General features: G+C 39.4%; 1 protein-coding gene across 1 annotated transcript; it reads right to left on the bottom strand.

Annotated features, from left to right (window-relative positions):
* Positions 1–3,930: 3,930 nt before the first annotated feature.
* asic4a (acid-sensing (proton-gated) ion channel family member 4a) lies at positions 3,931–107,865 on the bottom strand. Its single transcript, XM_042494639.1, has 10 exons — positions 107,290–107,865; positions 19,115–19,259; positions 18,612–18,739; positions 18,342–18,495; positions 13,853–13,906; positions 9,403–9,556; positions 7,609–7,700; positions 7,370–7,449; positions 6,695–6,802; positions 3,931–4,697 (listed from the first exon to the last, which is right to left on the bottom strand). The coding sequence occupies exons 1-10, from the start codon at positions 107,863–107,865 to the stop codon at positions 4,557–4,559; spliced, it is 1,632 nt and encodes a 543-aa protein (XP_042350573.1). The 3' UTR covers positions 3,931–4,556.
* Positions 107,866–122,443: the final 14,578 nt, after the last annotated feature.

Genomic DNA, 122,443 nt, shown 5'->3' with positions numbered 1-122,443 from the left:
TGTCGCCCTGCACTCTGATTTTTTTTTTTTTTTCTCAGACGACCTCTCAGACGTCAGCTAAAAATAAGTGGCTAAAAAAAATCAGGTCAACATCAGATATTCTAAATTTAACATCAGTGGCTGGTCAGATTAAATTGATTTTGTACGGATAATGTAGTCAAAAGCACATACACATGTGACTGAATGTCACAGAGCTATAAAAAGGTAGGCCCCAAAGAGCTGTGCAACAAGGGAGCTCTGAGTGGAGCCTCGAGGAATCCCAGGAATGTGAGCTACATGTTATCAAGCAGGGAAGTTGTCCCATCTGCTACAGTACAGACCTGCCGCCCACCGCCCAGTCCTGTAGCATCCCACACAGACAGCATGCTGCTGTGTACTTATGCGTAGTTTTAAATGCTTTTGTAATCAGGTTGTGTTTTACAGTGCACAGCATCCTGAGGACAGAAAGCCTTTCGACTCCCGGCTCCACCATTCAAACACAACTCCACAGCGATAATGCGGCCCAGTATTCATCTCAACACACCAGCCCCTGTGTGACTTGTCTGAGGATGGCTACAATTATTGATGACAGAGGAGAAGATTGTTATGCATAGCCTGTACAGGATGCCATCAGAGACTGTGATTGGGAACCTTTTGAAAATGTCAAAGTGACACATGATTATGAATATTAAACAGCCATGTATAGCCCATGATTACTTGACAGGAGGAGGGGATTTGACAGATGGGGGAATCTCATTGTGAGCTAAAGCGATGAATGGCGATACTGCGGCGACAGAATGCACCCATTAAATTAACAGAAAAATTATGTCGACATTTGTAAACATGATATCCTGTAATGTGAAGCATTTCATACATTAACCGGTCAAATGTTGTCATTTACACACAGAGGTGATTGTCAAAGGCCTGTCAGAACTTAAAGCAGGCTCTGTGCAGTTTCGACTTTAAAATTAAGTTCACAATTAGCAACAAAACAGTATGTGATGTCACAGATCTGAAGCCCAAACTGTTACATTATAGCAAGGAAGTTGCCTGCATGCTATGATGGAAACACGATCAGCATCTCCACCAAGATCAAAACAATTCTCATGTGATTTAGCACACGTGTTACAGCTGCCTGTGAATCACTTTCTTCTACCCTAGCATTGTCAAATATGTAAATGGCTGATGGGGCAACATCAGAAGTTATGATGCACTAATAAAGCAATGCATCTAATGTTCTGCGGGTGAGAGTTAATTAAAAAAGACCGCATCTCAGGGATTGCATCATTTCTGAAAGCACAGTCCTGAATGCTTCTTTCAATAAGGGTGAATGCGAAGCTAAACAAATATTTGCAAAAGATGATGCAAGTGTGCTTGTAGTATAAGTAACATTAGATTGAAGCAAAGGGCAAAAGGGTAAGAAAGGAAGAAACTATTGTGAGGCTCAGTTAACTATTTCTACTGACACAAAGCAAGGGGCCAAGTCATGCCAAATTGTCTAGAAATGTATTACCAGCCTGTAGTTACTTAGATTGTTTTAAACCATTTTCCACTGCAGGAACTTAACATAACTTAACATGCACAAGTTCTTGTTTCCATTTTTGTAGATGAGTCCTGGAGCAAGAGGTGAAACGAAATGCTGTGCATTTAGGGTTTAGCAACAGCACTGTTAATGGTGACTGATAAACAAATAATCTATATTGAGTAGAACAAATAATATGATTAAAAAAAATTAAAAGAAAAAGAAAAAACAGTTGCTAGGCAGAGAAAGAAGTCTGGGTGAGGGAACTATTAAAAACAAAGGAAGACGAGTATTTCTCAGCATCTGCAGTGACACACGGCCAAACAGTGCAGGGAATAAAGTAAAAAAGATCAAACAACTGAAAAACTACAAAGTGGTTCACAAAGCTGGACAACACTTTTGACCACCAGCAGCAGCAGTGCCCTGCAGCGAGCATAAATGTGCAAGAAAATCAATATCTGCACTACTTCTTCCATTGTCTATCCCACTTAACTCTCCTACCATGAAAATTACATAATAAAGTTATATAACATATATGCTAAAGGTCAATGGTTCCCGACTTTTTTTTCTTAAGGGACCTGTTTTCTATCATTGAGCAAACTGATAACCCTTAACTAAGCTACACATTGTATGGATATTTTATGTTATAATCAATGCATAACAATTATAGTACAGAACAACTGATTAACTTTACAACTAACCCAAATAGTTAACACAATAACTGCAGGAAGTTTTTGTACAATAAAGATTTGGATCAATTTTGATGCTTTTGTTTGCTGTGACAATTGCACCAGAGATCAGAGTTTTCTTAATATTTTTAGGATTTTTTAAATACAGTTCTCACTTGGTATTATGTAGGTTTTGATTTAAATTATTTATTTTTTGACAAATTCTGTCTTTCTTCTTACGCTTAAGTTGTTTGAACTGCATATTTTTCTAATGCAGGATGCGGCTGCTTAAATGGAGAGTGAAGGCTCTGTAAGTAAAGCTTGTGCTCAGGTCTTGACCGTACCCTTTTGCTGTGAGATTTCTTTTAAGTTTACATCTTAAATAATAAACTAAATCTTAAAAAACAAAACAAAAACAAAACAAACAAAACATACTCCCCTTAAAATCAAGAAGGCCTCGTGATCCCCAGTAAGGCTTAGGCAACCCACAGTGGGGATCGGGACCCTCAGGTTGGAAACTAATGTTATAGGTAGGACTGCTGTTACCTTTAAAATAAATTGTCTCAGTTTGTAAAGAATAACACAAGGAGGAACCTTTCACTGAAGGCTAACAAGATAATAAAAGATCAGATTATAGGAAGTCAGAGGTTACTGGTTAAGTTACTGCAGTGCATAACGGCAAGTGAGGATGCTGGTTCTCTATAATGATAAATATGATTATGGATGAATTGATGTAAGTGCCTGTATTTGTATTTTTCATTCCCACTTTGCTATCTTGTGCTCTTTAAAACTGTTGTGTCTTTGTCCCGCCCTCTGAGGATTAAGTCAACCAGTAAGAACATTTCAGCCTCCAGAGCATTTTTTAAATTAAACTCTGAGCTGTCCCACCTCTACATATATTTTATAAAAACCTTACTGCTGCAATAAAAACTCTTTGCTTTCTTGCTAACTATTTCGATTTTCAAACATCCCTTTTTTTCATGGATCAGCCCGGCCGTGTCGCATCAGCCCAATGTGCTCAGTCATGTGTGCAAAATGTTAAAGTGCACATGCAAACAAGCAAACAGACGCACCTCAGACATGCACACACACACACACACACACACACACACACACACACACACACACACAAACCTCACACACACACACACACACATTGATGCCGGGTTGACACTGTAAATAGCTGCAACACTTTTACAGTGGTACTGCCCCACAAGCTGAAGGAGATGACTCTGCAAAAAAATAAAATTCTGTTTCTTATTGCTTATGTCAGCTTAAAGTTATGATGCTAACCAAAGTGAAGAGTGGATGGTGGGCAGAAATGAATTGAAGAAGAGGGATAATTTAACCATGTCATAACTAAAAACATCATCCAGCCCTCATCCAGGATGTGTGTGTCGTCTTGGAAAAAAGCAGGACGTATAAAAAGATAAAGAGATATAATAGCCATGATCCATACAGTCCATTTTTGTCACCTGGACAAATGTATTGATGTTTGGCAGTCTAACATATCTGCAGATTGTAAGTGTACAGTAATTGCTACAATCGTGACCGCTATTGTCATACAAAAGTCTTTTTCTAAAATGTATAAATAACTCAAATTAATATATAAGTTATATATTAACGGAATATAAACAACAACCATTGAAACAGAGCTTTAGAACGTTCTCATTTTAAAGTTTATGTACAGGTACATTGCTACTCTCTAACACCTTAACCACAAACCAGACAAAGTGTATCATGTGGAAAGATGCTGCTAGATCTTCTAAGCCAAGGTCATACAGTTCAGCCTAAATACTTCCCCTCACATTATGAATGGTTGTAACACGAGTAAGACCTGTAAGTATTCTCATCTTGTATACAATATAGAACATATAGATAATAGTATCTCTTTAAATAATTACATAATTTAGACTGTGTGATGGCTTGGTATGGTACAGTGTGTCTTCCATGAAGGACTTGGAGGGGAGATAAATGGAAGGATACAGACAGGTAAAAAAATATCAGAGATGCTAGCTGAATAAATAAATCATTGGAGTATAAACTGGATCAAGGTGACATGCAGTCCTCCTTTTGTTCCCTTGTCGTGATCATGTACCAAAAATTGGTCCTGAAAACACAAAGTGCCTGAATTCTCAGGTGAAGTTGAAAGGGATCCCATCCGAAGAGAGAAAAACAAAGAAAAAGTAAAAGCGGTGTCCAATTTGTGCCTACATACTGTACGTACAAGTGCTTTGTTAGCAGCACGAGTTTGGTGTTCGACTTTGGCTGTAGCTTTTCACTGGTGACAGCAAAGGAGCGACGGAAATGCCGACAGTCTGTTATTGATCTGAACACAGACGGTTTTTATCTTTTGCGGTCACCAGGACTGAAAACGATGGTTGGTTCTAGCAAGCGAAGTCCTCAAACACCCCATGGTGCCCGGCGTGATGGTGGTGAGGGTGTGGGTGAGGGTGGTGGTGGTTGGGCAGGATTGTGTTGGCATACGCCCCCTCTGGGTGACTCCGTGTCATGTCGTTGGGCTCCTGCTGAAGACACAGCAAACACACTAGTGTCAATCTCATGCTTGAGAGATCATGTGTAATGTCATATGTGACAATATGCAGATGATAATTTACTTAATTTAAAAGCCTGTCACTGCTGAGGTACCTTGATCATGCTGAAGATGCCATCAGAATTGAAAGCTCGCCTGGCTCTTTGCAAAGTTAAAATAAATGCCAACCAACACCTTTAAAGATATTTGATTTACATGCAAAATGAAGATTTGCTGTTTAAGGTGAGGTAATATGTAACTATGAAATCATGACGGCTGAAATATGACGCTAATGCAGAAGTGCCAAAAACTGCAGTCCCTCTTTTGGGCACTTGAGGCCGGCTCCAAAACAGTAAATCTCCACTGAGCCCAGTCTTGAAATGCCCCACTTTAGAGCAGAAATAAACATATTTACAGCTTGGTAAAAAAAAAAAAAAAAAAACGCTTTTAGTCTCTAGAGCTAATTTAAAAATCCATGACAACTGTAATATATTTGTTTATATAACTTACCGGTTTGCATTTTATTAAGGCTTAAGGTTATGCATATTTAAGGGTGGGGCCTCTTGAGAGCGACAGACTGTCTGTGAGTCAGATCCACCTCTCGCTCCTCCACAGCGCCAACCTCTCACCCAAATATGGTCACTTGTGGCTCAGAAAAAACAAGGTGGCAATGGCCGAAATGCCAAACTCAAAGCTTCAAAACAGCAGTCCACAAACCAGTGGTTTATGTCACAGTAGCTCATCCATTACTTATAATGTCTATGCTACTACCATGCAGCATCTCTGGCTAATTTCACTGTCATGACTGCAACTGGCTGCTGTTCGCTGATAGTAACAGCACATGATTTCCCCTTAATTGTCTTATTTACATTTTCATTTAACGGACTGGAACAAAAAATAAACTGCATTTAGCAAATTAGAATTCTTCAGACTTGTCAGCTTAACGTTGCTGTTTATTGCTGCTTCCAGTCTTTATGCCAAACTGCACTAACCATATCCCTATTCCCACTTGCAAATTTTATTTTCCTAGGATAGGGAAGGCATGACCCACCCTCCACTCCCTCTGATTGGCTTGTACTTGTTGCCTTTCAATCAGTGGCACAGGAAGGCAGAGTAGAGGTGCCATCGCTATCATAGGAAACACAAACTTGCTTCCTGCTCTGTACTAAATGAGACACTGATCCTCTCTGCTATCTCTTGAAAGAAAAACAAATCCAGTGAAGTGACCCTGTACGCTGTGTGTCCAAATGCAATAGAAATGTAGGAGGCTGAAATTTTCTCAGGTGTTGCTCATTGTTAATTCAGTGTAATTGTCAAATGAAATTCTTGGATCTTGTCTGCATTTGTAGGACGGTGTGTATAACACTTACACTTGGCCACAGATGCATCTCTGACCATGGTTTCCAAGAGAAAGATACCAGCAGAGTGTAAATTACTTTTTAAGTTTTGTGTATATATTTTAAATGAATTAAGAGCTGTTCCCTGTTAGCTTCAATGCATTTTCTGTGAATTGCTAATGGATTTTCCAATAGATGGACTATGTTTGCAATGGAAAGTGAAATGTGATGTTGGCCTGTCACACCAGCCAAACACAATCAAAGCTGTAAATAATGACTGATATCGGAATTACCTGTCTTTTCAGTTTCTCTGGCTGACTTGTTTAAAAGTAACAATTGTGTTATAGTTACAGCATGTTGTGTGGAATTGCAACACAGTTATGGCTCACGGTGAGACAAGAAGTCTATTGTTCAGATTTACGCACAATAAAGTTGCAACAACAAATCCAAGCTCCAGGGGAGGATGTGCTCTGCACAGTGGTTAAGACTAATTAGGAACAATACATTCTTAATTATTTTAGGAGTGGGAAAAATATTAATTTGCCTCTCCCTGAATTATTCCCTTGTAGTTTCTTAATACGGTTACAGTGCTGCAGGGAAAGTTGTATACTCTGCAGGAGCGCAGCTATTTGTTACAGTACAGTGTGTGCTGTACCTTTGCTTTCATTTCCTCCAGACCCACTGTTGCCACAGTGCTGGTCTGCTGCTTGTTCTTCTTCTCTTTCTGCGGCCTCAGCAGACGTTGTAACCGGTGCTTGATCACCTGGTTTCACCCATAGCACAGCAGCAGGGAGGGTGAAAGAGCAGAGATGAGTGAGAGAGATAAGAGACGCAGTGGAGTGGAGAGTTCATTCACTGTGATGTCTGCATTACAGGCCCTCCCTCTGATTTCGCTATATTCATACGTGTTTGGCAGTCAGCAGGTAGCCGGCTAGAAAGCTTAAAGGGGATCCGGCTGAGACTGGAGTTCATTTCATGCATGTCTTCAGCACAGACCTGAGCGGATATTAGTTTCTCCAGCCTGGAAATCAAATAAAACTCCTCACCACACATAATAAATGATAACATTTACACCACTGGTCCTCTGATTTTCCAATGATTACGCTTGATAAGAACGCTAAAAATAAATAAATACATTTTGTCAATATTGGGGAAAATTAAAACAAACAATGATGGCACAAATGTGTTTTCTAAATAGAAAAATTAGCCGGTTGCAGCAGATTTCTTGCTGAGGACAATAGCCGTTAATTACTGCCAATTATATCACAGCTAGTACTGATCTCACGTTGTGATTGACTGATGTGTGTGTGGGCTTGCACAGCCACCATACCTCATAGATGTAATCCAGTATTTCTAAGATTGTCAGAATGCTGGCTCCAATGAATAAGCCCATCTGTCCACCAATGTCACCTGAAAAGAAGGAGCACTTAGAGAGAATGGAAGTAATTCCAAAACAGTTTATTTTTCACCAAAAAGTAAGTGCAGCTTAATAACAACACCTTTCGCTTTGCACCTGCAAGTCTTTTTAAGTATTCAAATAGGAGAGAAAAAAAGTGACAGAAATCTTACCTAATAAACCTGCAACATCGTAGGCTTTCTTTTGTTCAATGGTTTCATAGTTCAGAGCCTCAAAGAAGATATCTAAGACCAGGAAGTTGTCTCTGGAAAAACAAGTGTCAAACACAATGAAATGCACTTGTGCTGTTTTTATAAATCACTACAAGTCCAACATCGTTTGAAAAAAAAAGGCACCGTTCCAAGTCGTCTCTATGCTCGCTGTAAATTGTCATGATGGGATTGTCAGGCCTACAGCGTTTTACACAGATCTAACCAGCGATTGTGAGATAATGAGGTGTTTCAGGGTTTAACTGAGATGAGCAGAACGAGCACTGACAGCATGCTCAGTCATTGCCACGTCTCTGATCTCTCTGGATTTAGAAAGTCTGGTAATATTAAGTGTTGTGAGGCACCATGAGCTCTTTGGTTTAGGCATGTTTACCTTCTACTATATCCCCGACTATTAGGCGCTGAGAGGAATGATAGTATAAGCACGTTTTTGAGTGCATCCAGATCATTATAATCTGAATATTAGTAAATGTTCCATAATGCATGTTGTAAAACAGGATTAAAAGTTAAAGCCCTGTTAGTGGTTGCTAGAAGTTACAATGTTCATTATGCCACACAGTATTAATGTGCTGGATGGAACAGACAATACACCTCGAAAAGTGCACCCATACCCCTTTCTACCTAATTAGCCCATGATTTTGAACTGGGTCCATTCAGGACTCTTGGTGCTATTTCGAGAACCAGCCCATGTTTCCACCAGTTTTGAGCAGATTCGCTTTAATCAAATGGAGGTCGTTGCACAGTGCACAACAAAAGTAATCAGTTGCAGCAAGTTGGCAGATTGCGTTTGCGTTTTAGATATTTGTTTTTATCTAAAAAGAAGCACGGACAAACTGTCTATCGGCAAACTGAAATTGCAAATATAAAAAACACCTAATGGAAACACATCATTTAAAAAAAGACTGTTTATCGCAAAAAAGTTTTTACGCTCACATGAGGTGGTATTTCAGAAAAAGCTATATTTTGCAAAACAGCAATGAAAACACTTTTTTGGCTTTTATAAGTCACATGATGCTTTGGCTATGTGCTCGTCAGTAGGAACTGGCATGATGCAGCAGGTGCTACAAGAGGTGTTATTGTATTGCATAGCTCTCCAAAAGTTAAGCGGATCATCTGAAGTTTTTAATCCACTATTTTTCTGTGAAATCAGACCAGGAAATACTGACCAATCAGAGCAGATTGAGCTTTTTCAGGAGAGGAGCGAAAGAAATATGCACGAAAACGAAGTGTTTCAGACTGAAGATGAATACAGATATATCGAAACAGGCGGTCCAAGAAAAAAAAATGTTTTTTTTACATTAAAGAATGTAAACATGTTCTAGCAGAAACACAAATTAAAAGTATGAACCTAAAAATGAGCATAAAATAGGACCTTTAAGTGTTCATTATAATTGCTAAACTACTATGAAAATTTCACACTCAAAATTTGGTTTGGGAGTTGCCTTTTAGTGGTACCTTAGGAAAGACCATAGTCTTTAAATCATTGTTGTTTAATTAATTTCACAAAAATCTGATACCCTAAAAAGTGATGCTGGAGGAAAAGACAGGAAGTCACCTGAAGAGAATCAACCATTCACCCAAAGACAACACATAAACTGATGCTTGTATGAAAACACAGTTGATGTTTGTTTATATTTATGGTAGAGTGACTGGAGGTCATAGTTTACGGCCCTTTTTATTGAGCACCACATCACTGCCCATATGTGAGTTAAGTCTCGTTGAAGGTTCCTGTCGTACCTGATGTAGTCCTCTGACTTGTCGTATTTCCTGGAGAGATAGCGAGCAGAGCCCTTACTGGGGATTTTGACCATGGAGAGCTCTTTACCGTAGCGGGTGAGATTACAGGGTGTCTCGCATGGACAGGTATCCCCACTGTTCTTCTGTAGCTGTGCTGCAACACAATGGAAACAGTGGTTTAACAGACTGGGTCAGGCAAACACGCTACCTGAGAAACATACAAGATACTGCACAGAATCTGGAGGAAAAAACAAACTGCAATCAAGCAAAATGTGTCAAGCACTGGGCTTTTTTTTTTTTTTAACTTAAATGCAGTAGAACATGCTGTAAACACAACTATTACATGTTTAAACATGATAGAATTCTGAAAACTCTGTTTTCATCTCCACCAACACTTGAAGAAAATATCTTGCTCTTTAGCTGCTACATGCTCCATTATGTTCACCAGCTAGTCGCTAACTTCAGCCTCTTTTGCCACCATGCCCTTATGCATAAAAGGTATGTTTGCAAAAAGGGGGGGCTGCAGAGTTGTCTCGCCTTTGACCCTTTAAGGGAAGTGGTAACAGTGGCGACACAGTGTCTGTGTAAAAGGACAGCCAGCAGGATGGGACATAGGATAAAGGAGCTAGTAGCAATTAGCAGCTAAATCAAAGAGGAAGAACATTGGTCATAAACATCCACAAATTGGGATAAAAACAGTGAGGTCAGGGAGCTCTTTATTCTCCATGCAGAAGGCAAATTAGGCGCCATATGACAGGGACAATAAATGATTGTTACTAACATGTTATGCTATTCTTATTGTTTAGAAAGTGCTGCTGGTGTGTAGCCTATGTTATGTTTTACACTAAAAGCCGATGCTGTTGTGTTAAACATTATGCCTTGCTATTTAAATCATGCACTAGAGCGGCATGATGTCGCCGCTGTTTGGTTCTATGTGAAAATGCAATGGTGGCATAAAGAAGGGACTTTGTAGCAGCTCTATGCGTAAGACGGACCTTTGTCTGTGTGCTGTTTGATGCTGGGTAGGTAGCCCACAGTGGATTCAGTACTTCTAAAAAGTAAACCATCTCCCTGTTTGGCAACAAGGCTGATGAAAGCAGGGAACGAAAACAGTTAACAGTTAACAATTAACTAACGATTAGTCAAAAGATGCTAAAATGCTCTGTTGCATTGAGGGGCTCTGCAGAGGCGATAATTATCTGTGGGTTTGTCACTATGTGCGATCCCTTTCACATTACACATAATAATTGTATCTATTGTTTGAATAAAAATACTGATGGGTGCAGCTTTACAGTTGTCTGTTACTTTATTGTATGGCCGCAGAAATGTAGGGCCTGTTTTTGATTGGTTGGCAGGCATCCATTAAAACTGCATATCAGGACACTTTAATTACATGTCAAGTCAAGTTCAGCCTCTTCAGATGGAACCATTTTGTATATTAGAAAACAGGTAACCATAGCAGCAATACTTAAGAAACACATTACATACATTTCTCACAATACAAATACCTTGCAGGAAGTGGCCATGGTGTAAGTACAAACAAGTGCAATTGATGTAGTGCAACAAAAGTGCACACCAGTAGACAGTAGACCATGAGGCCTTTTCTCTGTGTGGCTTTTCGGTGCAGTAATAAAGGTTTTTGAAGGGTAAAATGTGTATTTTTAGTGAGAAGAAGGAGCCAGCTCTCAGCATCATTAAATTATATTACTTCCATGCCCAGAAAATTACCAGTAGTTAGTGTTTCTCCCTGCTGTATGGGTAATTTTAAGGATGAACAAATTCATTACAGGATTAGAATGAGGAATTAACAGTTTGCTAAATCATTTAACAGATAAAATGTGCAACAAAATGTCAGGTCACATCACGCTTTATAGACTTCTCAAGCAGGAGTCTCTCCCATATTAGAAACTGACCACATGATATTAACAGACCAATATCGTTCTGGATATATGCACACAACGATGTGTTAGGTTAACCGGATTATTTAATAGACAACAACTGTGGCAGTGGTGTCTGCAGTAATTCAGTTATACCATTTGTCTTGAGAATAAATGATGGAGAACATTCAGTGCTACTGAGGGCTCTGCCAAACATACAGGTAGACAATGAACCTAGTTAACCTGCAGGCATGAATTTCTCACACATTAACCAATACATATCCACAAATAACACCATGTACAAGACTGTACTCTGTCAAAAAACAATACCTTAGGTCATTTTTAAACAGCTTATTATGACCCATTTTTATGTTAGGTGATGTTGTATACAGAGCAAACAATTCTGGTGGAAGAATGGGTCAAATGAATGCTGTGTCTCAATAGAGTGCTGCAGGAAAGAGTCCTAAAACCCGTAAATTACTTCACATTTTAGCACTCCCTTTTTTCTTGTCTCAAAGTCAATGGGTGTTTTGAATGGGTTTTATGGTTTGGTGTCTGAATAAGGTCTGTGGTTAACACAAGCTTAAGAGATTTTCTTGTTTTGTTCTATGACATAAAATATGTCAGTAAATCTCCCAATCGGGAATGTGTCTTGAAAAGACGGTTGCCAGCAAGTGGCTAAATGAGACAACAGAATGTCATCACTTCACAGCCTTGTTGTGGTGGGGATGCTAAAGTCATGCAACAGAGGTGTAGTTTGTTTTTACCTAATGTTTGCTTTAAATGTTTGCTTCTTGCATTTACATAAACACTTTGAAAATCCTAAAAGTGGTGTTCATATCTGAAGATTATCGTGCTGAACAAAACATGTAAGTATCATAAACCTTTGTTTAGGACAAAGCTGATTTTCTACAATAATCCAAAATCCAGTGGAAAAATCCCATTGGCTTTTCTCTTGAGAAGTTCAGGATGATGTTAGCTTCCAGGTTGTCCTACAAAAAAAATAAAAAATCATTCCTGCAGCACTCTATTTACATTCTTCCATAGTGCATAGGTGCATTTAAATCGACAAGTTTGGCAACATATAGCGCACTATAAGCACCTGGATGGTGTACTCATGAGACTCAAAAAGTCTTTCACCATCTTGGCCAGGTGGCAAAAGGGTAGGGACCACCAAACTTATGGAAATGGTGGCCGAAGAGGCTGCAGAAGTTGGTATTCCTTCAGTTAACAAGCTGACAGACTGGCAGATATTATGGCAGCTAACAGGCTGGCAGATATTTTGGCAGGTGACAATCGTGGTCAAATGTTGAAGGTAACGTTGCAATTTGCCATTAAGAAAAAGAAAAAGCGGTCAAACATTGCTATCCTCATTTCTGTTAAGTGCACAAGAGCCATGGATGATTTGAAACACTGCCCTGTTGAAATTAGCGCACTATGCAAGTAAGTACATATTGTACACTGTGTACAACATGAACGTTTATTAATGGAAGTATCTGAATTGATACTCAGCAAAGCCCTTCAGCAGAGGAGGCTGCTGTTTATGTCCTGTACAAAACCAAAAGTCAACGTTATTTTAACTTACATACATTATATACTTAACATCATGTTGTCATGTTATAAAAGTTAAGCTATGTACAAACATAGTGATTATTTTAACCTAAACTATGATTCCTTAGCTAAACCTAACCACACTGTTAGGGGTGCTAATTTAGGAAGCACTTCATAAAAAGTAGGAACAAATGACCTATGTGGTCGAATGGTCTGTAGGACTCTGCTATGAATGCAGGAGAGTAAACAGCTCTTCTCAATCTCTGTTTCCAAATTCTAAATGCATTCAGTCTAGACAAAAACAGAGAGAGGGAGCATTGAAAGCAGTAGCTATAAATGTATGATTTATTTGTTTTATAAATCTAACAATAAGGTTATGTGTATGCAAGAGCACGGTAGCGTATATTCTTTGTCTAATACGGGAACAAAACATCTTTAAAATATAAATATATAAATGATAGTCTAATTTATTACCTTTCACGACGGGTGAATGTATTCACAGTATTTGATTCAGGAATATGACCCAGATGAATATGGCCCACTCTTGTGAGATATATCTAAGATTTCATTCAACCATATTTTAAATAGGGTTTGAATTCAGCAAAGAGAGAGATAATTAAATTTCTGGGTTTTTTGGCCGAGAAATGATAATTGTACTTATATGTCTGCCATGACCATTTCTTGCTGCAACCGTGATGCCTTTGAAACCAAGGCACCTTTGTTCAGTCGTGATGTCTGCTGGAGGAGAGTGAGGTTGGACTCAGAGCTGGGGGTGGGGGGGGCAAATATACAGGAATGGAGAGTTGGTTTATTATTAACAGTTCAACAATGGAGGCAGCACAGCCATCAAGCTCTAAAGTGACTAAATACAATGAGGGAAAGTAATTTCAAAATATCAAGTCTTCCTCCAGGTATTTGTATTACAGAAAAAAAATCCTTATCATATTTACGGAGTGTGTTTCCATTTCCCTTTGGGGAATCTATTGTAATGAGAAAAGAAATGAGGGAAGATTGTTTCTTACCGAGTGCTTTGTCAACACAGTTGATTTTACTGGGAGGGCAGATATCTGCAGTTCCTGGAGAGAAGAACAGAAAATGAGTCTGATCAATCAGAAACAAAATGATCAGTGACCCGTGTCTGCTGCAATGAGGAACCGTGGCTGTGAACAACACTCCACAGCTTATTAGTCATCTTCAAATGAGGGCAGGCGCACAAAGGACAACTTCCATCCACGGAGCACGGGCTGTCGTGGACGTCTGTCCTCGATTGCTCTGAGAAATGGAACACGCTGGCTTCACCCATAACGCATATTTAGAGAGTCCTTAAAAACCAATCAATGAGTCACTTCCTCGCAGACGAACACATCGCCATTAATGACAGGTATTCATCAGAGGCACAATTAATTGGCAGAGGTGTGAGTGTGTCTGTCTGTGAAATGTTCACGGGGTTAATGTTTTGTGGAAGTCTCCTTCCCAATCACTCAGAAATGTTAATTAATACACAGTGAAATCATTTCTAATGATCTGAAGAGAGTCTATTCACACATTCAGCTGGAGTTATTGTTGTAGAAATTATTTGATAAAAAATAAACCATCATTAAACATTATTGATTGAAGAAATAACTTTATACTACCTTGGTATTTTATTTTTAGAAATTTTGAGTGTCGCGACAAAAGCTGTGCAGCGTCTCTGTATGCTGTCCACACTCTAAGAACAAGAACAACTTAAAAGGCTTTTTTGGTGGTCATCCAAATATAGAAATAGGACAAAATGCTGAAATATTAATCCTGAACCGAAGAATCCAGGAAAACACAGTTTTGCTTCTACGCCTCTCAGTTCAGGAGTCATGAGAAATAAAAATTTAGAATGCTTTTTAAATATCCACCTCAAATACAAATCACTCGTTCAGCCAAATTTTGGGAATCTCTGAAGTTGTTTTTGTGGTATCCAAATAATGAACACAGATGCATAAATATGTCACAAATAATGGAGGCGATAATTAGAACAACATGAAAATAACACAACAAAAATGTAAATCACAGTCTCAAAAGGACAAAAAACATAAACACACAGACCACAAAAAGACAATTAAACTACAAAAGGCTGAAAAACTCGAAGCAGCAGACTGTAAACAAATGCGGGATTATGTAAACACATGCTGATGACATTTTTCTGTCATGTTAAGCAGACTGTAAACACTTTCCGGATTATGTAAGTGAGTGTGAGAAAGAAATGGATTACAAACATTTGTGCCACTCTCTCAAAAGCAAACTATTAAAGTGAGTAAAAATTTCGAGCAACTGGAAACTGGAGCAGCAAACTGTAAACTGCTGCCGCGGCTGCAGAGAACTGCAGGAGAGAAAAGAATTGATACTGTAAATTGTGTTTAAGGTGCAGCGCTCCTGCGTTTCAATGATACAGCACTGCGTTGTCACATCCAGGCTGTAAAAAGATTTTCAATTCACAAGCTGGCCTCACGCTCCCTTGGTGAGCTTTAAACCAATCGCTCTTTGGAAGCTTATGAAGGAATTTCAGCAAACTTAATATGCAACGATAAATTTTATTCTCTATTGATAAGAGCCGTGAACTAATGCGAGCTTCCCGCTACCTGATAGAAGTCCTCTTCTAAAGCCGGACCAGGCAAATGGCCTGGAAAAGCTTCCACATTTATTACATCTGATATAATAAATATCATATCTGATGTAATACATCATCACAGAGAGCAAAGTGGTTCTGCTGCTCTCTGAAGACCTCTGCTCTCTGAACAGCCCTCACTATCTATTCATTTAAAAATTTCCCACTCAATAGTCCTTTTTCTTAGTTATGATTGATTAGTGAGATGGGAGGCTTTTCATAAGTTTGGACTGGATACCCTAAATGGGAGTAAGATGAACACAGGGTAAGTGAAAGCAATGAGATGTTCCCATGCCAGTTTTCCCAAAATCATGAGCTCATGGCTTAATGCAACACAATCACGATCCTGTAGCGAGGCAGGTACTGTCACCCCGCAGAGCACACAAACCGATTAGAAACGTGTCCGCTTCACAGCCTGTCGAGATCAAATGATTAGCTGTGATTCCTCTCTGCGGATCAGACCACCACCACTTTGCTGCGGCCATTACAGCCTGCGAATGGAAGTCTGAAATGTGTGTCTGACATGCAAATTTGAACCTTAGAACCACGGTGTTTATATTCCTGGTGAAGAGCTTCCCTTTGTCAAAATGCCATCAGTTCAGTTACAGCAGTATGGGGTTAAAACTTGTTTCAAATGTCTCATACTGTGTTGTTTATTCACAGAATAGATTTTCTCATATTTCCAATTGTGCAAAACAAGGCCGCAAATGTCATCTGCACTGTGTGAGTGTGGAATCTGCGCATATTCTGAGTTTCTAAATGCGACAACTTCAAACATGCCCACTTATCAGACACATCAGCCAACGACAGTTTGCATTCAGTGACTCAGCTGTTGGACTTTATGCACCCTGGCCGTGGTGACGCACATGCTGAGTAAGTCCACACGTCTTAGTTTGCTGGACTCACCTGTCAGAGAAACTGCATAAATGGTGGAACAACAGTGATGAGTTTCTAACCAACATACTTTGTGTTCTGCTTATATTTATAACACTGCTTTGAACAGATATCCAAATCCATTCACTATAATATATTTATCTCAGATATATTTTGTTTGTCACTGCTTGATTAGTACGTTTAGAGTTGTACTCTGTTGCATTAGACTGAATGTATTATGCTTATTTTAAGATTCATACTCATATTTTGGGTTTCTACAAGAATATCTTAACATGCTTTAATGGTCAAAAAAACTATTTTTCTAATACTGTCAAGGATAACTACATTCACCCTCTGAATGAGACGTTTAAACACCCGTCTCTTTAAGCCACTCTCCCGAAAAAGCCCAGAATGCTCTAATTGGTGAGCATTTGCTGGTCTTTTGTATCTTGACATCTTTGCACCATCATTGTAAGCAGAGAATGACTGTCACAGAGAATAGTGGCACTTTTTACTGTGGAAAATCAACCATTAAAGCTTCAAAAAAACATGTTCAAGCACAGATACGATTCAATATCGGGGAGAAATTGACATCAGTGGTGACCAAGATTACATGTTTCTAGGGCTGCACCCTAAAAGTCTCCCTTAAAAAAACCCTCCCTTAAGTCAAGCAGCTGTTTTGTTTGTGTTAGCTTTTTCGATGGTCAGTGTGCAGTTTACTTCTGGGAAGGTTTCAATCCCCAGATTTAGCTGCAGAGTGAGCGCTCCTCACTTTCACACTCCTCTTTGATAGATCCTTTGCTAGGTCAGGCTCTGACATGACATTATTTTCTGCCGTCTGCTCAGAGGTGGTGAATTTACAGCTCACAGCACCTTAATAAGATACAGTCTCTGGCTTTTGTTTGATATCTAGTGTTGGCAAAAAAAGTTGCTGCACATTTCTGATCCATCAGCCCAGGGAGCTGACTTGACTTGTTAAATATTACTATTATTGTTATAACTATTATTGACGATTATTAACCTCATTATTTAAAACTTATGCCACGTTTATTATGAACATCTGACATTACAACATGACATAAAATTAGAAAAGCAGTCAGTCAAATTCAGTCCGAATACAAATGAGATTGGGATTCTCCTAGCCATTTTTTGCAATCTGATATTTTGTTTGCTAACCTTTAATAGTTTTTGAGTTATTTTTTAATTTTTTTCATAGATAAATACACTTTTTTAATCTTCAATTTGTGCTAAAAATGAGAAAACACCCCTATGAATCATGAAACATCCTGATTTGCTCTGGGCCACATTTTAGTAACCAGGAGACATTTCAAAGTGATTGTACGCTGGAGGCAATCTCTCACTGTATAAGTCAATACTAAATTAATACAATGTAAAAGCAGAAATCCTGAGAGCTGTTTGTCTCCACCTACCAGTGGACTAATAAAAATAATCAATCAAAATAATTAATGAAGGCTGCAGGAGCACAACAGAACCACTGCCAAACAGCTGATATGTTGAACAAATGGATCCAAAAGTCATCGAGACTTTCATGTAGTCTGAAGAGTTACTGTCCAGAGAGCTGCTGAAGAGCAATCCACTCCAGTCATCAAGCATCGAGGTCAGGCATGTGGCAGCCCAAATTACGTCTGTGTGGGAAATATTCAAGTGAGCCAAAAAATAATGACTTGTTTTGCACAATTGGTCATCAAATGTGATGCAAATACTGGGCCGGCTGTTCAATCACTCTAGACTGAACACTGTTGGTGTATTTTTCACTTTTGATTTTGAAGTCACCACAAAACATGAGAAGGATTTGTTTTGGTCTTTTTCTAACCACACATACATTTCTTCTTAGTTTTTTCACTCTCAGTCCCTATCGTAATAACAATGTTAATCTGAGAGCATGAATCTCTTACATGTGTGCATTTGTAATTTATGCGCGCGGATGATTTTTTTTCCCCCGCTGGGCAATGTGTAACTGTGAGTTAGAGGGGGGATCTTACCGGGCATGTGCACCATCCTGCAGCCACACACTCGTAGGACCTCGTTGGTCTCGCAGAGCAGGCGGCAGGCGCTGATGCTGTATGTGTCGTATCCAGGGAACTTCTCTTTGCTTGTGGAGCGGCAGTTCCCCCAGGGCTGGGGCAGGTAGGTCAGCTAAGCACACAGAGATTTATTAGACTCCAGTCTGAAACACCAGGGGCGAACGGTTGCAGGGAGGGGGGTAATCTGCTGGGGGATGGGGACGGTGGGTTTTGATGAGGAAGACCTACCCTCTGCTCTTGACATGAAACAAAGGTCTGGAAGCCCGGAGAGACGCCGAAGCCCAGCTGGTGGATGTAGGGAGGCTCATCCTGACTGTGGATCTGAACTCGAATGCCGGCCTCCAGAGACGTCTCATCTTCAGCATGAAACAGAGCAAGAGTGCGGAGCATTGCAAAGGGAGAGTACAAGGGAATTTCAGATGGCTGACAGCTTGGACTCAGTTTGACGCTAACAGCAAACCATATTTCTGTCGTGTTTAAAAAAAAAAACCCAGTTGGGATTAATATTATGTGACACCTACAATGCAAACACAAATCTGAGGGTGTGTATTGTGTTCAGGAATTTCCTGTTACAAATCACATTTTCCAGGTTGCAGGAATACAATCAAGAAATGCATTATTTACAGTATGTGACCCAGAGAAATGTAGCTGGTTATTTTAAAGCCTAGCAGGGGTATCTCATGCTGTAGCATATGATGGGATTACACTGGACAAATAGTTTTGAGGCTTACTTGTCTCCCTCCAGATGGGCAGATACTCATCCTGCTGGATATCCAACATGATCTCCAGCCCATTTCCCATTCCACCCTGCTTGCTTTTCCTGGATGTTGTCTTGTTGCCATTAAAAGTGTAGCATTTCCCATATCTGGTATACACCTGGAAGAGAATAGATTCCTATCATGAACATCACCATAAACATGACAAAGTCCACAAGCCGGCTGAGACAAGATCATACATGTGGCGCATTTCAATGAAGGCAGAGATATGAGGAAAAAAATAAAAAATAAACAAGCTGAGCGTCCGCTGCGTGAGTTACTGAATATTACCCCCAAACCTCCGGATGCAGTCTGCTGGCTCAGTCCCTCATGGACTTTGATAAGCTATATCTGAATGAATTCCCATCACCCACCACACAAACTCTGCACAATGCTGCTCAATAGTACTACCATCCCGCTGAAATATCAAATGGCATAAGAGATTCTTTAATCTTCCTTCAAAAGAAAACAAAAGACAATAAGAGAGAGGCGGCTTTAAATGAGCTGTCACGTCACCGCCTATCAGAGGAGCTGTCTCTGTGGGGGACACATCATCTCTTTGTTTATGCTTCTCATCCAAACTGCTGCACTTCAGAAAAAGGTCCATTTTTTAAGTCATTCTTCTGGTGTCTCCTGTGAGTTTTAAAAGGATAATTTGTGATTCATATGGAAACAAAAAGATACACAGGATGGGGACCTGGCAACACTTGCAACTTGAATGACAAGTATTGAAATAAACAGACTTAAAGCACCTGCTTATGTGTGCCCACCATTTATTTTGTCTGATTACTTATGATCCAGACATTCAGGATGTTTTTACTTGGAGAGAAATTATCCGGAACGGACTCTGTAATTTAAATATTTACAAAGATAAATAAAGAAGTTTTACATCAAGAAATCTGTTGTTTCTGATGCTGTTTAGCTCCCTGCGGGGGGCTGCCAACCATGATGGCTGGGGTGAAAAAGGCAACAACACCAGTGTCTCTATCTATAATCAGCGTTTGGTTTGTTTGTTCTCGGCTACTGTAAAAACATGGCTGTGCAACATGGCGGACTACATGGACGTGGACCCACTCCCTGTAAACAGCTCATTGTAAGGTAACAAAAACACAACTATCTTTTTTTTTCAGGGGATTATACATCTGAAAAAAAAAAAAAACTTATATCACATTCAATTTCTGCCAATATATCTCCCTAAATTCTACACAATGGACCTTTAAATAAGGCTACAGTACATCTCAGTTATTAATTTTTTTTCAACCCTGGTACCAGTAATCCCTACCCCTCTCTCGCTTATTGTTAATGTTAACCAGTCATTCTGCTGCTCTCCTCTACAACCAAGAAAAAAAATCTTTATTGTCTTGTTTCTATAATTTCAAAATTTCTATATTTATCTTAAAAAAATGTTATACCCTCAAAATATTTTTTTATAAAAGGGGAGAAAAAAAAATTGTGAAATATATATATATATATATTTAAAAGGGACTGTATCGAAATTAGAAATTCCAATATTGTGACATTATGATCATGTGCATATTCCATCTTGAATACGCATATTGTTAATTTAAGGATGTGCAAAACCAATGCTCCAAACAGATGCAAGACACACGAGGCTACTATCACTCCCGTGCATCCATGTAGATAAAAGTAATATTTTTCCAGCACTAATGGTTTCACTCTTGTTGAGTTTTTACCTGATGATGTCTTTGTGAATATGATTTCATAGTTTTTATGATGGTGATTTTAGGCCTAGCGATTTTATTTACTTGTTATTTCACACGATTTTATGATATCTGGATAGATTGCTGCTTGTTTATTGTCTTGTAAAGTTTCATTGAGTGCTTTGAAGGCTGTCGATAAATACAATGCATTATTATTATTATCATTGTTATTATTATCATTATTATTATCATTTTGGGGGAAGTGATGAAAGTATTAAAGCCAAAGAAATCCCATGGCAGGAGAGGTCAGCCGTGAACTTGCTGGAGAAATGACAGTGAAATAACAATCGAGCTGAGAAGACGGCAGACGTATCATTAAAGAGACACTGTGATGGTCCTGGCATTCTCCAAAACATCGACATCTGTGTTCTGACTTTGATATCAGCTTGATGCACCTAATGAGTGCTGTGATGTCTAAATAAGGGATGCTGGTGGAACAACAGACACTCTCATTTACAGACCACAGGGTGTATTCACATCTGAGATGGTTGAACAACAAATCAAAGCCACGGTTGTGGTGTTCAGTCCAGTCATTCCCTGGAAGAGTGGCAATTTAGCAATATCCACAACAGTGATTAGAGCAAGAAATGAGTACCATTTACAAAAGCTCAGTGTTTAGAAGGATGGCTGCATTTTACGCAATAATAGACCTCGAGGCTTTTGATCTGGGGGTGTGTGCATGCATGTTTGTATTGAGTGCGCTTTTTGAATGCGTTACAAATAGTCACCTTCAAAGTGAGTCTTACTTGAGGATTCAGAGAAATGGCTGACACAATTACAGATCTCAACTCGGGCTCTGATGTGGTACAAAAGGGGTCGCCGTGGTGAAAGATGTGCTCAGTTAGTTCCACTCTGCATTTCTTTGGAAATTGCAGCATCTTTGCAGCTGCTGTGATTAGAAAATGGGAGGTGACAAAGTGGGGACGGCGGCCGGGAAGAAGAATGCAAGTGTGACTTTTGACTGACATGTGCTATTAGGTTGAAATGGTTTAATCTCTATTTGGCTGGTGCGGAGCAGTTGAGAAGGTAAGCTGCACTTATCAATGATCCTCCCCCCCGTTCATTGACACACTTAAGCCTCGGCAGGCAGGCTTTATCTGATGGAGCAGGCAACAGAGGCAAAGGAGGATTTCACTTTGGAAATGCTCAAAACACCCCGACCAAGTACCTGGGTTCCGCTCTAAAACTTTGGGCTCTGGAGGACGCCGGTGCGTTCACAAATGATGTCCCCAGAGAGTACGGCAAAGTTTTCCCATCATCTCACCCAGGAAATGGTTGTTGGCAGAGCTTCCACTGGTTTATTTCTCTGCCTCTGAACCCCCCACTCTTCTCTGTCTGCATCTGCAACGTGATTGATGGAGCATTTTTCTCTTGTTACATCTTGCACCAAATTTAGCAAAGGTAACAGGGCTGACTTGGGCAATTCCCAAGTGGGGACTTGGCACTGCTGTTGACAAGCTGAAACAGAGCAGGAGCATGGCAGTTACAAAGCAAATGAAAAGAGGTTTTGTACTCCTCTGAGTGACTCAAGTTGTTTACAAGAGTTAATTATTGTGACACTTAGTGCAGCATTGTTCACTTTGTAGTAATTTGGAGGTCTAAAACAGTGTCATTCCACTGTTTTTCCATTTGGCAGATGCTGATGGTAAATAGATTCAAACATTCATTTCAACTGTGTATTGTTCTGAGAGTTCGGTCTAAACAGACTTTTTCAAAAACCTGAAACTCTCTAACTTATTACACTAAATATTCACTTAATTTTGTATGTTCTGACCCCATGTTCTTCTGTTATGTATGCATTTGCATAATATTATTATTCTTTTTCTCCATGTTGAAATTCTACTATTCAAGGCTGGATTACCTACTGGGCAAATCAGCTGGCCTGGGGCTCCATAACCTCAGGGTTCCCCAAGGCCCCATGTTCATGTGTAGCAATTAGCCTGAATAATTGATGATTTGTTTGGTAATAGTGTCTGCACCGCTGAAAAACAATCTAAACCTTAGAGCGCTATAATAAATATTCTTATATTAATAATGGACCGTATGATTATTTGCATATAATAGGCTGCCCAGTGGTTAAAAGAGAATGCTGGCATGGATATTTTACATTAATATGTTTCATACATATTATATCAACATCAACACAGACTACATGTATGTGAGTTGAGTTTCTAATGAGGAGGAGGGGATGGTGGACAACATGAGACCGAGGCCAGACGGCTGCTGAGCAGCCAAGCAGCAGACCACTGTTTGAGACTAGCTGTGTTTTTTTTGCTGGACACATTGCGTCAATTCCAGTATTTGTAACAACAACCGGGTATTTTTAAGGCAAGTTTGGCACATTTCCAGCAGTGATTGTGACCACAACAACCAGGCATTATAACCCAAAACATGACATGTTCCTAACCGTGACCAATGGTTTTTTTGTGCCTAACTTTTTGTAAAAGTTAACCACAGCGTTGACTTACCATAAAACTGAATAATGAATGCAAAGTTTCAAAGATTCCAAACTCGAGGCTTCAAAACAGGAGACTACAAACCAACGGCCAATGTCACAGTAGCTACGTCCATTATTTTTACAGTGTATGGTAAGGACTCACTTGGTGGCAGGACACTGAATCCAAAGTAACGAAATGGATTTCACCCATTGATAATTCTATTATTTACACAACACAAGTCTATTGTTTGGATTTTGCAGCCTGCAACTGTACTGTTTTGGATGACAGTTGGACACAAACATGACAATAAATTAATGGTAATGTTGCTCTGTATCTGCTGATTAAATAAACATGTGACTATTCGCTAAAAGTTCGCCATAACAACTAAACTGATAATATGTTGCTGTTGTTTACAGCTTGTTTGCCCCCAAGTGGCCAAAAAAAAAAAAAAGTGAATGTTGGTTTAAGGTCGCAGTCCTGCATTTTTACTTTCTATTAATGTTCAGTATTTCACAATGATTGTCATTATTATAGAGATTTGTATTTAATCACATGACCACAAACTAACTCACACAGTAAATGTGGAGATGGACAGTATTTCAGAATAAGAGTGGCGGTTGGTTTCTGAGTGCACTGTACAAGATGGGTGCTTAACACAATACATACATAATGCACAGACAGTGGGAAGAACTATTTCATCTTATCCTTGTTAATCCAGCACTGCTACTCCTATGTGCGACATCTATTGATGTCTGTGTGATTCCTGCTCTGTTTGTACTATTTCTCAGGCGAATTTTTTTCCCTTTTTAAATGGAGGTTCTGTTAACGCTGTGATGCTTTCTGAGAAAAATTTGTGATTCTGGGCAAAATGAATAAAGTTGGCTCAACTTCACAAGACTAGACAATAAAGTGAGAATGCATTAAGGTGAAGCCCTGAGTTATAGCAGCGACATGCTCTGGAAAGAAGCCTGATGTCATGTCATTTGCATATACTGTATCTCACCAATTACAGCATAACTGCCTTAAATGTCAATTCATTATGTGTCTTTTACAAGTGTTTTTTCTCCAAAAGTGCCTTGTTTCATTCTCTGTCGCTCCATGCTAAATGCATTAAGAGACCAACCCCTTACCATGTAATTCATAAGCCCTTGTGGGGGAAACCCTTTAACATCCTCTTTATGGCTGTGATCTGACAGTCCCATGGCACTTTTCCTTTTAAATAACCTGCAGGAATCACTTCAGTGCTTCTCCGGAGGACATCCATTTCCAGGCAGGGCTGCGTGTCATCGGGTGGCTCTCCGAGTATGAGGAAGGAGGATTTGAATTCATTTACGGAGGGTGGAGGGAGAATATGCCAGAGCACTGATTGGCAGTTGAAAACCATTAAGGTTGGCTCACGCAGGTTTAAAGTTGAGACAGAGCATTCCTTGATTTAATGGCTTCATTACAACCTCCCAGCAGAAAAACTCGACTCACAATGTGACATGAGCTGAATATTTACATGGCATTTCATAATGTTTTCGCAGGACCAACGTTATGTGTGCAATAGGGCTGCCAGTCATACATGGCAAAAATCTTTCACTCAGGTATCTACTCTATTATCAGCTTCTTTAACTGGAAACAAATGATAATGATAACCATAAATCTTTTAGGTGGTTCAAATTTTAGTTATTATTTGAGAGGAAACTGCACTGTGAGAAATTGTCTCATATACACACACACACACACACACACACAAACACATTTGTACATAATATGGGATAAAATGGCTAGTTATGACCAATACACAGGAAAGGAAAATGGCCAAATGTCATTTCTATGCAAGTCATTTGCATTGTGGAGCTGTTTTACAAAAAAATGTTTTACCTCACTGCCATAAAGACAAGGAATTAAATGTTTAACTTCATTCACATTGCAGCCTTAAGTGTCCCAGTTCACAAATTTATGGACTATAAGGACAGGTGGTACATGCAGTGTGTATTTCAGTTTTCAAATGTCCCTGTTAAACAACCAGCCAAATAAATAAATCAGCATTGCCATGACAATGCATAAATCTTACATAATGCATCTGAGACAGTGTCATCATTTTAGCCCAAACTGCACTGGAGGACGAAAGGACATCGTGTAACAATGGGACGCCGAGTTGCCTCAAAAATTACTTAGGGAGAAAACTCAGTTCGGTCAAAACTGTTGTCAACAGGCGTTAGAGGGATGAACAAAAATATGTGATGTCCTTATCTAAGGGGTTCTTCTAAACAAATAAAGAAAGAAAAAGAGAAATACAGAATCAAAGTGAACATTTTTGCTGCATTTCTTTCTCTCACCCGCATATTTCATACTACCATTTATGTACCAGATATAAACTCATGTTTCACCCTTGCACTTTAGACAAAGTCACCAGCACCCAAAAAGAACAGCAAAGGGGTAAAAGGCAACTCTGAACTGCATGTGATCTTCTGTAAAACACAAAAGAGGTAGAGGGAAAAAAGATGGTTTCCACATCATTGCTGGTACTTATGTGTAGAAATTCTGTTCTGCTATTAACTTCACTTAAAAAAAAATGAGAAGAAGGGTTAAGGGAAGGAAAAGACGGAATATGAAAAAATAATCTTTTGGATCAATGGGTTCCCTCACCACATTCTCAAGACATTTTTTGGGCACACTTGCACAATTCAACCCTGAAAAGAAAAAAAAAGCAACCTCTGACCTTCTTGTGGGCAGTAATGTATTACTGTAATAGAGCAGTAACAAACCAGTGCTTAAATTTCAATAATAATGTAATGTTCCCCCTAAAACAGCACTCATTACAGCCTTACTTTTGTTGTAACCCCTATATCTGAAATCCAACAAGATCGCATTCCCGGATTCATTTTTGTGTAGTCGACGCACATGCACAATAACAAGCAGCAAGCCAGCTTGGCAGATGGAAAAAAAATTTATTCAGTGGCTGAAAATATTCATTACTTTGATTTTATCAAGAAGAAAGATAACAAGTACATGGTTGTCAAATTATAAATTGCGTGCAGGTGGTGGTACGAAGACTTTTCACGACCTCAAATCTCCTAAGACATCTACTATGACTGACAGCACAACAACATGAAGCTCGTGGAAACAGAAACCACAGGTGAGCCCTCTGTGGCTGCAGAGGATAGCTGTAGCCCTACACTGGCCAAACAACTAAAACTGGATTTTAATTGTAGACAGCTGCACGCCACAAGCAACAAAGAACTAATGACATCTGTGGCTGAATATGTGGTGGATGAAATGTTGCTTTTTCCCACGATTCACTCTCTGTTTTTCAGACAGATCCTTGGGAAAATACCAGTCATATGCAACAGAAGATAACATAGATAAAAAAAATCTTTTGCAAGCTATCTTACCAATTTTGTGGGATGCAACCACAGACCAGAAAATAATGATATAGCCTAGCTACCATGACATCACACATTGGTTTGCTGAAGCCTCCAGTTTGGCATTTTTTTAAAAAACAAAAAGTGACCATGTGTGGGCACTATTGACAGACAGATGATAAAAAGCAGCATAGCATTTAGCCCTCAATTTTAGGTAACCTTAAGCCTTAATAACATTTAAATAGGAGAATTATATAAAATATTTATTTTTATTAATTTTTAAATAGTGTAATGAGTAATGAGTTGGCTAATAAATTCGATTTTTTGAGGAACAAGCCAAACACTGATCGTGGGTTGGACAAAAAAACCTTTCAATATAATATAGTTGACAACACCACTATCTACAGCCGAGTAAACAACCACAGAGCTGAAAAAAAACAGACTCTCTGACAACAACAACTGATTTATGAGCTCCATTAAGATGGGGTGTATTACAGTGCCGTCATATTAAATCTGACACCAGCTGCCAACTCAGTGTATTTTTTAATTTTCCCAAAACTAAACACAAAAATTCCTTTAACAATCTGTGGTTGCACTCCATCATGAAATGTAACATCCCTCTGCTGTGACTAAACCTTCAGGAGTCTCCAAAAATCACGAACAAGGCTAACAGCAAGGCTGCACAGACTCTAAACATTTTTGTAGCTCAAGATTAGGGAAGAAAAATGATAGTGATGTGTTAACTCAGCGCACATTTCTGAAAAACTGACAAGAAGTGATAAGAACTTATTGCTAAATCTTTCTTCTTCTTCTTGCACCACGGTTAAGCTGCATAATTCATAAATAATCCTCAATCAAATGTCAGGCAGATTAGTTTTTATCCTGGGTCAGCGCTTTGAGATCTCTACATACATACAGTGGGGAGTAAATACAAATCAGGCTAACATCATAACCTCCCCAAACCCCCCCCCTCTTTGATATATTCAGTTTGTCCAAACAGAGCAGAGCCTCAGACGTGAAGCCTAAACAGCGCAGTGAGTGGAATGTGAGACACACAAGTTTTGCACCATTAACCTCCATCTCAATGTCGGCACTGGGAACGCAGCTCTGGATTGCCATTCAACACATTACAGTGATTGTGTATCAATTCCAACCTTCATTACACAACCAAGTGCCGAGATCTCAATGGTAGTTTAATACAGTCATTCAAGTGAGGTAAATATGGTGTAATCAGCGGGGCTGTCACCGCGGTTGGTCTTTCTCCGCTGTTGGGCAGAATAACATGTTTAATAAATGTGATAATTTCTACAAATTGTTGAATGAAATGTAAATGAATGCTGGTTGTAATGAGTGTTCCCAGCAGATCCCACTGATTAATAGGAAGAAAAGCACCCTTTTGTGATTGAATGGGGCACTGACCCACTGTGCTCATCATCAAACACAGAGGTGGGTTTACACCACAAGGTGGTGAACTTACTCAAGCAGTGCGTCTATACATTTTGCTCTCCCGTTTGACTAAATACCATACATTAAAATGATGAACTGATATAAAGCTGCAGGGCTTGTTTCAGTCATTAGTGTAGGAGTTCTGACTCATCTCTTCTCTGCCTTTGCTGCCCTCTTTCTGGCTTCCTCCGACAGAGCATCAAAAATAAGTGGAGCACCGAAGTCAGAACAGTGCACTCAGCAAACCTCTCTCTTCAAATGTTAGTATTCCCATTTTTTACCCCGCTGTCCTTTTCCAACCCCCCCCCATGCTGCTGCTATTCCCCGCATATCCGAGCATACTCAGCTAATGGAGCAGTGAGAGATGCTCTTGAAAAAGAGGTTGAAAATGGACAGGCTCTCCAGCACAATACAGCAACTCACAAATAGAATAGTCCACTACATTCAGCACTCTCAGAGATGTGAAAGCTTCCTTTGAGTACAGTCTGCACTAACGTCGGGGCCATGGGCCCATAAAGGTGCTGTTTATAAATGTGATTAGAAACTACTGTCATAATGGGGATAATTCATTTGGATCACCACAGTGAGACAGGTCCCTAATCAGTCTTTATGTGTAATTGAGATTAATCATTTCCTGTGGCGAAAGCTTGGGCCTGGGTCGAACCAAAATGGTAATAATTCTTGACCTTAAGAGTTGAACTGAACAGCATCTATTAATTATGCTCTATATGGAACAATAGATGTCATTATCCATTTATCTGTTTTAAAATGAGTCAACCTAGATGGTTATTTTTGTGTCTTTAATCCTCTAGATCAGGAATACTCAACTTGCTTTGCTTTCGGGAAATTACAGGAGACCGGGGGCCCGTCGCAGCAGCCCCATACATGCTTCTAGGATTTTAGGACATTTCCAGGATTTTAGCATGTTTTGAGGATTTTAAGATGTTTCTAGGATTATCAGACATTTCTAGGATTTTAGGACATTTCTAGGACTTTTAGATTTTTAGGATGTTTCTCAGATTTTTAAGGACATTTTTAGGATTTCAAGACATTTGTAGGATTTCAGGATTTTTGTAGGATTTCCAGACGTCACTAGGATTTTAGAACATTTCGAGTATTTAAGGACATCTCTGGGATTTTAGGATGCTTCAAGGATTTTCAGACATTTCTAGGATTTTAGGACATTTCTGGTAATTGAGGACATTTTTAGTATTTTAGGATTTTCAAGGAACATCAGGAATTTCAGGATATTTGTTTGATTTTAGGACATTAGAGGCTTTAGAGGAAAATAGTTGGGGGGGCAGATTTGGCCTGTGGGCTATAGGTTGCATATCACTGCTCTAATAATGCCAAAACAACATATAAATGTATAATGCATGTTGAAGGGCTCTTGTCAAAACTCTGGTTAATCTGAGTCATTCAGGATCCTCCCCTTGCAGCGCCTCTGGCCAGGCTATGGTTCTTTTTTGGCCTATGGTGGTTTAGGAACAATTTCAGGCTATTTATTCCACTCTAGAGCTTGAGGTTATGGCTCAGAAGAGAGCAGTAGAGTACAGTCATGCTGAATGTATGAGCTAATCGGGCTCTCAAGATAGCAGAGCAGCATATTGCCCCTCTATACATGAGCCAAGTATACCTCACTTTTCCACTTCACCTCATTTTGCCCACAGTCCTCTGATCAGTCATTCTGTACGGTCCGCACTGCCGAGGAGAAATCTGCCCAGGGCACTGCGCCGGCAAACAGTGCCGCCTTAGGCATTTGTCTAACTGTCGACTTTGTTTTTCTGCAGTCATTTAGATATTCAGGTTTAATTAAGGTACCTCTGTCATTAACACAGGATTTCATTTCCTAAGCTCTCAATCTCGCACCACTCTCTGCTTCTCTCAGACTCTGGCACCCACTCCAAAAACACAAACACTCCCACCCAACTGCCACTGAAGAAACGCCGTCACAGTTCCCTGGCCAAACTTTTATTTAGTATTCATCATAACCAAGACACCTGCTTGGTTGTTTTTCTTTTCCAGGGAACTCTGGGGAAATGATATCTGTTGGATTGGAGCCACATGTTAGGGTTGATGAAACTGCCGAAGAGGAAAAGCAGGATCTACTATCTCTTGACATGGATCATCAATATAAAATATGGCGTCCCTTCAGGGATATGAGAGAGATACAGATGCAAATAAATATCAGCTGCTACCTCTTGTCACTTTGTGACAAGTTACTCATAACTGAGCACATGCATCAACATGCACAAACGTTTGTGATTGCAGGTGTTTTATAAAAAAAGTGCCGGCTGCATGAGATAATCATAAATAAATGCTTTTATTCCCCCTCGCGTGCCCCATGTGTCTAATGTCCTGGGACTCCTAATGACATGCAACACTTGCTTTATTCACAAGATGGTGCAATAAGTGCACTTACTTATCCACTTACTGACTCACTTATCCAAACCTTCCCCCTTTTGGTGAGCGCAACAGTGAAACAATATTTGCCTCTCAACCGTGTAACATTTATGAGCATGGGGATTCGTGTTTTTCATGCTACATAAATCATCCAAGTAAACAAGTCTGATTAGTGTTTTTGCTCAGGCGAAAGAGCTTGTTTTGAGTCAAAAGCAGATCTCACAGTCCATTAGACTAAGCTGGATCTAAAGCCAGAGCCCAGGGAAGTTTGGCAGACACAGAGGTTAAAACTGCACACCTAAACACGCCCAGTTTAATTTGGCCTCTAATCACAGTCCGCTCAAACGGCTGAGTTAAAGAAGGAGATAATGCAGCGGTGGAACAAAGGGCCAGCAGATCGAACCGGAATTGAAAACCTCATACGACTGATCCTGTCCTTGACTGAGTCTGATCAAAGTCACAGTGGAAAAAAAAATTACAGGACAAAATGACCATATTTCTGCTCTGTGTATCTGCAGGGCACTGATAGAGTTGATGATTAATTTCATTAATTATAATTCAGGTGGTGACATTTCTGGCATTATAAACTCACAGTCTTGTGTTTATTCTAGTCTGGAACAAAAACGCCACAAGCCCATTCAACCACCCATGCACGCACACACACACACACACACACACACACACACACACACACACACACACACACACGCGCGCACACACACACACACATATCCATGCACCAGACAAATGAGCGATGAGCATCACATATCAGTTATGAAAGCTACACACCCTTGCAAACAAAGCACCTTTATTACTTTACAGTGTAATTATTCCAGTATTTAACACAGTGACGTATCACTTCTTCCCTAGACTTTGTGTTGAATCTCTCTGTTGTTGATTTACACGTCTCTCCGTACCCGAGGCTCATCTATCACTGTTGTTGCAACTCCTACTGTTCACCAATGGAGGTCGATAAAGATTATAGATGATTTGATGCCCCTTTAATACCAGGTTATTAAGAGTGAGAGCAGAGGACCGCTGTAATCCCTGTCTGCACATCAAAGACAGGCCAGATATCTGGCCTGCTATTAACCGAGTGGCTGGATGCCACCTGCCCAGATGTTTGGCATGTGGACTCCGCTTCTGCCAAATGGGAATCATGAGACCACAGGACGCCTTCCAGGAAGCATCTGAGGCTCCCAAACTTCAAGGACAGGCCTGCGGTCAAAATGTTTTAAAGAAATGTTGCGTATTTTCTATACAAATCCATCAATCCTTTTATGTTTGCCGTACATGTATGTACGCTCTTTAATGTCCATTTAGAGGTTTCATAAAATGCTCTTCAAAAGATCCATTTCACACGTTGCTAACAAGGTTATTGCATTTGATCCACACACCTTTAGAAGTTGATGACACAGCTGCCTCACTTTTAATTTTGAATTTTCTATGAACATAATGGGCACTTTTGATATCCTGCATCAGAGGCCACAAAGCTCAGGGTGGATTAGGAAGAGTTGATGTTGGGCTCTGCATATCCCAGAGTCGTGACAATCCCAGGCCTGTTGCCTGGGCTCTGACTGTCAGTTAAAGAACTTGCCTGTGATAGGGCCTCAAAATATTGGAAGACTTCCTGTGGTTACAGCTCTGACTGTCAATGCACATTTGATCTCCTAAGAGTTTACTCACACTGAAGCTGTTCGTTGTTATTTACAGCCAGAGCCTCAGAGTGAGTCTGTGCCACTGTACACTCAGCCAGGCTGTGGCGGAGGTCGACATGATCGTTACCGTTATGTTAACCATTATTGAAACACATTAGTCACAAAACATGACCACACATACAGGTCACAAGGCCATTTTATTACATGGCTATCATATGACATAACAACTGCAACAATGCTAAAATATAGTCCACACGCACAAGTTAAAGGCATATAAATGTCTGCCACATTTAACCCTTTTAAACTGGAACCGAATTCACTTGTGTTGCTTCAGAAACCTTTTTAATAGTATTCAAATCTTTAAACCTTGTGCACATTGGTGCTATTTCTTAAAAAAACATGGAAAAAAGGCAATGAGCACTTAGGGACTGTTAATAAATGTATCACAAACTGCAAGAACTATTTTTAAAAATGCTGGGGGAAATTGTCTCAGGCAAAAAGAAAAAAAACAAGGGAAAAAGTAAAAAGTATTTCTAGTCATTATAATGACCTTTTTTAAATTCTGTCAAAAAAAATATTATAATTTTTTAAGCATCTCTTCCAGGTCTTTACTTATTTATATATTTATTTTACAAATTTCAGGTAATTTTCTTTTTTCAGTCGTTACTTTTTGACTCCAGTGTTTTTGAAAGAGATCAAGCCAATTTGCTCAGGTTTCAAATAATAGAAGCAATGATGAAACCTATAATTAAGTGGGCTGGTCTGTCACCATCGTGGTCCCCTGACCCCAACATTTATTTTGCTTTACTGAAATGTCATGTCCACTACTGGATGGATTGCATTGAAATTTGGTACAGATGTCCATGTTTCCCAGAAGATTCATTCCAATGACTGGTGGTGATTTGTTTTATGACCACGTAATGTAAAAATCAATGACATTATACTGTAAGCCTCATTTGTGCTTAATAGCAAACATTAGCATGCTGCAAGCTACATAAATGCTGCCTTCAGCTCACCTCAGAAGTTGGAGCTCGGAGCTCATAAGGGCATCAAACCAAACTAGTGTTTCAGTACAATACGTCAGAAAATCAAGATGTTCTTAGCAACACCAGTTTGAGCCAGATTAGCCATTGTTAGCAATACCAGTTGATAACAATGCATTACACTGCATTTTGTGCGTTCAAACACTGTAGCAACATGCCCACAGATAGCAGTCGGACAGTACTGTTTGTATATGTGCTTTAATGAGACACATATAAGACACAAGTGCTAATAAACAGAATTTTACAGCAGCTTTCACTACCATTGATGCACGAAGCAGCCATACTGGTTTTGAGGTCGGGGTTGGTGAGGTTCCTCAGACTTTTCAAATTGGAAATCCGTTCCAGCTTAAATTTCCAACTGGGAACTTAGAATTCCAAACCGCTAACATAAGATGGAAAAGGTGTAATATCAACGACTGTCACTTGTCACTGTCTAGCTCATCATGGACAAAAAGAGGCAGATTTAATTTCAGCTGCGAGGAGCTGGAGGCACGAATCATGTGGAGGAGTTTTCTTTTCAATAGTTTAAATTAATTATTAATTCATCATACTGTTTGGTATCATTAGATTTTGATGTTCATGTTTTTCAACAATCTCTATTGTCACTGCCATACTGATCTAACATCAGGGCTGCTGCCATTTTTGGCAGTATTTTGAATATAGGACAGGGTCTGTAGCATCCTAACTTAAGATTCCTAGCTTGTGATATCCCTAAATTGGGACAGACATGTATTAGCTCAAGTCCTGTAATATAAGATAGGCATATTTCCTAAACACAGTTAGTAAACACGTCTTCTTTAAAACCCCAAATCCTAAATGCCATCCAAAACTGAGATAAGATTTCAGACTGAGGAGATTTCTGTAACGAGATTGCTGCAGTACCATAAATATTCTAGGTACTTTACGTCTAAATATTTAGAAAAAAACATGAAGACAGCATTTTTCAAAATCTTTCTACATCATTTCGACATCTTGGCTCATTCAACACTTGATACAATATCAGAAAATCTCCCAAGTGACTCAACATGATGATGTTTCTGCTTACACCTTACTCCCACAAATAAATGATATGATCACACGCATATCTCTTTAATTATGATAAACGCTTCTTCATTCTGACTCCAACCTCTGGCCAATTATTACAGTCACTTCAAGATCAAAAATTTAATATGGATCCTGACTTTTACACACTGAATCAGCTAATTTTCTTTACAATGAACATTATAGCCTTTGTTTTTTTTTTTTGCTGTCATTATTTTATTGCTTTAGTAATATATCACTAAATGCATGCAGCCAGCTTGTATTTATCAATAAAGTAAGTCATGTAACCTGATGAGAAAAGGCTTAGGTGAAAGTGAAAAGTGAAAGTGAAAACCACACACTGCACTTTTAAAACAATTAATTAGAAAAGTTTGAAGTTAATACTGTTGTTAGCACTTGTGATGCTTTCAATCTGAACCTTGACACCATCTTTGTGTTATGATCCATAGATTATAAATAGTGTTTTTAAAAGTAGAATTGTTAAAGGCCTAATAAACAGTAAGTATAGTCACCTGCATCATTTACATTGTGTTTATTTTCGTTCCATTTTTAGAAATAGGAAGAAAAGTGTTTTTTGTGTGTCTCTGCAAAGACTGAACTGCAAGCTAACAGATCTATAACTGATTTTCCATCCATCCAACATTTTGAATGCATATGGAGGTATTTATACTGCCTTCCTACCTATGACACAAGGCATTAATACATTTATTTTCCCTTCATGTCTCACAGGTGAATATGGCTCCAACATTTATAATACGAAAATATCAAGTGCATGCATTTTTTAACACACATTTGCTCCGTGCGGATGAATCTGTGTCAAATCAATTTCAAAGGTGGCACCCTCGACTCTGACCTTGTCCCGAGCTTCTCAGATTGTGACTGAGTTCCATTAACACAGCTCGGGGCAATTTCGTTGCATTTAAACGGACACAAAGCCAGCCTTGATGCTCCTGGTGACAAGCACTTTTGCAGGCAGAAAAGAGACGATATAACACAAGCGTTTTACATATCCATCATATCTAGAAATCTGTGCTTGTCAAATAGTCATCAGGCTACCGAATTTCAATGCATTAATAGATTTTAGGGTTACCAGCGAAGACATACAATTAATTAAACTTATACATTTTGATATTAGATCATAAAGTATGCAGGATTAATTCTTCTGCTGCAAGGTCATTTGCACCCTTCCACCACACACACACACACACACACACACACACACACACACACACACACACACACACACAAAAACACACAAACACACACACACACGCGCACACAGAATCAACTCCATTACCTGGAGGTGGAGAGCAGCTGCAGTGTGTTTCTCCTTGTATTCTGCCTCTAGAGCTCGGGCTGTATAAGTCTGATTCCAGGCAGGCACCAAAAAACGCATGACTTATTATAACAAACAACAAAGCTGTAAACCAAGAAGAAGAATTGTGACTTCTGCAACTCTTCTCGGGATCTATAATTCACTTTGACAGATGTCAGAAACAGAGCATGTTTATTTTAGCCTCACTTTGACAACAAGCCACAAAATATACCTCTGAAAACTACACAGGCCTGCACTGTGTGAGTTCTGCGCCATGTGTGATTTATCATTAGCGGGTGTTGACACCATTGAGATGACTAAATTATGATAACAAAGCGCCATGCATCAGAGACACTTCACCGTGACGAAATAGGGGAAGGCCTGGCCGACTCCACACGAGGCTGTGTATGCGTGTCTGCACCCTTCAGAGAGTCTATAGGCTTTTTAAACACGAGCAGCTGACTGCGAGTGAATGACAGTAAGTGCAACACACAAGAGCAAGCTTACCGTTTGCACTTAGACATCCCTCAGCACATTGGTTGTCATCATAGCTTGAACAGTAAGTCAAGACTTCTCTAAACTGACTCTGGCAACATTTCACAGTGAAAAACAGTCAAAGTGGATTTTTTTTTTTGCTCTGAAAGAAACAGAAAAAGAAAGCAGTGTTCCAGTGAAATGAAATGAGTATGGCCTTTGACTCGGTGGCTTAGTCTGATAAAATTCTGTTCACTGTCTTTCAGCTCCACCAAACAGTGGCAAACAGAATGTCTCTAACTGATCGGCACGACAGTCAATACATCAGCGTGTGCATTGGGATGAAGAAATCAATGTCAGTGCATTCGTATGCCTCCTCCATCTCTGCCAGCAAGCCCTCATACAGGGATGGAAAGCCATCAACTGAACCTACCCAAAGGGGATAGCGCACACCCGATATTGATGTTTGAAGGGTTGCCTTGGTGCCAAGAAAGGCCCTTGTAAAAGCCATGGTAAAGGATTATCCAAGCAAGCATGTCCTCCTTCAGCGCAGCCGAGAACACTAGTTTCCACCCTTGGTACCGTTTTGAAGGGTCATTTTTAAACACGGCGAGGGATGAAACAAACAACAAGAGAAGCTAGGAGGGAACCATCCATCACTCCTACTTGGCTTTACCCCGCTGTTTGTTGAGCTGGAGATAAAGCTGGCCTTATCTTCAATTAAGCTTGATCAAACATTGTTAAGGCCCAATCTGTAATGCTAAACAAAACAAACAAAGAGGCTCGCCTGGAACACACACAGCACATTTTTTATTGTCAAATTGACTGATAGAAAGTTTATTATGCTGCGATGATGGGTATAATGGTGACATAATAGTCTGCAGCTTTGTTTCAATTATACTGCTAAAAGGTGTACTTAAGGATATTATGGCTGTGAGATGACAGTCAGATCCATAACATTAGTATTAGCTATAATATCACTGCTGCAACAAGCAGGGTTCCACACGTGGATCAATACTGTTTTACCTTGCAGCATATTTCCTTATTCATCTAAATCTGAATGTATACATCCAAATAATGTAAAACATTTCATATAATTTTAATACAGTACGTTTGCTCTCACTGAAGACAGCTGTGATCATTTCTACATTTTTAATGTTACAGATTATTTTAAGAGAGACGCAAGGTGAGATTCTGAAATGATTCAAACACACAGAAAAAAAGGTTTTCACTCTGTATTGACAAAACCGAAAGCACACTATGTGGTGCACTTCAGTTGAAAGGTTTTTGTCGAGGTTTGGAGCTTGTTGCATGCAGCTTAACAGATAAGATTGATGTGCCGCTGCTCTGCGAAACAGACAATGTAATTAAAGTCATGCAACCATGAGCCTCACCATAACTGAGGTACATGTGGCCACATCCCTCTTCCAAAGTTATTCCGTCGAGGACACGGACACAGATACTAAATTGTTTTGTTTCTACAAGGAGACACGTACTGTTTTAAAATAACAGCCTGTTATATCCGGGGACATGGATCCAAACCTTAAAGCAAATGTGAACCCATGTTTAATGCACACATTTGGTTGGTCAGGTCATTTGAAGCAAAAAGCGTCAGGAGGTTTTAGGTATCAAAATTTGTGGTACATATTTCTTTCCAATGCATCACAAAAGCTACAAAACCAGATTTGGTAAAACAAGCAGTCAGCCCATCAAGCAAGCTGTGATGTCGCATAAGCAACAGTTGACAAAAAAATCAACCACTCCATATGAATTCTGCTCAAATTTGACCAATCATCGTAGTTCGGATGAGTCTGTCAATCACAGCAGTTCCCCACAGACAGGATACAGACATGCGAGGTGTGAGTGTCTCATACAAAATTTCTGTAAAAACAAAAATTATTGCTATGGATCAAAATTGTGGTACAGAAAAATCAAGCTGGAAAACATTAGATGCACGTTTGACGCTCCATTAAGAAATTTTACAAAACCTGGGATCCATTCCATTAGATTCAACCTGGCCTGAAACCAGGTATCTACAGGTAGTTTGTTCTTTATTAAATAAAGACATAAATACACTACGATGCTTTTTTTTTTTTGCTTGTTGTTTTTCTGTTTTTTGTGAGCTGACTGTTTCTTTTTCCTCAGATTTTAGCTTATGTTAAGCCATGCTAATGTCCTGTCTGAAAAATGAAAAAAATCTTCATAAATTTAAAATAAAATTACTTTTTATGACAGTGCACAGCAGTTTACTGGTGTTCTAAACTAAAGCAGGGTTAAACTGTTTTGCATTGTTGTGGTGAACCCCAAATGAAAGTAGACTGACAAACACTTTTTTACCACAACACACACCTGGAGGACTGAAATGCAAGGACCACAGACAAGACAAATCACCACGACAGGGACTGTTGTATCTAGATCTATTACGCGTGCTGAAAGTATCAAGGTGAGGTAGATTAAATGTGGAGAGTTAGTGGTAATGTTAGCATAGTATAAATTACAAAATTAAAACAGTGCGATTTTATTCTCACTATCACAAGTTGCCTTTGATTATACACAAAAACGTAATAATTTTTGCAATTTTTTAATTGCTCCTGCAACTGCATTGAAAACAAACAAACAAACAAAGCCTAAAACACTGCAAAATTCGCTGCAATTAAAAAAAAAGCTGCTGTGGGTTGCCAAGTACCTCACTTGATAGAGCAGGTGCCCCATGTACTAAAGTTGTGTCCTTACGGCAGCTGCCAAGGTTCAATTTCAACCCACGGCCCTTTGCTGCATGTCATTCCTTCTCTCCTCCCCTTTCACTTTTAAGCTGCACTATCAAATAAAAGCAAAGGGCAAAAAAGGCAAAAATTGAAAAAAAGTCAGAAACCACTCTCAAAAATAAAGAAAGGCTGCTGTGAAATTTTAGTCTCTTTTTAGATGTTAGAAGCCCTCAAAAATCTAGAGGGACTGAGCAGTGGTATAAAACTGTAACTCTGGGGGAACAAGGTAATACAGGTTTAGTGTAGTATGACATGTGGGCACATAGAAATGGGATGGTACTGTGAAAGCCAAAAAAGGGAGTCTTAAATGTTGTTGTTGACTGTAAAATGGGGCCAGTAAAGTTATATTCAAAATGAAGCCCAGTTGTTCGGCTCTATTTACATAAAATTGTGTCCGCATTTAAGGCAGGAGAATAGTATAGCGCACTTTCAGGACCCACTGAGTTTGAATCTGCAAAACAATCTGTCCAAGAATTGTAGCAACTAGATTACTGAAGAGGTGATCAAAATGTGCAGCCCTTTTGACTTTTAAGAAGATGACTATTGTGACCTCAGAAAAAAAAAATCACATGCTCACACATGCTCTTCACTAAAGCCCAGAAACCCTCAGAACCCACTGATGTCTGCACTACAGACTAACAAAAAGCTCAAGACTGTCAAATCAGTACAGCTTCACCATTCCCTGCTACATGACAGAATAGTATGTAGTTTAACTAACAACAGGTTAGAGGCAGACTGCTGAGAGAAGCAGATCTGTCTTTAGACGAAGTGTCCATTATTTGCCATGCAATTGAAAATACGTACAAATCAAAGTATTGAAGAAGAGGTGAAAGTCAACAGAATAGTAACAGTCAAGCAAAAAGACAACAAAGTAAACGCAAACCCAGTAAATCCTGAACAAAAGGGAAGTGCTGCAGTAGAGTTGGCTTCAAATATGGTATAAAAATGTCCTGCAATTGACATGTATATCATGCCAGGAAAAATCATTTTATAAAGATGTTTGGATCACAGGGTCTGCATCAGCGGGAAGAGAAAGTGCATGCAACTGAGCAGAGTGAGAGTGAAAATGACATGTTTATTGGGACAGTTAAAGAGGAGCATGACAAATACACCAGGGTGATGGAGACTGCAGAGACAGAATCCGAGAAGGGAAAAATGGCCCGAAAGCTTGAGAATAAATAAGAAAAGTGTGACTTTTAGGCTGGACACGGGCACAGCCTGCAATGTAAGTTAAAACATTCAATGCACTGGATGTTAAGAGGCAGCCTCCGGGCAAGTACAAGCGAACTTGTTGACTTCTCTAGTCATAAGACAGCACCACTGGGCAAGAGAGCACTTTCATGTGGGGCAACCACAGTAAGAGGATGTTAAAAAGGACATATATAAAGTCTATTATGATCTCTTCAATAGTGAGCACCAATGAACTCAATTTTCCATCCAAATTTAGGACTATTTAATGTGGAAATCTCTAAAAATTGGCAAAAGATAATGCAAATTTATGGGCTTTTCCATCCACTACCTAGGGAGTTGGTTCATCAAGATAGGCAGTAGGTTGCATAAATTCTCAGTCAAGTGCATGCCAAAGGAGAAGGCAAGCTGACGTAATTAAAATAACGCCAGTCAAATGTATATGTGATGTATAATAGAAGAAAGCATACTGGAGCATAGATTTATAGAGTTTTGGACAACTAATATTACAGAACTGTGCTGTTGGAGGAGTTCTGTGTGCATACATAAGCTTCATTTAGAGATGGCATTGATGAAGAAAATCTTTATTACACCTACAATTGGATTGGAGAAGCTCTTGGTACAGCCTGCAAATGGACAGGGACATACCAAAAATTTATGGTAACCGAACACCGGTTTACCCTTACACAGTGTATCTCACTCGTCATACGGAGGCATGTATATTTAATTTATCTTGGAGGGTTCTTTATGTAATCCTTGGTCCAGTGTGTTTACAATCTACAAGGTCTACATCTTTTCATCTTAACCTTCAGACCACCCGAAGCCTCTTCAGTGAAGGATTCTGAAGCCTTTCAAACACCAAACTATTACCATGGATGAGTCATACACCTTTATAAATATTATTATCATTTATGATGACATTAAAATTAGGGGTGAAAAAAACATCAATACACACGAGTATTACATTATGTTTCGTGATATTGTATTAATCATGTAAAACACTGTATGGATTTTTATCTATTTTTAGTTTATTTACAAAGATTTGTGGCAGTGATTCATTTTATGTTTCATTTAACCTCAGCCTCTAGATCCTTCAGTGCTGTAATCCATCTTCAGTTAACTAAGTCAAGTGACAACATATCACTAGCATAAACACAAAGACCCCAAGCTTATGAAACAGGCGTAAAGTCATAAAGGCCACATTGCTAACAATCACAGTTTTTCCAAAAATTGCAGTATTGCCTTAGATAAATAGAATTATTTTTTCATTCATAAAAATATGCATAAAAAACTGCTTCACCTGAAGACAGGCTTATTTCCTTTGTGATGCTCAAGGGGGCCAATATGCCAAGTCTGGCAAGAGTGATAGGCGCAAATACAATATTCATATAATTACATACAGAAATAAAAGATTCAAGCAATGTTAGATTAGTTTTACAAGGTACCTTTTTTGACAGACTATTTGCTAACAATTTTTTTCAAAACTTAAAATTTCAAAGCTTAAAATTTCTCTCTGCTTCAATCAACTTCAGAGATACTTAACGTTTATTCTATTAAATTGCAGCCATATATCAAAAGGTATTAGTATTGTATTATACTCTTGTATTGCAACACATATCATATTGATAGATTCTTACCAATACACAGCCGTTACTCATTTTTTCATAATGTCCAATAATTTTTCCATGACAAACATAGAGAGCTTGTTGTGTTCCATGCAATGACAGTATGCCATGAAGGTCTTTATTTATTCACCTAATCCATTTCTATTTCACTCACTTGCATCTATCCTTTCTCAACGCACCAAGCTTCCTAACTTCTCTACGTGCAAGTACTGCAAAATTCCAAGATTTTTTCAAATGTTTGATGTTTCTATTGGCGATTGGAAAAGCGCCTACTGTTACACGCATATATTGCTCACTGTTGAGGAAGTAGTTCCCTGTTTGCAAAATGCAAAGTATTTGTCTCTGCTGAATGCTAATCAGGGCTTCTGGCAGATAAAACTTGATGATAACAGCTCAAAGCTGTGTAACTTTAATAACCCCAAAGAGAGATGCAGATTCCTGTGCTTGCCCTGTGGGATTTCATCTGCATCTGAGGTGTATCAGTGGGCCATGGCTCAGAAGACTGAAGGTCTGAATGGTGCTGTTCAGATCACTGATTACTTGCTTGTTTGGGGAGAGCATGACCACAGGCTGAGAAATGTTGGTGAGTGCAGGGGTGTATAACCTAAAACTAATCAAAAACAAGCGCTACTGCAGGACAACGGAAATCAAACACACTAGACATGCACTCTGTGCAAGGTGACTGAGACCAGATAAGGAAAAAATGTGAGCAGTGTCCCAGCTATCACCACCACAGGACAAGCAGGAGCCTCTGAGGTTCCTGATCCAGTATTGTGTGAAGTTCATACTGAAGATGGCAACGGAAGGATGCACAAAAGAGGAGTTTTGAACCACCTAAAGAGCTGACTCAAACACTGAATTTTTGTAATTTTAGCAAACTGATCACAAGTTCAGTAGATTCCAACTCAGAGGATATCAGAGCAATCATACTGCATGATGGGCGGCCTATACCAACAGGTCAAAAGCTACTCACTATTGTCTATGTGAGAGGAATTCTATAAGACATCCATATTGAGCGTGACCACTAGCTGCGTGAGAGCATTTTTAAAAAAGCAGCACCACAAAGTCTGCTGATGCTGGTTTGGCTGCAAAGATACAACCTTAAAGTCACCTATAGGTCAGGCACGTAACTTCATACTGCAAATGCTTTATGTCGAGCATTCATCGAAGAGCAGACAGAAAATCTGCTGGACCATGGATTGGAGGTACACTGGATCACACCTTAGAGGAAAAACTGACCCTGAGATACAGCAACCGAAAAAAAAACCCCACTAAATGACTGGCAGAATGAAGGAAGTGCAATACCAAAGAGTACTCAGCCATAATGACCATTATTATTTGAGATCACCCACATGTCTGGGTTGTTTAAGCAGTGAAGCTCATTGTTTCATTTCAGCTGAGACACAAAACGCTTATCAAAATATTTGAATCACATTTCGGAATTATGAAGTATAAAGAAAGAGCTAGAGACGTATTTTTTGGGCCAAACATGACTTCACATATGAAGGAGAAGGTATGTCAATATGCCCTTTGTTGATCCTGTGGATCCAAAATGGCGTGGCAGACAGCAGCTTTGGTGTTGCGCTCTCTAGTAATTTTCTGTTTTTGTTTTGTTTTGTTGCTTTCCCTCTCTGATTGCATTCACCAAGGAGAAACTTAATAGCATGTCATACTTTTAAATTTTTTTTTCCAACTTTCACCCAGTTTTATAGGACAATAGTTGGTATTTCAAACTGTGCTCCCATCAACACATCTTGCGAATGCCCACTCTCTGGCCAAAAGGATGGATGAGCTGCTGCAGAGCAAACATGGACTTTTGCAGATCCTCTGGATTTTGCTCACCAAAAACTGGGTTGGTGAACATTTACGGGACTCCTCACTCCATTTGCCGGGCTTCCAACTCATCCGAGCGGACTGCATCACAGAGCTGTCGGGGATGACAAGAGGAGGCGGAATCTGCGTCTATATAAACAAAGGTTGGTGTACAGATGTCACAGTGTTGAAGAAACCATGCAGTCCTCATCTAGAGTCTCTTTTTATTGGCTGTGAACCATTTTATTCATCGTGGGAGTTTTTTATTCTGGTCGGTGTTTACATCCTGCCTCAGGCCTGTGTTAGTGAGTCATTACAACACTTGGCTGACCAGATTAGTAACGAAGAGAAAAAAAAACAAAACATGCAGACTCCCTGCTCATTGTTTAGAGCAAATCTCAGCCATGAACTGCCAAAATAAAGACAACATATCAAGTGTCCCACCTCGATAACACACTTGACCACTGCTTTACAACATTAAAGGACGCTCTGTTCCCTGTGCAGCTTTGGGAGTCTCTGACCACTGTCTGGTTCATCTTCTGCTGACTTACAGGCAGAAACTAAAATCTCCTAAGCTTTCTGTCAATACTGTGAGGAGGCAGACCACCAAGGCAAAGCTGGAGTTACAGACCTGCTTTCTGCTTTAGACCTGGATGAACTTTCTGACACTTTGACATCTTACATCAGTTTTTGTGAGGATAGTGTGTGTCGACTAAAACCTGCATACATACAACAACAATAAACCCTGGTTAACTACAAAACTCAGACAGCTTTGTCAGGCCGAGGAGGAGGCCTGTAGAGATGATGACAGAATCTTGAACAGCCAGGCCAGAGAGGAGGGCTGAGGTCCCGTTTACACCTGGTAGTAACATTACTGGGTAATCAGGTCACCAGTGGAGAGTGGTTTGAATCCACCCAAAGAGTTTGGAAAATGAATTGCTTAGACTGTATTCAAAGGTGGTCTGGGCCACATATGGTCACATTCTTGTAGCAGTGAATATGCTATGTGTCCTGAAGGACCACAAACTGCTGACATTCTTGCTTATAAGACTCCCTTCCAGTGATGTATTGAAGAGCTGTGTGAGCTGTGTCCCCTCCTGCTTCAAACACTCCACAATAATTCCTGTCCCCACGAAAAACTTCATCGCGGGATTAACTGACCACAGGCCCACAGCCCTGAAGCCTGTGCTCATGAAATCCTTTGAGAGACTTGTGTTGGATCCATATGGATCCGTATGTGCATGCATAATTGGGCAATAAAACTGATTCTGAAAACATCTTCAAAAGGCCGCTTCACCAATGTTCTATGAGGCTGCAAAGATTTAGCCTTAAAGTCACCTAACGGCAGAGCAAGGAATTTCAAATTGCAGATGCTCTAAGTTGAGCATTCATCAAAGTGCAGACAGAAGATCTGATGAACCATGAATTGGAGGTGAAGTGGATTACACCTCAGAGAAAAACTGCACAAGTTCAGAAAAGCTCGAAATGCAGCAGCTGACAGACATAACACTGAATGGATGGCTGAATGAAAGAAGTGCTCTACCAAAGGGAATTCAGCCATAATGGACACTTGATGAAATCACCCACACGTCTGGGTTGATGTTCAAAGCAGCGAGGCTCATTGTTCCATATCAGTTGAGCAAAGAAATGCTAAACAATATCCATGAGTCACACTTAGGGATTGCTAAGAATAAAAAAAGAGGCAGAAACATACTTTATTGGCCAAACATTACTTCACATATTAAGAGGATGGTAATGCTGTGTGCCATTTGTTGTTCATGAGAACAGGACAGCAAGAGCAGTTACTGTCACATCCAGTACTAGAAATACAGTAGGAGAAAGCAGAGACAGATCTATTTCACTACAAAGGAGCTGAGTTTTTGCTGTGTGTGGACTGCTTTGAAAAGTTCCCAGAGATCACAAGCTGAGGGCCACCACCAGCTGCAGTGTTGTGTCATTGTCGCATTGAAATTGATGTTACAGACTGACACGTCCAGAAAGAATTGCACAAAAAAAAAAAAAAAAAAAAATGTAATAATGGCTGTTACCACATTGCATTTTTGGACTATCGCGACACACCGCTGGAATTATCACCAGCACACTTAATGATGGGATGTCAGCAGAGAGGAAAACTGCCAACCTTAACCTTAAAAGGTTACAGTCCAGGTATGCGGGCATTTGAGAGTAAAGTAGGAGAAACAAAAGCTCTGCAACGACAAGCAAGCATGACAACTATCTGATCTACAAGCTGAGGAAAACGTCACGATACAGAGAGGAGAGACACGGAAGCCAGATGTGGTCTTGCACAAACATAAGCAGATGTAATCGTATGTGGTTTGCACACCAGATGGGAGACCATGCAGAAAGTATCTGAAGAAAACAGATGAGAAAACCCTTCCATCTACTGATGAACAGGACAAAGAAATAAACACTGACTCAGGGATGATAGTGGCAACATGGGTGACAACAAACAAACAACACACATTTGTCACACACCATAAGGATACAGCTAACGAACAATTGGAAACATATTAAACAAGGTCTGGTAGACAAGGAAGAATACTAGAAAATTACGCTTTCCTGTTACCATTTCAGAGCAGTGGTGTAAGATTGTCATGACAGGCTCCAGTGCACATCATTATGATGGGTCCTATTGCATGCTAGCTATTAGCCATTAAATACACACACGCACGCACGTACGCACGCATACACACAGGCAGCTTTTTATAAAAATGCCAAGAAATCTAATTTAGGGGGCTTTGCTACCTTCCTTTTTCTTTGTTCTCTTATCTTTTCTTTCTGTTGCTTGCATGTTTGAAAGGCATGACTCCTCACTTCGCTTTTAGATGTGCTCAGCTGGTCAGCCTTGACCAAATTTGCAACCACACTAGGTAACGTATATCATATTGTCTCCTCACATTATTAAATAGACACTGGACAGCATCAACATAGATATTACCTGTAGCAATTGTCATTGCATATCTGAAATTTTAAATTAAAATTTCAAATTTTATTGAGTAGTGTTTGTATTTCTTTATAGTTTCTACGGTTTATGTAAAATAAGCATTTGATTTCGTTCCAAACGGCTACCGACTGTAACAAAAAAAAGCAAATCCCATTGTATTTTCAAGGTGGCAATCATTTGCTAGGGCTGGTTCTCTTTTCTTCATTTTTGGAGGGTCTGCTTGCTCTTTACCTTCCCTCTGACCCCACAGGCCTCCAACTGCACTGTCTATATTTACACCCCTATGTCAGAATTCAAGAACTTTTCGTGGTCGTTTAAATAATGTTTATATTAAGATAAGCAGTTTGACTCATTTATAATGTAAAATGTTTGCAAGATATTCTTAAAGTAACCAAGATTTAACAAACTCTATAGACCCTTAGTGTGTGACTTGTGAAAGAGTGGCACGAGTAGATTGTAATGTGATGTAATGCAGAAGCGTCTAAAAATGTGGCTGTTGTAAAACACGACCAGTACATTTCTGTTCACAATGAATGGCAGTGTGTGGCTCCATTTATATAACAGCAGGAAATTACTGATTGAGATCACCAGTTGTAATTGTGATGTAAAACAAAGCTCTGATTAAATCCTTGTGTTGTAAACACTGCCAGCAAATGTTGTTCATCCAAAGGGAAATGACAAATAACATGACTCACCCACAAAGCTGACAGCAGTGCTATCTTTCCTGAACATTGCCATGATGGACATTGTAGAAATAATTAATCTATAAAATCTTGACATTAACTATTAATCAGTTTGTATTATACATTTTTGGCCTCTCGGGGGCAGTGCAACCAGCTGTATACGCAACATTGACCTGTTATGGCAAATGTGTCAGTCAACAGTTGCTAATACAAACACCCAGCAGATAGGGGGCATTAGCATTTATTTGGAATCATGTTCCTGGCCGCTTAGTTTCCTCTTAGCTCTGTTTTTGGTCTCCACCAACTCCTGAGTTAAATATCTGACTCTGTAGCTGCTAGATGCTTCACTGTGTTCACCAGCTAGTAATAAACTTTGTCATTTGTTGCTGGGCAGTTTGCCTAGTTGGTTTATCTTTGCTTTTTTATGTTGGAAACAGCTGTATGCTAATGCTGCTGGAAACAGAAGAAGGTCATGAGAGTAGTGAAAATTAGCCAGAACAGTTAAGTTGCTGACATCACAAAAAATAGTGAGTCAAAAGAAGTTTGGTAGAGCTGAGGGGAACGGCAGATTTGGGTGATAATTGACTGTCAGGGGAGCTACAGAAATGTGGATTACTGGCATAATTTAGAATCATCTTTTGAAGCAGTAAAATGTCACCACCAAACTTCATCAGTCTTCAACTGATTTCCGGTAGACTGATTTTTATCACGCCACACCATTATGATTACACCAAATAAGTTTTAATATATTTATAAGTTTGTGTGTATCTTTATCAATATACACTGGTTGAACCCTTAAATTCTGGGTCTATGGCCCAATCCCACTTGGCCCGACCACTCTATTTTGAGTGCCACTACAGACTACAAATTGAGTGGTAGAAGAAACTTTCCTGAATACTTTGCGAACTGCAGCAGTCTAAACCATAGACTATGATAATAAATAGACGGCAGACCAAAAATGTTCCAGTGGAGTTGCTCGCCTGGCACATACGCTGAAAAAGTTTTCTAGTTTCCAGGTGTACTTGTACAGTATATGCAGTAGTGTTCCTGCTGCTGGCTACACCCGTGAGTTCCCACTCACCTCATGGACTTAACAAAGTGATGATATCAAGGAGCTTTAAATCGCTTCTTGGCTCCAGGTAAGTTTTACGAATATAAAATTACCATGGTTATAAAATTATAATAGAAAGAGTTGCAATTAACGGATACTGGATACCTCGAACTGTTTATCCTGTCAACAGTTTTACAGTAGTTTTTTTTAACAATGGTGGTCAATGAGGAAAATGCTTTCTTGGCTGCAGGGGATATTTTTCTGCAATACCAGGAGTGGCCACTGGGAAAACTTTGCTGCAAGGGGGATCAGTTTTCCTGGGGGCCTGGTCCAAACATGCCACATGGTAAATCCATTACAACCATTTGTCAGATACTTTAAGATAACTATTTCAACCATTCAATTATTGCTTTTAGCTAACTAATCCTATTTCAACTGTTAATCTTGCTTCCTGGTTTTTGTAAATAGATGACATGACATACAGCTCTGGTGAAGTAGGTATGCTGACTATACAGATCTGTGTCTGCATTTTCTCTGGGCAGCATGTCTTCCATCCTATGTCTGTACTTAAGATTTTGTACTAAACATTCTTTGCAACAAAAGTATATTATTACTCAGAAAAACAACATCCTTTATTGTTTGTATATTGCCTGCCAACCCTGTCTGCAATTTCGCTCAAGTCAAGGCTGCAAACAACATTAGCCGCAGGTTTAGTATCTTAAATTAAAATAGATTCACAGCAGTCTGCTGCAGTAGGACACTAAATTATGGCTGCTTGTAGTCTTGTAAAAGTGCAGGTAGTTGGTGAGTGAGCATTAGTGGATTGGTCCAGAAGAAATAATGTCAGACACATACTGGTGCAGGTCATTTTGTACGTCAGGAAAACCTTGTTAAAACAGATTTGGACTGTACACCCTCTTAAAAGGTTAATCTGACAAATGAGGTGACGACATTAAAATCTGATAATTAAGGAGAAAACAGCCAATTTTCCCAAATGAAGGGCCCCTTAGTGACATTTCAAAGAAGAAAAAATCACATACAAAAACTTTGTCAGATCTTCCCAAGTTCTCTGCACTGCAACACATTTTTATCACCTTATGATTTTAGTTTATTGTAACACATAAATCATCTCTGTATCATACCTGAGAACATCCACATGTTTGTTTTACCCATGAGCTGTGACCTCAATACACCAAACAGTCTTTACAGAGGACCAAAGCATGGGTATAAACAGATAAATATGAGAAGTTGACCCTACTGAAATCCCCAGTTTAATTAATGCCAGGTCCCCTCTCTGTAATTTGAAGTCTCCTTTATTAGAAATTTTAAAAGTGCTCTCCCCAGGGATGCTCTGAGTCACAGGGAAATTGTGGCACAATATGTTTTTAATTTCCCAGGAGGTCCTTGCACAGCAACTATTTAACGATGGAGCAGCTTTGCTGAATGAAACTAAAAGGTATGCTTTTTTTTTCTTTTGTCATTATGACAGGCCCTAACATGAAATATTCTTCCTATTTGCATGGTCCGCTATTGCGCTTATTCAAAGCTTAGTACTACTTACTCTTATTTGCCTTCCACTGGGACATGCACAGCAGTGCTGCTAGAACAAACTGCAATATTCAACCAAATGGAACTCACATTAAACAATTAAACGGCAAAGAATTATGTGATAAAAACGCTGCAACTTTATTTCTAATTCTTTGCCTTTCAATTATGCCATAATTAGGTTTTCTCATTAAAAACATTGAAAGAAATTTCAATTTAGTCTGTTTGACATGGGCCTACTTAGACGGAGGACATTAACTAGATCACCAAAATGACACAACAAAACACTACAAAACTGTCAGGAGTAATACAATAATGATAATAATCAAAGACTCTTTTCCGTTGCTGTCCTTAACTGAAAGATGGTAAAAAAAAAAAAAAAAGACAACAGAGGCCCGGATTGGGTTATACCAGTTTAATCCATGATTGTGTGTAGTCTGGTTGTGTGTAACGCCCAGGGCCGGCTCTACCCAATTTGGTGCCCTAGGCGCCCTAACCCTAACTCGCACCTCCGCACCCAATAATGACACATCACGTGGCCACACATAATTTAGGAACATGTCACTGTTTATTTATTTGTAATGTTAATATATATATATTTTTTCTATACAGAAAACACTGAGTGAGGGCGCCAGTGGGCATAGAAAATTATTATGTTATTAGTATTTTCCCTCGAGGCCAAGGGGGACTGGCGGCATGGCGGCGCCCCTCCAGCAGATGGCGCCCTAGGCGACCGCCTATATCGCCTATGCCAGGAGCTGGCCCTGGTAGCGCCTGCCATTGGCCATCTATCTCAAAATCCCCGCCAACACGTAAAACTTAGCCTGACCTATATCCCCACTTTGTTTTAACACTGTGTGAAACAACAACTTCTGCACTGGCAACCTAAATGCTAAAACATCTTTTAATTTCTCATATTCAATTTTCTTTTGTAGGGATTTAGCCATTTCAATGTCAGGACTCCCCTCTCCACCTAAACAAGTTCCCTCCTGACATTATTTTTTGATGTATCTGGGGCTTAGCGCCGCCCAGAATGATTGTGATTACTTTAAAAAAATACAAACAACCCAGAGCGACCCATCTTACTGCAGAATTATGATGGGTTCAGACAGCTCTGGCATATGGCGAGATAGGTCTGGCTATATCAGACTGGTTTGTGTCTAATTCTTTTCTGTGTTATTTGTAACTGCAAGCTAGTTTAACATGGACTGTATATACAGATGGACGACATGTCTCCATTTCCTCCCACTGTTCAAATATGGAGCCAAAACATCCTGGATACGGCTACTGCCATCTTGCGCTTTTGATGTCATTTGGAGCCAAAGTCTGTGAAGTATCGCTTTTCCGCCCACACACTTGTCCAAGCAATTTCAAGCAGCGCCATTGATTGCAAGTACACAAAATGACACACACAGCAACCAATCGTAAACCCACCCTTTTTATAGCATCAAATAATTGATTAAAAATAGAACACTTGAAGATCCATCAGTGTGATCAACATTGTAAAAATGACAGAGACCATCTTTCAAAACAAACTATTTGATGTGGGCATCGCTACAATATCAACAAAGACACACATTCACCTGCATCTCAACAGGATTCACTTGACTCAAAGTTTACAAGAAGTAGCAAAAAAATTCACCTTTACCACAACATGGGATTGATGATGCATGATGCAGTTACACTCAGTTATCACCAACACAGTATATTAACTAATGACATATATTAACCTGCATCATCTATACTCCCCTGCCTGACCTCAACTTAAAGGAGTGGAGGGAGGTGAAGATGGCTGATATCACTGGCATGAGGAACCAAATGTTTGCATCAGCGCCCTCTGTTGCCTGCCAGTGCCACTATCTTCAATGATGCTTTAAAAAAAAAAAAATTAAAAAAAGAAAAAAGAAAAAACGATGCATGTGTGGTGGTCGTCAGCTGTCCGGGACTACCAGCCGTTCTGTGATTATCCAGAACATCCAGATGGCTGGTCAGCCCCCTGGCGATCAACATGTTTTGGTTTTGTTGTACAGTCTGTGGCTACTTCTTAGTATGTTCATGTGCAACAGTCACGTATTCCAATTCTTGGCAGCATAGAAGCTAAACGAAGTATCTATGTTGGTACTGAACCCCTGCTGTTATGAATACCAAACTCGGCTGTAGCTGTACTGTCCTTCAGGTGTAATAATTCAAGCTACTGGAACTATTGTTGGTTTGGGTTCAAACCCATGAAAACCTTCATGAAGTTGTTTGAGAAATCAATAAGTGAATTCTCCCAGACCTTCAAACCATTGACAGGTAAGAGCAGTCAAAGCAACTCAAAACCAGAGAATTGCAATTCAATATTTTTCTTCCTTCAAGGTTTTAAAGGTTGAATATTTGGTCAAATCTATTAGAGCCAGATAAAGCAGTGGCTCAAAGAGATTCAAGGTCAGATTAATGCTTTCCAGTCCATTTGGAACTCATGGAGATGCCATTTCCAGTGGTAGCATAGTTATTTTGGGGCAGTATTTTCCGACCTTCTTTGTCGAGTCCCACAGCTCTATCAGTACGACTCAGCTATCCTTTCATCAACACCAAAACAGAAATACAGTATGTTACTTTGACAACATACTTTCCTTTCCTTCATTAAGGATTGTTTATCTTAAAGCTGGAATCACGCTCTAGCTCACATTATCTGTTCTTCTTTTTGATTTGGGTCAAAGCTGCAGAGGTCAATTCGCACAAGACGTTAGATCCAAAGGATAAGGGTTCATTAAGGCCATATTTCCCTAAGTCTGGATAAAGTGACAGTGTCTCGTCTGTATCTTTAATCTTTAGGCCACAATCTGAAGACGCATCCATCATCACACTCCTGCAGCCCAGGAAGCTTGCTGCTGCCGCTGCTCCCAGTCCTACTGAAGGGGTTCCTCGCCCGGTCCAGTTTAACAGATGTCCTGTCAATATCACTCAAATATAAGCGCAACTCACTGTGGAGTTCAGAGAGACATGTTTTCACCATTTTCACTACAGGAGTTCTGTCTGTCTGAGAAACAGCTCGCTTTTCATTCCTCGCATCTTTCTGCCCACAGACTGACCTTGATTTTGAAAACATTAACCTTGTGGGATTTCTGTTTCTTTAACTCACAGTGATAAGTTCAGGTCGTTCACTTTGGATGGTTCAGGTGCTCATTTAGAAAAGTGCATATCTCAGGGCGAGGTTAAAAAAGTCTTTCAGTTCTTTTGCAACAAGACAGCCACCTGATAAAGCAGCTGAGGAGCAGCTCTGATCTGTCATCTTGACTTTGAATCAGTCTGTGTTTCACAGGCCTGAACTGGATGATGTCTGTCATCTCATGGCATTATAGCACTCACAACAGAACCTAACGATGTACGTGAATGATGCGGTGAGTTCTTTCTACATCTGTTGAAAATGATCCTGAAGGCCATGCACTCCTTTCATCAATGCTGCTGCTCAATCTGTATTTCAACTGCATCATTTCCAATTTAAGGACTGCCAGTCTTATAAAACATCTTGCAATCTGAACTGTTTCTACCATTTAAGAGTGGCAGCAGCACGTCAGTCACAACTTTGTGTATTAATCAACATTAGCTTTTGGGCTTATCAGCAAGGTGTGTGTTTACAGTTAGCTGGGGTGTTGCTAATCACACAAGCCACTGAGAAAAAACTAAAAGTATGAAAGCAACATACATAGATTGCATAAAAGAAGTGAATGTAACCACCGTGAATTCAAACCAGTGGTTTATGGAGTGCCATTTTTTTAAAATATTGGATTTTTTTACTGTCACCTTTTTGTTTTTTTAGAGCCAGACATAACAATACATCATACCGTAGATCACAATGTACCCTAAAGCATTATTGTCTTTTTCACTGCACTTCCTCTAAATAATATAATAATAAACATGTTTACAGTCTGATACAAAAATGGTTTTGGTCTTAATTTCCCCCTTAATGACAACAGTGTGAGGGGTGAATTTCTTATGTAATTTGCCTATTTACGTTTTATTACGGTTTAAAGTTAGACATTACGGAGCGGCTGTTTTGAGTGACAGGCTGTCTGCTGATGGTGTCCTCGGCTTCTCAGTCATAACCATCCCTCGCTTCTTCACAGCTCCAGCCTGTCAAATGGTCACTTCTGGCTCCAAAAAACACTGGGAACAGTCAAAATGCCAAATCAAACTAGTGGGTGACATCATGGTAGCTATGTCTATAATTTTTACCCCCCTGCTGTCCATTTTAAAGAATGCTTTAAAGAATGATATAAAGCATTTCTGCATTAGTTTCACTTGTTAGACATATAGACAACTCCTTGGCTATATATATTAGTTGTAAGGTATGCATTTTGTGATGAACAAGCTGAAAAAATTAACATGATTTAGTTATGTGTGTGAATTTATTTCCCTTCTATTAAATTATGAAAACATAACTATTTTTTTTAAATGTCACTTTTTATTTCCATTGGTGTGTGCTGTAAAAGTGCCTGTTAAAAAAAGCAGTAAAATAAACTGGGATAAGGACAGGCATTATTTAGCCTGTCTGGACACTGACCATGCCATGGCTGGCTACTTTTGTTCCAGTTCAGCATGTGTGCTGGTGTGACATACGGGACAGTGTCAACACATTGCAAAGTCAACACTCTGTCAGGCCTTGTGGTTTCTGCTCCTAAGTGGGAGACTTTAAGCAGACAAAGCACTGAGGACTGCTTCAGGTAAAGCTCTGGTCACTGCAATGCCAGTCCCTTCACCCCAGATGCTGTTTTTGAAGTTATATAACATTTTGTAATCTTGAGCTTTCTAAAGTTTCTCCCTGAACATAGAAGTGAAGTCTTCAGCCTCAGAGTTTTTTTTTGTTTGTAGCTTTGATGTTGGAGCTCTAATGAGAACATATTACTACATACCTGTTGGGAAGAGACACACTCAGCAAATCAGTAAGCTGCAAAGCAGCTGTTTGAAGTGCCCTTGCCCGTTCCCTTTGCTTAACATTTTAATGTGGAGAGATACTGTCTTCTAATGTGCTTGTAATATACTGCGTGTTCCTCAAGATGACACAAATCAATAGATATACTAATCCTGGTGTATCCAGTGGGGCATTCTCTTATCCTGCTGGATTTTCACACACTAACTTAAAAATCCGTTGAGTGGTCTTTAGGGCAAGTTTCTTATTCCTGTCAGAAGCAAGAGGGATTATGTACGATACTTAAAGCTTCACCCACTTAGAGTTGAACTTTTTCTCCACATGAGGCAAAAAGAGAAACTAAAAAAAGACCCCGTTTTACATTTGCTGACATCGTGGGACGTGATAAACAAACCTTAAAAACAGGGGTTGTGCAAAGATTGCCCCATCAAACTGGCAGATAAAATGCCTTCTGTTTTCTGTGCTTGTTGACATTTTCTAAACTCAGTGGTGAAGATGGAAGAAATTCTTTGAATGTGAAACTGAATCCACAACAGTGCAATTGTGCCAAAGGAAGTAGAAAAAAAAAGACAAGTGGGGTGCAGGGGCGTCAGATGGAGGTGGAGGCAGCAGGGCGGTTGGGGTTGTATTTCAACAGCTACATAATATATTATTGTTCAGGTTAAAACAACCTCTGCAGCTCTGACAGTGGTGTTAAAGTCATATTTCAGCCGTTCATTAGTGAGAAGTCTCTGCACATATGGGCAGCAGCATGCTGCGGGCAACCACTGAACTCGAATAGGTTAAGAAGGCTTTGTCTATTGCCTCGTTAATCACTGTGTGAAAAGTGTAATGGGCAAAGTGATGTGTGAGTGACTTCTTAAAGTTTACATTACAACTTCCCTCTGAGTTTGACATGGTATTATTTGCATCATTGTGAGTTCATTTTCTTGTCCAAATAACAAATAGTGATCAATAAAAAACACTAGCATTGCTGGTAGTCTCGGTCAAGCATTTTTTTAGGCAGACTGGTGATTATTCTTATAACAGAATATATTTGACTTTAATCCACTCCTGTGTTTGCTTCAGTGATCCTCTTACCAGAACTGATTCCACATTAAGGGTGTTTAGAGTTAACATATTCCTGCCTGCTCCCCTTCTTCCATCAATCTACAACTCCAACGCTGCTGTTTGTAGCTATTTTGAGAGTACCCAAAGAGGATAAAATGAGGCACCTGACTGATGGTAAATTATTCCCCCCCAATCCTTGAACTGTGCGTCAAAGCTCAGATTCATGACTCAACTCACATCTAAGAGGGCTTGATATCCGACATTGTCACAGAGTAAAGAGTTGGCGTGTAATTGAATTGAAAAGCACAAAGCCAGTGGTAGATCACACTGGAAATTCCCAAAGCCTGTGGATTTGAAACCAAGTCACGACCCTAGTAGCCATAAGTGCCATCCAAGTCAAATCCCAGTCGCTTGCATGTGTCTCTCTCTGTCACACGGAATCCAAATTCCCCCATCAATCGTGGCGGTGGGCGACACGATCCCTGACAACTTTTCACATCAGTCTGGGGATTAGAGGCATAAGGTTTACGCTGGCCTTGCCAGAATCCAGGATAACATTTTTTGATTCAGCAATTTAAACTAATTTCAAGGCTGGCTCTGCAGCAATTTTCTGGATCAATGGAATGTCATAGCTCACTTGGTCACTAGCCCTCTTATCGCAGGTACCTAACACAGGGGGATGCTATGCTAATTGCCTGGTTTCGGAGAGCAGGGGATCTTCATTTCCTCTATCTTAGCCTGATGTCTGACAGCCAGAAGCAAACATTTGATGTGACTGATAATAGTTTTTACCTGACAAACAAAAGCCTATGCATGAAAAGACAAAATGTTGACATGATATTCTTCGTTGTTTACACTGAAATATGTTTTCAGTGAAGAGCCAGGCACTATTACCAGAAAATGCAGGAAATTCTGACTCTCTAACATGGTGCAAAACTAAAAATGCTTGAGAATAAAAATAAATTGAAGAATAAGAAAAATTCTGGCATTTCAAATACGTAAAATTTCTACATAAACCTGGAGCAAAGATAGTAGAAATGCACTGACTTCTAAATGCATGCTTACTGAGGCAGTGTGCCATGCAATGTATGTAAATATACGTATACCATTACATGTTAGTAGACTCTTAAACATATATATTTTTGATTGCTATTCAATAACCATTAACCCTGAGAAATGGACATGGACTGTCATCAGTGTGGCTTGGGCATTGAACAGTGGAGCACAAAATAAATATCTGCAAATCATTTCCGTAGTGTGGCTTCGGGGTGGCACAGCTGAGGACATTATCTGTCCGACTATTTATTGGTGCTTCTGGCTCCCCTTATTCCTTTTGAACATGAATAACTCAAATATTGCAACTGAATCTTCGAGTCATTAAATCTGGTGAGCGCAAAGAAAAGGAGCAGAAAAACTGTCAAAATTACTAAAATTGCTGTAATCGCTGACATATTCAGCAGGGTTTCCTTTTCTCCTTATTTCTGCAGACATTTCAAGACTGGTTTGGGATTTGGGGGAAAATGTTTTCTGTTTGTTTTCCTGGCAGGGTCTGTTCCCATTTTCTAATGTTTCAATTGCCAAGGACAGAGCAAAGCCACATAGGGTTAAAAAGCAATTTCCTACATCATGACAACTGTACAAATGTATGGTGGCAAATGTTGGAGGAGAAAAGGGGGAGGTGGGGGTAGATAAGGGGGTGAAAGACACCGTGGTGGCAGTGGTGGAGTAGAGAGGTTAATCCTGCTGTTTAATCTGTGGAGGTATGGGGGGGCCTTATCTCTGCCGCCTGCTGCCGTTGCGCTCTCCTTCAGCATCCAGCATCCCTGACTGTCTGACATCACTCAGTGCTGGGTGGTGGTGTTGGTGGAGGGGAGTGGAGGTTGGCTGGGGTGAAGGGGGAGAGGGAAGACAAGCTAACTGCAGCTACATTAAGTTTCGATGCTACCCGATGCTACAGTACCCCATCTTCCCACCTCCCCATCCTCCCCCGTCTTGCGGCTTTGTGGCGACCACAGAGAGTCAGACGCCGCTGATTCTCTTCAGCATCCTGTGGGACTGAACACTGACATCCTCCATTTCCACATTTGTTTTGGGCGAAGCCGTGATGAGGAAAGAAAGCAGCGAAGAAACACTGGCACTCTTTGGCCTGCTATCTGACAAGACTGTTGGCAAACCGAATAGCTGTCAACTACCCTCAGGCAGCAAAGAAACAAGAAAAATCCCACATGTGCATAAATTTTAGCTAGCATGCCTATTTGAAAAAACTGATGCATGGGTATTCATATTCGAAGCCACATCTCACTGCAACTTAGCTCATGGCTCTGATTAGTAGATGACAGTATAATATGCACAAGGGCAGCTTGTACTGAAGGCCCGCAGCAAGCTCAACTCGACTGTTATTAACAGCACAAAACAACTGACCCGCCTCCAGGAAGAGGGAAGGAACTCAAATCTTATGATGATGACTTCCACTTGACCTTACCACTACCATTTAGGCTTCAGCCTTGGATCCAGCAAGCTTTTCTCGAGGGCTCCGTGTTAGAAAAAAACAACAACACAGGAGCCTTGACGATTGCAAATGGAGAGAGGTATTACTGTATTCACTGATTTGGAGTAGCAGTAATTATGAAAATTAGCATAAAGAAGGAGATGACATCAAGTGACTCCCTCATTCATTTGATTTCCATCATGCTGGCTTTTCTCCCTAAAATAACCATTGCAAAAATTCATGGATATATTAAAAGGTGTCATCTCTTTGTATGTTCTCGCTATTGACAGTTTCACATTCATTGATTAGTTTTACTCCACCATTTACTGCTGTACAATCACTACTCCATTATTTTTCACTTAGTCATCTCTCAAATTCAAATTACTCAGTGCATCGTTCCTGTAACTGCAAATGCAAGACCATGTGATATGATTTTAACTTCTGATTAAGGTTTAAAAAGCTAAATATGATGCAACAGGTTATATAGGGATAATTGGGAGTATTCACATCAACTAAAAAGGGACAGTTCATCCCCAGATCAAAAATATGTATTTTTTCTCTTAGCTATTGTGCCATTTATTAGTCTAGCTTGTTTTGTTGTGTGTTGCCGACTGTTGGAGACAACGGACCAGATATCTGGAATATAATTAAGCTAGATGGCACTCTGCTTGAGGTACTCAAAGCACTAATAAAAGTATATTTGAAAAACTCAACAGCAATGTGTCTTTGCATAAATCATGACCTGGTTACTCAAGATAATCAACAGAATTTGTTGTGATAAGATTCACATAGGAACCATTTTTTTCTACTGAACTACACTCACGAACTGTATCACTGCACAGAAGGAAGTGTGTATCTACTCATGGAGGAGAGGCTTGTGCTCGCAAGACCTTGAGAAATTAAGATGAATGGCCTCCCCCTCAGCTGAGCTGTAAGGTTAGATAGCGCAGTGGTGCTAGGTGAGCTAGCAGTAGCTACACACTTCCTTCTGCATAGGTGTAGTTTGGTACAAATGAAATAGTTCCTACATGAAACGGCTCCCAACAAGGTCAGTGAATTATCTTAAGTAACCAGGTCACGGTGTCTTGGAAGAATTATTGCTGGTGAATTTTCAAATATTTTTTTGTTCTTTTGGAACTTTTAGCACAACAAGCCAAGTGCCATGTAATTACATTATAATATAATATAGAGAAGACAGAAAACTTCATGGCAAATATCTCCAACATTTGGCAGCTCACACCAAAACAGTCTAGATTGATAAATAGCACTACAGGTAAGAGGAAAAAATATGTATTTTTGATTTTTTGGTGAACTTGCCCTTTAGAGTGAAAATAAACTTTATTAACAACACTGTCAGAAGCCAGCAGTGTGGTACCACAACTCAAAGCTTAGAGGCTAGATTGCCAATTTGACAGACAATTTTTCTAACACAATCTTATTTTGCATATCAATTAATGACACAGGATAAGTTACAGAGAGTTACAAATGTTGGCAGGTAAGATGCCCTATTAAGGACATTTTGGACCTAATTAAAATGACCTGGCATCCACACTTTTCCAACAGTATATTCATGCAGAAAATGGGCAACCCTTAGCTATGATAGCAAAAGAAATAAACAGACCAACAAAACAAATCCGCATCCCAAGCCTCAGGCTACAAAAACAATTACCAGAAAATCCATTTATACATATACAGCTTCCTATTCTTTTAATGACTCTATTAATGATAACATTGCATTGACTGGGCAAGGTCCCAACTCTATTGTCCATTTTTTTTTATAGAGCAAAATGAGAGAAAACGTTGTTTTGAGATAAACGGCCTGTTGTCTTTACAGAGCAAATCTGCAATAAAAACAGGAGTTATTCATCAGAATGTGTGAGATGTTGGACAGCCCAGTCGATACTGTATTTGTTTACACCGACATCCAAATGCCAGAATAAGGAGAACAGAGTTCCTAATCTGTGCTTGTATCTAGCAACAGTTTCTGGAGGTGATTTGTAGACAATGTTGCTTAGGCAGATTTAACAGGCTCATAGTTTCTGAGTCCCTTCATAAAAATGAGATTTGCAGATATGAAAATATGTCCACGGTCCTGGATAATCCCCTTAAGAACTGTTGGTGTCCACAAATAGCCATTTTCAACCAAACAGTTCCAAGAACTATAAGCCCCAGGAACACGTTTAGAGACTTCATGTTCTTTAGTGCATTTGTTTTTGTGTTTCCACTGCATCTGAAAAAATGTGGGCAAATGAGAAATTTTCTCTCAGATTAAAAAGCAGCTGAGTGCTTTCAGATGTCACCTTAGCACATGTCGAGACATTAACACAGAGACATCAAGATGTTCTCTGGACAGGATATGTGCAAAGGTGGAAAGGGAGATTAAAAACACCAAGAAAGCCCAGACAGCTGTCTCCAAAGGGGACTGTCCTTATCAGAAAAATTACACCATCAGTCATTTGTTCAAATGCTTTAAAGCAAAGGCAAAAGTAGTGTGATGTCTTTATACAGCCGAAAAACATCTTAGGAAGGAGGTCAGGGTGGACGACAGGGCGTTCAAAGCATGTGACATCGCAGCCAGAGATCGCAGTGCCTGATCTGTGCGTTCCTTTTAACCACAAACATGATATATCCCTAACCTTAACAATGATTAAATGCACAAAATAATCTGTTTTTTTTAACTTACCCCAAAAAAGATATTTCAACCAAGCTGTTTTCATGACTAATGAAAATGAATGCTCTGCTAATATACCTGCAGCCCTGAATACTCCAACTAACGGGACCTAATATGTCGTTTATCATGTCAAAATACGTAAAGTAAAACGGCTTTTGCTTGTGCCATTTTGGTCAAAGTTTCCTACAGTGGCGAACACCGTGTCCCACTCTCATTCCTTCAATCAACCTTCTTGAAAAGGTTGGTGATGTGATATTTGCACATATCTAAGAAGCTGCTGATGTCCAAGTCTTTAATAACGTTTATAAATTATATTTTAAATTCGGTGAGTTTCTTCTTCCAACTAGATACATGGAATTTTCTTTTGGACATGGATATCTACCCTAGCCCTGAAAACTGTATCCATGACAGTGCTCAGAACCGACAGTAAATGGGCAAAAGGTGGTGTATCGCAAACTGTGGTGAAACCCTAAATTGGGACACATAGTTTGAATATGATATATACATGTCCAAAGAATGCTAAAACCCGAATAATAAAAGCATCGCACATGTCTTACTCCATTAAAATCTGAGAAAATTGTCTTGATTTCTTTCAAAAATATGGGAAGAAGGCAATGAGCAACAAAAGAGTAAAAATATATTAGCAAGAAAGAAAAGTACAATAAAAATGCCTGACAATTAGTAAAACAAATAACAAAGAAAGGGAAAACAAAAAACAAACGAGGCAAACAAGACTTAGAAAAAGTGCTTAAAATTTCCTATAAGTCTGTACCATAATTTCAAATATGCAAGTATGATAATTATATAGTTGTGTGTCTTAGAGTAGTGCTAAAAATTGTTGTTTTCATTGTCCGTTTTCAAGCTTAAATACTTTTTTTTTTTACCATAAATGTTCACTCTCAAGGATGAAAAGTTAAGCACACATATTGTGACTACAGTGTGTCAGAATGTTTCACGTGTGTGAAGTTTTTTCATATTTTTTTACTTTCTCGGGAGCACTAAGAGCCCAATAATGACCAGACAAATTGGTAAAACGTGGGACCAGGTTTTTATTTTTTTAATTGAGACACTACTGTATTTCTTCCTCGGTGGTGAGCCTTAGCTAGCAGCATTAATGCACAGTTGATGGCTAATGACAGGTGTATTAAGTGATCATGGGATTTTAATGGCCACTTATCCCTGGCAGTCAAAGGCAAGAGTCTACAGAAAGCTGCTGGGAGCTGCTACAGCAGCTGTCTGTCTGCCAAATGGGCAGCTTTCTGCTCTCAGACACTCCGATTCTCCAGAGATTCTTTTTGAATTTGTTCTCTTCATGCGATTGAACAACACACTCATTTAACTCTACAGAACATCTGTGTCATCGTTCACGAGGGCCCAATCATTTTTTATATCAAAGCAGGTTCCACAAACCTGTCGCTCCTTATTACTTGAACCCTCACTGACAAGACAGCAACATATTTATAACATGCAGTAAAACACAATACACATTAGTTAATCACAAAGCTAATAAAATCCATTAATCCCTCTTTTTGTTCTTATCAACAGTTATCGGATTCAGACCCTGCAACCTGCAGATAACAGCAGTTTTTAATAATTAAGAGTGACTTGCTAATATAATCAGCCATCAGCGTATTAACATTTCAATAACAAAAGGTCTATCAGAGGAAAGCACTGCAATTAAATCCATTAGTCCTCCCACTCTGTTCAGAATACTTTCAATCTGGAATTCAAATAAAAACTGATACCTCTCGGAAATATACCTTTGAAAATAAATGGGTGGAAATCGAGAGCCTGCAGTATCTGCTGGTTCAGTGTTCAGCATCTGCAGTGAAAGAGCAAACAAGTCTTTGCACCATACAGTGTGTGTGCTGCTCATTGGCTTTACATTGGAAAAACATAAAAGTAATAAAATGTTTTTATTTTTGTGCCGTGACATGGCACGAATATGCTTTTTGTTGTAAAATAATGAGAAGGTGAGATGAGGAGGCTGGCAGTTCACCTTTGAACTGTGTATCTTAGAGAAAAGAGGTAAGAATGCATTTTCTCTCTCCCTTTCCTTCGGCAAAGAAGATTTCTCACCGCCATTCTCATGGGGGGACCTTCTAAAACACATCCAACACCCACATAACTTCGATTTGAGATCTGCACCTCAGCTAGTAATATCATAGACTAACATTTCACAATATCCTGCCCTGATGCTTTGTCTTTTGTAACTGCTGGTGTGATTACCCCTGGGGCATCAGCCCTCCGTGAGCTCCGGTAGCGTTGGGTCTTTTTTTACGTAATGGCGGTTGAACAATGCTAAACAACAGGTCACTCAGCCCGTGTTTGACTCACATCCGCGTCAGGCATTATACAATATCAGTGAGCAGCATCCATCACTTCAGTCTGCATCAATTTATTCTTTGGATCAATTTATCCCTTTTCTCTTGGTAACTTCACACATCTCATCAAGCCACATTTGAAATGCCAGTGGTTTCATTGATTTCCATTAGCACAGTTCATATCCCTTGGGTGCGGCCACAGGCACGGTGGTCAGGATATTTGAACACTTGGATTGTTTAACACACTTCAATGCCTTTAGCGATCTCTGTAACCACATGGTTGTATGGTTACTTTCTGCAGCCGAGCAGTGGTATAACCACATGTAGATCTGATAAAAAACAATCCACAACATGCATTTCTTTCCCTCAGCAACCGCCATTCCCACTTTTCCACCTACCTGACTACCTGAGGAGCAGCTCTATAGTGGTGCCTCATGTCCATTTGGACAACAAGAGATGATCGGTTCATTCCCTGTAGGATAACAGAGGGAACCAGAGAGCCAGGCCTCTTCTGAAGGTGCACGGCACTAAGAGTCATTTGGTGGTCCAGGGGACATACTTGAATGTCATGTTGGATCATGTCACACACACTGGGAATAAGGTCAACATTGAAAAGCGTGGAAGACCTCAGTGGATACAAGGACGAAGCTGAGTCAAGATAGTGGGGGGGGGGGATTATTAGACAGCCAGAGCTGCTTCCTAAGGAGAGAAAGATGTACTTAAAAAGGAATTTTCTCCAAGGCTCAGGATATGTTGTAATTACTCCAAGCAATTTTCCCAATGCAAAACTTGTCAGGCTTACAGTCAAATGCCTCATCCCTTGTGGATGATGTAAAAATGCTTTCCCTATCAATAATCTCCGTGGCAACAGTCAAACAGAACTATATAATCAATTCTGCACTTCAAAAAATGGTATCATTAAAATCCCTGGAAAACTTGTTGTTGCCTTCTTGGTTTTTTTTGAGCCAGGAGTGACCATATTTGGATGTGAGGGTGGAGTTGTGGGGGAGCGAGGGGTGATCTGACTCGCTGACTAAAGGGACACCTTGCAAAATGTCAATCAAGTGGCCCTGCCCTTAAACATGTGTAATTATCAGCCTTAATAGAATGTAAATTGGTGCTTGTTAAAAAATAGTGATGTTAAAAAAAGTGTTTGCTGTGTCTCGTGAAAAACACTGAGATCACTGCTTTTAAAAACTCTTCTATCCTCTGCAAGCACTGAGTTTATTTGCACATAATTGTAGGTGAAAATGTAGTTAGCTCCCTAATGTTAGCTTTATTAATTTTTAATGTGTAATCTTTGATGTTATGATAAGGAAGAGAGGGGTAGAAAGGAAGACAGAGTAACAGGTTGTTCATATCTCAGTTGTATTAGGCTTTCCTTGATTACTTGGTCAGCTAACCTGGTAGTGAGGTAGTTAAAAATGTTAAAATTATGACTAATAATGTATTAACACTGTTTCTTAGTTTAGTCATTGGATTTTTTGCTAAAGTTTCAAAGAATTTTTTTTTAAAGTGAAAATAAGCACAACCTAATCAATTTAATACTTGCATGATATAATAGGATACTTATTGAATGGGGGGTTTTATTGCTATTTCCAGTTTAATAGGGCAGCATATAAGACTTAAAGAAGTTACACTTTATTATGACATGGTTATTAAATATTTAAAAGTTCAGTATAAGTTGTATGGAAATCCTGAGATTTTCCAGGACATTACATGGTGAATCAAAAAGTAAATTATTAGTATATGAACACAAGTTATGTAAATAAAAATAGGGGTTTGTGTATGAGATGCCAAGAGGATTTCCATCATTTCTGAGGCTGGCAACACTGACTGACAGATCAATCATGGTCCTGACATTGGTCCAACTCAAGAAAATATCACACATAATGATGATATGCATAATATAGTAAATTCATCTTTATGCAGTGGGGATGTACTAAAAATATACTGGCTACAGCTATGTTTCTGTTATATATATTGAATACAAAGCAATCAAGAATCCCTTTGCAGCCTTATCCATTCCACCATCAGCAGGAAAACTAAAATCATTCCTACAATTGTTCAGCAGAAAATCCCAGCAGGGTGCCTCTCTGTCACCTGGTTTATTCTCTGACCCGCTAGTGTGATGATCACTGTCCCTGAGCTGCCAAGATCAAGCGCTACACGTGCCTCACCAAGCAGCAGCATCACTGGGAATGCTTTTGTCAGCAACATGTGAGCACCGTTGCTAAATGTCAGCTAACAAGGCTAAAGGAAAAGAGCTCATTAAGACGTACTATGATCTCCCTGGCCTCCAGCTGTATCACCAGGTAGTTGTAAAGAGAATTTAGCCTGGGAGAAAGTCAATGAAGTGATGATGAAAATGAGCCCCCCTGATGCAGCTGATTGATTTTTTCAGTGAAAAATGGCAGGTGCGTAGGGAGTACTTGTCAGCACTGCACAAATCGCAGAAGGTATGGGGAATCGTTTTCACTAGGTGTTCTCACGCTACCTGAATTTATCTTGAAAGTGAGGGGATGCTGGTTCTATGCATTGAGTTGCAGAGCTGAAGAAGTGTTTAGACCTTGACTGAAAAATCTGAACCAATCATAGAGTAGAAAATTCACTCTGGGTTTCATCCTTACTTAACGTTAAAAAAATAAAAATGTCAGAAAATCTTTTTAGTGTGACAGATCAGAGAAAATGTATTTAAGGCAAAAAGATCCGCAGAGCTCAGAGTGCTTCAGCTCCCAGCTATAGAGCCCTGCAAATATTTAGACACTGAATCGATATTGATACTACAACCTGAGTAAGGGTTAACAGGATCCTGAGTAAATACAGCACTGAAACAGCATTAAGATGAGGTCTGTGTTCCTCCATAGCTATCTCCTGTGATATCAACACCGAAATCTTTGCCTCTTCCAGCAATATGCAGCTGAATCAGGTGCTTCTAAGATCAAGGACAGTGAACCTCCGAGGAAAGACATGTACTGGAGCACTTTCATTGATTTGCAGCCTTTCCTTCAGCAAAAAGACTGGAGTTTGACTCTCAGTGTGTCCTCATTGCCATCAAAATGCACAAAGGCATCAGTTTTAAACGAGCTGGATGCTAAGAGCATATCTATGATTTAGAAATTGTCTGCACACAGTTCTCAACATGGCCATGGCAGAGCCAGCAGCTAACAGCTAACGGTGCTAACAGCTAACGGTGCTAACAGCGCAGACAATGTTAACACCCCCAACCAGCACATTCTCATTTCAAAGTAGTCAAATACTGCCGATTGGTCAATAATTTTGAAGTCAGACACCAATGCCAAAAGGCACCTTTTTCAGCAGTATGACAGGTCGGTGGACAGCATCACATAACAACGTGGCTGAATAAAACCTGTTGTGGCTGTATGTTAAGCTGTTGGATCGCATTGGTTAGAAACCCTCCTGGTAATGACAGAATCTAAAAAGCTGGAATATCCCTATGAGGTGGGCAGGTGGGGCCGTGAATGGGCCCAACAAACCCTAAACTTTCACCCATTAGCCTTCCCGTACGATTGCTAAATGAAACCATGTTTTTCTCTAAACCTGACCATCTGCTTTAGTTGCCTAAACCTTGCCAATGTGTTTGTATTGCACACATAAATAAACTTAAATTAAATACAAGGTGTTTTACCAACGTTGCAAGGTTTATTTTGAAAAACACTGTATGCATTAAATGAGCAGAAACTGTACATTTCCTGTGAAAACAGAAGTGTATTTTGAAAAAAACAAACAATGCATATAACAGGTATAAATTGACACGGCATCCTGAAACTTGAACAACAAATGCCGGAGGATACCTAGCGTGCAATATGTAGACATGAACGGCATTGACCAGTATTATATTATGATATTATTTGATAAGTCAGGATAAAAATGTGCCCTTACAGTGCTGACAGAGCTTACAGTGTTAACCAACATGGTATGGCATTATCAGCCATAACTGTCAAATGACTACAATGCAAAGTAGTGGCAATTAACTAGCCAGTGGTACACCCACAGGGACTCAGATGCACGCGTGGAAATCACTGGACGTGTCATGCATTGTGGCTGCCTTTCAAATCTGTACAACAGCCACTAGACACACCATATGAAAAACAAGTAGTTAAAGATGTATTAAGTATTGCACTTCCACTGAGTTGAGATTCTGAAAACAAATGCACAAAATAGAGGCCACAGAAGCTAATATATCCTAACTTTCAGTCCAAAAGTTCTGGATCCCATTTTTCCAATAATGCAACTTAACGTGTAAAAAGTAAAAATCAAAATCGGACATTAACACCCTGCTCACACCACCATGGGTCAGATGTGCCAAGGTAGGAAAGGAGCCAGAAATTGAACTCTTTTTTTTCATTTGTTACACACCTATCTGAGGCACTTACGCAGCAGAGTTCAACACTATGACACTATACACACTATCTCCATTGTAAAACAATGCTGTGAATGTCATACAGTTGTTACATTTGTGGAATGTTGATGCTGGGAAAAGTGGTGTACTTGTTCAGCAACCCACGATGACTCTTCAAGATTGCGGCAGGTGTGTGGGTTGGCTCTTACCCTTTGAGCTTAAACCAGTTTTCCTTGATCTAAAGTGGGAACCGTGACGACATCCGTGAGCGTGTCATATTCTATGACACAAGGCAACGGTTAAACAGTCAAATGAGAAATGGTGGGGTAAAGAAGAGCTTGCAGTAGCCCATGCTTGTTTTTTGGATAAAAGCAAATATCTGTAATAACTGAACAAAAGCTTGCAGGTATTGTGCACAGGGCAATGCCCTTTATTGATGACACATCCTTGATTACAATGGTTCTGCTTAAAATAGTTGGAAATGTGCTGGTTTGGGTGAATAGCACCAAGTTTCCAAAAATCCTGAGCAGAACTGATTGAAGAACCGAGAGCTATTTTGGTGGAAAAAAGGTTACAGAAAACAAAAGGTGCCAAAGTAATCTCAAAAACTACAAAATTTCTAGAGATAGCCTACTGTAAAATATTAATGGTCCTAACAATTATTAACTACTACTACAACTAACAATAATTACACACGGGTACCAGCTTTACATTTTTACCTTTTTATCAGCATGTCAAATCCATCTAAACCTGTTTTAACGTACCGACGACCTACAATTTCTTAAGTGCTTGCTGCAGGCTTTCAGCTACACGGCTGTAAATAGGAATGAAAAGATTAGATGTAAAAACAGAGAGAAAGCATCTCTAATGGCAGCATCTTTGAACATCTCTCCTGCTGTTTTTTTTTTCCACTGGAGTGGAAGAAGGGAAGGAGGTGGGTGGTGAGAGGAGGGGGGCAGGGGGGTGAACAGATGAACTGATGGCCTTTTGCTGTGTTTTACAGGACTACAGCCTGGCCAGGATTGTTCTCTGCTTCCCAGAAGACACCAGTCAGCTGCTGGAGGCTAATGTTAATTAGAGCCTGTCAGAAGAGCAGCCTTTAAAAAAGGGTCAGAGAAAAGGTCAGTGTGCTATATTGTAATTATTTTACATGTTTAAACCAGAGCCTGTTTTCCTCTCAGAAATCTGACACCAGCACGATCTTTTTCTCCGGAGCGGAATTTGTCTGTCTAAATATTAGAAAAGGGAGCATTTACTGTTGATAAAACAGTGTGATTTATTATCTAAAACTGAGTCTGAAAAGCAATTTAACTATTGTTGACTGACTGTTGACGCACGCACCCTTTGTGATGGATGACTTTAAAAAAATGTTAAATATTATCTTTGTACTGATAGTGATGGAACTGAAAGGAACTGATGGAAATTATTTTTACGAGACTGTCCCTCACAAGAAAAATGACCTTGCGTCATTTGTTCAAAAACCTGTCTAGACCTTTGTTAACCAGACCTCCAGCTGCCATTTAAGATATGATCTTTGTTTATGTGGAGCCACTGCAGAAGTGGCAACATTAAAAAACAGCAAAACCGTGTGAGGTCGAGGTGAGTCTGATCCTATCACCATACAGGGTATATATCATAAAACATCAATTAATAGCCCAGGCTATTATTTACTGAAATCTCTGAACTCAACAGACTTGTATATGGAACAGGCATTTAAATGGGGCTTTTAATTTCTTCCATACAAAACTGTTGCTCAGCAAAGATGAGAAATACATCAAATTATTTATTTGAACCTCGTTTTTGTGTCTCCCTTGTTTACTATGTTTACTGTCCTCTTTGGTGTTCATGGTTTCAGTAAATTAACTTAATGAATAAACTGTGGAGAATGTCACCAAGCTAACCATGTGTGTAGCATGTCCATACTGATGATCTACACAGCTAACTAACATTAGGTCCAGCAGGTATCCAACAACCCGGTTTTATACATCCACAAAACTACTACAGAAATGAACAACATGACAACCAGACCAAGCCTCTAATTCAGACAGGCGGTTATTTGTCAAAATGCATAGCCACACAGGGCTAGTGAAAGGGAGACGTTTTACAGTATTTATATATTTGAGCTGGGTAGTAAAATGACAACAATTATTATCTCTGAATAAGTTTTCCTCATTAGAATTAAAATAAATGTTTGACATAACTAAACTACCCATAAGCCCATAGAGGGGGTCGTAATGCAACTTTAAACACCAGTTCCCACCCGTCATAACCTGAAGTAGTAGTAGTAGTAGTAGTAGTGGTTGTAGTAGCAGAGGAAGACAACACACGCCACCAAGATTATGCATACAGTAAAGTATTTTTCTAATAAAGTTAAGTGTGACTATTTTGAACATGAAAATGGCTAACTAGCCATTTCGTTAGAATATATCACATGACTTCACATAATGTAAATAAAACTGATATCTTACATTTCTTTGTCCATGAACATGATTTTGCCTCAGTCATTTCAGATAATTTCCACTGGCAATGAATGATCCCAATTACTTCACGTCATCAGCATCCAACTTTTGTTATTGTTTTGATTAAGAAACGGCAGAAATAACCGACTTTATGTGTAAAACCTCAGAAAATATGACCACAGTTGAGATTTTTGTTATTACAATTTATTCTGTTAGTATTGTCAGCTAAACCACTTGCAAAATATTTAAGTGACTACCTTCTCTGTCGCCACACTGTTGCTCTCTCTCTATCTATGTGCAAAATTCAACCTCTGTTTCATAATTCACCTGAATATTACTATCTAACCTGTTGAGAGTAAAGCTTTCCAAGTTATGAAATGAGACTGGGTGCCCTGTTTTTCTCTCTTTTTGAGGATGTGTGTGTCCTGCATTTTCATCACTGCCTCTTTGTCAGACAACTCTCTCAAGGCTTTTGATGAAAAACATAAAATATAATAAAACAGGTTTGATTTTCTATGTTTTAATGATGGATGAAAATTTGGGAGTTTTTGTGTCAATGTGGCTGACACAACGTGAGGTACCAATTACTTTTAAATGTGCAAAATTTTGGATGAAAATTATGGACTAGTGTGCAAATGCATTTACAGTGATGGCAGATCTGAAAATGATCACACAGATAATTTGATAGTTTGGATGGTAACTGACGTCGACTAAAACCGACAAAGACATATTTTGTTTTTGTTTGTATTTACACAAACACTGATACATACACACAAATATACATACATACATTTGATAATCTTCTAAAGTTCTATTTCTTTTTATTTGAACTTTTTTCTTTATCTTTCATAAAAAACCTATAAATTTGCCAGCGGCTCATGGACATATTTAGTTGTTTAGCTTGGATAACTTGTTGTATTTTACTTGTAATTTACATAACTAGGGATTTAGAATAAATAAATTACATCACTTCATGATAATCAGATTAATTGTTTCCATTATTGTTTTGTTTTTATGGCATTTTGTTTCAAACTTAAATTCAGCCAGAGAAGCTTCAGTTGTGTAACATCAGAGACGTCATGACAAAAGGAAGGAATTCAGCCTTGTTTCACAGATGCTTCTGTTGTGGGCTGAGCCAAAGGCAACATCATTCGGAAGCTGTTAACCCACAATACATCAGGTGACACCTGTCTGTCCTGTGCTGACCTTCCCATTCTGTCCTCGCCCCGCTCCTGTCTATCCTCCCTGGCAGTGTCAGACAGAAATCTCCCAGGGCCAAACTGTGCCACGTCCATTCACTGCTTCCACCCCGTCAACCAGCAAACATCTTCAGATTGGACTGCCTGACCCAGCCCCCACCCCTGCGGCTAAATAGATTGCCCCACCCCCCTTCCTCCCTTCCCCCCTCCACAGACAGGTAGAGACAGGTAGAAATGTGTGTCTGTCTCTGCTGGACATTCATCACACCTGATCCTCTGTTGTATCTGCTAAACAATGTAGCAGAGATAATACAGCATTAGAGTCCTCACCTTCATCATGCTGACATTTGTTACGCTTCGGCAGAGCCGCTGTTTGATCCAGCACATGTTTCACCATCACATCTTTAATCTGTGTAAACAAGTCAAAGGCCAGCGTGGCTTAGGAGTCAGAGGATGGAGAAACATTATTCAGACCGAAGCACGCAGCACGCCGGGTGAACCCTAACGGAGATTAGAGTGTATAGTCATGTCACAGGGAGTCAAGACAGTCACGTCCTGTGTGCGTGTGTGTGTGCGCGCATGTGAGTGGGGCTCTAGCAGGTGTTTTCTCTGAGACGTCTGAGGGGAGTGTTTAGATTCCCGTGTGCATTTCCAGCACTGGGCTGTATATCATAAAGAAAAGCGTAACGTCGGAAACTGACACTTGTCACTTTGTCAAATCACAAATCATATTTACACACACAAATCCATAATTTAAATCACATTAACTCGACAAAGACAGGGTATAAAACACTTGGATAAACGAAGAATATGGATAATACATTCTTTAACACACTGCTGTCCTCCATCTCTCTAATGTCTGTTGCCAGTAACAGAGAGCATTTGTCTGTAGTGACTAATGACAGGGACGTTGACAACAGACATCATAACAAGCTATGATGCATGTGGACTATTACGCCGTATTATTACATTTGTTCTTTGGGCAATTGAATTTGTTATGCCAAGCATTTGAAACTTCATTTAGATGACGTAATGCTGACTGTTATTCTCCAAAGTCTGGGGTCAATGCTGAGATAAACCACGGAGATGATGGGCCACATTGAGCTATTTCATCGGCAGGTTAATGTAAAAACTGTACTTAATGCGTCCTATTTATTAATGCTGCTGCATATTCTCAGGTTGACTTTTTCTTTTTTGTTTAAATGGATGAAGAGGTTATGAAAGCACTGTGTTCTCACCAGCAAAGGAAACACAGTGCAGATGAGGTAAAAAAATAAACTACACAAAATCACGCGCCCTCAAAATGAAAGCCCACAGCTCAGATCAGTCTAAGCCCTGCTGAGACTTGACAGTGCATACAAGTTGGCATATCTATCCAAAAGCACTCCACAATTTCTCACTGACCAGAGATAGAGTGTGCATCTCTCATTGAGCGGCAGCGTTAGATGAGAGCATCAGTCAGAAAAGAGTTTGTATCTGAGGTTGTCAATTTGCACAAAGTAAATAACAGCCTCGCACTGCCAGTGCCACCATTTAATGTAATGCTGTTTCAGTGTGAGGTAGACCCTCCTGCAAAATGAACATGAGAACATCTACAATAAATACAAAAATGAGACATATATTTAGAGAGTCTGAGTGAAAATGAAATAAATCTTTTAAAAAAAAGGTCTTATTTGAGAAATGCATTAGGTCAACCACTTTGCTCTTGACAGAAATATCTTGATAAATATTGGATGAATAGCCATACAAATTTGATTTCATTTTGGTGCTGACGGCAGTTTAAGTTAAAGGGATACAGCCTATTTTAAGCCAGCTTTACATCATATCAATGTGAGTAGTATGTATAGATGAACTGTGTCTCCCTACTCATCTCTCAATTCAGATCTGCTGGATTTTACCCAGCTCTAGGGCTGGTTCTTGAACTACAGATTTTACCTTCTCATTCTTGTATGCCAGCTGACACAGAGTGCAAAAGCGTATCAAGAGAGAAATCAGCCCCTCTCCCTCTCTCTCTTTCTCTCAATCTCAGACCAAACTCAGATCAAACTGAACAATAGGCAGTGCTAATCCAAAATAAACCAAAATTCTGTGTTGTATCGCCTATTTCTTGCCTAAAATTTCCCAGTGTAGTGTTGGGCTGTAATACGAGAATTTCTAAACAGAAAGTGGGGGCCATACTGCTTCTTGCACAGTGATAATGGAGGCTGAAATACAGAGATCAAATAGTAAAACTAAGCAGTGCTGATGAAATATACACCAAAACTCTGTCATAGTGTTGCTAATTTCTCCCTGCAAATGTTTTCAGAAACAAAAATTACAGGTTTATTTCTGTATATAACTGAAGGCTATGACTTTCGATTAGAAAAAGGTCTTAAGTAAGCAATTTGTGTGTTTCTCAGCCAAACACAAATAAAAATAAAGGCGTTTTAATTTAACATGATAAAATTATTTATACAGTGTATCATTACGCCTTGTATTAAAAGACTGGTCAATCAATTGGGAAATAGTAGCAGGGTTTTAAAATGGAAATAATTTTGGCTGTAGTGGTATTCTTTTGTTTAAATCTGGATCAAAGATCTCCCTTTTAATTAAATTTATTGCAAATTAACACAAAAATAATTATATGGGAAGGCCAGAAAGGATGTATTAATCAATATATCCAAATTGATTTGCGTTAATTCCAAAGAGCAAAAAGAGGAAAACCGTGGAGAGACTTCATCACTTGATACAAAGGCTTTATACCATACTGCCCCGAGAACATGAATATCAAGCCAGAGCACGACGGTTTTATGCTTTGTTAGTAAAGGTCAGGCCGACACATTGATGATGTGCTTATTATCTGTCTCAGCGGCAATCTGTTTAAAATTACCTCATTATGTTGATGACCAAATCAAGTGCACCCCTGGGCCCCATGCACTCCTCCTTAGATACTGCTTATGCCAAGTCACGGGCTACCAGTGCCATCATGTTAGACCTGATGAGAGCTGTAGGGCATCTAATACTACATGTATGCCAGCTAAGCCATGACACGATATTAATTAGATGAAAGCCCTCCTTGTCAGGCTGCATGATCTTCTTATTAGGATCACAAACAGGTGAGGCTTCAGGCTCCTTCACCCAGTCTGAGCGTGATAAGTGTGCAATGAGCTAATGAATTGGAAGTTTTCCAAACATTTATTCAGTCGTGAAATTCAAAATTGAAACTTTCACATTGCCATAGTAAGTACATAAAATGTAATTTCAGTCTGCATTCATAATACATATAATTATCATCTGCATATGATTATCGCTTTTGTTGCATTCACAGAACGTCAAAAAACGAGAATATAGGCATTGCATATGTATTTCCTTTGTGCAGGCAGGATGTACGTATGGTGAAAACAAACTTGAAGGGTAATGATATGCCAATGGAAATTCAACTACAGACAGCACCTGATATCATCCACATTCTGGCATTACTTTGAATTACAAAGGACAAACCAAACCTTGATGACTAAACTGCTTGCAAAATCATGGCAAAGTCCTTTTCTCAAAAGTGTAGAAAAGAAGTCAAGCTGGACTTTAGTCAGAATTTACTTGCAGGTATCTGATTTGTGATTTTTTTGTCTTAATATTTGGAAATATGCACTGCAGTCTGGATCTGATCGACATTAATTAGCATTTAACAGAGTAATAAAGAGGTGTCCATTATTCATCATTATTATGTCTTGCGGTAATTTGTCCAACATGCAAGGCACATCTCCCTTCCATAGAGAGTTAAATGCTGAGGCAACCAGCGGCTTTACCTGACAACAGACTTTAGAAACATGCCTTTAAGGTCTGCTCTGATTTTTTTTTTTTTTGTGAATAATAAATTAAATAAAGAGCATTTCACATCCTCACTTACCTTCCAGTAAGGCTTTGAGTTGCTGATGTGCAAAGATTGTAGTGTAGCCCGAAGACAAACTTGCGTCAAAATCACATCAAAAGCTTTCAAGCAGTATTGAATTAGTATTCACAACATTTGTTCACCTACAGTAGCTCGATTGGTTATTCACTATTCATTTCACTCAATTTCCTCTGTGCTTTGTTTGTGCTGAACTGCACCCGAGCGAATGCTTTCATGCAGAACATGTAAGTGGCCACCCAAGTTCTTATTGATTAGGCTATAGCACACTGAAAGATCAGACACTCACAATCTTTTGACAGAAATCAAAAGCAGTCAAACCTTGACACTTATCCCACTGGGATCTGTACTATTAAACAGCTCTGTGTGATGGGCCACTTGTATAGTTGAAAACATTTGACAAATACCAACAAAAAAAAGTCAATCGAAAGAAACGTTTGGACAGTGGGCCAAAAATATACAGCAGATATTTCCACAGAGTAAAGGTTAAAACTGTTCCCAAATTCACAAACAGGAACAAAACAGGACATCCACAAGGTGGGCAAAACGGAGTCTACAAGCTATAATCACACAGCAGCCACATTAAATGCAGGTTTTTAAAAAGACTGTGTTGAGAACCACCCAGATAATTCTGACCATCATTAACCTCTGGCTGACCCTAATTCAGCTCCACAATCCCCCGGATTCTGAGGATTAATGCTACATTTAAATAATTAGGGTCAGCAATGGACAAACACCACATATATAAAACCTGAGCTGACATGACCGCTATTGAATTTAATAAGATTGTGCAGCCACAATGAGCTGTCATCCTATATGGAAGCCGTGGATAAAAATGTGGCAGGAAATAACACGTTGATTAGTAGCTTTTTATGCAGCAAGCTGTTCTGTTTTATTGCTGCCCACATGTACTGCATGCCGTCCATAGACAAATGCATGTTAAAAGGAGCATGGCCTTAAAGTCAGTAGCTGGTATGCATCATAACAATATTTCAACAAGTATTGCTTCTCATTTATATTATCTTTGAGAGGCAAAGCCCAAGCAAAACATGATTACCTGTCATTACAATGTGCAAGGGTTGAATCTAGGTTTGCTGATCTACTGACCATGAAAAGACCTCTGAATAGGCTAACAGCTCAGCACTAAAGCTAGACAGACACAATTTTTAATGTAGTGACTGTATAAGCAGCCAGGTATTAGACTCAGACTCCTTCATTGGTTGGTAGACAGAAGAAGAGGGCAAAAAGAATGAATATTGGACGGTAATATCTCAAAGGATTGTTAGTGTTACTTGCTGGATGCCTAAATGTGTTCAGAAAGTTACAATATGTAAGTGACTACATTTACATGGACAAAATATTCAGTTTTGTGCCATTACAACACAGAAAAGGACAGCATCTCCTTTACATTGTGAAATCGCCAATAAAAATGAATATTCAGCCAGTATTCCCATTTACATGCAGCCGTGCATACTTAAATTGTCGTGCCCCTATATGTAGTTTGTCATGTCAAAGTACAGAAAATTGATATGGAACCACTTGTGCCATTTTGCTTATTTGTGTCAAAATATGAACGCTTTAGAAATACCTTTCCAACTTGTTTGACCATGCAAACACAGCTCCCCTCTTTCATTCTTTAAACCACCATCTTGAAAAGGTTTGTTTTCGCAAAATTTGTGGAAATCCAAAAAGCTGCTGATATCCAAGTTTTTCATAATGTTTAAGGATGTGTTTCTGTGTATACATGTAATACAAGTAATGTTCCTAAAACTTGACCTATACTAGCATATCCCATATAATTTAATTGGAAAGTGCTATATTCAGAAGAAGGTCTTATTTGGAAATGCTTTTTCAATAATGGAATATCACTGTGCATGTAAAAGTAGTCAATGTTGTGTTCAAAGCTGCTTCTGCTACATCTATGTGACCAAAACAAAAAACTGGTTAAAAAGTAGGTTTGACCCCTGATTGACAGCTGGTGATGGTAACATGCCAAAAAATGTAGCAATGCACCACTTAAGGCATGAAAAAAGATGTAGGTGGAAGTAAATAATGTAGGTTTCAAAGGAAGAAGAAAATAAATGCATTTAATAAATGTATTATTATTTTGGTCTGGCTTTCTGGAATTCTTTACCACAAGAACCAAGGTCTGATACAACAGCGCCCTCTTTTAAAAGCAGACTAAAAGCACATCTTTTTTTCACAAGCTTTTAGTTTCAGATTATATTGTGAGGTTAATGGGTAAAACTTTTAATTTTAAAGGAGTGTTGTTATTAACTTATCTCATTCATGTTTTTATATATGTGACACTATAGGTGGCAAGATGGTGGCCATTCATTCCAGTGGAGTTGTTCTCCTGACGTAAAAGTTTCTAGCTTGGGGGTTTACTTCTGTGCTATGTGGCCCACTGTATATGCGCAGTAGTGTTTTTCCCGCTGGCCCCGCCGACAAGTTCCCACTCAACTCGTAGGCTTTATATTTTGATTATATCAAAGATTTTTAATGGCCACAGGAGATTTATTTATTTATTTATTTTTGCTGCAAAACCGAGGATGGCCACTGGGAAAAATGGGAAGCAAGGCTAAGTAGCTTTCCTAGGGGGCAGAGTAAAACTTTCCGATCTTACATGTTCTTGTATGTTTTTATAATGTATGATCTTTGCCTATTGATTTTTCTTTTTATTTGACACACATTCATTAAAATGTGCGATATAAATAGATTTGATTTGACTTTAATGTGTTTGTTAGGAAAACAATGCATTTTGGTGAGAAAAAAATGTATGTAAACATAATTTTGTTTGTCCAAAAAGAAAAAAATCAAAAAGGTATCTTTAATAAAGGACCCATTTATTATCACATGGCACAAAGCAATGATTCAAACTAAACATTTGACTGTCATATTCACTGTGCTATGTTCACTGTAGCAGGTACTGTAACACTGAAGGCATCTATGAGTACTGAATATAAAATAACCCCCTGCATAACACAAGGCGCTATTCCCACCCTCATCAATCCACTAGCATTCATTGCACTGAATCTCATTTAACACCTGCTGTTGGTATTTTGGATCAGTGTGATGTACAGCATTAAGTGCCATTTAAATGTAATGCGCTCTGCTGCTAATCTGCATTACACAATGTGAGGTGTGTGCTTTGGAGCTAAGCTGCGTCTTTCAGCTCAAACTTGATGTAAAGTTACTGTAAGTTGCCTTTTAGAAGACTCAGTGCACCTCCACACAGGCAGAGCAGACGCCTTTATGAGACTGCACAGGGTGAGAATTACTGTAGCACAAGTAAGATGACACTTCAAACAGCTAATTGATCCATGCATTGGGAAATAAAATCAGAAAATCTGACAAATACTTTAGGCTGCTTTAGAAGTGCTAATTAAGGGTATTGATCCCATAAAATAATGTTTAAAAACAGAGAGCTTGTCTCTCACAGAGTAATCTACTGTGAAACTGTGGGTGCCAGCTCACCACTTTTGTGAAGGGCATTTCTCTGTGAAAGCTTTGATGGTATAACGTCTGCTTTGTTTGGTGTGTGTGTGTAAGTGTGTGTGCATGTGTGTATGTGGATGAAGGAGATGGGTGTGTGTGGTTGGTAAACATTCGTTCTCTCTTTTTTTTTACTTTCTTTCTCTCCCTCTCTCTTTGGTCACAGCTTTCGTCTTTGCTACTATTTGAGGTTAAAATCAGCGTTGCCTTCGGCTCTAATGGCAGAGTGAGTGACAGGTCAGTGACAGGAAACAAATGTGAGCCTTCATCGCACTGGGCATCCACATAAACATTCAGCAACCCCAGGGCCACGCTCTGAATTGCTAATTCGTTTGTGATGAGGACGACAGGGAACGTATTTTGAGGGGGGAAACCATGGGTGTCACAAAGTCTATCCCAGCTTCCATTAACAAAGTCATCAATTCAGTGTGTTTTTCACTTCCCCCACCGCTCCCAGACAGAATGGACAGTTTTCTGTTTTCAACAACATTGATCAGCCTCTGAGCTGCCGGGACTTGGGATATTAGAGGGAAAATGATCAGCTAGGCCTGGAGAAATGGCTCACCGCTGGGAGGCTTTGATTGACTTTCCTTGGGGGGGGACACTGCCTTAGATCTACTTCTAGGTCTTTGTTGATATACTAGTCCACAATGTAGCCGAAAAGGACAGCAGGTATGTGTGTGTCTGTGTGTAACGTGAAGAACGGGAGTAACAGAAGGCCAACACAGGAGAAAGTGGGATGTCGGGATGTCTGACCCACTCTGTGTGGGATGTAAACTACTTGTATGTTCTTCTATTTCGGGATGAGTGGAAAGATGCTTTGTGTTTCATTTTTGAGGCCAGAGCTCCAGTGCGAAAAATAAAAAGTGTTGCAGTAAAGCAGTAAAAATGTAGAGACAGAAGTGAGAACAGGGTAAAGAGATGACTGACACCATATGAACCAAGCTTTAGACCCTATGTGATCCAAACATTATGAACTGACAAATTTATTGAACAAATATTAAGCATCAGTATTTATTTATTACTATTAATGATTTCATTAACTTCAACAATGGCACCTGTGCTCTCTTCAAATACAGGGATAACATAATGCAGGGGTGTGTGTGGAGAGACAGACATGGGCAGCGCTACAGCGTGAGGTGAAAGGAACAGGTGCAAGCTGGGGCTCTGAAAACAACAGGAAGTCAGTTATTGTAGTTTGATTTAGCCCACTGAACACGGTCAGCAGTTGCAGCTGCCGCAGTGGTTGTGACAGCTCACGGAGGCAATTAACTACTTTAATTACTTTAAAACCGTTAGCACCCCAGATTGCCGCTATTAGTGTCAAAAATTTGAACACCCTCTAGGAGTCATAGCTCAGTTAGATCTGAACACACATATATGATATACATATTTTTAGACTTTCAGAGGATATCATTACGTGAATAATGAATAATGTTCATAAATCCGCTTGAAAATCAAAGATTTAAAAACACTGCTTACAACTTCAGAACCTGCATGAGAATTGTTGTGTTTTTCGTCAGTATCAAAGTAATCCAGTGAATCTATGGATACTGCGAACAGGAACTGCTTATAGTAGGGATGCACAATATATATCAGTCGAATGAATTATCAGCCGATAATGAAAAATCTTTATTATTAGATATTATTCTGATTACAAAATTCAGGCTGTTATGACGGTTTGTGTGTTTTCCTTCAAAAATGAATGCACCTGAATTTGTGTACATCCCACATATTATGAAAGGTTGCATTTGCGTGACGAATGTATTAATGGGAGTAAACAAGGAGGCAGTCCTGAGTGGTAACTAGGCAGGTTAGGTGGTGGATGGGACACAAAACATTGGACTTTTCCCTGGGACTTTCCCGTGCAGACATGTTTATTTTCCTAAACCTAACCTCCGTAACTGTATGTTAATTACATAACTATATGTTGAGAATGTAACGTCATTCATGGGCCACCTATTTGTATGATAACATTGTATTTGTTGTGCGGGGATTTTTCTAGGATATCATATGAACCCTTCTATGAGAATATATTGTAAATTACAGTCATTAAATAATGCCAATAACTTTACTAACTTAACAAGGGCAGCATCTATGCGCTCAGGTAACTGTTCACGTTTAAAGATGGTTTACGAGCTGCTTCTAAGCACAGAGAAGAAGAAGAACGGCAACAAGTGCAGCATGCTGAATGGAGAGCCAAATGTCATAGCCGGTGTGTAGATCTTTCCCAGTTTTGGAGGAAAACAACACAATGGCAACACAGTGGTTATATCAGTATCAACATGAGAAGCAGGTAATTATCGGTTATCTGTATCGGCCTAAAAAATTCTTATTGTGTATCTCTAGGTAACTGAAAAAAATGGCATACAATTGTGATGAGGGGCGCAGCTGTGCCAGTTTTGTCTGACAGGGGGCTCACTGTGTCTGACTGTGAAAACCCATGCAGTGGAGTGAGAACCAGGTGACATTTTGGGTGAAAATGAGAGATATTAATCAAAAATCAAAAGTTATGTCACTGAATACACAGAACCATTTCGGGGAGCAAAAGCCCCTTAGGGTTGCCACTGAACTGCATTTTTAAAGAAAATTAAAAAAAATCTTTCTGTCAATAAATGTCAAAATATTGCTCATTATTTTGTTGTTTTGACTCTCCTGTGAAGTTGGTCAAATGTCACTAACGCCCCTCTGGTTTTGGTCTTTTGCAAGTGAAATCAGTGCTCTTAAGTGCTCTGCTCAATTAACACAAGGAGATTGATGGTATCATCTAATATAATTATCTGTTACTGTCTCTAAAAAATATTCCAGTTTTGCTCTTTTCCACAAAATAAGTTGGATTTAAAGGCCAGGGGTGTATTCACCCATGCAAATCAGGACTGTGTATAGCCAAAACTTTAACCTTTATGTTATCATTACAGGTCATTCTAACATGACTACCAATATTTTATTATGCATTTCAAATTTTCCGCTTGAATAACAGTCACTATCCTCAAGATAATGTGACAAATGTCCACCAACAGTCAGAATATTATGCAAAGATCCTTTTCAGCAGGGAAGCTGATTACGTCATGGTCACCATATGGTCACCATATCTTAAAGCCTGGCTGTTGAACCTCTGGTGCTGTGCTTTAGTAATCTAAGAGAGTTTGAAATGTGCCATTACCTCCGCAATGTGCCGTTCAGGGGAAGGTGGTACAGTTGTTTTCTATAGGAGCCACCAGCATCCAGCAAGCAATATAGGAAATGCTGCAAAACAGCCTCTGCACACACTACTGGTCTACACAGTTGACAAGTGAACTCGGCTGCCAAGAGCTCATTTTGCTGTGGCATTTTTGCAATATAGTTCCCAGAGAATGAACTGATGATATTCATTATAACTGACTCAATCTGTGGTCCTTACATTTACAGAGCAGAGAAAACAATTGTAAGATTGGCGAGGCAAAGAAATGAACCTTGTTGGTATATTTATTGCCCGATCTATCAAGGCCACCACGCAGGCATCTGTGTTAGTTTATGTTCCTGTCTAGCCCCGAACGGCCTTGAATGACGCTGCTGAATGTGGAGGGACTTCAGATGTAGTCAGGCAGGCAATATCTGTGAGTTCTGGTGCTCTGTGGTAAGACCTAATGGACCTAATGGTCTGGGCCACTATAACTCAATGGATGGGAAGGGTTCAGCAGCTGTATAAGACACCTGTCAGTGTTCCGATATTAGTTTGTGTTATATATCAATGTGAGTAATAGGGGATGTAGATATGCAGTGCAAGACTTGGCATGACTTAAACCCTAAAGTTACACTGTAAAATCTGACAAGTTGATTTTACTTAAAATAACCTTGGAAACAAATTGCCTTGAAAAAGGGAAGTAAATACACATCTTAAACAATGTTTACTTTTTATCTAATTGTTGAGCTCACTTGAAATTAAGCTGTATTTACTTAATTTTGTGAAGCTGTTGCAACTTAAAAATGACAAATGAAATTAGTTTGTTCTTTTTTAAGTGTCAGCAACGTCAGTAAACCAAGTTAGTCTGACTTAACTTGATTATGACGAGGAGGATTTTGCCTGTGATGAAGTTAGGAGATCTGCAAGTTCTGTTTTTTTAACATGTTTAAGAATATACAAATATGACTGATTAGTCTGAATAAAGATATACAACAGCACAGTATACTTGATTTGATGAAGTTACTAAAATTTAGAAAGATTGATTTAATTAAACTTTTCATTTTTAGGGTGCAACAACTTGACAAAATCAAGTAAATATAACTACGTCTTTAGTAAACTTAAGCATTAGATATAAAGTTAAGATAAATTGAGATTAATAGTTATATTCACCTACATTTTTCAAAGCAATTGGTTTAAAATCAGTAAAATCAACTTGTCAGATTTTACATTGTGTGCAGTTACTCTCAAACTTCATCAAAATGTTAGATCGGTTGTGTGTTGTCAGTTTATAACATAATACATGCATTAGCTAATTTTGGTAATTTTTGGTCAAGTAAATAGTGCAATGCAATCAACAATGTGAGTGATTCCACACATTTTTCTTGATCCAAGGCACCATCATGTCTGTAAATCAGCCTATTTCCATTCTACACCAGCTCCCTCATTCTAGACTAATGGCAAACGATCCCTTGTGGTGCTGCATCTTTTTCCATCTCACTGCCAATTGTACAGGACATCTTTCACATTCTGTCTCTTCTTTGACATTGTCCCCTTTGGGTTGCCAAAGCAAGCAAGGAATACACAATATGTAGGTGGATCTTCATGCTAGTATCTGACTGGAATACTTAATACAAACATGGTGTGCATGTCAAATATACTTATCTAATTTCTATGGTGTGCAATTTTGTACATTTGCATACACCTTGAGAGCAATATGCACCACCAAAACATGAAATCTTGGGACACTAAACAGATAAAATATATCCATAAACTGTGAACTTATTACAAGTGAGGATTACAGAGTTGTGGCCAGCCTTTGTATCAATAGAGGAAATTAAAGTACCTGAAAATGAAGTATAATGCCATATTCAACACATTCCAAAGGGCATTTTAAGTATCCTGATGCAGCTGCTGGCATGCTGCAGTGAACCAAACAGAATGCAAAAATAATCAAACATCCACTCCCTCTCGCTCTAATCTCCATGACTTTCTGCACTATGGCTGATAAAGTCCATTAGAGTGAAGTTAATATATCGAGACTTGACACATTTGGCCTCTGAAGTTAAGGCACCACGTTTCCCCCCCACACATCATCAGCGAACTGACGGCAAGAGTAATGTGCAGCACATGTGGGAGCAGTCCAGTACACGACACAGTAAAAAGGCTCAGTGCACAATTCTGAACAAGAGATGTCTGTGAGGGGTAAAGTCTAGCCACAGTCTCATGTGAACGACTGGAATGTGTTATTTACGCAGACACACAGCGATGACGGGGTGTGTACACAAACATTTTGCTCAGTAATACAGGCAGCGGAAGATTTACATTAATTTACCATGAAGACTCAACTGAGAGGAGCCTAGATCCTGTCGAATTCAAAAGAAGCTTCCTCCCAGTGGACTGCACCTTACATCAAGCAGAGCCCTGGTTAACATTCAAATCATGAGCCTCTTGGCTAGTTTTAAAAAAGAAATGTCAGGTCATTATAGATCGCAATTTTTGCCGGGGTAAAACGAATACATGAAACCTTTATTACCCACAAGGCAGAGCAGCAACAGAGGAAAGACACCTTCAGAATAATTCCTTTCTTCTCCTGGTTTACTGGTCAGATCAGACGCTCTCCCACTCCCCCACTCCCCAGGCTTCTTTTACAAGTTCCTGGGCCAGTCATGTCAGGGTCACTGCCTAATCACATTAGGGCTTGATCAAAGTTGCAAGAGCAAGAGGGAGAGCAGGAGAACCTCATTTCTCACAGTGTGGGGATTAAACTTCCAGCAACATCTCAGGATCATCGGCACCGAGCCACGTCCCACAGGCCCCACAAAAGGCTTCAGCTGAGTGGTGGGCGGTGGACAGGCTGCTGAACCTGTTGTAATCTGGAAGACAGAATACGGAGGGCAAATCCAGGCTCCATGTGCTGGGCCAAGATAGATGATCGGCTGGATAAAATATAAAATAAAATACAGGAAGTAAATCACTGCTGCGGATGTCTCTGAGGTGGGTGATCAAATGATCTTAACTTTCCAGCAAGGGGAGACTGCTGGAGTAGTAGTTCCCAGACACACTTATCAATATTTCACAGGAGGAGTTACCAGCTTTAAGATCGTCTGAATCACATCTTACATTGCCTGCAGTAACAGAAATCCTCACATTTATAGGCATAAATATATTTCCAAATATGCATTTTCCCATGATCAGATTGATTAAGAGGGATCTCTGCTATAAAATGGGGCTGGTAAAAAAAAAAGAAAGAATGCATTTAATGAAAAAATGTTTGCATTGTTTGTTTTTGCGAAACATTGATATGCTCAACTTATTTCGTAGCGATTACGTTTAAATTTTTTAACAATGCTGTGGTGAAGATGTGGTCATGTTTTGGCCGAAAACACCTATTTTTCTGAAAGAAAATCTGCTGGAAAATCAGGGACGGGTTTGTGAAAAATATCCAGGTTAGATATCACAAACATCTGTGAAAACGCCGGAAAGGGTCACCAAAAAACAACCAGCATCGTTGGCTTCAAACAGTGGGTTGAAGCTTGGCAGGTATCTTGCCTAAGTGACATGCCATCCACCATAAACTTTACCTCCCAAAAGTCAATGTATGAATTACATGACTTTGGATATGTTGATATGAAACATATGAAACGTGTAAATGTAACATATTTGTGGCTTGCAGAAAAGTATAACATGAATAGCTGGGCTGCCAATTCTCAGCTAACAATAAATTATGGTGAAACTTGATAGGATGAAAAATTATCTGGGTAAAGCAAAATAAATAAGTGTAATGACTGTCACACCACTGAAAAATGCAATATTATTAATTATAATTATTTTTTTAAAATATGCCAAGTATATAAAATTAGGTTTCAAAACTGAGAAAAACTGAGCAATATTCTCTGCTCTGAGACGTGGTGGACGTGACGGCTGAGGGAGCTGATATTATGTTACAGATACTCCTGACATTAGAGCTCGGGATGTATATGATACTATGCTCCTGGTTTGGCCTTATGAGAGTCTGTAGCTGTGTGGCGGCTCGCTCTTAAGATTGGGGAACGTGTGCTTCGTGTTACTGTGAAAAACTGTTCAACGGTCTAATTCCACATTGCATTACTACACAGTTTCCGGTCTTTTCATGTGTTTTTAACAAGTATTTTCCAATATCTGTAATGTGTTTAGAAAGAAAACATTGATTTTTCTTTACCCAGACTTTAAATTTCAATCAATATCCAATTTTCATGGTCATTCAGGCTCATGGTCATTCAGATATTGATATGTTTTATTTTTATGAACAATTCTATGTAATTAGGCTCCTCTTCTAACAGACAAGCACACATGATTCAAATTCAGATAGAGTAAATAGCATTTTCAAAACTCTTGTTTGTTGCATTTTTTTTGTTATTTTCAAACAGCAAGACACACTTATGGCCAATTATGGCCCTTAAAACTGTAATCAGTGTATATATTTTGGTTTGCTAATACAAATAGTAACATTTGAATGTTTTGATTGTCGCCCTTCATCCCTGCTGGTCTCCACAAATGGTCCGCCTGTTGCATCAAAGCAAGACGATAGCTCTGAGTAGTTTTCCATTATTCAGTCTGCAAAAAACATTTAAAGTTGTGTTTTTCGTGCTGCCTGGTGGTTCCGAGCAACTGCAGCTTTTTGGTTTCACTGCTCTGTTTGATCATATTTTTTTTCTGTGCCTGTGAATCTGAAACAGACATTACATGACTGGCCTTGGGAGAGAATGACAGCGCCTCCCACCACTTTCCCATCATTTGATCATGCCCTTCTTCTTTCCTTTTAAATTATGACAATAATACTTCCCCCTGCTAAAATTATCTTTACTAATCCTAACAGAATAAACAAGTAAAGAACTCCACCATCATCATCATCATCTCCACATCTCTGATGATAAAAAAATACATCTGATAAAGTGGCATAGTTGGAATTATGAGGCAGGCAACATCTTAGATTTTTAACTGAGATGGCAATTATATCCACTTATTATCCACTAACCTACTGATGGACCTCCTTCTTAAGTGTTTCTACCAAATACACAACAATAAGTGCTTGGTGTTCCTCATAGCTTTTGTGCATAGAAAATTTTAAGGATGCCGCAATTTTCAAACTCTGTGCCATTCTTGTCACAGCTGCACCACGCTGAATGTAATAAAACTTGTTGTTGTTAGTTGTAAATGTAATTAATGGTTCAGAACAGCTGTAAAGCATAGTGATACATACATAGTTAAAAGTCACAGTGCAGTTGTACTTTAACTGCACTCGTGGGATGCCTCTTGTCCAATCAAATGATAAAAACATAACTCACATTACTAATAAGAGGTGTGTATTTGTGTCAGGTCTGACAGTACAGAAAACAGGGTAACTGCTGTAATATTAAAGTAGCAATGAAATGGGGGGCTGAACTAATATCAGATTAAATAGCTTCCCTGTTAACTGGTGACTTTAGCCTCAATGTGTCATTGGTTATGTAGTAATTAAAAACATGGAGATAACTGAGACTCTCCACACCAGCATATGCTCACACGGCTTAGAATTAATTACTCAGAGTCATTTATTATTTAACCAGGACTATTTGATGAAACAATACACACTATGGAAACATTTAATGGGATACGTGGAAGTAGAGTTTGGCATTATACATCTGCAAAGTCTAAATGAGTATTCCACTTATATTTCCATTCACATGCAGCCGTGTATACTCTGATTATCATGCCGTCGTGTCGTATTAACATTAAATTTTTGCCTTTTGTATCAAAATAGTATTTTTAAGAAGTCCTCCACTAGAGACAAAATTGTTGGACTGTGTGAACACAGCTTCCCTCTTTTGTTCCTTTAACCACCTGCTTGAAAATGTCATTTTTGCAACATTTGTGCAATATATTTTAAATCTGTCAGTCTTTCATAATGTTTAAAAGTAGGTGTGTTTCTTCTTCTGACCAGAAGAGTGGACTTTTCTTTTGGGCATGCATCTCTACCACAGTCTTGCAAAGTTTTGGCTTGTTGCAGGGTTGCAGAAATATACTGCAAAAACTACATGCCATAGTATGAAAATTGATGGTAATAATACTATGTACATTTGCTTATCTATGTTGTTAATAGTCATTCTAACTGATGAAAATCTCATACCACACAGCCTTTGTTGGTTTGTGTGCAATAAATTTATGACAATGCACAGAGCTGACCACAAACAGACAAGAGGCTGTGTGCTGCAAACTGTGTCGAAAACCCCAAATGACGAGCATATTCCAAATGTGCTGTATAAATATACAAAGGAAGCTCCTAAAACCTGAATACTAGGCATATCCTAGTATTGTCTTAATAGCCCAATGTCTTAATTGGAAAATTCTTTTCAAATAAGTCCCAATTTAGAAAATCCAAATGCAATATGTTGTTTTATTACCGGTATCATATTCCAAATATTGCCATATTTTTTAAATAATAGTGGAATATTAGGGGGCATGTAAATTTAGTCATTGTTTATTGGGCTGCCAAAACCTTATAAAATGTTGGCCTTAACACTGCTATACAACCCTTTCCTGACCTGTCCCTGCCATTGTTATGTTTTGGTTAGGTTTAACCAAAAACTGTTTTGTTGAGGAACAATTGTAGTCATGGTTAAAAATGACTGACGTTGAGTTAGTTGGACATGGGAGGCAAACAGCTGCCTTTCATGTCAGTCACAAGCTTTGTGCTCCCAAACCACCCCAACCTCCTAGTTTTGGAGGTTTTGTGGTGCTATAACACCATTATTTTCCTCCCCCACTGATTCTGAGAGACAATTGTTCACATAACCACAAAAAAGGTATGAGAACTAGTTGGTAAAATCAGGCTGTCATCAGTAAAAATTCAATTAAATTTAGATTTTATGATATTACAGTACAAGCTATCTTGTTTCTGTGCTGTTTCTTGCCCGACGTTACTCCTGAACTGTGAAGTCCAGTTACAGTCCCTTTTAACGCCTACGACCAAAATTTTATTTGTGAGCTCTATTGTGAAACCCTAGAAGATGAATAAAGTCATAGAGCACGATGACACACAGCACAGCCTTTTATCAGTCACCAAAATAAGCCCTGTTTTGACTTTCCCCTGCAGGTCTGTATGGTGCCGATGATGCAGGACGACAAGTCACCAAAACTGTCCAATAAATGCCTGTCAGTCCATGTGACTTCATATTTACCTCACTTGATGTCTAATAAGTCACTGTGACCCCAAAATGGACAAGAACTCAAGGACAGCGATGTATCATTTTTATTCTTTGTTCAACGCTAGAGGAAGCAAACAGGTGTGACAATGTAGGTCACAGCCAGTGCCTCCTGTTCTGTAGGCAGAGTAGGTGATGTGGTGTTCACGCTGCCTTAAAACTCAGTGAATGCCTAATTTTATTTTACGGATAAAAACAACAAAGTCACTGTTTAGCATGTCACAGTTTTACTCTGTGCCTCTCATTTAACAGGGAAAAACAAAAATGGAAAATATGTTTTATGACTCACATGACTCCAGTAGCTTACTTGTTTACTGTTAAAAATAAATACTTTATATGTCAGTTTAAATAACTCAACTTATGGTTTTATTACCTCACACCATGGTGGACATACTGCAGTCCACTGCTGCTACAGTTGTTTTTCTGTGTTTTTGCACATGTCTATGCCCTTTTGTATCAGCTTCAAAAACCTTACATGCACTGTTCACTATGTGCCTGAAAAAAAATCCTTTCTAACCTATCAGCAGGGAGAGACGCTCAATATTTCTTGCAGTGAAATCAACTTGTGAAACATTTCAGCAAATCCAACCATCTGAAAGCCAACTGTTCGACAAACCATTAAGTCCTACTGTCTGGATTGTTAATTAAATCTGTGTTATTGCTATCTTAAAGGGAGAGTTCACCCCAAAATAATAATTAAAAAAAAAGTCCTCTTACCTGTGGTGCTATTTACCAATCTGGACTGTTTTTGTGTGAGTTGCCGAGTGATGGAGATGCAGGTGTCTGCCCTCTCTGGAATATAATGGAACTAAATGGTACTGGGCTCCTTCCTTGTATCAAGTGATCATTGTACCAAAACAGTTATTTTTTCCCTAATCTTAAACAAGTGCTTTAAGTGCCCGACTAGACCGTAACCACAGCATTGTAACAACATAAAAGAGGAAGACAAGATTAGCAAGATTTTCGCAAAAACAGGGTTTTCATTATCTTTTCTTTTCAACCTTTATTTTACCATTAATTCCTACTGAGATAAAATATTTACAAGAGAGAACCGGCAAAGGGAGAAGTCATGTAAAATACTAACATATTTAAAAACAAATGATATACAAAAAAATACAATAAAACAAAAGTTCAGCTATTTAACACAGCAGTCTCTCAAAAAAAAAACAACAACCACATGCATCCATCACCATATTTTTTTATGATGCTCTTAAATTCATCAGTGGATAAGTTTCTATTTTCAGATCTTTTTGCGGATGGTTTCACGTCCAAGGTGCATCTTAGAAAAATGCTGTTTTCCCAGATTGGTCAAAATCAGGGGTGCATTAAACAGCAACTACTTGGAGGAGCATCTAGTCACGACTACTATTTTTCCGTTTCAAACCACACTCGCCAACCATATCACTGCACAAAGGGAAACTCACCTTGAGCCTGAGCTAGCGAACATTTACTGCTCAGTTGAGTAAAGTTTACATCTCATCTCATGAGCACAGGCCTCTCATCCATTTGGTTTGGTAGAAAGAAAATAGTTCAAGCATGAATCTGCTCACAACAAGATCTGTGGATTATTTTGACTAAGCGGGTCATGATTTCTGATGATTTCTGGAAACTGGCATTGCTGTTGAGTTTTTCAAATGTATTTTTTTTAGCAGTTTGAGAACCACAAGCCAAGTGCCGTCTAGTTCCATTATACTGGAGAGAAAGAAAGCAGACATCTCTACGGCCGATATCTCCATAACTCTGCAATTCACACCAAACAATCAAGACTGATAAATAGCACAACAGATAGGAGAAGATATATGTTTTTTTTTCTTTTATTTTGAGTTAACTGTCCCTTTAACCTTTTCCACGTGTGCTTACACTATAGATATTAGGTCTAAAGCATTAAAAGAGTATTGTTTTAAGTGAGCACCCAAGTGAGTATTAAAACTAATCAACATGCAGGACCTGACTCTATTCAGAAAAGCCTCTGAATCTGTAGTGTGACATTTCTATAAAAAAAATAATATATTAAATATTTGGGCTGATAAGGGGCGGTATTCTTGGCAGGTAATTTTTTAGTTTACAGCCTTTGGCAGTGAGCTAAAAAAGTTAATTTCAGACACTGCCTACATGTCATGACGACAGACCAAGGCAGTTTAACTTAAGTAAAATTCACAGTGTGATTTCTTGCTCTGCTCATAGTGTGATGAAGATTTTGACGATAGTGTTGCACACTAACAAGGAACAGTCCTCAGAGCTAGAAAGAGATTACGGTGCTATCACCAGCTACAGGTAAACACGCCACCGCCATTTCAATCAACACTCAGACTCCAGCCTCCATTTCGAGCATACGTATGCCAGGGATGTCATTTCACCTTAGATATGGAAATACATGTTTCACAATCCATGTGGGAATAAAAATGGTTTAGTTCGACTTGCCACACAGCACACCTGGGAACGCCATTTAAAATACCAACATTAACCTTCTTTTTCAACTTTGTTCAATGCAAGTCTGTAACATTAACCTAGCCATCCAATGCTGCAAAGTGCTGTTTGTACGGCTAAATTGAGGTGGTGGTGTGGGATAGTCGGGGCTGTCCAGGCAATCCAAGCGTTTCATATTTCATTCATATCTGTCAGTTATAGTACATCTCCCGGAGACATCTAGGAAATCAGAGTGGATAGAAAGGGTTTTTTTGGCTCTGCATTCTGGAGCCATGCAGGAAGAACACACTGACATCCAAGTTTTATCTTAATAAATGGATGCCCCAAAAGAGACCACATGTTTACTGCAGGCTGACAATCTGAATATCTAAAATCTCCAGAATCTCTGTGAATTACGGTTTGAATTTCTCTCCTCAGGCAGATTATTACCACTGTCTTTTGGGCTCTTGTCTTTTGTAGTTTACTGCTCTGCTGAATGTGTTTACTTATCCGTGGGGAGCACAATCAAGGGGAAATTGCATGTTCATGGCGCAGATAACACAGACTGGCCACCAGCAGGAGACACTTTTGCTGAGGCCAATTTATCTCAGAAGCAAACTGTCACCAAGTTTTTCAGTGCAAGTATTCTCTAGATTACACTGTCCTCCTGAGTATACGGGTTTCAGCAATAATCTCACACTTTTACAAATATCACATGGGTGAATTTTGCCTCTGTAAGCTTGTCCGACCAACATCTCTGCCATCCTGTAATGATGCAGCTGGTGTAACAGGGCAGGCGATCATGCCTCACAACAAGCTTGCAGTACCCACAAAAAAGAAGACCCTTTCCAATAAAAAAATAAGGCTGCACTCATTACATTTATAAAAATGAACTCTCCAGGGAAGGCAAAAACCTAAACCTCTTCCACATAGAGGCAAAGGACCTCAAACAGTCCCCCTTTTGCTCGGCTTCTCACTCTTTTGTCCACAAACCAGTGGCGCAAGTACTGTCTAATGAGATGCTAATCCTGGCATCTTACGCTGGTGTTTGGAGGGGTGAGGGTTTTATTTATTCAGTGGCATCTACTCTGTATACAGGCGATGTCTGTTGAGATCAGGCCATAGTCCTGCATAACCTGCATTAGAAAGAGGCATGGTTAAAGGTGACCTCTTCTGAGTATCATCATAAGCTCTGTGAGGATCAGGTCTGATTCATTTTCCACATCATCACTGAAATGTAAGAGCGCTGAGTTCAATTATTCAGAGGCGTATGAACTACTTTGTTGTGGTCATATTCAAAAGAGTATTTGAAGAATAAAATTCATGTTGACCCTTTGCTGAGGAAAGTTCATTCTCCTTCTAATTACATGGAATGTGAATTAATACAAAAGTACATTTCGAAGCTCTCACCATTACATTTCTTTTCCTAAACAGAAAGATGCCACACTAAAGGGGAGAGCAGCCGACTTACTTGCAAGCTGAGTCATTCAGCAAGGAAATGAAGCAAATAATGGCTTGATTTGGAACACTTGAGCAGCATACGGCAGGTGGAAACAAGGGGGGAGGCTCTAATTCTGCTCTCGAGCCAGCTGGTCCTAAAGCAGGGCTGCAGCCCAATCTCACTGACCGCTCTGTTTCCCACTGAGCTGTTTCAGCTGAAGGAGCTATGCCAAGAGGTGTGGCACCTCTCTTCAAATCACCTTTCTCCAGGCTTTACAAGGCTCTCTCCGGTTATAATCGTAACATAATCATGCCCACTGCATCTATTGATCTGTTCACAGTACACTTCCACTAGAGCAGCCAAATGGTATCCTCAGGCGAAGCTGTTGCCAAGAGAGATATGATGACACCAATTAGATTACGCTGATATTCAAATACACAATGGATTTACGTGGCGTTGGCTAACAGTGAAGCTTGGAAATGTATCGAGTTGTCGAAGTGTCCCAGAAGTCCCTCAATGTCATGCTAATTAATTATTTATCATTACCTAAATGCACTAATTAATTGTCAGTTTAAGGGCATGCTTTTATGGAAGACATATTCAATCTGTCTCTGGGGATGGCTTTCATCATGGTATACATACCAATTATTTATTAATATCCTGCTAATTCTTTTTAGAGTAGACACAGTGAAGGTCAGAGAGGCAGAAAAAAGCACAGTGATTTGTGAGTGAAGCCTACTGACATTTATCCTTTCCTGTGGACTTTCAAGATCTGTTTAGAAAGATGCCGTTACCCCCTTTCCTAATTCTCAAAGTGAATGTCAAGGACAGGCGTAAACAGCGATGCCATACCTCATTACTGGTCATATTTATTCTAAGAAGATGCCCTTATCACAGCGTTTATAATTAAATGGATGAGACTGCAAGTTTGAAAAGATCTGTCATTTTCTCACATCAGGTTCCTGGGGGGGTTGTTTAATGGATGAGCTATTTGTCTTTTCTAGCCATGGTGCATGTTATATGCTTTTCATCTCGTTGTAAGATCAGACAATCCCATTTTGAGTTGGTCTAATTATAGCAGCCTCCCATGAGTTGGCGTTAAACTACAGAAGCACGCAGACATCTGGTATTCAAATAATTGGCACACACAGAGAGGGTCCATGGCATTTTACAGATGTTCCTGTGCACTGTTTAAAATGTGTCAGGACACCCATTAGCTGCTTCTGAGATGACACCCAAAGTGCAAGGAACTGTAACTGGGAACTCAAACCTCCTAGCTTCAAATACTCTCTCTGTTGTTAAGGGCAACTCAAATGCCACATTTTCAAGATTTTGAAATGTTGCTTAAATATCAACAACAAAAAAAGAAGAGAGATTAAAGTTTAATCAGAGTTTACTCATTATTAAATGAGGAGTTAGAGGCCAGACTTTTTGTGCAACAAAATAGAAAATATTTATCTCTCCAGTTAATTGGTTTAACACTGCTTGAAATTCCAGTGTGTGGGATTCTGTGGAATATAATGGCAGAAATATATCATGATATCATTATAATCTGGCTAAAATAATAATGGTAATAATGATAATAATATATTAGGCTTGGGTGGTATCGATTTTTCCACACCTTCATACCCAACTGAAATTTCACCAGAATGCACAGTATATGACGAAATTAGTGTGCGGTGTTGCTACCCTCCCTTCCACCCTTTGATCGAAATATTCACTACATTCTGCAAGCTGTCCTGGCCTTTTCTGTCTAATAAATAAACTAAGTACACTCACAAAATGTCAAGAAAGGTAATAATCTTGTATCTGTTTTCCTTAATAAACAGAAAAAAATACAATCATACACTTTCTAAATTGAAGTACCCCCATCGTCAGCAACGGCCACACACTGATTCTAAATTTATGGGAAACACTGCAAACCAAACACCGACTTTGGATAGGGACATCTGTATTTTTGCGTCGGCCACTGTAGTTCCAAGCCCCTTTGCGAGGAGCTGAAAAGCATTGGAAAACACAGACTTTAACCTGAATCTGCTTTATTCAGTGGAGTGGTTAAAACTTCCTCAACATTTGGATAAGAAAAAAGGTGAACACACACGAGCAGGTGCTGGGTTACAGCTCGTCTGGTACGAGCCAAACAGCATCAAAGAAACTCTGACTTGTGACGTAAAACAGTTTTATTGAGTGTTTTCACATTTCAAATCACTGGGTTTGTTTGTTTTGGAGAGGAAGAGACCTCTAAGAATAATTTCTCTCCCGGTAAAAACCTCATGAACAGTGAACCCTGAAGGAATCCTAACTCGGAATTCATACTTTGGCACATGATAGGGATTTCAGCTGGTTGCAATCAGCTATCCTCGATGCTAGATGCCTCTAAATCCTACACACTGCTCCTTTAAACCTTAAACCTTAACCTTAGCTTCACAACATTGACATTTCGCATCATATACACACATCCGGCTGCTACCAGTGAATAGCTTCTATTCTAGTCTATGTATTTCATACACTATACTCCTCAATCAGCAAACTATTTTACAATGACAGATTAAAAAGATGTGAGGGATTGAATTTTACCTTGAAATGAAACACACTGTGTACAAAAACACAACTCCCAGAGATGGTTAAAAATGTCAGTTCCAGTCTACTATGTCCATGATGCTTTACCCCTTCGTGTCTCATAAATATAAGCATTTTATATGGTCTAAGTGAAATCTAGGACAGTAGGCTATTAATGGCCAAGGGACTCCTCTCCTGGGGCAACAGTGTTAATCGGAGCAATAGGTCTCCTTCCTGCTGGATCAATGTCAGCACAAATTTCAGATTGCTTTCCTGATGTGCGCCAAGTTATCTGTGATTCAACTTTAATAGGTTATTGAACGGAGCCAGCATTTAGGGAGCAGGGCCGTATTTCACGTTATTGACAATCAAATGCACACAACTTTCTCATTAGCATGCATTAGGAAAACACGGAATTAATCTTGACAACACCATTGGGGAACATGACTAGAGTTACACGCTTGTCTAAACAAACACGCCTGATGGTGGCTCGATGTCACGTGAGGAAGGGACACGAGGAATGTAGGTAAATACACCCTGACAGACGTTACACTGGACAAAAGCTACTGTGCCAACTGAAGGAGAAGCATAAATTAAGAGAAGCAGGAATCAGGAGAAAAAAAGGGACGCGCAGAGACAATAATGTATTTTTTCCCAACAAAAAATTAAATATTGCAGAATACTTGCACAATGATAAAATGATACACAATATCATCTTAAATGTTGCAAGACCTCAGTGCATGATGGCTTCGCTTACTGTCATTTTGGATAAAATTATAGTTTTCAGTATGAATGCCACTTCAAAGATTTGTAGTGCATAGTATCTCTCTTATGCATGACAAAAGATGCCTACATGTCTCACATTTATTTGACGAACAAATTGGCATCAATTCTAAAATATACCATGTAATGGATGGTCATCCATTTTCATATTCTTTACAATTACACACACACACACACACACACACACACACACACACACACACACACACACACACACACACACACACATACATGCACTATCAGCTATAGAAATGTGGCCTCCAAATGACATTAAGCCTTGTGATGGGTGTGATTCTGACGCTCTAAGCAAGCTCATTATATTGTAATGCATTTGCCCTGACAATTCCTAACCAAAACACAGCGCTTGGATGACAAAATGAGTGGTGGCAATTCAAACTGGCTGTGCTAAATCAGATGACATTTCGCTGCACCTGAAGGTCAAGTGTTTTGTCAACATGGACAGAGCCTGACGACGAAGCTGCCAGCATCATGTGAAAGATTACCAGCCCACATGTTATCCCAACAAGACATCGACATAACACATCTGAGAGGAAGGGAGCTTTACAGATGGTTGGTAAATGGGTACATTTACACTGTTACAATGAAGATTTGAGTGTATACAATATTTATATATCTAAGGAGAAAAATGTGTTTCAGGCCTGTGTCCATTTCTAAAGTGTAAAACAATAAATAAAGAACAAGTGTGTCATTGTTTTGCTAGGCAAAAAGTACATACAAAAGGGAGATACAATGGGATGCAACAATGATCAATTATCACTTTGATATCAAAATTGTAAGTTGTCTAAGAGCAATTTTGAAATTATTTTAATTACAACTGATATAATTAAGTGTCTAAAGTAGCTGTCGCATGCAGAAATTTAGGTCAGTAACTGATGCAGGAAGTTGTACTACTGCTGCAGCTAATTCACCTTAATTCTGTGACTTAGCGAAACAATAAATATTTTTGGCTGTTTCCTCATGAATATACTCTCTGTACTCCAGGGTCTGCAGTATTAACACACGTAAAAAAAACTGTTTAGATGGAAGACATACTATTTATATTAAATTTCAGTGGGCTGTGTCTTTTGCTGTTCAGGGAAAAACAAAACAAAACAAAAAAAAAAAAACATGATACAAAGTAAGGGAGAGTGGGGGGTCTGATGGGACATTTTTGTATTGACAAAATACAAAACCTTCAATTCACAGACTACTTGAACAGTAATGAATATAATTTGATCCCTGTGCAGATACAATTGTCTACTGTCAATTTATCACATTTTTTAGAGCCTAACCCAAATGTGTAGGGCACAGTTTTTCCATAGTGTCTACATAGCTACGTGCTAATTGAAGAATAAAGGTATTTTATTAAAAAAAATTATCACCGTGAAGGTTTAAAGTCAGGCATTCAGATTAGTGAATTCTTTCTGTCAGTTTGTCAAGCTAACGATAGCTAAATACAGATCTATCATTATGTTTTAAAAATGATCACCATTTTAATCACAATGCTGGTCAGAAAAATTTAATTTAAAAACAAAAACAAAACTCAAGTCTTTCACCCCAGTAAGCACAGGAGCTCAATTAACAACCAAAATACCTCAGCTAGGGGATTTATTTATCTATTTTTTATGCTTTGTTAGTTATTGTGACTACAGCCGCTTTGAATGATTCGAGGTTTTATCTGCAACCTAAATTTGAATTTGTTGTAAAATGTGCAATTTGCTATTGTCTTAGCTTTACAAAACAGTATAAAGACGTAACCAAGGTCCCTCCAGAGCAAATGGCCTCCATGATGGCCAGTAGGAGCTACTAACATTAGGAGGGCAATAACTTGAATTATTCAGCATTTTCTATTGTAGGGTATTGTTCCATAAGCTTGCTGTACATTATTAAGTAATATAGAATGTCAGTCGGTGTGAACATTACAGACGGGGAAAAAAAGCATTCGGTGCATTGTGCTGCTGCCCCAACCTCAAAGCCATTTGACAAATCATTGCACGCAGCTCCCAAGAGGAAGCTACAAGGTATGCCAAATGTCATCATACAGGATGGTCTGTTCAGTCGGTCTACACCACAAAGTCATATAGATTCAGACAAAATATCACACCTGTCATGACACTTTAGTGTTTATGTACAACAGTTCAAACCTTGTTTGCATAACTGTAGCCAACAGTAATGTAGCCAGAGAGGGGAAAAGAGACAGGAAATAGATTTTAAAAAGCATGTTGGTTATGTGTAGTGTGTGTGGTAACAAACTCCCAAAAGCAGCAAGGGGAGCAGGCAAGTGTGTGACATTAGACATAATTCAGAATAAGGGCCAAGTGTCCAGCCAAGCGGACAGACGAGGCATTCATGTTCAGACTATGCCAGGGGTAAATATTCACTATGACATTTGTGCTGTATGCTATTTCCATCGGCTGAATTGTAGCCGACTGACATTTTCGTCCAAGTCACACTGGCCGTGATTTCTACATTTCAAATCAATTTAAAATATCAAATATACAGGGGCTTCACACAATGAGGAGGAACAGAGAATAATAGACTGTAAGATGTTCATGGTGTTCTTGCAACTAAGAGGTGATATAACACCTCTCTGACACAGTCTCACCCTCAGAGTTTGAGATCAGTTTTCCAAGCTTTTCATCGCATCTATTTCAGTTTTTTAGTTTTTCTGCCCTTTTTTAATGAGCTTTTATTTACAAAAAGGCTGATTTTCATGAAACCTGGTGGTAGGGTGAAGCCTGGGCCAAGAGAGAGCCCACTTAATTTTGAAGCAGATCCAAATCATGGGCCGTTACACAAATTATTTTTCACTTTCGTTAACACTGCTAAATAGGGTGTTTGGTCTTGGTGGAATAAATGCAAAAAATCTTAAGTAAAGTAGAGAAGTAAAGTTTAATAGACCTTTTCCTTGCTATTCTGTTGCTAGGGCAACTGCTTTGGTCCCTGTTTACTTCAGGTCAGCTACCACAGAAAACATGAAAGAAGGAAAGTCCATGACGTCAGTGACAGCATTCAGATTTTGACTTTGGTGCCACTTTTGGAGTGAATGATGTTTCACCTTTGGCTAAAAAAATCCTTTCACAAAATTAAAACACACACATTACGTGATGTAGGCTACAATGTAATGTATTATCAATAACTAACCAACCTTCAGTCTGTTAATGATATTTATTAATATTCCACAGGGCTAATGTAAACAAGCTCATAATGTTTCCTCATATTATCAGGAAGTGGCGCTAATTGCCATATTATTATATATCTGGACTTTTCTCGATAACCAGTACCTGTTATTTTGTTTGTCAATGAAAAAAGTTGTCATTTGCTGAGCAAACGATAGCCAGCAGATGTCCTACATTAATTAAGTCAAATCAGTAAGAAGCAATGCCTGTGAATGTGTAAAAGAAACAGAAAGAGAGCTACGGTATTGGTGAATGGGCAACGCTGTAATCTGTTTGGAGACCAATGACAAGGAAAATAAGCACATTTAGATGACAAACATCGGTAAACATCAAATAATGTGTTTTTATTTGGTGGAAGGATTTTTCAGTGAAAGGTGAAACAGCGAAGATATGAAAGTGGGTCTTGCCCTGTACCCTTCAGTGACTTCAACAGATGTGGCACCAAACTGTGGCTCCAGTGCCAAACTCGAAAGCTGCCACTGATATCATGACCCGTCTTTCTTTAATAGTTTCTTTTTCAGCTACTTCATTTTATTATTATTATTTAGCCTTTATTTAAACAGTTTTGTCCCACTGAGATCAAAGATCTCTTTTAAAGGGAGAGCAGGTCAAGAATAGCAGCAACACAGAGTTTCAATCAATAAATAAAATTCACATAAAAGCTCATAGGTCTGAGCAACATAAAACGATGAGATAAAACAGTTGCACAAAGAGCATCCAGGACTCAAAAGATTTTACTGTGGTTTTAAATTAATTCACTGTCACCATGTATTATAGTTATGCAAACACTATGCAGAAAGCAGTAATTATGGAGCACTTGTTTGACACAATTGCTTGGAAAAGGTTTGGAAATATATCCAGACACACAGTATATAGTAGACGGGACTAGTTTTGTGGTCTCCGAGTGCCCTTCCAGTTTGACCTAAATTTGGAATTAAAGCAGTAATCATAAACTGGTTACTCAGCATTATAAAATGTGGATCTGTATATCTTTTGAATGTTTTGCAAAATAAGGTCATTGTTAATGGTTTTTTTTCACATGGTGGTCAGGCTAGTGAGCCAGAAATCTACTTACCCAAAGTCAATTTATACTTATCCCAATACAAATCCTTTTATTTATCAGTGGTTATAAAAATATTTTGAAAACTTGACTTTCCTTTAAAAACCTACCCAGTTGTATTCATTTTGCTCTCAAACTTGTGGCATACTGTGCAGTTCACTGTCTAAAACCACCCAACTAAACTCCTGTTTCCAGGGTAATTGATACGAGTGCCTGATTGGTACTGCGTTTCATATGAGGACAGAGATGACTCACTCCTTAGCTACTTCCATCATCAGCTTCAGAAAAAACAATGTGTTCAATTATTTTTCCACACTTGCCTGATCGGGCAAGTTAGTTAGTTAGATTTACTAGCCCCGGGCAATCAGGCGGTCCTTACCATTGAGCCCTGCATAATCTGGTAGATATCCCTGATTTAACAGCTGCTTCTCTCTTTTATGTTCTGCAGACTGTTTGACCCACAGCAGCTTCATTGGAGCATGACGTTAAACTGTTGGCTAACCACATTTCTCCCATTCAAGCTGGTCCTGATATTATTAGCTGTTAGGCATTTCTCCCCTTAAAATGTTGTAAAATATCTTTATTGCAACAGTTGAGTTGCGTTTTGAGATTTTTTGGTTTTGTCTTCTAGTTCAAAGTTACAAATGGCTGCCAGGAGACATTAAGCACTTAAGTTTGATACTTTCTGGTATGAACTCCAAATGATCCCACACTGCTCTGCTCTCTAGTTTGAATCCTCTACTTTAGTGGCTCAAGTCCATGATCTCAAACGTTCGCTCCTTCTGTGACTAATGTGATATATATTGAAAATTTATTCTGTGCAGTTCGACATGGAAATTTAAAAAAGAAAATAAAATGATTTTGTAACATTTTATAATAATAAATTATTTTTTTATAATAATAAAATCATAATTTTTGAAAATGGTTTACTGTTGTTTATGTTAGAAAAAATGGATTCTTAAATTTCAGTTCAGTTTTCATTTACAAAAATAAAAATACTGCATTGAGCCATATTACACTGCAAGGTGTCTTGATTTTTTTGTCCACCTCCTGCATGTGCTATCTCTCCCAAAGTAATTAAACCGTATGAGCGGGGGGAATGAAGAAGCACGAACCCATTATGTGGCGGTGGCCTAAAAGCAAGCTTGGTTAATTTTTCAGAGGAATTTCCACTAATGTATTCAGAGACTGGGAAACATGACAAAATAAAAAGCTCACATTGGCAGCTAAGAAGAAAAGTGTGCATGTTGAGTGTGCTCGGCCAAAGGCTTTCACAATCATAGTTATCTTGTCCGGTGGATGCAATTCATCATCAATGTAAATTGTTTTTTTTGAAAAGCGTTATTATGACGGATGTACAAGAGTACTGGAATGCTTCATTAATCAAAATTGGAGTTGAAGTCTACTTTTTTCCTTTTTTTTTCAACAAAAATGCATACTACAATTAACACCAATTATTAGCTTTATTCAAACCGAGGTCAGTCTTTTCCTAAATATACTGATGAGCTCTTTTCAAAATAATCTTGGGGAATAAAAAAGATATTTTGGGTATTGCTCTGAGTCAGGTTGAGATGTATTTGTTTGAAGGGGTCACTGAAGCAAATGAAACCTTTCAAACTGGTAATATAAAGACCCAGCTTGAAAATGCCACAACAATTTATAAGCAGAACATGCACAAAATAAAAATCAAGAAAATCGTCATTACCCCAACGACCCTGCAACATGTGGACACACAGGCTTCATTTGCAAGACCTAATTCAAATTCAGTAATCTTTGTTAAATTTCGTAGTAATCTAACCATGCCCAAGGGTGCAATATCCATCAAAATTTCCTCTTGCTCTTTATTAGGTGGATCCTAATTCAGACGCCGCTGTTTTAGGGGAACTTCAACGTCAGTCAGCCACACATGAAAAACTTCTATTTTGACTTTCTGGATCTGACTTTAAATTTGATTTCACTTTATCAAAATGCTCATTCCTCCCCATCCCCACGCAGTCTGAGCTGTGAGTCATCTCGTGTTGCTCGATAATTTCAGCGCCCTTTAGGGAAGAGGTAGACAGTGTATATTGATTGATTTGGGCTGGATATACGCTAAAACAAACAGATATCTTGTTCTAAAGATCAAATTCCTCACCAACTCTGGCGGCATTAACAAATGCAGCTGAGACTGGGCCCCAAAACACAGGCACAAGATAATTAGTCACACCAAGCTTGGAGTAGGAAGGGCAGGGAAGCAATCTGACTGAAGGATGTATTGATCCTGCAGAGAGGGAGGGGCCCCCGGTCAGGAGTCATGATCAATCTTGCGAGCCAACTCTCTCAATCTGTGATGAAACCTGTGTGTGTTTGTATGGGGAAGCATTCTGTCTACACTATACACACTCTAAATACACATGTTTGTGTGTGTGTGTGTGTGTGTGTGTGTGTGTGTGTGTGTGTGTGTGCAGCCACATTAACACTACCAACAGCTTGGTGTATGACTTGTCAGAAAGAGACAAATGCCTGTGTGAGTAAAAGACTCCCAGGGGTTAGAGGAGGGGGGTTTAGCAGTACCACAACATCGGAAGCCTTTATCGTTGAGTTAAAAGCCATCCCTGAGCCGGAGATTCTCCCCATCAAACCGAGCGCTCCAAACCGTGGCACAGTGAGAGGTTTTAAAACCGGCTCAGAGAGTGATAGAAGGGGTAAATCTTTCCAAATATAAACTGTTTGCATATTGGTGTTATCCAGTGGCTGGTCACAGGTGGCTTTCATCTGATTAGACAGTGGTGATGCATATCAGGAGGTGCAGCCGACCAATTGCACTGTAATTCATCTTCCTCTGATAGGAGGAGGAGGAGGAGGTGGAAAAGGAGTGCAGTGGGACTGAAGTAGGTTGCAAAAGCAGCAGTCCACCCTTTAGCCTCAAAAGATACAGGATCAATGTTCACTTATTTCTTTTTGCATTTGGCAAGAAGGGTAAAATAAAGACGAAAAAGACAGCGCGTGTATTTGTTTGTTTCTGGGTTGTGGGGGGTGTAATAATGCTCAGCGGCGGCCCTCCAGGGTCGGGTGTGCGGATCAGATATCAGACAGCATGCTAAGCTGCAGGGACACCCACAGCAGTGGAACTGTAGACAGCTAATTGACAGGCTGTTGGAGACGAAGCCGGTCCAGATAGCCAGTCACTTTCACGCTCCCACACTCCTCGCTCTCCACCAGGGGGAAGGCGGGTGGCACGGCGAGACGTGCGTGTGAGTGTGTGGGTGGGAGGGTATGCTGTTAAGGGGTGCGTGCAGACCCACAAGGGAGGTGGATGTCACTCTCACAGTTATCTGCACATGTAGACGGCACATTTTCACACATACACACAAACATATATATATAAAACTGAGAATGAAAGCCTGTACTGGGGAGTTTTCGCAGGAGTCACAAAGTCAGGAGTTGTGTTTCTTGTGGGGATGATCACACTTTTTATCTTTCCACAGATGCTGGAAAACCACACATCCGAGTAAGAGAGACTGATGAAGTGGTGTGACCTTGCGCCTGGGAGTTAGAAATAAAAGTTGTGCATGGCTTCAGGAAAATGTAAAACTTGTTTCGCAAAATAGACGTTAAACCAATCAATCTAGGCATGTCTTTCTCTGCATTTCTGGTACAAACCCTATGGGTAAAATACAAACAACAAAATGCAACTCTCAAATACAAATATCATTAATTTGCTCTTCCTATTTTGAATATAAACAAGCTTTTTCTTAGGCTGTTAACACGTTTTTTTTTCTACTAAAATATTTTTTTTTTCTGATGAACCACACAAGGGCACTTATTGAGATCAACTCATAATAATGTCTCAGATTGATTTACATTAATGTGCTTTAAGATTTCATCCCAGTATGAAGGATAGGACGAGTGAGGGGGGTGAACATCATCTATGGCTAACACTATTAAACTTTCAATTATCTATAAAACACACAATAGGGGCTTCAGTCAGTGTAATGGCAGATTGCAGGTGGAGAGCTCTTCAGTGTTGTCCCCGTTAACCCGGGTTTTTATTGCTCACCTCGCATGCCACCCTATAGCTGTTTAGTTATCTCCATGAATATATGCAGAAGGGATCTGTCCTTGCTGAGAGCAAAATCTGATAATGCAGCAGCAAACACAGCAGAGAGTCAGAGCAAACCAATTCAGAGCTCTGTTTAAAAAAAAAAAAAAGCCAAAGGGCTCGCTGCTCATCTCTGAGACAGCACAACACAATAGATGAACAATTATTCAGAGTTAGACTGGAAGAAAAATAATCTATTTATTCATGGCTTGTTGAATCAGCTTTATCTTCTGTGATTAATCCGAGTCAATAATGTAATCTTTAATTATAAAGAATGGCCTTATTACCTACGTCAAATAATCACGCCGGTCCACGACGCTGGGGAAGGGGAAAACAAATTTCTCTGCTACGTGATTATGTGTTTTCCTGCCATAAATTAGAGCAGCAACACAATTTTGTTCTGGCCCTGAGACGTGCCATTATTTAAATCTTTTGAACAATGAATGCACAGAAGACAATTAATGATTTTCTGTAATAAACTGATAACTTCAAATGGAGGGGGGAAAAAACTTAGTCACACCCTGGATTTTTGGTGGTTCAAGTATTTTCAAGCACACTGTTCAGACAGTGAGTTTTGCCTAAATTTGCCTTTCAAATGCAATAATAAACTCAATTATGAGCAATTACTTGAAATTCTTTGTGGAATAAAACAAAATGGTAAGCAGAGCACAAAACAAGGCCTGTTTACATAAGAAGCTAAAATGTCAGAAAACATTTCAATTATATTTCATCATGCAATTTTCCCAACGGCCCCACATCTATGTAGCTATTACCAAAATGAAACATCTGGAGCTCACAGGGTGATCAATTGAAAGAAAACACATTACAAGAAGCCGATCCTGAAGGAGGGCCCCATGAGAGGACAAATAATGACCGAGGCACGCGGGAGATGTGGGTTTATACATGTTTGTGTGCAATTAATAGCACACAAACCACCTGTAATAATGGCTTCCTTGCCATAACAAATGAGGTGCAATTTGTAGTAACAAAATACACACTCACGCAAACACGAACAGAGGAGTGAACGCTTGTGACCGAGTTTGCACTCAGCTGCTTTTGCATTCTGCTCTCCAGCCTGGTCCCACAGCTCCCAGTCCTTCCTCCCAATGCACTCCCAGTTTTGTTTCCCACCAGGACTCTGAGTAAGTGATTTGTCATGCGTGGAGGCAGCAAGTAGCCTGTAACAAATCTAACTGACAGCCCCCGAAAATGCAGATCACATAGCCGACAGAGAGGAAACAGCAGCTTTGCGAACTTTCAACAGGATCGTAATCTGTGATGAAGTCACCCACTGTCCAAAGAGAGCTATGGGACGCTTCATAGACTGACACGGGACAGACATTTCCTGGATGTCAGAATTGTCTGCTAATTAATGTACTCAGGGAGGACTGAGTGTCAAAGTGTCAGAGGACATTGCCGTCAAACGTGCTAGAAGCACATTATAAACTTTTAGAGTCATGTTGTTGCTTCAGACTGAATTTCGTCAAAGTTTTCAGCACCCTCGAGGAGTATGACATTTTCTTTTGCCTGATGAAACAACTGAGAAAATTTCTTGGAGGGGGATCCATTCTCATGTCACAGGTAATTTTACGTCTCCATGTGAGGGGCTGCCTTAAAATCAACAAAGAAAAATAAAAAAATATATGCTGTTCGAGAATGTAAAGCAGTTAAATGTTATTATTTCTTCAGTGTAATTTGGCACATTAGAGGTAATGTGGTGCCATCTCCATGATAAGACAGAATCTTTAGGTCTCAGGAAGGTGAGCATATCAATGTTCAACACACCCTATTAAGACTTGACACCCACACTTTATCATCACTAAAGCAATTGCATATTCCTATTCCTGCAGGAGAGATGGGGAAATCCATCTCCCGCAAGGACAGTGCCTTTAATAAATAGTGCACAGAACACAGGCACAAACTCTCTCTCTTTCACCTGACCCTCTCTCTCTCTCTCTCTCTCTCTCTCTCTCTCACACACACACACACACACACACACACACACACGCACGCACACACACACACACACACACACACACACACTTTCACTCTCTCATGGAAATTGTTTCATTCCTTTTAGTCAATCTGGCTAATGCAAAAATCATGTATGTCTGTCTTTAAATATTTAATCTTAACAGCAGCAAGATTGAAATACAACGTTGAAGAAGCATTACTCCTCTCCTACTGAAAGGTACAAGAGCTCAGAGCGAGAGAGAGAGAGTGAGGAAGAGAGAGAGAGAAAAAGAGAGAGAGGCAGCTGCTCTGCAATGTGAGGAAGAGAGAAGGGGAGCGACAGCGAGAGATGGAAAAGAGAGGAAGAAGAGACTCGGCTATTTTCGATGACAATTTTGTTGCCATGCACTGTCAGCTACTGGAGTTGGAGGCAGCATTAAAGCACAGTTTGCCTTAGAAAAGTATACAACCACATACGACAGCTCTCCGTTTCTCTCTTTCAGAAGCAGCCTTTGTTCTTTGACATAATAGATTCTGGTACATGCTGAAACACACGGCTGGAGAGAAGCACTGTTGCTGCTAAGAACTTACTGAAACGAAATACTGTTCAATGACTGAGCCAAAGTCATGAATCTTGCATGCAGAAATGTATCGTGGGAACCACATGGCCCCTGGAGATGAGCACACGCACAAAGAGAATTTCAATTCCTCTTGCCTTTAAGCAGTCGATTTGCTTTCATGCTTATCGGGAGTTTTGTATTAACGAGCCTTGTAAAGTTGTGTTTGTATGATTTTCTAAAAATGTTGCTTTTACTGAACTTGTTCTGTAAAAAAAAAAAAAAAAAAAGTGTTGATAAAGCTGATAAATCACTATGAAGCAATGTGATATGACAGGCGTCCGGCAAAGGCAGAACTTTGAGAAACTTTTTCACTCACCACAGAGAAGTCCTCCACTGAACAGTTCTGTCCACTGAAATTGCAGCTCATGAGCATCTCTTCTAACTGGTGTCCTGTCCTGTTGAAGATGTCCTGCATGTCAGGAGCAGGATACATTAAATCAGTAGGTTTGTGTCCATCCTTGTTTTTCGGGGGCAGACCCGTCAAGTTAGCCAGGTGGTAGATGTCGGCATCGGTGAGCGCGGAGAAGCGAAAGCGATTGATGTTGCAGATGGTCACAGCGGGGAAAACCATCTCCGGGGTTGCCTCTTCATTCAGAGCCGTGACATGAGGGTGCTCCAGGTAAGAGATGGCACACTTAGCCGCTTGGTATAGAAACAGCGCCAGTGAAGTCAAAAAGGCAAGAGCCCAGAGAGTCTGCCGGATGCCCAGGCGACCAGAGACAAAGATGTGGTTAATCCCATGAAGAGAGCAGGAGTTAGCAAACCCGGCCAAGTCCTTAGCCGGAGGTGTGCAGCTCTCCTCGATCAGGCTCTCCTTGTCCCCATCCTGCTTGCTTTTCTGCTTCTCATCCTCCTCTGCAAATTTGATTTTGCAAACAAATTCGATAGGCATGGGGGCAGCCAGGTCTGCGTTTTGGTTTTGTTTTTGTTGGCAGCTATCAGCCCTGGATCACTTGCCTCCTACTTCCTTGGCTTTTGTCCTCTAAGCAGGAAACAACTCCAGAAAGAAGAGAAAAAGACAGGAGAGAGTTTGTTGCTGCTGCTGCCGCTGCTGCCTCTGCTGTGACTGATAGTGCTGCTGCTGCTCCTGCCGCCACGGCTCCTAGTGACTAGAGCGCTGCTGCTGCTGTGCCGCTACTGCTCTGAACGCTTGTCTCACTACTTGATCAGCTCACACAGTCTCGCTTATCAGCAGTAATACAGCTGTCAAATAAAAAAAAAAACACCCTTGCACACTGCCTCAGACCCACAGATGAAAATGCAGCATTTTCAGTCGGACTAAAATAGGCACTGGGTACTTAATAATTCATGAGAAGGTAACATTGTGATTATTTCCTCCTCACTGGCGCGAGTCGCAACTTCCCCCGGTCATCCCAGCGTTTCCCGCAGACAGCCCCCCTCCTGCCTAATCCACTTGTTTGGACGGCGCTTTCACTTCTTGACCCAAATAAAGTTGGTGTCAAAGGTTGTTCTGCCAAACATCCGGTGTTTGATGCGCATCGCAGGGGGTCAGCGCTTTTTAATGCCACCCCTTAAAAGGTCTCTAGAGAATGCCTAATTGAAACAATAATGAGGAGTGCGAGAAGTGGAATTGAGCACAAGCGACTCCTGGCAATCAATCTTGTCTTTGCAACAAAAAAGTAAAAGACTATTGATCGAGAGAACGTGTCTGTCAGAGATTAAGAGAGGCAGTACAACGGTGTTTTCTTATCAGGAACTAATGGAAGCATCACAAGACTCCTGCACGAATTTGAATTAGTGAATGCCTCCTGATCTGGACCCCGATGCTGCTAAAGATGTTGAAATAAAGTATTGATCTGCCTCGGTCCCTATCCTTTACAGTGTGTGTCTCAGTGCTGTTAATGGCCCTTTTCCAAGTTGCCAAACAAAATTATGCAAATGCGAGGCAGAAAAGTGAGAGCCCTAATGCATGTTATTCCCCTTTAAATGGAATTAGTCATGCGGGTCACATTCGCATCACAAGGGGCTGGGACCTCCAGAGAAAAGGCATATTTAAAAGTGAATTCAACCGCTACAAACACACGTGTCAAGTCAAGTCCGAGAGAACATCAGAAATGCAAGGTTACTCAAAACTGCAGAACAAATAAGGGTACAAAAGAAATCTGCTTTTTCCTACCCTCCCAACCAATTCTCCTGATGATGTTGACATGTGAAACACCACAATTTTTGCTGTAAATAAAGGACAATTTATGGCATAATTAAACACTAAATGTTAAGAATAATTAAAATTGTTTAATCTCTTTCACTGGTTAAAAAACAGCATTTCCTTTAGGGACAAAGCATAAAAACAAAAAACTCCTAACTGCCTTTTCTTTCTTTTATTCATTTTTTGTCATTGCCTCAAACTTTTGCTTTTTATATATATATTTTTTTTTATTAGGATTGTCTTTTGATGGTGCGTTCTTCTGCTAGATAAACAGATATCTAGGATATTTTCTTTACTTGACAGAAGTGAAGCGTCCATGGCTTAGCTATGCCTCTGGCAGGCACTGAGGTCTGCTAACCACAGAGTGTTTTATGTAGTCACTCCCAGAGGATGCTGGGCTTATTTACAGTCTCACAGAGGAAATGAAAGCTCACAGTCCACGCCATGACTAAATACCAAATGTGAAGAAAAAACACGCAGGCACATCTGGCACATGAAAACCATTCAAGGAGTGCATGGCATTACGTTTGTCAGAGCCAATAACTCTCCAAACCCCCGGCCTGTTTTCTGTTTGATGCCCTAAAAATGAGATACAATGGATTAAACACCGCTGACCTTCAAGTTGTTTTTCACACTGCCAATAATATCTCATTTTGTAGCAACATTTACGTTAGAAAAACATAAGCAAAGGCTATTGTAAAGGCTTCAAGGTCACAACTATGAATTGTATGAATTAAAACTTTATGCAGTTTATGAATGATATGAACTGAATGTTTTTTTCCTTTTTAAATACAAGGATGCTCTGTAAAAGAAAATGTTGCTAAGTAGGCTTGAGGAGGTTTAAAATAGGTCTGTTTTTTGAGAGGTAAAAGTAAGAGAAAGAACTGATAGATGTGAATGGATGATGTCCTCCTTGAGAGAAGAGGGAGACAGTTTTACATCTCGTCCAAAAGCTCCATCTATTGGACGTTACTGTGGTCAATTGTTGCTTTGATGCAAACTGCAGTGTGGCAATTGAAGAGACATTTAGCAAATGGTCCAAAAATGAAAGCGGATGTTTTAGGTCTGCCCCTATCATAATCAAAAGGAATTATGTATCATTAATCTCGCTGATTTGTAGATACTTTCCCAAATGAAATTAAACACATTTTAAACCTGAATCTAAGAAATGTAGTTATTGAGTAAAAGACTACAGGGTAGAATGGGAAAAAAGATGGAGACTTCAGTGCTTAACATTTTAAGACATTTGACGATTAAGAGCTACTGAGCTCTTCAAACTCTGTCCTGACAGCTGCATCCAAAAGTAAACCCCCTGAAACTGGGACTGTTCTAGGTCCAGGAACCAAAAGTTGCATTGGAAAAAGGCTATTATGCTCGTTTCCCACCAATAAGTTTCTGTTTTCAACAGGGCTATACAAGAGAGAGTGCAGTACTGTACATGCTGAAATATTAATCAAAATCAATACAGCATTTTATTTTCCCCCCATTGGTAAGCAAAAGTCATTTATAGTAGTCAGGGCAGAACTTTTTAAAGGGAAGTGTGTGCTTGCTCGGTTGAAAGACAATTTTATGGCATCTCATGGAATTAAAATCCCCAATTAAACCGTTCTAATATTGAGACCAGTCTCTTAGCGATGGGTAGGAGTTACACATCATAGTGAATCTTTAGTGTTAACCCTGGAGCTTTTACCTGCAGGAACAGTCAGAAGTAAATGTTGGCATTATATCTTTCTGCAGACCATGAATACATTACATTTGCTCATTTCATATTTATCATATCAAGGTTTTCAAAGTGATGTAATATATGACCTGATGTTTTCATCATGTAGCATAGGGGATGGTGGGTAGTGTGTCACCTTTGTGAGACAATAGCAAAGCTGCAGACAGCTGCAAACCAATGTTTAAGACCAGCAAAACAAAACCGATCGTGTTTTAACTAATCACTGCGGTTTCCAGCGCATTTATAGGCTCAAACATGGATATTTTGTAGTGTGTTGTTGGGCTCCAAATGCAACACTTCAATGTGTTTACAGCAGTGTTTTAGGGTTCAAACATGGGAGTATTGTGGCGACCTGTCAGAGCATTTTCAGCTGCTTTTCAGACTACAAATGTGGGTGAAATGTTGCGACTCAGTGTTTGAAGTGGATTTTTAGGCTCCAAACATGGTTGTTTTCAGCGACCTGTTTGAATGTTTACAGCAGCTTTTTTTTTCCAGCACAGGTATTTACGAGAAAGTATTTTAAGCTGTATTTTGGTCTTTAAATGTGGGCGTTTGTGGCGACCTGTCTATTTTTCCAGTGGATCTTCTGCTCCAAACGTAGGTGTTTTGTAGGGATCCATCTGTGTGTTTCCATCTGCTTTTTACGCTCCAGACATGGGTGTTTTGTGGTGCTCTTTCAGAGATTTTCTCGGGGCTTTTTAGGCTTCAAACATGGGAGTTTTGTAGCAACCTGTTCATGTGTTTTCAGATCCTTTTTAGGCTACAAATGTGGGTGTTATGTAGTGACCTGTAAGTGTTTTCAGTGACTTTTTAGGTTTAGACTTTTGACTTTTAGGGTAGATGGCAACTAGCAACCTGTTGGTGTGTTCACATGGGTGTTTTGTAGCCTTTGTACAGTGATTTTCCAGAGGCTTTTTAGGCTCAAAACGTGAGAGATTTGTAGTGATCAGTCAGTGGGGATAATGCCATAAAAAGCAAACGTTTTTACAGAGACACTGCTGCTTTTTCTGCTGGAATTATGCACCCAAAAACTGTATATTTTAAGCCAAAACTTAATCTTTTCCTGACCATATCCAGGTGGTTCTTGTGCCTAAACCAAACCACATATTAACTACAGCGCTGTTGAATGGTAAGGTTTCAGCGTGTCTGCTACATCATAACACACAAATATAATGCATCCACAATTTGAGGAAACGTACATTCCCAACATTTTTTCTCGTGACTGGGTTAGCAGGAATCTGTGCCTTCGAGAGGCAGCTCAAGCTAAGCTACAGCGTCAGCCAGGAAATCTGCTTTGCACAAGAACCCTCAAGACTAATTAGCCACACACCTGTATGTGAGCTTGTGTGAATAAAAAGTTATAAGAGAAACATGCAAAATAACTGCAAGAAAAGTATTACCTTGGTATTTGAACAATGTAGTACCTAGACATAATGATGTGTACACAGTGTTTAAACTGAATTGAATTAAGGGAGAAACTTTAAATTAGGAAAGGAAAATAGATTCAGCCTTCAGTTTCTCTATGAGTGACAGTCTGACAGTGCTTTCCAAATCTATCAATTAAGAGTCAAAACTCTATTTCCTGAAGCTAAGATTTCTACATTAGGAGAGAAAGGAGGCTTGTGGTAACATCTTGATGTATGTCTGTGAAAGCTGAAGTACTGAGAGCAGTTTGCATATTTTCTAGTCTTAAAAAAACACAGCTTCTCACTCTACAAGCGAGCACACTGATTATCAAAGTCAAAAGTCTTGCTAGCAACCTCTGGAAACTACATTATTCTTTAAGGCATGATAAATAATCTTGAATTAGTTGAACATTAAACAAATAATCTTAACTCAAGGTTTGCTAAATAGCTTTAAAGGGACAGTTCACCCCAAAATCAAAAAAGCATATTCTTTCCTTTTAACTTTAGTGCTATTAATCGGTCTAGATCAACTGAGGGGCCTGATCAATATGAGATGGAAATGATAACATAAACGTGCCATGAGAATTTCAGAATAGAAGCATATCTTAAAAATGACTTTATGTATTGTTTTGTCACTTTGCATTGATGACACTGGGTCAATATGTTATCTGAACATGCTCCATCTGCTGAGGAACACTGTGACGTGCAGTTAAAGACCATGAATTTGATTAACTAGACATACCACCAAATTTTGTTAACAGGTAAGGATTTAATGTTCAGTAAGATTAAATGTAAATTTGGAGGTAAAAAGGGGAGTGAGTTTACAGTGTTGGGCAAGAAGAAAAACCACAAATGATGAAAAAGTGCAGGCCTAAAGTGCATAATCTTGACAGCGTTCCTCAGATGAAAATTTCTTTAATCATCTTTAAAAATGTGTATGCTGCTGAAGGCAGTTTTGTACATTTAGTGGATCATCAATTAAACACAGTAATTTAGTTGTAGATAAAACACTGTCATTAACATCAAAGAGATATTGGAATGCAGCTTTTACTGGACAAAGAATTTAGTGACGATGTGCTGGTTGCATGTTTGCTCTGAAATGTCTTATGTTACTGCAATGTGATAAAATGCTGCAAAAATATCCAGACAGGATGAAATTTAAGCTGCGATCAAGATTTACTTTCAACTTTGAGAAAGTTTTGCAAATGGCATTCAAAAAGCTGCTGGCAGATATATTTTCAATTGGCTGAACACTGTAGTTCTTTGAATGTGGATAAAAAATGGAATTCAAACTGTCAGCAGCCAATTATTTGTTAATTAATGGATTTTATTGACTGGTTTATATATTTTTTTTTTCGTGCTCTGAATTAAAGCAAGAAAATGCATTTCACACACTAACAGTGATGTAACATTGCAGTATTAACATACATTGGAATTGTGATTTTCTATATTAGGGCTTTCTTTCAATCTCTTTTCAATGAAACTGTACACTGATAATTTGACATACACTCCCCATAGATTTGGTACACAACACAGTACAACTTTTAGCCTTGCATGTGTGTAATTTCTATTTGACAGGTATAAATGTGTTGATAACAAATAATGAAGACTCAACAGAGGCTGCTGCCACCTCAGCAGTAACACGGGCAGGTATCTGTGGTCAACAGAGAACCTGGCTCTGTAGAACCGGCAGGGGAAAATGTCATATTTACATAAAAGCCACAAAATATTGTATTTCTTGTTTTTCTCCATGTTTTATATTTGACGAAACAGAATTGTGGAGGCTGCAGAGAACACGCTGATATTTGCTCTTTACTTTCCTTGAGCTAACATCAGAGATCTTGGCTCAGTGAGAGGAAACTTTAGATTGAACTATTGCAATCTAATGAGAAAATGTACTGAAGGGTACTTGAGTGAATTAAGTCACTGATGTCTGTGTTCACAAAGTCTTTTATTGTAGTGCTTTCCTTTTTTGCATTTCTATCCGATAACTAGAGCCCGCTTCTGCGAATTACACGATTAAAATATACTCTGTTTTATTCATATTTTCTCCCATGACTAAAATGAATGTAATATTTTAAAGGGGACCTGTTATGCTCATTTTCAGGTGTCATACCTGTATGTTGAGTTAGACTTGGGCGGCTACTATTCTATTCATTCCTTTCTGCAATTTCAACTGTGTATATGATGGCAGAAATGGGATCTGAAAAACTGTGAGAAAGTAACAACATCTGCAACCAGTATTACATATTTTCCTAAAAGCTACATGTAGCTACATGTAGCAGTGTATATACTATTAACATTTGCAATAACGTGCCTAGGGCAGATGACCATATGAGGAAATTTGTCACAAGCTTGTAGCCAAAGCAGAAAAAAAAAAACAGTTGAAACAGGTCATTCAGAACAGTCTGAAGCCTTTTTGCTCACAGGGATTACTATACCATACTTCTACCTAATATTTTTTAAAATGTGGCCATACTTTAAAATAAACATGCGACATTATAACTTATGACAGTAAATAAGAAAAAGTATAATAGGTCCCCTTTAACTTAAATCAAAGTCATAGCTTTTGCTTAGCTGCTTCTGGTGGAGTTTTGTACACTGAAGTCTATTCAGGATAATTATGTTATGATGGAAATATCTGCAATTTCTGAGCTGCAGTCGCTTGAGCTGAAAGCAAAGTAAATTTTTATCTTGTTCACAGGAAATTTATGCACACCAAGAGGTGCATAAATAAGCCATGACAAAGAGCGCTGCACATGCAAAAAGTCATTGTCATCACCATGTAAGCTGTAAATTGAATTCACAGGGGATGGCATCCATGCCCCCTAAAACCAATTTATAATATTAGGCCTCTCCAATCTGCACGTGTGAAATGGTAGTGCCCTACCAACACCCTCCCACTGCTCTCATCGCTCTGTTTGAAGGTCATATCTGAACCTAATCACTAAAAGATCTGACTTTCAGTGATGACAGCCGATCTCAATGCAAAACTGCCAGTTACATTTCAAAGGATCATATTCTGACAGGTTGACAAGTCATGTCACAGTCAGGTTGCGCAAATCATGGTATATGCAACTACTTCACTGCCCCTTTCATATGTAAATATTTGCTTTTTCTCCATGCTTGTTCTAGTTTGTCATCACAAACTGAGCACGGCCCCCAAAATTTCACACACAGCTGCCAAAATTATTGTTCCCCCGATCTCTCGCTCTGCTAATTTGTTTAAACTCACCTCCTGTGCCCAGACATGGGGGAGCATAACACACTCTGACCACCCGCTCTGCTGCCGCTTCACTGTTCTTCCCTTTAGCTGATAGTTCAAGACAATAAGGAGGGCTAGCTCCACTGAACATACCTAAAATCACTCATCGACCTATATATCAGGGTACCTTATGTCCGCTTTAGTGTGCATTAGTTGTGTGCACGTGGTGTTGGTGTGTACACTGTGTACTCTGTGTACTGCTGCGCCTTATCTATCTATTTATACACTACAATAATTGGAAGTAGTTTGTGTGCAACTGTGTGCAAATTTAATATACATGGCCTCTATTATAAATGAATATTAAATGTTTGAAATAAAATTAACATTTAATTTATATGGCAGGACCATGACGGCCACAAAGTGATTTTATTTTGCGATCAGCGCTGCTTGGCTGCTTTCCCCTCACTGCAGATGGTTAGTGAACACCATGGCTTGCTATTCTAGTCATGGGACTGTCACAGCACACTGTATACTTTGTGCACAGCCTAATAGCATATAAGTACCAATGTCCTATTCTGTAAGAGACAAGATAATTAAAAGCACTCTTTGAAATGATTTAGTTTAGGAAATAACATATTCAGTGATTATTCATCTATGAAACACAACAACAATTTAAAACAGGTTTAGTGGTACTGTGAAAACATAAAAGAAACTGTGGCAGAGAGCAATGCATGACACTTACTTTACTTACAAAATGCCAGTATTTACAGTGATTAACAGGCCTAAAGTAGATCTACCTCTCGGCAACATAGCTGATTAGGGTTCACCACCGTTTTAAAAAAAAAAACCCAACATAAGAGAATGGTGATCCAAAGATCTAATTCTGACAGTGCGTACCCACCAAACGCGATGAAAATTATTTCATCGCGCCTCAAATGAAATCGCGTCGCGCCGGACGCTCCAGTTTTGACGCTCGTACAAAAACCCCAAAATGGGACTCGACGCGCGACGAAATCGCGCCGCGCGTCTAGCCCGCCCAAACAACAACATTTCTTCCGCCATTTCATTCTCTCGTTGACCATGCCTGAGATAACCACGATCGCCCCTGCACTGCACCTGCTCTGGAGAAGTTCCCAGCGTCGTCTGCAGGCTAGGCGCCGACGTCGGTTCTGGGTGCATGCTACCCTACGGAGGCGGCGTGAGCTCGGCGAGTTCCACCGTCTCCTGCAACAAGGGACAGGAACTGTCGTACAGCTCTGGGTGAGCGGTGACAGCGACGATAAGCTGCTCCTCCATTGTTTCTGGCGGTTTTATTAGATTTTGCGAGGGAACGCCAGGACGTCCATACGTCAGCACGTCGATGACGATCTCAATGCTGATAGGCTGTCGCGGCGCGTCTTCACGCGACGACGCCGCAAAAGTTCAATTATTTCAACTCGAGCGTCGCGTCCAACGCGACGCGAATTTCGCGTCCAACGCGACGTGAATTTCGCGTCCAACGCGTCCAACGCGCCGCGCAATCGCGTCCATCGCGTCGCCCGGCAAAATGAGGCGTCAAATCGCGTCTTTGCATTGACTTTGTATGTAATCTTGAGGCGCGATCATTTTTAATCGCGTTTGGTGGGTACGCACCGTAATAGTCAATAAGTAGCAAGCTGAAAAATGAAGCCAATGTGGAAGTGCCAAAAACTGCAGTTCCTCAAATGGCCACTTGAGGCTGGCTCCAAAACAGTGTAAATCTGCACCCATGGAAAACCTAACTTTACAGCAGAAATAAATGTTTACAGACTGGGAAAAAAAATGTTTTGGCCCTTAGCTAATTTCCCCATTACATTTTATTTGGGCCCAAAGTCATGTATATTTAAGGGCTGGGCTGCATGAGTGAAAGGCTGTCTGCCAGCCATCACTACAGTCTGTGAGTCAGATCTGCCCTTTGCTCCTCCACAGCTTCAGCCTTTTGCCTAAATATAGTCACTTCCCGCTCCAAAAAATCAAGATGGCAAAAGCATAAATGCCAAACTCAGGCCTTAATACGGGAATCAAAAAGCCATATAATGATGTCAAGGTAGCTATGTTCATTATTTTTACAGACTACGGTACCAATTCAATCTCTTAGATCAAGGTCCTACAGTATAATCTTATCAAATGGGGGTCTGTGCTGTAATGTGTATCAATTTTAAGGGTCATTGACAAGAAAAAGTTTGAGAACTACAAGATGGCAACAGATGAAATGTTAAACTCAAAGCTTCAATATGGAAGCCAACAAAGCAATTAGGAACATCACGGAAACTATGTCCATTATTTCTGCAGTCTGTGGTCAGTAGTAGAGGTACACTTCTCATTCTGGGAATGCAGTTTACCTTAATGTGTTCATCAGTGAGTGATCATGACAGTCACAACATGCAAGAGCCTTGATGGGTAAGGTGGAGTGTATGTGGACAACATTAGAGTAAGAGAAAATGAAAAGACAAAGGCCCTTGAGGATGCATTACCGAACAGAAAAAAAGAATAAGAGAAGATATAAGTTACTTATTTGGGGTAATTTCTCAATAGCGTTTGCTCTAATATAATATCCTTTTGAGGGGGGGTCTTGGGGTGCTGAATGTACCAGGTCTGGGATGTATGAAATAAAAATAAAGTCCAGTCCCTAAACGAACACAAAACTTTGTTTATATCAAACCAAAATGTCCCGGTGAAATGACATGACTACAAACTAGGCGAGACAGAATGATCAAAGGCCACACAGTCTAAACGTCTGGTCATTTGTGATTCTGGATTAGGCTGAGACTACTGTGAAACTACAGAGGGAAATTGGAGGCATTCACTCACCACTTCATTGCAAATTCAGAACACTTGAGTTTTACAGTAGCTTTCATCACTATGAAAATGCTGAAATGACTGGTGTAGCTCGCTAGGTATCATATCAGCTTGCATTAATGCTGAGATTGGACATGGTGTGGTTCAGTAGCTTAGTTCAGCCTTTGCGAGCACAAATTCTGCTAGCATGTTATAATAGTAGATGAAAGTCAGAGGTTCCACTGCCCAATGAGTGCTCTCATTATTAAGGTTGTACTATCTTCTGAGAGACCATATGGGTACTCATTTTTCTGTATATGTAAGAACACACTGCCCAAAGGGAAGAGGAAAATATGGGAAGCTTGTGCAGTGGACTGAGGAATTGCCATGCTTTGCACATGAGCGCAAAGAGCAGGGTTCAGTGATTTTTTTATAGCCCCAAGGATCACTTCTCTTCAAGTCCTCACACAGCATGGCACTTTCTACGGCAGTGCAACATATTACTCATATACTCATACATATTCTCAATGTTTATATGCAAAACAGAGAAAATAGTTAAACAATTAACGTGACCACTGTGTCACTTGCTGGAGGCAAAAGAATTGTGTATAGAGGTATGCCATAACCTCTGAGAACATGAAGAAGGATGAACTTGGTGTTAACTTTTATTCCTGTCACCTGATAAATGTTGATTTCAACAGAATGACTTGCAAGCTACGCTCCCACGAGAACAAAAGAGGTGGCAATACATGTAAAGTTATTGATCCAAACTCTGAATTAAAAAAAGTTGGCTGTTGACAAAGGGCACCCAATAATCGACTTGCAAAATAGCAGGGAACTGCCTTTATAGCTGAAGGTCACAGCTGCAAAGCAGGTAACTGAGGCGAGCCTTTGCTTCCTCCTTCTAAAGTGCATTTTTTAGTTCTCTAAACTGACCCCTGCATGAAAAATAAAAGAAATTCCCTCTTGCCCATAAGCAAGTGGAACAAAAGCTAAATGTCACCAGTTGAATCTTTTCTGACCAAAAAACCATTCATGTGAAACATCTACAGTATATGTAGTTTATAATAAATAATAAATGAGCTTACTTTCTTACAGCCTCCTAATAAAAAACACACTCACTTCTCTTTTCAGAGTGAGTTCATGGTGTCATTCTAACAGACTGTTAGAAACCTACAGAGCGATACCACACAGAGAATAACTACAACGTAGTTTTTTTTAGTCTTGCAGAAAGTAATAACCGAAGTTAAATAAAATTTAAAAAGCAGGTTATGACAAACTACATGAGAAAATGCAAATGGATGCATTTTTCCGTACCCTACTGTTATGCAAATTTTGGGAGTAGGTTCTATCACTTCTAAAGCTTACTAATTCACATATGTATCTATATATATATCTCATGTATTGAATCCAGCCATTAATAGAAAACTGAAAATATAAATTAGTGTTTTTTTTGTAGGATTTATGTGCTGTAAATATTTTGTGGCCACAAGCAATGATTGCATAGACTTGTGGCCACAGTGAGGTCACCAGATTTGGCATCATTGTGCCTGTTTAAAGCTCAGGGACCAAAGAGCAAAGACAAAGAGTTGTTACCGACACTTACACATGCAACAACTGTTGATAATCAAGAAATTGTTGCAGCACTCCTCCTAAATGATCCACACATGATCAATTAACATTTATGTTTGTGTACAGGTTTTAAAATGAGATATAATGTCCTAATTACAGTTTTAGAGATGTGGGAAGGCAGATTTTCTAACTTTTTGGTCGTTAAGCAAGCTGTTTCCCCCTGCCTCCAATCTTTGTGCTAAGCTATAACTGCATCCTCTGTACTCCCTCTCTTAATGCACAAAAATTAGAGTGGCATCATCTCAAGCAAGTAAATACATGCCAGAATGCTGAACTTTCCCTTTCAGAATCTGAAACACTTTATCCCCGGGGGAAATTGTGATACATTACAATCACTCTGATGTAAAGCATTGAAAATGATGAGAAAGTAAAAATAAGAATTATGAAAATAAAAAGTATGTACAAATATAAAAATAAAAATATATGCATTATGGTGCAATGTTAACACTCGCAAAAATATAACATGTATATTAAGCTTAACATGTGAAGTGTGTAAAAATATATTAGTATGTGCATTATGCTACCTTGCAATGTATAAAACTGATGTAAATGTATATATATGTATATATGTATATATGTATATATGTGTATATATATATATATATATATATATATAAATTTTTATTAAATTATTATTATAAAATAATTTGGATTTATTTAATTTTCTGGTATACTTGCACAGCACTCATCCTACTGCACACAATTCACAATGTTTTGTGCATTTTAAATGTGATAATTTCTCCTCTGGACACTTACTGTCTTAAGAGAATGGCACTGTGTGACAGACTACAGTGGAAAAGCTGACGTGTGCAGATCTTTGCTGCCTTTGCATTTGCAATGCAGAACTGTCCAGCAATTATTGTTAAAGGTGCTTTGTAGAGGAGCATGTGATTACAGTGAACTGATGAGGCTACACCATTATCATCATCTACCTGTTAGCATTTGATATCTTGATGCTGAGCAGGGGGCCTGATTCCTGGGCAGATGCTGACTTGTTATTCTGCTCACAGCCTGTCATTGCAGGACAGATGGGACAGGGGGACAGGATGGGAAGCCTGGGAGGAACCACTGACCCTCTTCCCCTCCCCATCAGCTGTACCAACAACATGCCACACGCATCATGGGCCTGACCCTCCTCTACTCTGACAGAAGCTCACCTGCCCTCAAGCCCCTCAGAACAACAAGGCGCGCTCCCCTGCCAGCTGTGTCTAACAGCCTGCACCACTGCACTGCTGAAGCCCGAACAAATTCTCCGCTAGCCTCTGGGAGACTTCTCGTTCATTAGGGCTGTGACATTTAATAAACAATGGCATAAATAAATATTGTTGGAAATTTTTTCAAGAGACTAATGGGGGGATTTTTTTTTTAAGTTTTGAGCACAGGAGAAGCAATCATAAATGCCAGGTAGGGAGATAATCCTTGTAGGCAAAATCCTTTTAGGGTGCCTTTTAAGAGTTACTATTCTAGATGTCTATCTGATTCAGCAGTGGCTAAATTTAAGAAACTGATTCCTTCTGCATTGACATCATTACCATGTCTTACAGCGACTGAGAATACTCCTACTAACTTAAGTCATTCTCAAATTGACAATCTCGTTGATAATGCTACTGGCTCACTGCGATCAGCTCTCGACTCTGTTGCACCCTTCAAGAAGAAAATAATGAAACAAAGAAAACTAGCTCCTTGGTTTAACCTTCATATCCGCAAATTGAAACAAACATCGCGAAAATTTGAAAGGCACTGGCGTTCAACCAACCTGGAAGAGTCCCATTTAGTCTGGCTGGACAGTCTTAAAGTGTATAAGAAGGCCCTCCGCCATGCCAGGGCAAACTATTACTCATCATTAATTGAGGAAAACAGAAACAATCCTAGGTTTCTTTTCAATACTGTAGCCAGGTTGACTCAGAGTCACAGCTCCATAGAGCCTTGTATTCCTTCGGCCCTAAGCCGGCCCTGGACACAGATAGCCTGGATATGGCAGCAAGGCCTGAAATTTATTTGGACCGTTTCTCTCCCATTGACCTTCATCGACTCTACACTCTGATTTCTGCATCTAAGCCATCAACATGCCTGCTAGACCCCATACCAACTAAGCTCCTTAAGGAAGCTTTGCCCTTATTAGACAACTTTTTATTAGATATAATCAATACGTCTTTATTAACGGGCTATGTACCACAGTCCTTTAAAGTAGCTGTCATTAAAGCTCTTCTAAAGAAGCCCACTCTTGATCCTGAGATTTTAGGTAACTATAGACCGATATCTAATCTCCCCTTTATTTCTAAAATCCTTGAGAGAGTGGTTGCTCATCAACTCTGTGACTTTCTCCAAGATAATAGTTTATTCGAGGACTTTCAGTCAGGCTTCAGAGTTCATCATAACACAAAATACCAGCAGTCGGAGCTTCTTAAACGGGACTTCGCCACCCTAATTGACCACCTGCTGGACACGGGGAAGCGGTTAATTATCTCAGGCCCGCTCCCCCCCCCTCGTTACGGTGACGTCACCACCTCCCGCCTTCGTCAGCTGCACGTGTGGTTGAAGGGA

The sequence above is a fragment of the Plectropomus leopardus genome, chromosome 10, assembly GCF_008729295.1.
Source record: "Plectropomus leopardus isolate mb chromosome 10, YSFRI_Pleo_2.0, whole genome shotgun sequence".
In the NCBI taxonomy this organism is placed as follows: Eukaryota; Metazoa; Chordata; class Actinopteri; order Perciformes; family Serranidae; genus Plectropomus; species Plectropomus leopardus.
Note: the sequence above shows the minus strand (reverse complement) of the source record. Positions and strands in the feature narration are given on the sequence as shown.

Excerpts from the sequence above, each read along its gene's own strand:
- asic4a (XM_042494639.1), bottom strand. The coding sequence starts at position 107,865 with ATGCCTATCGAATTTGTTTGCAAAATCAAATTTGCAGAGGAGGATGAG. Across the intron at positions 7,701-9,402 it reads AAGTCAGAGGACTACATCAG|AGACAACTTCCTGGTCTTAG; the intron begins GTACGACAGGAA and ends TTGTTTTTCCAG. Across the intron at positions 4,698-6,694 it reads TGGAGGAAATGAAAGCAAAG|CAGGAGCCCAACGACATGAC; the intron begins GTACAGCACACA and ends CTGTGTCTTCAG.